General features: G+C 41.3%; 2 protein-coding genes across 2 annotated transcripts; both read left to right on the forward strand.

The window, feature by feature from the left end:
* The first annotated feature begins 13,579 nt into the window (after positions 1–13,579).
* On the forward strand, positions 13,580–50,022 carry LOC308312116 (uncharacterized protein). The gene is made up of 18 exons (XM_080794512.1): positions 13,580–13,707; positions 19,999–20,180; positions 23,109–23,213; positions 23,501–23,799; positions 25,938–26,105; positions 29,747–29,861; positions 30,760–30,858; positions 31,988–32,295; positions 34,732–34,917; positions 35,184–35,447; positions 35,705–35,737; positions 35,846–36,148; positions 38,099–38,293; positions 39,038–39,221; positions 39,531–39,685; positions 45,246–45,383; positions 46,564–46,700; positions 49,056–50,022. The coding sequence occupies exons 1-18, from the start codon at positions 13,627–13,629 to the stop codon at positions 49,263–49,265; spliced, it is 3,162 nt and encodes a 1,053-aa protein (XP_080650638.1). The 5' UTR covers positions 13,580–13,626; the 3' UTR covers positions 49,266–50,022.
* An 8,798-nt stretch (positions 50,023–58,820) lies between these two features.
* On the forward strand, positions 58,821–81,808 carry LOC308312112 (NACHT, LRR and PYD domains-containing protein 1b allele 1-like). The gene is made up of 12 exons (XM_080794508.1): positions 58,821–58,870; positions 61,046–61,254; positions 61,463–63,314; positions 66,561–66,737; positions 68,469–68,597; positions 70,165–70,226; positions 72,119–72,620; positions 77,921–77,940; positions 78,065–79,141; positions 79,872–79,970; positions 80,370–80,610; positions 81,706–81,808. The coding sequence occupies exons 3-12, from the start codon at positions 61,546–61,548 to the stop codon at positions 81,710–81,712; spliced, it is 4,083 nt and encodes a 1,360-aa protein (XP_080650634.1). The 5' UTR covers positions 58,821–58,870; positions 61,046–61,254; positions 61,463–61,545; the 3' UTR covers positions 81,713–81,808.
* The last annotated feature ends 62,371 nt before the right edge of the window (positions 81,809–144,179 follow it).

The raw sequence follows: 144,179 nt of genomic DNA on the forward strand, positions 1-144,179 counted from the left end.
GCTGGGTAATCTATTTTCAGGCAAATTGTGTTTATTGTATTTTATTTTACTCAGCCATAACAATTTATTTTCTGTTAACCAACTTGCTGGCTGGCAGGCAGGCAGACAGCTACTCATAGACAGGCAGACAGACAGACAGACAGACAGCTACTCATGGAGAATTGGACAGGCAGGCAGTCAGACAGCTACTCATAGACAGGCAGACAGACAGCTACTCATGGAGAATTGGACAGGCAGGCAGACAGCTACTCATGGACAATTGGACAGGCAGGAAGGCAGACAGCTACTCATAGACAGACAGCTACTCATGGACAATTGGACAGGCAGGAAGGCAGACAGCTACTCATAGACAGACAGACAGCTACTCATAGACAATTGGGCAGGCAGGCAGACAGCTACTCATAGACAGACAGACAGCTACTCATGGACAATTGGACAGGCAGGAAGGCAGACAGCTACTCATAGACAGGCAGACAGACAGCTACTCATGGACAATTAGGCAGGCAGGCAGACAGCTACTCATAGACAGGCAGACAGACAGCTACTCATGGACAATTAGGCAGGCAGGCAGACAGCTACTCAGACAGGCAGACAGACAGCTACTCATGGACAATTGGACAGGCAGGCAGGCAGACAGACAGCTACTCATAGACAGGCAGGCAGACAGCTACTCATAGACAGGCAGACAGTAAGACAGCTACTCATTGACAGACAGACAAATAACTACTCATGGACAGACAGACAGGCAGGCAGGCAGGCAGGCAGGCAGGCAGGCAAAGAGCTACTCATGTTATGTTATTATGTTATTATAACAGCTACTCATGTTATGTGCAATAATTTGTGCAGTTATGGAAACAGCTCTTTGTGTTTATGCAAGAAAATGTAACACATTTATTTATTTACATATTGTGTGCATGCACATTGTACTTTGATACATTTTGCGAAAATAAAGCAATTGAAAGAGAGAAGTTATCAAGTATCATTAATGTCGTAATTTTATCTACTGGCCCCTTGCCATTTTTGTAATGTGGCCCACAGGTAAATCTATTTGAGTATCCCTGCCCTATGACTTATATTTCATGTCACGAAGATAAAGGATTGTTTTATCCTGTTTGCCAAAAACACCCAGCGGTAAATGACTAAATTGTTCTAAATTGTAATTTGTATGTAAGAAGAGCCTCCATTGGACTGAAGCCAATAGAAGTCTATGTAGAAGAGCCTCCATTGGACTGAAGCCAATAGAAGTCTATGTAGGAGAGCCTCCATTGGACTGAAGCCAATAGAAGTCTATGTAGAAGAGCCTCCATTGGACTGAAGCCAATAGAAGTCTATGTAGGAGAGCCTCCATTGGACTGAAGCCAATAGAAGTCTATGTAGGAGAGCCTCCATTGGACTGAAGCCAATAGAAGTCTATGTAGGAGAGCCTCCATTGGACTGAAGCCAATAGAAGTCTATGGTGGAGAGCCTCCATTGGACTGAAGCAGTCTATGTAGGAGAGCCTCCATTGGACTGAAGCCAATAGAAGTCTATGTAGGAGAGCCTCCATTGGACTGAAGCCAATAGAAGTCTATGTAGGAGAGCCTCCATTGGACTGAAGCCAATAGAAGTCTATGTAGGAGAGCCTCCTCATTGGTCCAGATGGTCATGTGACGCCTAGAGAGACAGGAAAGGATACATGAGAACATAGATCATTATCTGGACCACGTGCACACACACACACACACACACACACACACACTCACACACACACACAGCTAGCAGAAGGAAGGAGCGGAGCAGGACTCAGGAGATGCAGGAACATCAGAGAAGATCCCGGACTCTGGAAGAAGGAGAACCCTGATGGCACCTCCACCTCCTGCTACACCCACGGACCCCCCACCTCCTCCTCCATGTGTGTATTATGTGTGCTGCTGTGTTTGTCTCCTGCACTCCGCGTGGATCTGTCCGTGTGCAGCGATCAGGAATTACCCTCACAACGATCGAAGGTGAGTTCATTCTGGTGGTCCGTAGCGCTGTGTCTGTTGTTGTGGTGGTCCGTAGCGCTGTGTCTGTTTGTTGTGGTGGTCCGTAGCGCTGTGTCTGTTTGTTGTGGTGGTCCGTAGCGCTGTGTCTGTTTGTTGTGGTGGTCCGTAGCGCTGTGTCTGTTTGTTGTGGTGGTCCGTAGCGCTGTGTCTGTTGTTGTGGTGGTCCACACACACACACACACACACACACACACACGCACACGGTTTCCTTGTTGTCTCCACCAGGCCGAAGGCATGGGGAGAGAGTAGTCATGCAATGTTTTGTTTTGCACTCCGTGGGTGTGTGTGTGTGTGTGTGTGTGTGTGTGTGTGTGTGTGTGTGCTTGTGTGTGCGTGCGTGTGTGAATCTATACCCGTTTAGAAACGGGTAGATTCATTGGTACGCCTGAGGAGGACAGAGTCTGTCTAGTGTGTGATTTGAAAGAAATTGAAAATGAAATTCATTTTTTGTTTTACTGCCCATTATATGAAGAATTAAGACATGTATTATTTTGTAAAATGACAACCATCTGTGCTACTTTTTCTGGTTGGAGGACTATGAAAAACTGGAGTTTTGTTTTAGGAAAGGTGTTTTTGCTTTAGCAGACTTTATGCAAAGCGTGGGAAAAAAGGCAGAATGTTTTGTTTGTGTAAAAAAACAAAAACAAACAAACAACAACAACAAAACCTGTTTATTGTACACAATGCAATATTGAAGCAATGTTATGGTGTGTCCTATAAGTCCATGTGGGCTGGGCGCCTTTGGTGCATGACACGAAAATAAAGAATCTATCTATCTATCTATCTATCTATTGATGATGTCATCAAGATGTGATTCACCATGTTAATGATTGTTTTCAGACCTCCTGTTCTATACGAAACACAGAATGGGGCGACTTTTAATGGTATACATTAATGACATGGTAAAATGTTAAAAATGAGTGGAATTCCCCTTTAATGCTGAGGCAAACATAATGTAAACACGCGCGCACACGGCCACACGCATAGAGAGAGCTTTTCTGAGAGGCTAAATGTCATCAGATGGTGGTTCCGTGGCTCAGATGGGTCTGAGAGGCTAAATGTCATCAGATGGTGGTTCCGTGGCTCAGATGGGTCTGACAGGCTAAATGTCATCAGATGGTGGTTCCGTGGCTCAGATGGGTCTGAGAGGCTAAATGTCATCAGATGGTGGTCCGTGGCTCAGATGGGTCTGAGAGGCTAAATGTCATCAGATGGTGGTTCCGTGGCTCAGATGGGTCTGAGAGGCTAAATGTCATCAGATGGTGGTTCCGTGGCTCAGATGGGTCTGAGAGGCTAAATGTCAGTTAACCCCTTTTGGTGTTTTAAGCATAACTAGACCTGTACGTGCCCGTCGCAGTCGGCCCACCGGCCTACTTGGGAACGATGCAACCTGGGAACCTAATGATATGATATACGTTGCCATAGCACCCGTTTTAACTGTCAGCCGGTGTCCCACATGGAGATCTGTGTGTGAAGACTGCAAACTGAAAAGTGTACTTGGCAATCAATTGGCTGAAGGCAGAGGCTGGAAATTGCACAGGTGAAAGGAGTTGGCCTCATTAGGCCCACTGGTAGCCCCACAAGCAGAACCCAAATGTAGTAAAGTTTCTGACACTTTTATGACTTTACCCATTGGGTCCTGGTTCACGCTGGGCTGCCACCAGTTACGCACACACAAATACAATGTAAACACGTAAGGAGAAAAGATTCTGCGCGGTTTTACGATGTTTTTTCCTGTGTTGGCTTACGAATGTGCGAACTATAAGTACCTTACATACCTCCGAGAAAATCTCCTGTGTCGCGGAAGCCGTTAAGTATTTTTAATCTATGTTTGATTAAAAATGTCGCTTCTTCCTACCTTGTTTATTGACACCTCATTGTACCGCCTATCTGGCTAGCTAGTGGTGCTATAGCTATGACGTAGCCGGCACAAGCCAACCGCACATCGGGAGGCGGTACAATAAACGGTAAATAAACAAGAGGAAATCAAAGCGACATTTTTAATCAAACATGGATTAAAAATACTTAACGGCTTCCGCGACACAGGAGATATTCTCAGAGGTATGTCAGGTACTTATAGTTCGCACATTCGGAAACCATAACAGGAAAAAACGTAGTAATACCGCGCAGACCGACTAAACGAGGAGTTTCAACAATCCGCGTTCCAACAATCGCATTAGAAAATGTTGTAATGTCCAGGAACCCTACGCAAAGCTAGGTCCAATCATAAAAGCTTTCGGAGGGTTCCGAGAGGGGCTAGCCCACTGGCAGAGCCTGACCAGAGCCTTTTGTGGTGGTTCTGGAGAACCGTGGGTCCGACCGACTCGACACCGGGCACTGCACTCCCTGTGGGGGTGTGGAACGCGCGTGTCGAATGTGAAGTCGGCGGGGCGAACGGTTCTGGAGTTTACGTGCATTACAACCGTTCTCAGGTCTAATGATAATGAATAGTTCATTTTCCTCTGTTGTTTCTACAGTCACGTTGTTGGACTCCATGTTGGACCCAATGTTGGACTCCATGTTGGACTCCATGTCAGGTCAGACTGACCTGGAGATGAGCTGGAAGACCTACCCTGATGGAGGGGTGAGTACACACACACACACACACACACACACACACACACACACACACACACACACACACACACACACACACAATTCAATTCAAAGGGCTTTATTGGCATGAGAAAACATACGTTTACATTAATGCCAAAGCAGAAAGAACAATACAACAATACAGCAATACAATCAAAACAAAGATTATGTACTTTGAAGGTCAGAATCTTCAATAGATCAACTTCTATGTACCAAGATCACTCGATGCAGGTATAGTGCAGGAATATACACAATGATTAGTCTTTAGGGTGGTTGTGTTCCATTTGATATCCTTCTCCTATATCACAGCAACTCACAAATCTTGCTGCTGTGTTTGCACATTGTTGTACTTCGCCCAGCAGATATGGGAGTTTTTTGTCATTGGTCATGTTTTCAAAATCTCCGTGTGTGGTTGTAATCTGTGGGAAGTATGTGTCTCTGATGTCTTGGTACAATGGACAGATGGTTAGGAAGTGTACACGTGCGTGTGACACCACGCACGCACGCACGCTCGCAGTAATTAGGAGAGCTTAAACTCTCCAGTCTGTCCAAACATTTTCTCTGTCATGTTTTCATTTGACCTCCCCCCTACACACACACACACACACACACACACACACACACACACACACACACACACACACACACACACACACACATATACACATATACACACACACACACACACACACACACACACACACATACACACAATCTCTCCCTCTCCCTCTCTCTCTCTCTCTCTCTCTCTCTCTCTCTCTCTCTCTCTCTCTCTCTCTCTCTCTCTCTCTCTCTCCTTATACAGACCCATAAGGGTCCATTTGGTTCCTGGAACTCTGTCACGGACCCCTGGGGGTCCCCGGACCACCCTTTGGGACCCACTGGGCTAGTGGGCTTAGCATGCTACCACATTGGGCTGGTCATTTGGATGGCAGATATATTCTATCTATAGAATGAATCTCTCTTCATCTAACGCGTTTCCGCCGTTTCCTTCCGCGGTGCGCACGCGCGTGCAACACGGGGAAACCACGTGACATGACGTAGCAGTCAAAAAAGAAATATACATGCATTGTGGTTATATATATATTGTTTTTTCTTTTTTCTTATTTGACTGTCTTACCTGAAGGTTTCAAAATAAAGATAATCAAATCAAATCAAATCTCTCTCAGCTAATGTTGACACAACATTTGTGTTGTACGGCTTTCGACTGTGTTCCGACAAGTTACAACAGGTGGTCTACTTTGAAAGCATTCTTGAGTGATAAAACCTCACAATGTCCCCAGGATGAACTCACAGCTTTAACAGATTGTTATCTTAAAGTGTCCCTATAGAGGCCATCTTTAGTGACTCCACAGATAGCCTCTGGTCAACCTATGCAACTATAGCTGTTTGAGTCTTAGAATAGACTGTATACTGCATGGCTTAACTGAACCAATGAAAAACATGACTTATTACAGTTGTGAATGTAGTTATGACATTATGTTGAGGGGCATAAGCTATCAAAATATACATCAAGCTAAACCATTAAAAGTCCATAGACTTGGCTGCCACATGCCAGAATAGCGCCCCTCAAAGAATAAAAGAACAAAGTCGCTATCAAACTATACAGATTTGGTAGCCTGGGTTCCTGCATGATTCACTTGATTGATTAATTGATTGATTGATTGACATTTCTGTTCACTAAATTACATTAAAGTTAAATTAAATTAAAAGCCTGGTGAAAGTATCAAAACTCCACTGAAACATGTCACTGGGGGGGGGGGGGGGGTTCAGAAACACAGAGAGAGAGGGGGGGGGGGGGGGGGAGACCCCCCCACATGGGTAAGAGGGGGAGGGGTTCAGGTCACAGACAGAGAGAGAGAGAGAGAGAGAGGGGGGCGGGGGAGGGGTTTTAGAACACACACATAGAGAGAGAGGGGGGGGGGGGGGGGGGTTAGAACACACACACAATTCAATTCAATTCAAAGGGCTTTATTGGCATGAGAAAACATACGTTTGCCAAAGCAGAAAGAACAATACAACAATACAGCAATACAATCAAAACAAAAATTATGTACTTTGAAGGTCAGAATCTTCAATAGATCAACTTCTATGTACCAAGATAACTCGATGCAGGTATAGTGCAGGAATATACACAATGATTAGTCTTTAGGGTCGTTGTGTTTTCATTTGATATCCTTCTCCTATCACAGCAACTCACAAATCTTGCTGCTGTGTTTGCACATTGTTGTACTTCGCCTGGGAGTTTTTTGTCATTGGTCATGTTTTCAAAATCTCCGTGTGTGGTTGTAATCTGTGGGAAGTATGTGTCTCTGATGTCTTGGTTACAATGGACAGATGGTTAGGAAGTGTAGCTCGGTTTCCACTTCGTTTAGTGTGCAGTGGGTGCATAGTCTGTCTTCTCTCGGGATACAGGTCTGCCTATGACGGCCTTTCTCGATCGCGAGACTGTGCTCACTAAGTCTGTACCTAGTTAAGATTTTTCTTTGTTTTGGGTCGGTCACGGTGCTCAGGTATTCTGCCACTGTGTATTCTCTGTTTAGGGCCAGATAGCATTCTAGTTTACTTTTACTCTGCTTTTGTGTTGCTTCTTTCCAATGTGTCAGATAGTTTTCCCTTTGCTGTTTTATAATTTGGTTTAGTCCAATGGGTTTTCTATCTCGTGGCTCTGTTTGTGTTTGTGCCCGGAGTTCCAGGGCCAGCTGGCTGAGGGGGCATCTCTCTAGAGTTTCACTGTGTGTGAGTGCCTTGTTATGGAGTGCATCTAGGTCACTTTCTTTTAGGTGGTTGTAGAACTTAAGTGCTCTCTTTTTTATTTTGATTATGAGTGGGTATCGTCCTAATTCTGCCCTGCATGCATTATTTGGTGTTTTTTTCACACACACACACACACACACACACACACACACACACACACATAGAGAGAGGGGGGGGGGGTTAGAACACACACACACACACACACACAAACACACACACACACACACACACACACACACACACACACACACATAGAGAGAGGGGGGGGGGGTTAGAACACACACACACACACACACACATAGAGAGAGAGAGGGGGGGAGGGGTGCATGCTTGGTGGGTGCCCCCCCTCCCCTCATGGCGCCCTGCAGGTCAACTGACTTCTCGACCTATAGGAAGAGAGAGAGAGAGAGAGAGAGAGAGAGAGAGAGAGACGCGCACCGTGACACACACACAGCAGACTGCAGAGAGTGAGAGACAGAGAGAGAGACAGAGAGAGAGAGACAGACAGACAGACAGACAGACAGAGACAGAGACAGACAAAGAGAGAGACAGAGAGAGAGAGAGAGACAGGAGAAGTCAAGACGTCTTCTCCAACACATGCTGAGTCTTCTGTTTTCTTAAAGGTAAGACATTTTCTATTTTAAACACATGAACATGTAGAGAGTAGAGTTAGCCCTGGTTCTTGGCTCTCGTATTCATACGAGAGTCAAGGCTTAACTGCACCCTGTTTTTTTTCGCTCGCTACATTTACAACTTTTACGTATATATAAACATTCGGAATTCAAATATAAAGTACTCACCATTTGTCCCACGGGTGTTAGTTAGTGGCTGCTCCAGTGATTAGAATTGCTGCATCCCGCGTTGTTTAATAAAAAGCATTTTTATCCGAGCTGTTATTTTGCCATTGGCTTTCAACTACGCGCCCCTATCGGTCGGGAGGAGGGTGGCACTCGGTGTGTTCGATATAGGTACGCTGACCGCCCTGCCAATACAGACTAATAGGCGAGTGCGCTCCCGGTGTGCAACTGTGGATTTCCCAAACGAACCCTGTTTGAAAAAAGTAGCCGGGGCGCTCGGATAAAAATGCTTTTTATTAAATAACGCGGGATGCAGCAGTGCTAATCGCTGGTGCAGCAACTAACTAACACCCGTGGGGAAAATTGTGAGTACTTTATATTTGAATTCCGAATGTTTATATATACGTAAAAGTTGTAAATGTAGCGAGCGCAAAAAACAGGGTGCAGTTTATATGTCATGACGGTCATGATAATCATCATGGCAGTCATGTTTCAGGGCTAATCCAACATGTTCATTTGAGGGACAGTAGCATCACTTGTGTGGGACAGGACGGACAGGACAGGGTCTTATTGGGACAGGGGGGACAGGCAGGGCTGCCATGTCTCACCCTTTGAGTGTGACAGTCACGCAATTTAACCCTTTACCACGCACCACGCCACACATGCCATTTCACACGCATTATAAATAACAATGTTCTCCGCGGCTCCGCCGCGTAATAACGCGTGCCCATGTGTGCGTCCTCACAAACGGTAAAATAGCCGATCTGCATGCAGCGCTGATATATGCAGTAGGAGGGTAAACAGTGGACCAAACCCTCAGTAGGGTCCCTGACTGTGTGACGCATGGAAATGAGCCATGCAGAGTTTAACATCGCTTCGGAATATTTTTCATGGAAGACAATAATATAGCCCCCACAAGTTACCACAAGGGAGGTGTGTGGCGTCTCTTGCGTGATATGAGGAAGTGGAACGGTGCCAGTAGCCTGTGCGTGCACATTATAGGGACAAAGTTATGTGTGTGTGTGTGTGTGTGTGAAGTGAGGGGGGGGGGGGGGGGAGGGGCTGCATCGCGACTTGTTTCTGTTCAGAGAGAGAGAGAGAGAGAGAGAGAGAGAGAGAGAGAGCCCACAGATGCATCAGCTATACATCAGTCTGTTGTGCACGTGTGAGTCAGGCCTCAGTCAACAAGTTACAACAGGTGGTCTACTTTGAAAGCATTCTTGAGTGATAAAACCTCACAATGTCCACAGGATGAACTCACAGCTTTAACAGATTGTTATCTTAAAGTGTCCCTAGAGGCCATCTTTAGTGACTCCACAGATAGCCTCTGGTCAACCTATGCAACTATAGCCGTTTGAGTCTAAGAATAGACTGTACTGCATGGCTTAACTGAACCAATGAAACACATGACTTATTACAGTTGTGAATGTACAGTTATGACATTATGTTGAGGGGCATAAGCTATCAAAATATACATCAAGCAAAACCATTTAAAGTCCATAGACTTGGCTGCCACATGCCAGAATAGCGCCCCTCAAAGAATAAAAGAACAAAGTCGCTATCAAACTATACAGATTTGGTAGCCTGGGTTCCTGCATGATTCACTTGATTGATTGATTGATTGATTGACTGACAGTATGCAGAATGGCTACATTTCAAATGAAAGCACAACTCAATACAGATCATTGTTGTTTTCGTCGACTAAAACTAAGACGAAAAATGTTCGTCGACTACCTTTTTCCACTGAGGAAAGTGAAATATCAGTCATTAAGACGGCCTCCGCCCACCAAAGTACATTTCTGTTCACTAAATTACATTAAAGTTAAATTAAATTAAAAGCCTGGTGAAAGTATCAAAACTCCACTAAAACATTTCACTGGGGGGGTTCAGAAACACAGAGAGAGAGGGGGGGGGGGGGGGGGGAGACCCCCTCACATGGGTAAGAGGGGGGAGGGGTTCAGGTCACAGAGAGAGAGAGAGAGAGAGAGAGAGGGGGGCGGGGGAGGGGTTTTAGAACACACACACACACACACACACACACACACACACACACACACACACACACACACACACACACACACACACACACACACACACACACACACACACACACACACACACACACACACACACACACACACACACACAATTCAATTCAATTCAAAGGGCTTTATTGGCATGAGAAAACATACGTTTACATTGCCAAAGCAGAAAGAACAATACAACAATACAGCGATACAATCAAAACAAAAATTATGTACTTTGAAGGTCAGAATCTTCAATAGATCAACTTCTATGTACCAAGGTCACTCGATGCAGGTATAGTGCAGGAATATACACAATGATTAGTCTTTAGGGTGGTTGTGTTCCATTTGATATCCTCCTATCACAGCAACTCACAAATCTTGCTGCTGTGTTTGCACATTGTTGTACTTTTTGTCATTGGTCAAATGGGGGGGGGGGGGGAGGGGCCGCATCGCGACTTGTTTCTGTTCAGAGAGAGAGAGAGCCCACAGATGTGTTTGAACTAAGAAAATGTAAAAATAAGGCATTTTCCCACATTCCAGTTTTCTGACTTTTTATTTCACAACATATTCCCCAATTTCCACTGAGATTATGGGGTGAATGAATGTGGCCAGACCCATCTTCTCTTTCTGTCATAGTGACATTGTCCTGCATCAGATCATGTCCAAATCAGGTTCTCCAATCTCCAGTAGCCTCTTCAGTTTTTTGAAGTGGTGCAACCACTGACCACTCCCTTACGGAGCTATGTGTGTGGCTGGCTGGGTCTGAGCACTATGTGTGTGGCTGGCTGGCTGGGTTTGAGCACTATGTGTGTGGCTTGCTGGGTCTGAGCACTATGTGTTTGGCTGGCTGGCTGGCTGGGTCTGAGCACTATGGCCCTCATTTATCAACCGTGCGTACCGCCAAAATATGGGTGCACGCCGAAATTGCCGACATTTTCGACATTTACCATTTCCGGCAAAGCTTGAAATTGAACTTGACAACGTTCAAATCCCACGTCTGCTCGTGAGCTGGCTTACGCTTGTTTTTCTGTCGTAGAACGGCGGAGCAGCATTGTTTGACCAGCTGAGAGGCTGCCAAAGGCATGAAACATATGTATTCACTCCTAAAATGTTAATATAAAACTGTATGTATATGGGCTACACATGTAAAAAAAAAAAAGAAAAAGAAAAGAAAAAAGGAATAGACCTACAAGATGTGTCTTTGTGTCATATGAAATTTGTAGGAGCTTTCCAACTTTACAATTAAAATCGCGCTTGATTTAAGCCATTTAAACAGTGTTTTGCATGAGCGCATACATGCGGATTTGGGCTGTCTGTGCTGGAATATTTCCATGACGTTGGAAAGTAGCCTATAGTGCAATGCAGCTGCGGAGAGTCCCAACATGCATGGGTAGCCTATATACTGTACTGTAGCCTAATCTACAGCAGGCCAACAATGTCTTTCTGGAGTTACGGTATATGCAATATTAGTTTGTGCTTAATCAAACAGTGCTTTACTGGCCTTGTTATGCAAGCGCACTTGTGAGATGATTTTGGAGCGCATGTGGTGATGTGGCATATGATATTATTAAAAAAAAGGCATAAATGGACTGCACGCCTTTATTTCCAAGTGACAATGACAAGCATAGCCTACAGCTTGCCTATTTGTAGTAAGTACTAGCAGGCTGTAAGGCAAGGGGCTTAATCATTCACCATTTAAATAAGTGCTTAGACAGGTTTTGACAGTTTTGACAGATCAGATAAAAGCGAGATCATTTTCGGGGGTCGGGAGGACGGGACCGCGGCTTTCGTCGCCAACACATACCAGCACACATGCAAGCGACAAGCCTTCATCCATATGTTTATGATTCGTTCGTCAATGATCAAATCACTACATAAATGTTGATTATGCCTTGACGACATGATAGCCTATCTCTCATGCAGGCATCACTGAGTCATCCACAGGACTTTAATATCACAGCAGTGCGCAGTCTCACGCCTTCGCCGTGCACTGCGCACGAATGGGTAAAATGTATATAGGCCAGCCTACGAACTAATTCCATTCATGGCGATGCGATGTCGATGTATGTGTCATGTAGTTGCGTGCGTGCCCTCGTGGACATGACAGCAAGGCAAGCGAGGTGAGAAGGAAACAGACAGGGTAGGCCTACAACTTTATTTAATTCATGCAAGGCACGGGAGAAACTTTTTTCCATGGTTTCCATGGTTCCCACAGGTCGTATTTCATGTGTTCAGTCGCAAAAACGAGGGCGAGGCTTGATTTCATAGGGCGTGCCAGATAGATTTCAGCCGTCACATTTATTAACGTCAGAACGAAATTAAGGAAGGATCAGCTGTTTGCGATCACTTTATGGCCGTGGCGACGTGGGTGTACTACGAAACCTGCACTCGAATCTGTGGCAGATTTTACACTCGATTGATAAATGAGGGCCTATGTGTGTGGCTGGCTGGGTCTGAGCACTATGTGTGTGGCTGGCTGGGTCTGAGCACTATGTGTGTGGCTGGCTGGCTGGCTGGGTCTGAGCACTATGTGTGTGTGGCTGGCTGGCTGGCTGGGTCTGAGCATACATAGATAGATATCTTTTTCATTTCTACTTTAAGCATGAGGATGCTGTCAGTGCAGGGAGAGCAGCTGTCATGGAGGTGAAGACATCAGTGTTAAGGTTAAATATCAACGGGACAAATCCACATTAAAAAAGGCCAATTATTTTCGTCGAACGCATTAAGACACTAGAGTCTCACTCTTGACATTTTCTGAAATATGGCAGCCCTGGGGACAGGACAGGGTCATATTCCAGTGTTTATGTGTTTTCTTAAGCAATTGATTAATGTACTCGTCCTCATTTCGATCAGGGCTTCAGTCTCCTCATTCGACCACGTCTATCCACGGTAACGGGACATCTTTGCGCCGCGTAAAATATGCTTTCTCCGTCTCCAACTGTGTTCAGCTCCTCACCCGCCACATTGTTTGTTTCATTTCCTTTATTTACTGCGGATTGCATTCACACCTGCACCTAGCTCTGATCCATAGCCTTCTACTATGGGGAGAAATTTGTCTCGAAAGTTTTTACTAATGTTCCAAGATTTACAAATGTGTTTACAAGATTTGCAAATGTTTTTCCACGATTTTCAAATGTATTTCGTATTTTTACAAAGAATATATAGATTTGTGTGTGCGTTTATCCTAAAATACCATTTGTAAATCCTCAATTCTGCGTGTGAATTGTAAATCTGCATTTGGCATTCCTTTTTCCTGTTGAATCATTTTGAGACAAACGTCACGCTTTTTTATGATAATTTTCACAAATGTATTGTCCTATCCACAAAAAAACATGTAACTTGTAAGTAACATTTTGTAAAAAATAATTTATACTTGCAGGCGCATTTATCTACCAGAGGACTTCACACTGATCCACACCAGAGGACATGGACTATCTCCTCAATCTGCTGCTGCTGTGCTTCTGTTCTACTCTCGCTGACGCCAGGGACGGAACCTTCAACGAGATGGTAAAGTATCAACAGACACCACAGGGAGAGTCATTTGACCAACTGGACCATTTGGTTCCATGCATGCAGGTCAGAATCGCTTTAGATGCTGCAATGTCATCACAGCAGAGCGAGAGAGAGAGAGAGACAGAGAGAGAGAGAGAGAGAGAGAGATCAGTATTTTATTTACTGTTTGCCTGGGGGGAGGGGGGGTGCACCGTGTGTGTGTGGGGTCTGCACTTTGCTCCAGATGGCTGTGTGCGTGCGTGCGTGCGTGCGTGCGTGCGTGCGTGCGTTTCACAAATGCAGAATGCTGGGTTAAATGCTAACTATTGTAGACAGGTAGTTCTTATATTCGAGAGGCGCTAGCCCCTCCTATGCCCAGCTTTGTGTGTCTGTGTGGCTGATTATTGGCTGTTCACTCCTCCATATAGCAATGATTTGATTGGGTGAGCAAGTATATTGAGGATAAATGTCTACGCACACACACACACACACACACACACACACACACACACACACACACACACACACACACACACACACACACACACACACACACACACACACACACACACACACACACACTCACACACACACTCACAAATACATACTATAGCGTTCCAACAGTACCATAATAGTATATTTCCCTTACCCCGTGTCATGTGAGCGTGTCGATTTGAATCACATACACACGTTATTATGAATGCACTCATCACAAAAGCGTGTGCAATTTACAATTTACAATTTATCCTTTATCATTCATCCTTGTCCAGTGTCCACACTTAGCCTTACTCTGGTGTATTTGAGTCAAAGAAGCCTTCTCTGAGTCGGTGTCACTGTCATTGTTGTTGTCGTTGAATCTGTCCTATCGAGTCTCCCTTCCTCCCCTCCTCTCGGGAGACTCTGGGGGTATTGCTCATTTGTACGTTCTGTAGCTTGCTTGGTGCCCTCTTGCGAGTGCTGCGACAGGGGTTGCTGGCCCCTGTTACCCCGCCAGTCTTTCCTGGAGGTCAGCTGTCTCTCCAGCATCACTGACCTTCCTCGTTTGCCATCCAGACTTTCCTGGAAGTCACCCGGGATTCTTCTGATAATTTGTGCAATTGTGCATATATTTCTGGTGTATTATCTTCTTTTCTGCCTTGGCCTCAGCGGCTGCCTTCTCCATCTCCACAAGGGCGGTTCCACCCCAGGTTGTCTTTCTGGTGTATCTTGGCATTTTCTACAATGTTTATGACATAGAAAATAAAAAATATGCAATGTAATATTAGATTAAAATATGTTTAAGACTGAACTTAACTTGTGCCTCATGGTGGGGCTTTACCCCAGAGCATTTATCTCACTTTACCCCACACCCACATTTTGGTAAACATAGGCATACCATATTCTGAATTACCAAAAAGAGGACACGTATGCGCGCATGCATGTGCGCATGCACATGCACATGCATGTCGTGGATGTGCATGTGTCGTGCGTGCGCGGTTCTGTTTGAATTAAATTAATTTGTCAAAAAAGTTTGGCTCCTAAATTTGATCAAATATGCTTATTAGTTATGTATTTATTTAAAGCAGTCCACCTCTCACAGTGTTTTTCCACTACGAACCATTGAACGTGCATTGTAATACACATTGGTCTGAATGGTCTGTGAGCGTAGCGATACATATACAGGCGATACGTGTAAAACCCCGGACATTTGAAGGAATTTATAAAACCCCCCCGGACTGCCCGGACAGCCCCCCCAAAAACTTGTCCGGGCAAAAGAGGACGTATGGTAAGCCTAGTAAACAGGACCTCTTTTAGCAATTCAGGCTAATCTTCAGCTAGCAGCAATCTCATGGATGTATTTGTTGGTAGTTCATCAACGTGTATGATTTAAGTTTTTCTACCTGAATTAATTTGCTTTGACACAACAGCTGATTATGTTGACGACAAGAAAATGTACTTTTACATGCAAACATTTTTTTTGGTGAAATAAACATGCTTACCACAGCACAATAAGGTCCTCTCCTCCATGGCAGGTGGGACATGGGAGGGGCTTCAACATATAATGGTCACATGGCACAAATGTGTTGTGGTCATGTGATACAGGGGGTGTCTCAGTTTACCCAGTGTCTCACATTACCCGTCTCCCCTATGCCACAAATCCGTGCAGTAAAACATCAAAGTCCAGTAGGCCTACATTTATCGACGATCCAGCAGCACATGCAGTAGCATACAGTAGGCCTATTATGAATCATCATCATCATCAATGAACATGTGTCAGCCGGATGTTCCGGATGATACTTCCGCCGATAGCTTCTCTGCCGTACGTTGTGACCTGCAGGCTTTACTTTATGCTTCTCTGCCTTACGTTGTGACCATGCTTTACTTTATGCTTCTCTGCCTTACGTTGTGACCAGGCTTTACTTTATGCTTCTCTGCCTTACGTTGTGACCAGGCTTTACTTTATGCTTCTCTGCCTTACGTTGTGACCAGGCTTTACTTTATGCTTCTCTGCCGTACGTTGTGACCAGGCTTTACTTTATGCTTCTCTGCTGTACGTTGTGACCAGGCTTTACTTTATGCTTCTCTGCCTTACGTTGTGACAAGGCTTTACTTTATGCTTCTCTGTCTTACGTTGTGACCAGGCTTTTCTTTATGCTTCTCTGCCTTACGTTGTGACCAGGCTTTACTTTATGCTTCTCTGCCTTACGTTGTGACAAGGCTTTACTTTATGCTTCTCTGTCTTACGTTGTGACCACCAGGCTTTACTTTATGCTTCTCTGCCTTACGTTGTGACAAGGCTTTACTTTATGCTTCTCTGTCTTACGTTGTGACCACCAGGCTTTACTTTATGCTTCTCTGTCTTACGTTGTGACCAGGCTTTACTTTATGCTTCTCTGTCTTACGTTGTGACCACCAGGCTTTACTTTATGCTTCTCTGCCTTACGTTGTGACCAGGCTTTACTTTATGCTTCTCTGTCTTACGTTGTGACCAGGCTTTACTTTATGCTTCTCTGTCTTACGTTGTGACCAGGCTTTTCTTTATGCTTCTCTGCCGTATGATGTGACCAGGCTTTTCTCTTCACAGATGACTGAGTAAGCCTGAGACCGAGGCTACCCTTGCCTTGCGTTGCTTAGTGGATTGGATGATTGCACTCTCCCACAGTAATGGGGAACAAACAACACATCGCCTATTGGCCTTTTTTACACTTAGACACTAATTGCAGCAATTTGTTGAGGTGCAAAAATAATAATTTTTGTAAAAGCATGTACTCTTGATTAGTCTTCAATGCTTATAAGTAGCCTACATTTAAAAGCAAGTACTTTTTTACTCTTACTTACATTTTGACTGAGCTTTACTGGAGTAAATTTGACCAGGTCGTATTTTGTACTATTCCGTCCAGCTCTGCTTGTAGGTTGAAGTGTGTTCAGACTTGTGTTGCTCCAAGGTGAGTTTTAGGTCAACCCACTGCAGACAGTTGTGTTTACAGACTGTGATGTTCTCGTGTGAGACCTATAATCTAATCTCTGACACATTCCTCAAGGATCGCTGTTGTTCCAAGGTTATTGACAGAGCATGATTGTGTCGACACGCACGCACACATCCACGCATCCACATACGTATACACACACGCCTATTTAGTATAGGGCTCTATACACACAGACATTTTAGAAAATACACACACATAGAATCATCTCTAAATCTGTGCCAGACGTTGAGCTTGTAGATCTGCTGTTTTTGCTTCTTTTGTGTGACAGAATGACAAAGTAGGGCATTCATTATTAAATAAAGTTAAAATATGGAGATAAGATGTAAGAGGGCATTGCTCTGCAAAAGGTGCATGCGTGTATGTGCGTGCTCCGTCTTCACTTTTCTGCCCTCACTTGTATCTTCAATATGTACTTTGCTCAGCCAATCAAATCATCGCTATGGGGTGATCAGCCAATCACAAGCCAATGTTTGTGTTCACACAACCTGGAAAGCTGGGCTTTAGGAGGCACTAACGCCCCTCAAAAAGCTGATCTACAAGCTCATACAGGGTGCTTTCTGAGCTTGTAGACCGGCTATTTCCAAATAGAGCTCTCTCTCTCTCTCTCTCTCTCTCTCTCTCTCCCCCCCTCCCCCCCCCCACCCCTTTCTCCCTATATGTTTCTTTTCCCTCTTTACCTCCTTTATGATGAATTCTTGTTCTGTTCTTCAACTATATAGAAGTGTCTATTTGTACGTCCCTAAATGTTTTGATGAATTGAACAAGGTGGACCCTCTTGTAAACAAGTGTAATGCTTAATTGGGTCGTCCACTCCCAGTTAACAGTACAGTGCATTTGTGAGTGGTGCAACCACTCCTACAACCAGCAATGTCCGTGTACACCTATGTATGTGATGTTAATGAGCACCAGTATATGACTATTAGTACCAGTAGGGGGCGCCAGAAACAGAGAGAGGGATAGTGCTGCTCTGTTGCCTGCTAATGAGAGAGAGAGAGAGAGAGAGAGAGAGAGAGAGAGAGAGAGGGGGGTGTGTGTGTGTGTGGGGGGAATTAAAAGATTTCAGTGCACTGTGCCTACACATGTCGCGACCGCAGGTCGCGACATGTGTAGGCACAATGCAAGGAATAAATGCATTCGCCATGTATCCGAAGGAAGTCTGATCCAATCACTTTTAGATTTCTCCAGTTTAATCCTGAGTTTAAGTTTTTTAGTGTTCAAGATCTAATTTTAGGCATGTTTAAGCCTCGAGGAAAATCCGTGTTGAGGTTCTTAATCCACTGTTTTTCATTAAAACGTCTTTGTCCTACTGTCCAGTTAGGATTGTGTTGAAGTCCAGCGCATTTTAGAGCTCCAATGCCGTGCGCCATAAAATGTTGCACCAATCTTGTGGTTGTCTTTTTGGCATTGTTAATATTGTATCTGTGTCGTCCCAGCCTAGTACCTATTGTTTTACCTGTCTCTCCGACATATTGTAAACCACATTTTTCACACGTGATTAAATAAATGCAGTTGCTGGTTCTGGCTGTTATTTGTTGTTTAATCTCCAAGACGCGTTTTGTGGTTCTATTTTTTACTAATTGTTTGGGTTTGAAGTATTCTGGTCCCTGGCGTGCTGGTGTGTTGATTTCTTTTAGTTTGCTGTGTACTAGATAATCTTTAAGGTTTTTATTTTTTCTGTAGGCCGATATAATTTTATAATCTTTTAGAAGATCGTCTGTTCGGTTCTCAAAATTCCTTTTTATTCTGTTGTTGGCTAGTGTGCTCTGTGTTGAATAACTGGTTATCAGGGCCAATTTGGGGCCTGTATCTCGCACTTTTATTTCTAAGAAGGTTTTTTGGGCTTTCCGGAGGAAGGTCCTAGTGTATCCTCTTAGTCTGAGGGCATTAAATAGAGTTTTACAAGCTATTTTGAAATCACTTCTTTGCGTGCAAATCCTATGGAATCTTAGTAGTTGTGATTTGACTATTCCTGTGTAGGAGTGTGTCGGGTGGAATGACGTTTTGTGTAATAGGGCGTGAGTGTCTGTTTCTTTAAAGAATACTTTTAAGTCTAGTTTCCCATTTGTGTTAAAGTTTGGGCCCTTGAAGATTGTTACATCAAGAAAGTCAATCCTTTCTGTGTGTGTCACATATTTTATCGTTATGGATCTATGATGGCTATTTAAAACATCAATAAATTCCTGGAATTCTTCTGATTTTATTAAACAAACACATTGCAGATCGAAACAGGATAATTCAAGCTTTCCGTACAGCTGCAATGTTGATTTTGACGTTGTTTAATACAATTAGATAGGACTGTTCTGTTTGGATGAATGGGCTGTCTATGGGAAGTTGCACCCAAGGTTAATTAAAAGAGGTTAGGAAGCGAAGACTCCATGTTGCTCCCTGGAAGGACAGAAACATGCACAATGGGTCTATATGCAGCCAATACTTCCGCGTTCAGCTTCCTTGGTCTCAACTGCGCATGTTTCTTTCCTTCCATGGAGCAACATGGAGTCCACCGTACGGTCTTCGTTTCCTGTCCTCTTTTAATATAGTCCTAGGTAGCACCTAGGTAGCACCTTGCTGGCAAGATGGCAGCCGTGTGCATATCATCAATGGGCTCCACTGTGGAGGAGTACAAATTAGGATATTACTAATGCAAGTTGCAAATTGCATTATTCAATACCCACAGGTGAAGTTGATTTCATGAGCAGGTAATGAGTTAGAAACGTCTTAAAGATGGAGTGCCACAATTTTTGTATTTTTCCAGTTTTTCATGTGTCTATGAGGTGACAGTACTTCATTAGACACCCTGGAGTAGTTTTCATGTGCAATGATGTATTAACTTTGTATTTAGGGTTTCTTCCTGGAGGCTGAACCACCAGCTGAACCAGACAGTGAGTGGCTGAGACAATATGGCTACGTGGCTCCCCTGGACAGCAGGGACTCATCTAACCAGGATCTGTCTGAAGCCATCAGGGAGATGCAGAGGTCCTACAACCTGTCAGTCACTGGACTGTTGGAGCAGCAAACCATCACGTATGTCTCCTACATCTACTCATGTAGCTCCTTGGTTTGGTCAACCATTTATTGAAACCTTCGCTAGAGAAATAAGACACTCAGAGCTTCATGCTCTGAGACTCATATATATTATTATAGAGCAGGGGTGCCTTTTTTCACTGAGGGCCACATACAGAACAATATAGGAAGGGCTGGGCCACCCACTAGAGATGAGGTATATCGCCTCACCTGTCATGTATTAAAGTTAGCAAAATCAATCAAATGTAGGTCAATTATGCTTGATAATTGAATATGCAAGGTTCATGTCATGAAAGGTGCTATACAAATAAAGTTTTATTATTATTATTATTATTATTATATAACATACCACCAGACCACCAACAGACAATGCCAATATGCTATATTAACATTAGAACGTTTTAAAGACAGATTAATTATTGACGACAATGCAACCTGTGGGTCCAACGTCACTGAAAACTTTCATAATGGCAATTAAATTTACTCACGAGTGCTGATGTGAAATGGAGGATGTAAGAACACACTTTTGTTGTATTAGAGCAGGGTAAATATGAAGTTTTGCGCCAAGGTCTTGTTTATATTCCTCTTTACATAGGCTGTATGTTATTGTCGCAATTTGGTCCGTCTGAGATCTGAGTGAGGGGGCCTTCCTGAGTGAGGGGGTTTCTGACGGCGTCGCTTACTCGCTTCCCTTCTGTCAGAGGTGGAAGCTACGCGCAGCCGTCGGGAACCCCCCCAAACCGACTGTCCCCCCCCCCTCCAGAAAAGAGGTCTTTCTGCTACAGAAACTGTCAGACGAAGACCAAAAACACTAGCGGGGTTCCTATGTTGCGTTATATTTTTCGAAAGAAGCAACAGCTGTACCTATAGTCTCGTACCAGGCCCAAACTCATCTGGGGGGGACCGATGTGACGCTGGCAGGGGACGCGTCCCCCGCGTCCCCTAGGCTATTGCGCCCCTGGGTTGAGATGCGAAGGACATCACAGAGATGGCTGTCGCTCATTTTGGTTCTCAATCTGCTTTTGTTCAGAGTTAACAGAGAAAATGTTTGCTCACATATGTATGTTGAGCCGAACAGGCTCATCATTCTTTTTGCGTGGCGTCTCATCAGAGGAAACTTTGCCTTTTCCAAGCTCCGGTAGAAGTCGGGTAAGGAGAGAAGCTGATGTTGATTCTTCAGAGAATTATCACACTGCATTTCGATAAGTTCTAATTGCAGACTGTCTTCCACTTCTTCTGCATCCATCAGGAAGGGAGTCGAGAACAGCTTGATTTCTTTCTCAATGATAGAAAAATCTTGGAAGCGCATGAGAGATGTGATCACAGACACATATTTCCCCTTTTTAGCAGAAAGGTTGGCCTTTGGAAAAGCGTGGGGAAGTGCACAACATTGAAGTTGCGTAGTTGTGTCTCAAAGAGACGAAGCTTCACACAGAATGCTTTCATGTGCGCATACAATTGTGGGACAAGCTGCTCTTTGCCTTGTAGACTCTTGTTCAGTGTGTTAAGATGACCAGTAAGATCCGCTAGAAATGCCGGGTCTGCCAACCATAGAGGGTAACTCAGCTCATGAAGAGGTCGGTCCTTCTCTTTCAAAAACTGGTAAATTTCTGATCTCAGGGAATAATACCGCTGCAGCACGGAGCCACGACTTAGCCAGCGCACATGAGAATGGGAGAGCACGTCCCCATATTCAGCATCGACATCAGAAAGGAAAGCTTGGAATTGTCTGTGGTAGAGCCAGTGCCGTATCCAGGGAATAATCAGCAGGGGGGCATTCATATTTCCAAGGGGGGCACTTGATTTTTAAACCTGTAAAACATTAAAAATAATGGTGGGGTAGGGTTCTGGACTGGGGGGGGCACCAAGTCTATCTGGGGGGGCAGCGCCCCCTAGTGCCCCGCCGTAGAAACGGCGCTGGGTATAGCCCTCGTGCTCCAATTATGTTGACAGTTTTCACAACAGTGTCCATCACATCGTCAAGCTGGACTTTGTTGGCACAGAGGGTTTCTTGGTGAATGATACAGTGCATTTTAACAGCCCTCTTGCACCTTGGCACACACCATAGAGGCCATTCCTTTGCGCTCCCTTGTCATTGCTGGAGCCCCATCCGTTGTATACGCATCATTTAATCAGGGGCTCGAAGGAGTTATTGCTGTTGGGTGTGAGAGGCATGTACATTTTAGGGATGTGTAAATGTGTCCAAAATGAAACCCTGATGTAGTTACTGTAGGTACTGACAATAATTTTAACTCTTGAGAGTTAATAAGGGTCCATTTGATTACTAACTACATATTTTAAATGAGGACCACTGGTGGTCCCTGGACCACTGTTGAGCCATTGGGGCGGCGGTGGCTCAGGGGTAGAGTGCCTGGATGGGAACCGCAAGGTTGCCAGTTCGAACCCGGGCTCCCCCAGAGTTACTGTCGAAGTGTCCTTGAGCAAGACACTGAACCCCTAATTGCTCCCGATGTGCTAGTTGGTGCCTTGCATGGTTTCCGCTGCCATCGGTGTATGAATGGGTGAATGTAATGCACAATCTATGTAAAGCGCCTTGGATAAAGGCGCTATATAAATGCACCATTTACCATAGCAACCCCAGCCTAGGCCTGATTAGGTAAATTCCCAACACCTGCTAAATCCTCTAAACCTGTATCTTGATTGGAATCAATCTCCACTCACACTCCTCTCAGTCATGCAGCTACACAGACACATCCCAGTACAGTACAGTACAGTACAGTACAGTACAGTACAGTACAGTACAGTACAGTACAGTACAGTACAGTACAGTACAGTACAGTACAGCACCACTCAATTCAGATGGGTCTGATTAAAGACGTCTGACATGGAGAGCTAAATTGTAGGCTACTGGACATTATATTCTGGTATTTTCAGCTCTAATGTCTCCTTGTCCCCCCCGTCCCTCAGAGCCATGAAGAGCTGTGGAATTCCTGCCAAGACCAAGACCAACGTGGGGTGGAGCAGCTACGTAGCGTCTGGAGCCAAGTGGGACAAGTATGACCTCACTTACAGGTACAAATAGAACAGTTTTGATTGGTCTTCAGGTATTTGTATTGATGTGCCAATAATCTATACATCATCATGACACCTTATTATCTACCACAAAACTGGGCACATTGGGACACTTTCCTAATATTGACCGAGACTTCATGAACGTCAGGCCAAACCGGGCAACCGGCCAAACCCAAACTGTGTTTTGTCTTCCTGTGGGATTACTGTGGGGTTAGTTAGGGAATGTAATACTCCACTTGGACAGCTTTGCTTAGTTTGTCTCTCTTTGCCTCTTCCTCTTCCTCTAGTATTGAGAACTATCCACCTAGAATCCCACATCAGGACATATTAAAGGCCATCAGTAGAGCCTTCAAAGTCTGGAAGGATGTCAGTCCGTTCACCTTTGAGTATATTCCCTACGGGGACATCTATATCGGCCACCGCGATGAGGCCGACATCATGATCTCCTTCCACTCAGGTCCTCACAGAGGCCATGACTTTAGATCATCGGACCTGGCACATTCCTCCGAACCCATGCCTGGGAGGAGTGTTTACGTGCACTTCAACTCAGACAAGCAATGGAGCGTCACCAACCAGGATGTGCGAGGTAGGAGATGGTGTCACTTGGACACAAAGTGAGTTTTGCGCTATAGAGCGTCTCAGTCCTTTCAGAACGACGAGTAGCACAGGAAATGATTTTCCATTCTTTACCTCCATAGGCTTTTCAAAAAATCATGACAATGAACACAATGTTTTGGGCCGATCAAATAATTTATAAGAAGAAAAACAAAACAAATAGTGTTGTCGCCTGCCTTTATTTTCTTCTTTCTAATTATTTGATCGGCCCAAAATATTGTGTTTGTTGCAGGGGGGCAGTCAGACAGATATTTTGTGAAGCCACTATGGAAATCGGGACTTCCTGAAAGTTCATATAATGGCCTGTTGTGGCGCTGTCATTGGGCCCAAAAAAACCCATATCTCCATAGAGGTCCATTTATTTGGGCCCAACTTCACCTAGACTGTATTACCTTAATAAACATGGTCATGAATACTTAATATATATTATTATATAATACTGAATATAAACGGCTTCTTCCTTTGGGTGAATCTGGGTGTGTTGTTGTTGTCTGCTCTGATGATGCCACCGCATTGAGCTACAGGCTGGGTTGGTTGTGCACCGGTGAGCCAAGGGGGGTAGGACCCAAATGTAGGACAGAGAGCAGGAATGTTCTAATTAAATTATTTATTATGCAGAAAAGCAGTTAAGCTTACAAACAAAGTTAGGAAATTCCAAAAAGCTAAAACTCTTCCAAAAAGTTCACAAAACACGAAACGGAAAAGCAAACCTTTCGAAGAGCAATCGGTAAAGTCCAATAATGCAGAACCTCTCAGAATTACAAAACACAGAGCACTAGGAACTCAGGACAGCTCGGGGACTAGCCGCAATTTGCAAACTCTAGATTTCTTTATAATGGGATGAATCTAGAGTTGCAATACCCTCCATTGACTCCCCACTCATCTTTTTTGGTTTGCGATCTGCTTGTCTTAAACGACGTTAAACCCACCAACATTGCAGCTGTAGTACAAACTGGAATTATCCTCTTTCAATCTGCCGAGCTTGTTTTTCATAAAAATCCACCGTAGAGATGTTATGAGCTACTTTCTGTCAAGACATCCTCTGCAAGTGATTCTTTTTCTAAGTGTTACAGTTTGGAAGCACTCGTTTTTGTTAACGGCTCGCGCTGCTGCCTCCTGCATTATGTGCAAATTCGAAACAGGTGGAACGCAGGGCCGTTCAGTGACGTACGACGAGTGCTTCCAAACTCCAGCACTTAGAAAAATAATCACTTGCAGAGGATGTCTTGACAGAAAGTAGCTCATAACATCTCTATGGTGGATTTTTATGAAAAACAAGCTCGGCAGATTGAAAGAGAATAATTCAAGTTTGTACTACAGCTGCAATGTTGGTGAGTTTAACATCGTTTAAGACAAGCAGATCGCAAACCAAAAAAGATGAGTGGGGAGTCAATGGAGGGTATTGCAACTCTAGATTCATCCCATTATAAAAAAATCTAGAGTTGCAAATTGCGGTTACTCGGGGACAAGGAAGTATGATCTGACAGTGTGTTTGTGGAATGAGTCCAGTCTTATAGGGAGCAGGGTAATTGCAGGAGTGTTCACAGGTGTGGAATGGGCGTGGCACTGTAGGGCTGAAGAGGGGGTGGAAACGGGTGTGTGACAATGACTGAGATAGGGAATGGAGAGTGGGAGTGGCTGACATGGAAAACATGGTCTGTAGGGAGACAGACCATGACAATACGTCCGACAGGCTGCTGAAACTCGTCCTGTGAGAAACGTTCCGGGGTGAATAAACGGACGGCCGTGCACATGCAATGAAATATCGCGAGTCGGCTGGTGATTTCGATTCGATTTCCATACGAATCGAGAATTGTGACAGGCTTATAAAATACTAATTAATTCTAGATTAATAGACATTAAAGAAACCAGAGATTTCTCGGGTTGTCACAAGAGGTTGCAAGCAAGAAAGCAGAGACACTGTCTGGCCTATATTGTGATATTGCGGAAATTTGCACTAATGTATCTTCTGTTCTGCAGTCGTCCCCCTGTCTGCCTGCACCACTTCCCTAAACATGTAGGAGGAGGTGGTGCCCCCAGACGCAAAAACAAATGGATAACAAAAACGTCTTTTATTTTACTGAAGGAGTTCTTCTTCCATCCATCCAGGTTCCTACAATGTGTTTCTGGTAGCGGTCCATGAGCTGGGCCACAGCCTGGGTTTGGGTCACTCTGGCGACAAATCGTCCCTCATGCACATAGAATACAAATGGAGGGAGACTGATGACTTCCAGCTGCCAGCAGATGACCGCCAGGGGATTCAAGACCTCTACGGAGGTGAGTGGAAATGGTTAAACTACAACTTGATATATAATAATACTTCACTGCAGTTGAAGCCAGAACAACTTGGATTGTAGTGTGTTATATATTTAATCCTGTAGATTTTATATCAGTGTAATTCATAATTATGAATTCATTATTCAAAAATCTGAATTATAAGATTAAAAATTAAGAGTAAAAAACAATCTGAATTTTAGAAGGGGCACCAGTGAAATGAGTTTAGGAATAAGCACATGATTAATTTGTATTTAACCCACTAATAAAATAATTAAAAAGATTATAAAATAATCAATAATTTTATCTCAATAAATCTATGGAATCTGAAGGTAAGAGATCTTTCCCATTACATAGCCTTTCTTACTTTGCATGTGTCAAAAACCAGTAAGTTCAACTCTTGAGCAAATAATAGACTTGTTTAAAAATGTATCAATTTATTTCCACACCTAAGCTTATAGACAAACTCAGTAGAACAATAATCAAATGCATTCTTAAACAAGAGTTAATGCAGGTTCAAATAGATTTTAAGAAACAAATCAAATGATAATGAAATTATATGATAGATAATGTCCTTTGCCATGAACTTAGAAACTTGATGTAATGCATCACTTTCCTGAGCGTTGGTTTGTTGAGAGCTTTGAGAGAGAGGCAGACTGGGGTCGTCTGTCTTCTGAGGGAGAGAGGTCGCGTGGCAGGCGGCAAGCGGCAGGGGTTGGATCGCTGGTCTGGGTATAACAAGCTTCTTGTTGTAGTGCCTTGTATTGCCTGGGATCGCCTGGGACGCTCAGGTCAGAGCGTCGGGAGCTGGTCTGTGTAGCGATGTGGCCAAGACCCTCTCATCAGACATCCTTCTCTCTGGTTCCTCTCCTCTCCCTCCATCCGGGTCCTGGATTCCTATCCGATCCTCTGGATCCCACTAGTCCTATACCTCTGGACTATCCTGGACTATCCTGGCTGGGCTTCTCTCTGCCTCCTCAATATATGGTTCTCTTTGTTGTGCAATGCATGGCTCAGTTACCATATGTCACTCTTATTGCAAGATGGAGACATTGAGATGTCTTGTGACATTCCCAGACGTTGTCAACATGTTGCTGTTAGGCAAAGTTTATTTGAAGTTCATTTTGGGAAAGGTGTACGCATGCACTTATCATGGCTTTAGATTTCACATAACACATACATCTGCAATAATTACATTTATTGTACAGTGAATGTCATATTTCCAGTTGATGGTCAAGGAATTGTGAATGAATGCTTTTATGACTGAGTGGAACATTCAACCATTATGACATATCCAAAGTCAGGGTGTACGTGATCTGTGGCTTAATCCAGCTGAAATGGAATCAAGTCTTTATGGTACAAGGGTATCCCATGGTCTGTAGGGAAACAAGTCTTTATGGTACAAGGGTATCCCATAGTCTGTAGGGAAACAAGTCAATAGATCGTGTACTTCCTTGTATATGAACACGAAGGCCAGTGGTGCCTGGAATTGGACAGTTCCCAGTCAGAGTGTGTACATTTGTGAACACAATTCTACCACCATGGGCAGGATTTGGACAGACTTAGGTCACATTCTCACCAGAGAGCTTTGCTGCGATTAAAACGAATCCTGCTGCGCATTTTCAGAAAGTGCACTTCGTTTGGCAGGTGTGAAGGCTCTTTCGAATCCTAATGCGTATCAAAGAACCGCATTTTACTCCGAGCAAAAACGGGGGTTTCGCTTCGCTTCCAATCGCACTTGATTACGATTCGGTGCAGGTGTGAATGCAATCCGCAGTAAATAAAGGAAATGAAGCGAAATGGTCGAATGAGGAGACTGAAGCCCTGATCGAAATGAGCACGAGTACATTAATCAATTGCTTAAGAAAACACATAAAAACACTGCAGTGTATTATAGCCTACAGAATATTCTGTCTGTCTGTCTGTGCCGTAAACATGGAGCTGTCACTGTGTGGGGACTGGGGAGCAGGGACTTTCATCTCGATAAACTTGTAAACATTTTGCGCTGCTGTCTGTTATATCAGTGTGCTCAGCGCTGTGCCTCCATGCCCAAAAGTGTGTGGCGTGGCTGCATGTGTATAGTGAGAGAGCGAGAGAGCTGGGGGGGTAATTTTATCACCATAGATTTCACTGTGTTGTAGGCTAGGTTTATGAATGGAACACATTGATAAAGGTCCCCCCTGCTGCGTTTCCAATTGCTACGGATGACAGTATGAAGGCAAACTGCAGCAAATTAAATATGCAAGAATCCCAAAATCTCCGCCCGTACGCATGAGTCTACCGAAGTATTAGGTGAGAATGTGACCTAAGTCAGTGTACCATACTGACCATTCTTGAGGGTCAATAGGTCAGAAAACTCCTCTGCAGGCTATAACTGTCCGACTCCTCCACTTACATGCACTGGGTGCATGTGACGTCAGTATGGGAGAGAGAGAGATCACTTCATTTGTTCATTAGATCATCCAATGCTGTATGTGCTATAGCTGGATGTGATAGCTTAATTGTGCCTTTATACCCCTCGTTTACTACAGTAGCTTTGCAGCTGCAGTTGAATCCAGATCAACTTGGATTGTAGCTTTGCAGCTGCAGTTGAATCCAGATCAACTTGGATTGTAGCTTTGCAGCTGCAGTTGAATCCAGATCAACTTGGATTGTAGCTGCTGCTAAAAGATATGAAGGTACAAACGTGGGGTGTATCTTTTGGGGCGTATATACGTTGGTCAGACAGTCCGACAACATGAGTGGCCGTTTTAATAAATATTTCAATCAATCAATCACAATAATCACCCTGCCATTGCTCCCAAGATACATACGTGGCCTGTTAAGACAGTCAGGGTTAGGGAGGGTAGGGTTTTGGGTGAGGTGTCGGACTAAACACATGCACCCTTATCGTTGTGTACCTTCATGTCACACACGTGACCTGAATGATGTCAACATTTTAATCCATTTTATGTTTTATTGTAGCAAACACGTTATGATGATTTGAGGGTTCCATTATTTAATGTAGAACAACTTGGGCTTTTCTGGGAAGATGATGGTCAGAAGTTGGAGTGGTTATTTAATCATGAACTATTTAAGACGTCACAGTTTGTTTCTAGAGCCTGGAGTAGAAGACAATCTCCATATCCGGTCTGCTGCTACAGGCCCAATCTTATTATTTTATTTATTTTCTATATTATAATTATGTCATGCCATGTATGACGCTTGGGTGTTTTTAGATGGTTAATTATTTGATCATGTCAGTTCATTGTTTATGTAAAATGAAAGTAAAAGTGTCCTGCAGGTCCATTTGGGCTTTGCTTCCTTGGACGCATGGCACTAAAATAAAGATCAATCAATCGATCAATCAATCAATCAATCATAGTACCTCCCCCTATAGTACCTCCCCCTATAGTACCTCCCCCATAGATAAACATTGTGAAAATAATCTACACTTATAATAAATTATATAAAATAGTTGTTTTAGATCACGTTCATTATTGATTACGTTAGTTTGCAGTGTTTTATTATTTTAACCAAAGGTGATGTAATGTTACACACCACATTATTCATACATTAATCATTGTTAGTGTTCATTCCTAGTGTAAAATGCTGTATACTCAGCCCACTGTTAATTGAGTGCATCAATGTTTATTCCTCCACAGACCCTCCAGAAAAGCCCTCGGTATCAGCGAGTCCACCAGGAGGCGTTGTTGAGGGCAGCACGTTGAACCAATGGGTGCGAAGAGGGGCACAGCCATGTGCGGGACTTGACAAAGGGTGAATTGGAGTGAGACTCAATGTGATAGTAATATCCTATTGGCCAATTGGAGTGAGACTCAATGTGATAGTAATATCCTATTGGCCAATTGGAGCCAATTGGAGTGAGAGTTAATGTGATAGTAATATCCTATTGGCCAATTGGAGCCAATTGGAGTGAGACTTAATGTGATAGTAATATCCTATTGGCCAATTGGAGCCAATTGGAGTGAGATAATGCATCATATTAACCCCTTGAGTATAGTATGCGCCCTTGAGCACGACATGACACCCCTCGAGTATATCTGACTGAACTAACTCTGCAAGCTATAATCATCATTTAATCAGGGGCTCCAAGGAGTTATTGCTGTTGGGTGTGAGAGCCGCGGAGGCATGTAAATGTGTACGTCTTTAGCGTAACAGTGGAAGGATATATGGTGTTTGGAGAGGATGGGTCCGAGGGGGAGCATATATAGCAGGAATAGTAGAGGCCAAAATAGAGCCCTGGAGTGTCTGTCTGTCCAAGCACGAAAATAGCGTTTGTTCACCACCAAGTGTCACTGTTGAACAGCCTAACACACAGACACACACAGGCCAGGGAGGAGGGCTAGTACAGTACAGTACAGTACAGTACAGTACAGTACAGTACAGTACAGTACAGTACAGTACAGTACAGTACAGTACAGTACAGTACAGTAGAGCACAGCACAGCACAGTACAGTACAGTACAGTACAGTACAGTACAGTACAGTACAGTATAGTATAGTACAGTAGAGCACAGCACAGCACAGTACAGCACCACTCAATTCAGACGGGTCTGATTAAAGACGTCTGACATGGAGAGCTAAATTGTAGGCTACTGGACATTATATTCTGGTATCTTCAGCTCTAATGTCTCCTTGTCCCCCCCGTCCCTCAGAGCCATGAAGAGCTGTGGCATTTCTGCCAAGGCCAACGTGGGGTGGAGCAGCTACGTAGCGCTTCCAGACAAGTGGGACAAGTATGACCTCACTTACAGGTACAAACAGAACAGTTTTGATTGGTCTTCAGGTATTTGTATTGATGTGCCAATAATCTATACATCATCATGACACCTTATTATCTACCACAAAACTGGGCACATTGGGACACTTTCCTAATATTGACCGAGACTTGATGAACGTCAGGCCAAACCGGCCAAACCCAAACCGTGTTTTGTCTTCCTGTGGGGTTACTGTGGGGTAGGCATGCCGCGGTTTACCGAATTTCGGTAATACCGCGACAGGAACAGCCACGGTGTTGATACCGTGAGATTTCCGAGCATACGGTATTTTAATACAGCGTCGGTGGGCGGCGCATGCTGCGCATATGCAAAGCAACTCCACTCGCACACTAAGGCAAAACATTTATTTTCACCACACAGCTGCAGTACATTGAAAAGTTGCTTCCTACCTTTGAGTTAGTGTTGCTGAAAGACACCCAGATCCAATTGTATATTCCATATTTCTATTTGTACTATAAGAGTGAACTAGTGTCAACACGGAGGCACACAGTGACAGTTGTGAGCATGCACAGATTGCACTACCTCTGCTACAGGGTACGCCATTAAAACAGCCATTAGGGGGAGCCATAGTACAGTGAAATACAGTGGGGAATATCTATTGATTCATTGATTGAATACTTTATTGGCAGAAATGTAATCAGTATAGGGTACAGTCAAACACATCACAAAGGGATCACTGAAAAAAGTCCTTGCTGTCTTGTTCCATTCGGCCCTGGCCCAGGACCGAATGGAAACAAGACAGCAAGGACTTTCAATCAATTCATAATCATGACAAATAACACAATTCAAATTATCATAAAAGGTAAAAATACAAAAATAAGATATGTAGGCCTGCAGGTTGGGGAACAAAGAAGGCCTTATAAGGAGGTGGGGGTAGTCTCTAGACATAGGTGTGTGTGTGTGGGCCTGTGGGGGGGGGGGGGGGGGGGGCTTTTTTTATTTATATAAATACCGTGGAATACCGAGGTATAGATTATCAATACCGGCACCGTACCGTACTGTAAAATCTCATACCGTGGCATGCCTACTGTGGGGTTAGTTAGGGAATGTAATACTCCACTTGGACAGCTTTGCTTAGTTTGTCTCTCTTTGCCTCTTCCTCTAGTATTGAGAACTATCCACCTAGAATCCCACATCAGGACATATTAAAGGCCATCAGTAGAGCCTTCAAAGTCTGGAAGGATGTCAGTCCGTTCACCTTTGAGTATATTCCCTACAACGACATCTATAACGGCCACCGCGATGAGGCCGACATCATGATCGGCTTCTACGCGGGTCCTCACACAGGCCATGACTTTATGCCAACGGACAATGCACATGCCAACACCCCCCCCAGGCCTGGGTGGAGTGGAGGTGTTTTCGTGCACTTCAACTTAGACAAGCAATGGAGCGTCACCAACCAGAATGTGTCAGGTAAGAGATGGTGTCACTTGGACACAAAGTGAGTTTTGCACTATAGAGACAACCGGAATTAGTTGAAGGGGCTTTTGTTCACTTGTTACAGTTAACAGGACACTTCAACTGAAATGAAGTGAGATTTAACATCAATGATGTTTTTGGTTCAGCTGTAATGCTACAGAACAGTGCATGGTGCACAACTTACATCTCATTCATTGGTTTATATTAACCGATTACATGCCGCCACCAGATGGCTCCACTGAGAGCAGTTTCATGAAAATGCTCCTCTTTACAGCCACACAAGTTTAGAGCCGTAAGTGATCGTGTGATGAGTAGGCATGTAACGATGCACTCAACTCACGATCCGATTCGTATCACGATTTGAGGTTCACGATACGATATTTTAAACAAAGAATATTACCGCTTTTTATTATTTATAAATTATTTATTATTATTATTTATCTTCCCCCGAGCTTTTTTCACATTTTCTATTTAACTACATTGCAAAAGAAGTAGCATTACTTTTGACAGTGCAGAAACATAATTGCCTTCCTTGATGAATTGCATTTTTATAATGAATTGCATTTTTATAGCGCTTTTCCAAGTGCTCAAAGCGCTTTACAATGGTTCATTCATTCATACATTGGGAGGTGAAGCGGCGAACAGTCGACGCCAGCGTCCTCACTTCCCACCCCCAATCCAACCCTTGATGCTGAGTGTCAAGCAGGGAGGCACTGGGTCCCATTATTTAGAGTCTTTGGTATGACCCGGCCGGGGATCGAACCCCGACCTCCCAGTCTCAGGGCGCCACTGAGCTGTAACACATTTAATACATAAATCGTCTGGAAACGTCATAAGGATTGGAACCGAGAGGTGCCTTCGACGTCTGTGGACGTCCTAGCGACGTCCAAACGACACGGGGCGAGATAATAATATTCAGAATTATTCCTATTTTTTTTTTTTGGCATTTCGCTTTTCGCTTGCCGTATGCTAACGCTCTGTGCAACTATTAGCTTTTCATTGACTCCCATGTTAGCGCGGCGGAAAGAATGACTCGTTTCTCCTCATCCAGGGCGCTCTCCGTGGTGTTAAAAGGATCGACATGCTGGCGCTGCATTTCTGCACACTCACTGCACACACACTGCACGCGCACTGCACACACACTGCACACACACTGCACACACACTGCACACGCACTGCACACGCGCTGCACACTCACTGCACACGCGCTGCACACACACTGCACACACACTGCACACACACTGCACACACACTGCACACGCACTGCACATGCACTGCACACGCGCTGCACACACACTGCACACACACTGCACACGCACTGCACACTCACTGCACACGCACTGCACACGCACTGCACACGCGCTGCACACGCACTGCACACGCTGTTACAACTCATATGTCTAGGCGTAAGATGAGTAGGCAACATAAGAAGGAGGAACAGGAAACCATGATCAAATGTTTTATTATAATATTATATATAATAAACCGTGATCAAAAGATATTTACAATATTGACTCTTAAACAATCAAAAGAAAATACAATAAAGAAACAACGCCTTTCCGAAGGGCTTCCCCCCCGACGAGCTGTCAGCCACAGACTGACTATGTAGGTAACGGTGCACCCATTGGCCACTGGGTGACACGTGACCGGCAACCAATAAGGGAGGCAGGCGTTGGTCAGACGCCTGACTAGAGCCGGCCCCTCGATGATGTCACTGACAAGGTAAACACAGACAATCCAACCTGGAGTGGAGAAGAACACATATGTAATAGAAGGCGCTCTCTATTCCAATATATGGTTCATAACAAGTCTACTTAGATGTATAGTTATATACAGTATATATAAGGGATATCACAGATAGGTCTATATACATAATATACCACAACAATACCACCAGTTACCTCATATAAATATATACATAATATTAACCAATACATATATATATTTGTACTACATCGTACTGCAGGCTGGGTTGGTTGCGCACCGGCATATACGTCCGACAGGCTTCTGAAACTCGTCCTGTGAGAATCGTTCCGGAGTGAATAAACGGACGGCCGTGCACATGCAATGAAATATCGCGAGTCGGCTGGTGATTTCGATTCAATTTCGATACGAATCGAGAATCGTGACAGGCTTATAAAATACTAATTAATTCTAGATTAATAGACATAGACATTAATGAAACCAGAGATTTCTCGGGTTGTCACAAGAGGTTTCAAGCAAGAAAGCAGAGACACTGTCTGGCCTATATTGTGATATTGCGGAAATTTGCACTAATGTATCTTCTTTTCTGCAGTCGTCCCCCCGTCTGCCTGCACCACTTCCCTAAACATGTAGGAGGAGGTGGTGCCCCCAGACGCAAAAACAAATGGATAACAAAAACTTATTTTATTTTATTTAACTGAAGGAGTTCTTCTTCCATCCATCCAGGTTCCTTCAATGTGTTTCTGGTAGCGGTCCATGAGCTGGGCCACAGCCTGGGTTTGGATCACTCCAAAGACACATCGTCCATCATGCACAGAGGCTACAAATGGATGGAGACTGATGACTTCCAGCTGCCAGCAGATGACCGCCAGGGGATTCAACACATCTACGGATTTCTACGGAGTGGAAATGGTTAAACTACAACTTGATATATAATAATACTTCACTGCAGTTGAAGCCAGATCAACTTGGATTGTAGCTTTGTAGCTAAAAGCTATGAAGGTACAAACGTGGGGTGTATATTAGTGTCCAGTGTTTTATTATTTTAACCAAAGGTGATGTAATGTTAGACACCACATTATTCATACATTAATCATTGTTAGTGTTCATACCTAGTGTATAATGCTGTATACTCAGCCCACTGTTATTTGGGTGCATCAATGTTTATTCCTCCACAGACCCTCCAGAAAAGCCCTCAGTATCAGCGAGTCCACCAGGAAGCGTTGTTGAGGGCAGCACGGTGACTCTGACCTGCAGCAGTGAAGCCAAGCCACCCGTACACACCTACACCTGGTACAGAGACGGAGGAATGGCCTCTATCTCCACTGGTCCTCAGCTGGTGAAGGACAATGTGTCTCCTGCAGACGCTGGACCATACTTCTGTCAGGCCACAAACACACATGGATCCCAGAGGTCACCTCCACACGCTCTATATGTTCAGTGTAAGTGAACTAAAATCTCTCTCTCTCTCTCTCTCTCTCTCTCTCTCTGTCTCTCTGTCTCCAGAGATAGTTTGTATGTTTGTATGCTCTGCATTAAGTGCGTCTGCTAAATCCCTAAATTATATTTTAAAATATTTCATAGGTCAACAATAGTATACACCCCCAACTGAACATGTTAACTCACACTGATGTACTGCTAGACAGGAATCATCTACTGTTACACTCAAACTCATTCATTTGATAATGTTTCTCTTCAGCTCTCCCAGTTAATCCAACAGTCCACACAGTGGGTAAATAAAACAAGAACAGACAACTACGCAACATTGTAAGCTGATTTTTGTTTTCCTTATAATCAAAGTAATATTACCTTTTTACTGGATATTATATTGTCTGTACAGAGTCTGATGATGTCAGGTTGGTGGAAGGAACCAGTCGCTGTACTGGTAAACTCGAAGTGAGACACCAGGGAGAGTGGAGACCAGCGGTTGATTTTACGTCTAGCTGGAACCTCCAGTCATCGTCTGTGGCGTGTCGACAGCTGGGCTGTAGCTCTGCTCTTCACTACAAATGGAGGTCTGGTTCTACACGTCAACCTGTGTGGTGGATTACATCTTCCTGTGTTGGATCTGAATCTTCACTGAAGGAGTGTGTAACGATGCAGGCTGGTCATTCTGTGGAGACACTGGAGGTGATCTGTTCAGGTAACAAATAATAACTTCAACACTGACAATCATCATCAATCCATCCATCTAGTCTTGATTCTGCGGAGAACAATAGTGATTATGCAGAGACAAATTATTGATTCCGCGCCTTGAAAGTTAATATTCCACATGATTTTGCATTAAGAAATAACCCAAACTGACAATCTACAATAGTATAAACCCCCCCATCCTGACAATCTACAGTAGTGTACACCCCCAACCTGACAATCTACAGTAGTATACCCCCCCAACCTGACAATCTACAGTAGTTTACACCCCCAACCTGACAATCTAAAGTAGTATACACCTCCAACCTGACAATCTACAGTAGTTTACACCTCCAACCTGACAATCTACAGTAGTTTACACCTCCAACCTGACAATCTACAGTAGTTTACACCTCCAACCTGACAATCTACAGTAGTTTACACCTCCAACCTGACAATCTACAGTAGTTTACACCTCCAACCTGACAATCTACAGTAGTTTACACCTCCAACCTGACAATCTACAGTAGTTTACACCTCCAACCTGACAATCTACAGTAGTTTACACCTCCAACCTGACAATCTACAGTAGTATACCCCCCCAACCTGACAATCTACAGTAGTTTACACCCCCAACCTGACAATCTAAAGTAGTATACACCTCCAACCTGACAATCTACAGTAGTTTACACCTCCAACCTGACAATCTACAGTAGTTTACACCTCCAACCTGACAATCTACAGTAGTTTACACCTCCAACCTGACAATCTACAGTAGTTTACACCTCCAACCTGACAATCTACAGTAGTTTACACCTCCAACCTGACAATCTACAGTAGTTTACACCTCCAACCTGACAATCTACAGTAGTTTACACCTCCAACCTGACAATCTACAGTAGTATACACCCCCAACCTGACAATCTACAGTAGTATACACCCCCAACCTGACAATGGTTTAGCGCCCCAGCCTGTGTCCAGAGGCTCCATGAGGAGGAAGCCCAACAAACCCTCTGTGGGGCCTGTAGGAGAGGACACACACACACACACACACACGTACAGATACTCATTCTCAGTGGCGTGCACAGACATTTTAAGGGGCAGGTGCTCAAGTAAAAAAGGGCACCTTGTGCGGCGCGTGGAACCACCAGCTAAATAGTGCGTGAGATTTATAGATTTTGGGGCATAAATAATAATATATTATCAGCTTTTATTTCAGAAATGGTCGATACATACTGTAAAAAAACATGATGATGTCACCATGGGCCACACATACTGTATACATACTGTAAAAAAACATGATGATGTCACCATGGGCCACACATACTGTATACATACTGTACAAAAACATGATGATGTCACCATGGGCCACATACTGTACAAAAACATGATGATGTCACCATGGGCCACATACTGTACAAAACATGATGATGTCACCATGGGCCACATACGGTACAAAACATGATGATGTCACCATGGGCCACATACGGTACAAAACATGATGATGTCACCATGGGCCACATACGGTACAAAACATGATGATGTCACCATGGGCCACATACTGTACAAAAACATGATGATGTCACCATGGGCCACATACTGTACAAAAACATGATGATGTCACCATGGGCCACATACTGTACAAAACATGATGATGTCACCATGGGCCACATACTGTACATACTGTACAAAACATGATGATGTCACCATGGGCCACATACTGTACAAAACATGATGATGTCACCATGGGCCACATACTGTACATACTGTACAAAACATGATGATGTCACCATGGGCCACATACTGTACATACTGTACAAAACAAAAGTAAAATGAACAAACTGTACAACACACTAACTCTCATAAAGGGCATATTGCTGTCTAGAGGGCAGAAGGGCAGGTTCTCTCTGGCGCCACCTAGTGTCTATCTGTGCTCATTGTGGACGGCTGCATCTCTCCACAGAGACACTGACAAAGCACTGCGGACCCCCAGAGGTCCTCGTTAGGAACAGCATCATGAAAGGTACGAGCCAAGACGCGTACGCACACGGAGAGAAGGTGTTCTACGACTGCATGGTGGGATACACTTGGAAGAAAGGACCCCACGATGTTACGTGTGTGGATGGACAATGGACACGTTTAAAAATAAAATGTCGAAGTAAGTGTACGTTTGTCAGTGTTATTTGATTGTGTGTGTGTGTGTGTGTGTGTGTGTGTGTGTGTGTGTGTGTGTGTGTGTGTGTGTGTGTGTGTGTGTGTGTGTGTGTGTGTGTGTGTGTGTGTGTGTGTGTGTGTGTGTGTGTGTGTGTGTGTGTGTGTGTGTGTGTGTGTGTGTGTGTGTCACACCAGACACAAGGAGGTCCTGATTCTGGAGGTGGGCTGTGTCTTTGATCTGTACATGGACCAGGCATTCCAAGATAAATATTCTAAGTATCAACCATCACTTGGAAGTATAACAAACCTGGGGTATCGCTGTAGATTTGCCATACTGATATTCTGAAGCCTGGGCCGTGTGCATAAACTGACCATGAGTGGCCTAAGAATGGCATGACAAAAAGCAAAGCCAAACTTGCCAAATACTGAGCTCTGTTTGGGCTGTTATAGGCAGCTTGTCTGTGTGGAGGAGGAGGTGCCATGTGTATCCTTAAGTGTACATGAACTGTCAACCCCGTTATATTTGTTTCCTTGTAAAATGTATTGTAATTTGTGGATTCAAATAAATACATTGAAGTGTGTGTGTGTGTGTGTGTGTGTGTGTGTGTGTGTGGCCATGGCTCGCACACACACACACGCCCACCCGCACACACACACACGCACACACACACACACACACACACACACACACACACACACACACACACTTCTCTCCATGGCTCTCACGCTCTGTCTCCATTTGACTCAGGAACGTGCGGCAAGCGGATCGGCAATATGCTCACAATCAGCGGAGGCACTCTGTCCCGACCTGGAGACAATCCATGGCAGGTGTCTCTGCAGCGCAGACAAAGAGACACATTGAATAAGTTCGGACACGTCTGTGGAGGCGTCCTCATCCATTCCTGTTGGGTCCTCACCGCTGCTCACTGCGTGTAAGATGCTCTGAATGCTATGTGTGCTAACATGCTGCTAGTTTAGATTGGGAGTGAGTCTGTAGTTCTGACTGCAATGGGAAGTTCATTCCATAGTTTAGATTGGGAGTGAGTCTGTAGTTCTGACTGCAATGGAAAGTTCATTCCATAGTTTAGATTGGGAGTGAGTCTGTAGTTCTGACTGTAATGGGCAGTTCATTCGAGTGAGTCTGTAGTTCTGACTGTAATGGGCAGTTCATTCCAGTCTGGGAGCCAGAATAATGAATGAAACGTCTCTCATGTCTTAATGACTGACTGTTGTTTCTCCAGTAATACTGACGCCATCATGGACATGCAGGTGGTCTTGGGGGGAGTGGACAAAGGCAGACATGAAGAGGAAGACCAGATCGTCAACGTGAAGAGAGACTTCATTCATGTGGATTATAAGGAAGGAAAAACATACAAAAATCCAAGCAGTGACATTGGTGAGACCATTCATTTACTCTATGTCTCTGATTGGTCCATTCATTTACTCTGTCTCTGATTGGTCCATTCATCTACTGTGTGTCTCTGATTGGTCCATTCATTTACTCTGTCTCTGATTGGTCCATTCATCTACTGTATGTCTCTGATTGGTCCATTCATCTACTCTTTGTCTCTGATTGGTCCATTCATCTACTGTGTGTCTCTGATTGGTCCATTCATCTACTGTGTGTCTCTGATTGGTCCATTCATCTACTCTATGTCTCTGATTGGACCATTAATAATAATAATAATAATAAAGCTTTATTTGTATAGCACCTTTTAAGAACAAGTCACAAAGTGCTTTTACAGAGAGATATATATAAAAACATAGCAAGGAGGCACACAATAGAATAAAATACATGACAATAACAACAAGAAATCAATGAAATCACAAATCACATGGGTATGGGGTTGAATGCAGTTTTGTAAAAATGAGTTTTAAGGAGTGATTTAAAACGGGGCACAGACTCGGCAAGCCTGATCTCTAGAGGCAAGGCGTTCCAGAGAGTCGGTGCATGGATAGCGAATGCCCGACGGTCGCCTACAGTTTTTTTGCAGCCTGATTTTGTTAAAAGAAGGGCCGTGCCAGATGAACGTAGGTGACGGGCTGGCTCGTAGGGGACGAGTGGGTCAGATATGTAATAATAATAATAATAAGTAGGTGAGTAGGTCAGATATGTAAGAGGGAGCGAGTCCGGATCTAGCTTTGAAGGTGAATAAAAGTATTTTGAAATGTATTCTGTATGAGACAGGCAGCCAATGTAGGGTGGCCAGGATAGGGGTGATGTGATCGTATTTTTTGGAGCCTGTTAGGAGGCGAGCTGCAGCATTTTGAATGAGTTGTAACCGGTTGATGGATTTCTTTGAGAGGCAGGAGTATTAGGGAATTACAGTAGTCTACACGGGAGTAAATGAAAGCGTGGATAACTTTAGTGAGGTCGGGGCGGGAGAGAAAGGGTTTGATTTTTGCAATGTTTCTAAGGTAAAAAAATGAAGACTGGACAACTTTTGTTACGTGGCCGTCCAGGGAGAGGTCGGAATCCAGAAATACACCCAGGTTTATGGCTGTGGATTTTATATTGGGACGTAGGGAGCCGAGGCTAATTTCGAGATGTGCTCTGTCAGATGGTGGGCCAAATATTAATACTTCAGTTTTTGATTCATTTAGTTGGAGGAAGTTTATTGTCATCCAAGCCTTTATGTCGGCTAGGCATGAATGCAGTATGGCTATGCTGGAGGTGTCATGAGGATTGATGGGAAGGTAAAGCTGGGTATCGTCGGCATAGCAGTGAAAATTGAGGTTGTGTTTCCGTATGATGTTGCCAAGTGGGAGCATGTACAGGGAGAAGAGGATAGGGCCAAGAATAGAGCCCTGAGGGACACCACAGTGTAACGGGGCTTTGGATGAGATGGACTCACCAATGGAGACTGAGAAATGTCTGTCGGTTAAATAGGATGAAAACCAGTTTAAGGCTGTGCCTGAGATACCCACATATTTCTCGAGGCGGTTGAGAAGTGTAAGGTGATCGATGGTGTCAAATGCTGCTGTTAGATCAAGGAGAACTAGGACGGAGCAGTTCCCAGAGTCTGTGGCTAGGAGGAGATCATTGACGACCTTCAGGAGAGTTGTTTCCGTGCTATGGAGGGCACGGAAACCAGATTGGAACTTTTCAAATAGGCTGTTTTCGCTTTAATAGTCAACGAGCTTGGTGAAGACCACTTTTTCCAGAACTTTAGACAGAAATGGTAATTTAGATATTGGTCTGAAATTGCTAAGTACAGAGGGGTCCAGGGTTGTTTTTTTAAGGAGGGGCGAGACTAGTGCAGTTTTGATAGAGGGGGGAACAGAACCAGAGGACAATTACCTGTTAATGATGGATAGGATATGGGGACCAACGGTGGGAAAGATTTCCTTAAGAAGAGAGGTAGGGACAATATCTAGGGGGCAGGAGGAGGATTTCATATGGCTGATGGTTTATGGAGGTTTTCAAGGGATATCTGGCCGAGAGAGCAGAGGGGGGCAACGGGAGTGACAGGAGCAATATCCGCTTCGCTGCACAAAAAGGCAGTTAAAGGGTTGTGCAGTGGCCAGCAGGGACCTAATTGAGTCGATCTTACTGATGAAGAAGGATAAGAATTTTTCGCAGCGGTCTGGGGACCCCCGGTGACCAGCTCAATGGTCTTAAATAGGATTCTAGAGTTGTTGTAGTTCTCTGAGATGAGTTTGGAAAAGTACTTTGCTCTAGCTTCCTTCACCGCGTTATTATAACCCTTCATGAGGTCTTTTAGCAGCTCGAGATAGACGGTTAACTTGGAGGATTTCCATTTGCGCTCAATAATCCTAAATTCTCTCTTAATGGCACGAGTGTGGTCGTTCAGCCAGGGTGAGGATTTATGGGTGGAGTTTAGCCGGGTTTTGAAGGGGGCTACAATATCCAGTGTGGTTTGGCAGATGGTGTTAAAAGAGTTGAGTTGGTCGTTGGGGGAATAATGGAGAGCAGGAGTGGTTGCGGTGGTGACAAAAATGTTACAGAATTTGGTGGCGGTTAAAGGGTGAGGCGGGAGCGGGTGGGGGCCAATGCTTTGGAGGGTAGCATTTCAGTGAGGAAAGAGCAGTTTGGCTTGGGGGGACGGTAGACTAAGGTGCTCTTTACACGAGGATGGTGTTCATAAAAAACGGCAAAATAAAGTATTGTTTGCTGCTGTCATTTAGACGAGAACCGTGTTCACAGGAGGTGAAAACGCAACGAAGTGAAACCACCTCCCAGAGTGGAAATATTTTAGAACGCCGTTTCCTATGGTCTCCATATAAACAGGCAAAACGGTGGATACGCAAAAATTGTGACATCATGGCTTACGTCAGCTCTGGTCGGCTCACCCGTGTCCTACGTTTTTACATGGTGTCATAGGCATGCGTCAGTTGCTAGGGGAAACGAACAACAACAACCATGTCGGATAGTCCGGTTTGCGTGTGATGAGGACGCGACGTTTGTTTACTTTCTGTGTAGAAGAAGAACGGAAGTAGTTCTACGCATGTGTGACTTATGTCTATGGTTTATATATGCGCTGCGTCACACGGACCCCACAAGGACACGCGCCACCTAGCGACCTGGCATATATATGCATGCACTTTGTAGCGTTTTCATTCAAGTGTGCGTTCTCATGTAAATGGTCCAAAAAAATGAGAACGCAACGGGACTTTGACGTGTTATATGGAGATGGTCGCCGTCTAAAAGAGGCCTCAGGCGCCTGTCACACCTATCAGACAAGCGTCTTATCAATGTTTTATGGTTTCAGCTGTCTTGTCGTTTGTCGCATCAATTGACCACAATGCTTTGCGGAATCTGGGCGGTGCGTGGGCGGTGCGAGGACATGCGGAACAGATCCACGTGTTGCCTGTTGTTGTCCTTACGCTGTTAGCTGCGGAGCGGGACACAGTAGCTAGTAGCTTGTTGGTTGTGTCAACGTGTTGCGTCTCCACTTTATCAGTACCACTACCACAGTAGGTGCCAAGTCTGGCACTGATTCCGTGTGCATGTATATAGCCTCCAGGTACGCAGACTAAGCATGGCATCATTGTGGAAAATTAATATTTTCTGTTAGCAACGACTCCATTATTTTTAATAAAGCGCATCCATTTTACCACAACACACGACTTGCTGCATTTCAGGCTGTTAGCCATGACGCAGACGTCGATGCAGGCTATAGGCGAAATATAGGATAAGAGATGACATGCGTCTCCAAGTTGGAGCCTCTAGTTGCGCCTGGGCGCACGGCTCTCTCCTATCTGCAGTCCGACCGTTCAGCGTTACTTCAGGAGAGGAGACGACACCTCGATGTTAATGTTATTAAAAAAAGAGAGAAATAAAAGGGGGGGAATCATATTTGAACCATAATCTGAAGTAGGCCTAATGTACAGTAGGCCCATTGGGCATAGCCAACACGGCACATCATTATCACATCTACATTTATCCTTCAACATTTCATGCCCAAAATGATTGTTTGGGAGCAGTAGCATTTTCAGAAATATAAGTCATGGCTACGACTGTTTCATAATATCCAGTCCAATGCGCACTGCCCATGCGAACGGAAAACATGTTCATTCATATTAACAGTTTTATTTTATTTTAACAACCAAATCATATGGAATGGTTTGAAGTAGGCCTTCATTTATAATGTCGCATCCTCTGTGTAAAGCACTGATGTCCTTTTATATCGTTGGTCCGTGCAGTCATAACTATTGATTATGGGTCGGGTGGAATAACAAACTGATACGAGGTGGAACGAGAGATCTGAACGGAGTCGACGCGACACCTGAATTATATAAGCATTAGGCTATATAGACCAGAGCTAGGTTAGGAGTGAATGATAAAATGCATGCACCTTGAATTATAACGTTTGTTTTAATTTTCTGTTCGGCCACGACGGGCAGGGATTATATTTTCCTGTTGAATTGCTTACTGGAACAGACCAAACTACTTTTCGTTACGAAAGTGCATAGGCGCTTTCCTCTTCCGTGTCTGTACTCTGCAGAAAAAAAACAACAGAGTGTGAAAAGACCGCCCAGTGCAGCGTAACAAACGGACCTTCTCTCCTATTGGTTGGCGGGTAAACCCAACCCTTTTTGTCTTGTCTGAGGTGCCGCCTTGTTCTTCAGCTTGTGGCCTACAAAATGTTTTGTGTCTTGTGTCTTGCCCCCCCCCCCCCATGAAACACGTTTGTCTGATGAGACCACGTGACTCCCATTAGAAATGCATTGGGAGCTGTCTTGTCTGATGCTTTTCATCAGACAACCATAAGACGCTTGTCTGATTCGTGTGACTGCGGCCTCAGACAAAGAGTGTACGCTGTTGCTTGATAATGAATGCCAGATATTCAAATGAATTAAAATCACCAAAAGAGAGAGGGGTACAAATACAATTTGAATAAAAATAACAGCAACTCCACCGCCACGACTAGAGAGCCTAGAATTTTGTAGATAAGAATAGGTAGGGGGGGAGGCCTCATTGAGGAGTTTGAAGTCATTAATTTACTGTATGTCTCTGATTGGTCCATTCATCTACTGTATGTCACTCACACAGCATGCCTAAAGGTCTAAATGATGACATCATGATAGATAGATAGATAGAATACTTTATTGGCAGTTTAAGAAAATTACAGAAAAATGATATCATTTAAAAAAAAACGCCAAATGGACTTAGACACAAAAAAGCCATAGCTTGTTTCCATTGTGGTCCACTTTTGTAACATGAAACTATACACATACATACTGTACAGACAAAACAACCATGGAACATATAATAAATAATCCTTATATATAAGGCTGGGAGCTATATACATAGGACAAGAGGTACCCTGGGAGAATAGTCCTGAGCATGGGAGATGGGCTATCCAGGGTCAGAATCTAACTATGACCAGTGAGTGTGTAGATGGAGCCATGATTTCAGGTCTTTCCTAAATATTGCAATTGACAGTCAAAGATGCTAATGTTATGTAACTATTGTGTTTACTGTGTCTCAGCATTACTGCAGCTGGAAACCACCAACGGAGCATTCTGTGCCAATGAAAACAGCTACGTTACACCTGCCTGTCTGCCAAACAAGATGTCCCCCGATGGAACGCCGTGTATGATCTCTGGATGGGGCCGAACTAAAGATGGTACGTGTCCAACCATTTCACTACCATTAATCACACCTTAAAGATGGAGTGCCGTGATTGTTTTCCACCCTAAAAGATGATCATCAGGTCTTATTGTTATATAAGGAGTTATATTTTTTCAATTAATTAAGTATGCCTGGTTTGCTTGGTGGGTGGTGATGGGTGGTGATGGGTGGTGGTGGGTGGTGATGGGTGGTGGTGGGTGGTGGTGGGTGGTGGTGGGTGGTGATGGGTGGTGGTGGGTGGTGATGGGTGGTGATGAGTGGTGATGGGTGGTGATGAGTGGTGGTGGGTGGTGGTGGGTGGTGATGGGTGGTGATGAGTGGTGATCCATCTGGACTGAAGCCACACCCACAGCTTTAGTTGGGAGAGGGAGGGCTCAGAGGAGGGGCTGATAGTGTAATGTCACTATATTACTGTTTATTTCATTGGCCCGTTTGACTGTCTGGTTCAGCCTCCAGGAAGAAACCCTAAATACAAAGTGAATACACCATTGCACATAAAAACGACTCCAGGGTGTCTAATGAAGTACTGTCACCTCAGACACATGAAAAACTGGCACTCCCTCTTTAAAGCTGCTTTTAATATTTAATATCATATTGTCTATGTCCCTCAAAGTTATTTCTAATTGTTTGAGACTCAATCACCACTCTGATATAACCAGTCCTTGTCATTTCTTTCTGGACTTTGAAAGCAGTTTTAGCTACAATGCCACAATGTCCTGAGGTGGTGGGGATGCAGATATGCAGATTATTTAATATTTGAGTCATTATAATACTGATGCTAGATAAAACCAGGCATGTTTCCTTTCCATGCCAGCTTGGGAAATCTACAATGGTGGACATTGCTGATGACATCACGATGAGGACAAAATCAGTTGAGCTGTTCCTGAGAGCAATTTCCATTAAAACACCTAATATGATATGAAAGCCTGATTGTTCAAGATTGGTTATTTGTGGGGATAGAAAACACATATGGGAGCCCCAAAAACACAAACTACATTTAACAAGTTGAATTTTATGTTATAGGTCCTTTAAATAAAAGCTACACCAGTCTATATAAACCAACCAGTGTTCTTGTCCCTCAGATAATAACACAGGGGTAAACCAACCAGTGTTCTTGTCCCTCAGATAATAACACAGGGGTAAACCAAGTAACCAGTGTTCTTGTCGTCCCTCAGAATTCAACCCGTCCAAACTGTCACAAGGACAGGTTTCCCTGATGTCTCAGCAGCGTTGCACGGAGATTTATGGATTCCTGCTGGACAACACCATGATCTGTGGAGAAGACAAGAAGGGACTAGTCAGCACCTGTACGGTAAGTGTGTGTGTGTGTGTGTGTGTGTGTGTGTGTGTGTGTGTGTGTGTGCGTGTCAGACTCTGGGAAACTGGACTCGCCGAGCCAAGAGCTTTAGTTAAGGGTTAAGGGATCCCGGTTTCCCGGGTAATGGCTTCGGGACACGTTGCCCGGAAGGTTTTTGTTTTTTCTTGTTTCCCCCAGGAGGAAGTCACTAGTGTTGCTCTGGAGAGGGAAGCCTGGAGCTCTATGGTGGAGCTTTTGCCCCCGCGACCCGACTACGGATAAGCGGTTGAAGATGGATGGATGGATGGATGGATGGGACAGCAACACACACAGATTGACCAAGAATACGTTATAATGTCCATATAGATAAGATTAGAGAATCTATCCCCTTAAATGTATAACTTGCCTGGTATATCCTTGCATGCCAGCAACTAAAACCTGTGTAGACGATGAAACATGATGGCTTTGCAGTTGCATTGATGAGAGACATACAGTAGCTACGTCTCTCATCCTTGGATATCGCTGGACGATTTGTCATACTGATATTCGGAATCCTGGGCCGTGTACATATACTGACAACGAGTGGCTTAACAATAGCTGGCATGACGACGACAAAGACAAACAACTTGCCAAATACTGAGCTCTGTTTGGGCTGTTATAGACGAATTCAGAAACGGGTCCCGTGGTCGCAGCTTAGGTATTTCCTGTAGGTGGAGCCGACATAGCTGTGGGGTAAACCCGCACCTCTTCTACTACAGTGAACTGTAGAGTGACTGCCTCAAACGTTACACTTTTACCTGCTTTTTACTAACACTAACATTACAAAGATGCCAAGAACATCGGGATGAACCTGTGCAGTTTATGGCTGCTCCAACAGTAGTGGCACCATAAAAAAAAAAGAAAATGCAATGACAAAATATCCACCGCGGTGGCTGAGACCAGAGCCATAGAGTAGTGGTTGAGACGAAGCAGTGAAAGGTCCTGAAAGATACATAACGTCAGTCTTACCCAATACCCAATCTTTCTGTTTTATGAACAAAAGGCTGCTCTACTTTATACCTCACATATGGCTCATATGGCTGTGTGTCTTACAGGGTGACTCATATGGCTGTGTGTCTTACAGGGTGACTCATATGGCTGTGTGTCTTACAGGGTGACTCATATGGCTGTGTGTCTTACAGGGTGACTCATATGGCTGTGTGTCTTACAGGGTGACTCATATGGCTGTGTGTCTTACAGGGTGACTCATGTGGCTGTGTGTCTTACAGGGTGACTCATGTGGCTGTGTGTCTTACAGGGTGACTCATGTGGCTGTGTGTCTTACAGGGTGACTCATATGGCTGTGTGTCTTACAGGGTGACTCATGTGGCTGTGTGTCTTACAGGGTGACTCATGTGGCTGTGTGTCTTACAGGGTGACTCATGTGGCTGTGTGTCTTACAGGGTGACTCATATGGCTGTGTGTCTTACAGGGTGACTCATATGGCTGTGTGTCTTACAGGGTGACTCATATGGCTGTGTGTCTTACAGGGTGACTCATATGGCTGTGTGTCTTACAGGGTGACTCATGTGGCTGTGTGTCTTACAGAGTGACTCATGTGGCTGTGTGTCTTACAGGGTGACTCATGTGGCTGTGTGTCTTACAGGGTGACTCATATGGCTGTGTGTCTTACAGGGTGACTCATATGGCTGTGTGTCTTACAGGGTGACTCATATGGCTGTGTGTCTTACAGGGTGACTCATATGGCTGTGTGTCTTACAGGGTGACTCATGTGGCTGTGTGTCTTACAGGGTGACTCATGTGGCTGTGTGTCTTACAGGGTGACTCATGTGGCTGTGTGTCTTACAGGGTGACTCATATGGCTGTGTGTCTTACAGGGTGACTCATGTGGCTGTGTGTCTTACAGGGTGACTCATGTGGCTGTGTGTCTTACAGGGTGACTCATGTGGCTGTGTGTCTTACAGGGTGACTCATATGGCTGTGTGTCTTACAGGGTGACTCATATGGCTGTGTGTCTTACAGGGTGACTCATATGGCTGTGTGTCTTACAGGGTGACTCATATGGCTGTGTGTCTTACAGGGTGACTCATGTGGCTGTGTGTCTTACAGAGTGACTCATGTGGCTGTGTGTCTTACAGGGTGACTCATGTGGCTGTGTGTCTTACAGGGTGACTCATATGGCTGTGTGTCTTACAGGGTGACTCATGTGGCTGTGTGTCTTACAGGGTGACTCATATGGCTGTGTGTCTTACAGGGTGACTCATATGGCTGTGTGTCTTACAGGGTGACTCATATGGCTGTGTGTCTTACAGGGTGACTCATATGGCTGTGTGTCTTACAGGGTGACTCATATGGCTGTGTGTCTTACAGGGTGACTCGGGCGGACCCGTGATCTGCAGGGACGAGGGGGTTCACTACGTGGCAGGCTTGGCCAGCTGGGGGAGTGCGTCATGCGGCGGTGAAAAGCCTAGTGTCTACGTCGACGTCCACAGACAGGTGGAGTGGATTTCCGGCTGCATTGTCAACAATGGAGAAATATGCAAGACACTGAGTAAGTCGGAATATGACTATCAAGGATAAACCTATTAGCGAGCCATTGTGCGGCAGTGGTGAAAAGCAACTAAGAACCTGTTTTTTTTTTTTTTAGGTATTTCCATTATCCTAATAATTTTACCTCTACTCCAATGCCACTGTCGCGTTTATTCCGGGTGGTGGGCTCTTTTCAACCAATTACAGTATCTCAGGGATGTAGATATTAATACAGTTAATTGGGAGGTAAAATGTGTTTATGCTACTACTAGAGGAATGCGGTGCGTATGCTAGTGGGACACAGTGAAGTCAATAATTGATGACAATTGTATAGGAAGTATCAGATATCAAGAGGCGTGCTTTTAACAGGATATACTAGCAGGAGCGTGACTCTTCCAGTTCATTCTAAAGAAATGTAATGAGCAGGAGACATGGCGTTTGCGTAAGTCTTTATAATGTGTTAATAAGTACGGTTAAATGCTCTGTCATAATGATACGCTTGTGCAGTCGCTAGATCTGTGAATTAATAGTATATGTTGTGTTTCTTTGTGTTTCAGTTTATTACCTGCTAATGCCACTAACGCGTCTAATGTCGCGACCTCTGAATCTTGTGATAATGATTAAGAACAATTAGTTGTGGAAGCTATTGAACTATATCTGAACACGGGCCAGACAAGGCAAATAAGGCTTTTACTGTACACAAGTTTAGTAGAAGTGTGTTTGTACGTGTATGAGTGTGTTATGAGATTGTAGTAATAAAATGGCCGGAAAATAAGTGATTGTTTGCGAGCCTTTATTGCAACTTGGAGGAAGTGTGTGTTTGAGTAATATAACGGTGTGTGTTTAAATCACAAATTACCCATACCTGTTCCGGCTGTTCGTTAACTCCTTTACGGAGGGTTGAATCAATAGTTAAACAAAGTTATGAAACAGCAAAGTTGAATTATATCCGTACAGCCATATATGTGCCAGTAGAACAGTCTATGGAAGAGTGGCAGAGTGGCAGGAGAGGGTGAGTATGTGGTTACTTCCATCTCACCAGCCCTTCCCCTGATTGGTTGTGGTTGCCTACTGGATCACCAGCCCTTCCCCTGATTGGTTGGGGTTGCCTACTTAAGGCCAGCAAACACCTGAGGTCTTCAGCATTATTATGTTTTGTTTTAGTGATGTTGTTTTTGGTTTGTTCTGCATGTGTATGATTTGTTTTTGGTTTGTTCTGCATGTGTATGATTTGTTTTTGTTTTTTTGAATGGGGCTGCTAGGTGTAAGTATGTAGGACTAGTAGCATGCCGAAGTTTGTGCTATTGCCATTGGCAAAATATGCATTGGGCGTTTAAGTTAAAATGCTCAAAAACTACAAATCATTTAAAAGTAAAAGGTGAACATTTATTCAAATAATTATGAATAAATAAAATAAAAATGCATGAAACATAAAATTGCTATAAAGAACAATCACATATCCTGCTACCCTAATAGACAGGGGGTACATGAGCACATGGCCGTTCATTCGTGCTCTATCCCCGACCAAACCACACTTCCACCACACATCTCTCTATGCAAAATAAAACCTGCACACTCCCACAAAACATATAGACTACATTGCATTTGCCAAAAATGTCTTATTTACTGTTTAAATATTACTTTTCTGACCTAATAGACAGGGGGTACATGAGCACATGGCCAATATACAACAGTTATAAATAATTACGGTATTTGTTGATTATTTATCATACACTGACTGAAAGTGAGGACTGGTGGGATTTGAACATGGAACCTGTCATGAGTGTTATTAGTCCACTACACACTATTCTATCTCATAGGCTCTCACAGGCTCATTAAAAAAGCCTTTTAGGAGGAGTTTGAACTTGGAATACCCAGTTCAAATATGATTATTATTGTTGTTGTTTTATTTTTATTTTTTATTTTTTTGGGGGGGGGGTCCCCAGTTCAAATATTATTTTGGGGGGTCCCGACTCCCCAGTTCAACATTTTGGGGGCTGAGGCTGAGAACCATAATTTCTTTATGTTTGAATAATAAATACACATCACAACATGATTTATTTTATTGAAATATTTATTAACAGTTTGCAGAATTACAGTACATTTCAAGCACAAACTCAATACAAAGACTGTTAACTGTGAGTGGACGACCCAATTAAGCATTACACTTGTTTACAACAGGGTCCACCATGTTCAATTCATCAAAACATTTAGAGACGTACAAATAGACACTTCTATATTTCACCCATTCTTGAGATAAGGGACAAAACTTTTTTCAAACTGGATTTTTTTTTTTTTTAAGATACATTCAAATCAAATAGATGTATTTGTAGACACAGGTCTCAACTACCAATCTTGAGAAGGAACAGGTTTTTCGCATAACATTTCTTTCTAAAATGGGACATTTATGCACTTAATACCCGATTCATGTCAACTCCGTCAGACACACTAAAATCCCTTTTAATTGAATTTTATCATTTCAACAATAATATAAAGTCCTCAGTTATCTTATAATGGCTTTCAGTAATCAAGTTAAGTAATACAAATCTTTTAATATTATTTTGTTCCAATATCACACTATTATGAAATATCCAATTTCTCAAAACCGTCATTTCAACCTTTATTTTCAATATTATAACATGAAAACCATGTAAAAAAAAAAAGAAATCATCATTACGTATCATTTCAGTTGGTGTTTCAATACATAAGCACAAAAGATTTGACAGCGAATTTTCTATTTCTTTGGAAATTAACAAAAACATCACGGGACGAACGTCTGACGGAGTTGACGAACATCTGACGGAGTTGACAAGTTTAACTGATTTAGGTTCTAGACCACCTAGGATCTTGATTCTGGTGACTAATCCCACATTTTCAAGGATGAGGAATACAGTGGTACTATTTAGATTTGCCCTGTGAACATGGCAGCCATTTTTCAAAATGGCCGCCAACTTTCTGTTATTTCCCAATAACTCAAGTTCTACACCACCTAGGATCTTGATTCTGGTGACTAATCATACATTTTCAAGGATGTGGGATACATTGGTACTATTTAGATTTGTCCTGTGACCATGGTAGACATTTTTCAAAATGGCCGCCAACGTTCTGTTATTTCCCAATAACTCAAGTTCTACACCACCTAGGATCTTGATTCTGGTGACTAATCATACATTTTCAAGGGTGAGGAATACAGTTGTACTATTTAGATTTATCCTGTGACCATGGATGGTAGACATTTAAAAAAATGGTGGACCTGCTATTATTTTACCAATTTACTCAGGGAATATTATCAGAATAATATCAAATCTGTGAATACATTTCTTACCAAGAATTTTCTTCACCAATGTTTGTAAAGGTGTCTACTAACATATCCCACATTGGTTTCTATTTGACCACCCTAGGGGCATGTTTGACAGCTGCTGAAAGTTGGGTACCATCAACAAACAATATAAGGCTAAATGTTTTAAATTTCATTATGCTTTAAGTAGCATGTGGCATGTCAAACTAGGGGCTTTTCATGATTCTGGATCCATTCCAAGCATTAGTTTTGCACAAAAAACACTACGTTGGCTAAAAACGGCCATAGCCATCATCACAGATGTGATGAGGTCAGCACATGTCGGCACATTTGGGCAAGTGGCTATGGCCAAACTAGGGGGTCTATGGCCAAACTAGGGGTCAAACTCCTTGGGCTAAATTCGGTGAGGTGAACAGTGAGCAGTGAACAGTGAGCGAAAGACTGAAGACAGAAGATTTGGCTTCAGGACCATCAGGCAGGATGTGCAGACACTGAAGGCATCAGTGTCTTTCTCTGTGTCCCCAGCATGTCAACCAAAGCAATGTTACCAAATCAAAGCAGCCTTCACCTCATGTCACCTGGGGCTGGGTGAGCAATCGTATCCTGTATCTAAACTCACAACTAAATACAGACACTTGGCCAGACTGCCGTTTGAAAGGGTCAAACCCCTCATCCTGATTGGGGAAGACCACCCCACCTAATCACACCAACCGAACAAGTGAGGTTGGGGCCTCCAGGTGGGCCAGCAGCCATCTGCACAAGACTGGGCTGGACCCTGCAGGAAAGCAATCTCCAGCCAAGACAATGTAAGTTGACTATAACAGAGCCCCAGAACACAGAGCTCAGGAGAAGGATGGAGAAACACTGGCAGGAGGCCACCAAGATACAATGCCCCAGAGACCCAGAGTGTGCCACCACTGGCAATAAGGAGATCAACTGCTGCAGCAAAGATGTCATGAAAGGCAAGTCTCCACCAAAAAAAACCCTGAACCTAATCGGGGTGTCAAGAGACCAAAGTTTCTCCCCCACAGTTCCCTGCAGTGGCCAGTGAAGTCAAACTGTGCATCTGTACCTGAAAGGGGCAAGTCAAAGGCCAGAAAGCCCACCTCCTTTTAATGTCCTGTCAGTAGAAACTCAACCTGCACCTGAAATAAGCCCTTACCTCTCCCAGAGAAAGATCATCCTTGAAAATGTAATGATTAGTCGCCAGAATCAAGATCCTTGGTGGTCTAAAACTTGAGTTATTGGTAAAATAACAGCAGGTTGGTGGTCATTTTGAAAAACAATGGCTGCCATGGTCACAGGACAAATCTAAATAGTACCACTGTATTTCTCATCTTTTAAAATGTATGATTAGTCGCCAAAATCAAGATCCTAGGTGGTCTAAAACTTGAGTTATTGTAAAATAACAGCAGGTGGCGGCCATTTTGAAAAAAAAATGGCTGCTATGGTCACAGGACAAATCTAAATATTACCAATGTACCCCACATCCTTGAAAATGTATGATTAGTCACCAGAATCAAGATCCTAGGTGGTGTAGAACTTGAGTTATTGTAAAATAACAGCAGGTGGCGGCCATTTTGAAAAATGGCTGCCATGGTCACAGGGAAAGTCTAAATTGTACCACTGTATCCCTCATCCTTGAAAATGAGGTCTTAGTCACCAGAATCAAGATCCTAGGTGGTGTAGAACTTGAGTTATTGTAAAATAACATCAGGTGGCGGCTCTTTTGTAATATGGCTGCCATGGTCACCACGAGACAAATCTGTGATGGCCCCATAGCCAAAAATGTTCCTTAAGGCATGCTCTAACTGTGTGCCAAATTAGAATACTGCCCATTATTCAAAAACAATAATTTTATTGTTTTAGGAACACTTTTGTCAACTCCGTCAGATACACGTCAACTCCGTCAGACACAAAATCTGACGGAGTTGACGTCTGACGGAGTTGACAAAATGGCATTTGTTTTCATCTTAACCCTCTTTAGTACAATGTAGCCATTTTGTTTTTGCTTAATTTTGTTAGTTAAACCTAACCCCTAAACTAAAATAATAAACATTATTTTTGAATTCTTAACAAAGATCATAATAATGTCCTGACGGAGTTGACATGTAAAAGCTGTGACCACATTGTTATCAACATTGTTTGTTTAAAATATCAAACAATTGAATGCTTGTCAGACCAGGTACTCCACTGTTGCAACAAATATAAATGGGACTTGGAAAAGGAGTCTTCAGGCTAAATCTGTCGACAATATTTTCTGATTAATTTAAGACTTTTAAAAAAACCTGACGGAGTTGACGGAGACGTGGGACGAACATTTGATATGAGATATTTAATAGAAAATATGAATTAAAATTAACTGTGTATATTATTTGCTATGTTGTTGACAATCTACTTTAATTTAGTATGTATATTTATGTGATTGTGACAGTATTAGACACTTTTTTGGCAGTTTGAAATTGTGGCCACTTGCTGGGGACAGGCTAAATACAGGCCTTTTTGGGTACAGGGCCTGCTTTTAACTAATTCAGATGGAATATGAAAACAATTATAATGAAATTAAGGGCATAATAATACACAACTGTATTACACTTAACTTTGCAAGTGCTTTTATTTTTATGAATTAATTTATTTTTTACATAAAATAAGGCTCTTATGTGTGGGACATGTTTTTTCCACTTTTGTCCCTCATCTCAAGAATGAGTGATTTATATAAATATTTCAATCAATAAAAATAAATAAAAAAATAGCTGGTCAAATGGCGCCATCATGTGGACAACCCAGGGCTAGGCAACTGCTCAATATGAGTGTCAAACCTGGAGTAAACACGTTTTTAATTCACTTCCTCTTCCTCAAACAACACTAAAACTCCACCCGTCTGTCTCCCAGCATACATTACACTGGTAGTGTAAATAGAGTACCTGCCTGAAGAAACGCCTGTTCATTCACCATTACACAACGGGAATATAAGTAGCATATTTAAAGTATTAAAGTTAATAGGCGTCGACGCAGGTATTAATTTCGTCCGTGGAATTGACGGTGGAATTGTTGTCCGCCGGAGACGAAGACAGGCAAGTTGAGACAACTGAACTGATCACTCTCTGGACGCCATTATAGCCTCATCGATCGGGTAAGTGTTTTAATCACTTTATACTGGAACTACTGTCTGTACAGTTTTTACAGTGTTTATACAATGACACAATCAATTGATTTGTTTTGCAAAACAAATCAATTGATTTGTTTTTGTTTTGCAAAACAATATATTAATCAACAACCCCCGCGGGGGGGGGGAGGGGAAGAGAGAGAGAGAGAGAGGGAGAGAGTCACACTTCTTAACACAATGTAAAAACTACACAAATATTAGAGAGGAGTTCTTCCCAAAATTTTAAACAAATTTCCCAGAATTTCGAAGTATGACAGAAAGTAGACCTAGAATGCCTGTGATCATTTAATTAATTAAATTTTCATGTACTGTATGTAACAACAAGAGCCGTTCTAGGGCTAGACAGAAAGGGAAAGATTACCAGTCCTTCTGGGGGAACAGAAAGAATAATGTGCAGTTTTGGCTGCAAAATATGTCAATTCCTGTCACAGGAAAAGGGACAACCAGTAGGACACACATACAGTATGCCATGTTTTATTTTATGCACCACCTGCTTTATTTTATATTATTTTTATTTATTTTTCATGTCATTGATATTATGTTGTTATATGTTGTTGTTTGTCATATCTGTGATTGTGCTTTGGCAACACTTGTAAAACGTCATGCCAATAAAGCCTGTTGAATTGAATTGAATAGAGAGAGAGAGACTGAGAGAGAGAGAGAGAGAGAGAGAGAGACTCGCATACACATACGTGACACATGACATAGGCCACCAAATGAATGAATGAATCTCTTGAGTCTGCATGTTCTCATTTTAGTTTCGATTGTGCAATTTGTGCCTAGCCCTGGTCCAGGTTCCTAGCTCTGGTCCAGGTTCCTAGCCAGGGCCGGATAAACACCTCTGAGGGCCCCTGGGCACTGAAGATCGAAGGGCCCCCCTTCACGCAGGGCGCACGCGCAACATTTTTGCTGTTTTGGAGCCGTTTTGGGGCAGTTTTATGCCGTTATATTGGAATATTTCCGGTCGCCTATTCTAGCACATTTCTTTGAGGGGCCCCTGGTGCCCAAGGGCCCCTGGGCACGTGCCCAAAGTGCCCATATGGTAGATCCGGCCCTGTTCCTAGCCCTGGTCCAGGTTCCTAGCCCTGGTCCAGTGCTTACAGCCAGTCTCTCTCTGACGCCCTGTGGAAGTCCCTTCCGCAGCCCTCTGGTGATATTCTCACTCCCGTGCGAGTGTTTACAATTCCCAGCAAATAAACAAAACGATGTAACTACTCACCGACACAAAGCCTGCTAGACCTTAAGGTAAAAGTCTATTCTCGTAGCTGGGAAGCATCTCAGGTCCCCAGCTTCCACAGGGCGTCAGAGAGAGAGACTCGCTGTAAGCGCTGGACCAGGGCTAGATTGTGCCTAGACTTCGTTGCGGTGGTAGGCTACCGGCCTACCGCACACCCAAAATATCTGTTCGTGAGCTTGTAGAACCTATAATTATGTGTGTGCGCACTGTGCGGTGCGCGCTACTTTATTCTGGACGAACCACTTTCCACTTGGACGTCGACAACGACTCAGTTTCCCCTGTATGAATATGATGATAATAATAATTATTATATTTATTACTGTATGAATATGAAAGACTATTGGCCCATTTAACATTGATTGGATGGCCACGGTGCCATTCTTTGCCTATAATGCCAAAAGGAAAAGGCATAGGCTATGCCAAAAGAATGCCTACCTGGGATTGTTTTAAATAGAACAAAAAGGGACAGTATGTGTCTCTGATGTCTTGGTAGCCTACAGTGGACAGTATGTGTCTCTGATGTCTTGGTAGCCTACAGTGGACAGTATGTGTCTCTGATGTCTTGGTAGCGTACAGTGGACAGTATGTGTCTCTGATGTCTTGGTAGCCTACAGTGGACAGTATGTGTCTCTGATGTCTTGGTAGCCTACAGTGGACAGTATGTGTCTCTGATGTCTTGGTAGCCTACAGTGGACAGTATGTGTCTCTGATGTCTTGGTAGCCTACAGTGGACAGTATGTGTCTCTGATGTCTTGGTAGCCTACAGTGGACAGTATGTGTCTCTGATGTCTTGGTAGCGTACAGTGGACAGTATGTGTCTCTGATGTCTTGGTAGCCTACAGTGGACAGTATGTGTCTCTGATGTCTTGGTAGCCTACAGTGGACAGTATGTGTCTCTGATGTCTTGGTAGCCTACAGTGGACAGTATGTGTCTCTGATGTCTTGGTAGCCTACAGTGGACAGTATGTGTCTCTGATGTCTTGGTAGCCTACAGTGGACAGTATGTCGTCTTCTCAACTTTTGAAGTTAGAAACCGGCTGTAACACAACACCACCCCTGCTCCGGCTGTGCGTGTGTGCGTGTGTGTGGGCGTGTGCGCACATTGTGTATATCCCTGTAACACCGAGCGTTACAATAATGCAACATATTTTAATTAATTAATTAATATATTTAATGTAGGTTTTTTTTTGTCACCTAAACGTCATCATTGATGTTCATTGCAATGCCATTGGTCATGATATTTGCATATAAATACCCCCCCCCCCCACAGAGGCTGAAATTCACACAAATTAAAAATCTCTGGACATCTCTGAAACATGTTATATTTATTATAGTGAAAGATGTAAATTATTAATTTATTATTATTATTTTAATAATTATTATAAATGTGCATAACATTTCCTCTGATAAGTCCTAGTAGTAAAAATTAGTTTTCTCTTAAAAAGTATCTATTTTTTTGCAAGTAGAAATTAATCCAGGCTTTACAGGGATATACAGCAAACATTGACTGTTGTCTGGTGTATTGTGACTATGTGATCTTGACAGGTTTAATACAGAGCAGAGATGAGTCTCCGTGAGGAGAGAGAGGAGGAGGGAGCTGACAAACATCTCCTCCACAGAGCAGAGATGAGTCAGTGTGAGGAGAGAGAGGAGGAGGGAGCTGACGAACATCTCGTCCACAGAGCAGAGATGAGTCAGTGTGAGGAGAGAGAGGAGGAGGGAGCTGACGAACATCTCGTCCACAGAGCAGAGATGAGTCAGTGTGAGGAGAGAGAGGAGGAGGGAGCTGACAAACATCTCGTCCACAGAGCAGAGATGAGTTGCCGTGAGGAGAGAGAGGAGGAGGGAGCTGACAAACATCTCGTCCACAGAGCAGAGATGAGTCAGTGTGAGGAGAGAGAGGAGGAGGGAGCTGACAAACATCTCGTCCACAGAGCAGAGTCTCCACATACAAAGTATGTTAATCCTCCATTACTAGTATAAACCACAGTGTTACATTATTATGTCCTGCTAAAGTATTTTAATCCTGCTATACATATTATTTTACTTAAACTGCACTGTTACATTATTATTTATTTTTCCTAATGAATAAAAAATGATGCTACTTACAATTTGGTGGGTGCTCCTGATATTTCTCCGGTTCTCCTATAGGCCTACATTTTTAAAGTTAGTGATGAAGCTTTAAAAGTAAACTAGAGCAACACAGCAGAGAATAGACTATAGTAATGTTGTCTCAACACAGCAGAGAACAGACTATAGTAATGTTGTCTCAACACAGCATAGAATAGACTATACTAATGTTGTCTCAACACAGCAGAGAATAGACTATAGTAATGTTGTCTCAACACAGCAGAGAATAGACTATAGTAATGTTGTCTCAACACAGCAGAGAATAGACTATAGTAATGTTGTCTCAACACAGCAGAGAATAGACTATAGTAATGTTGTCTCAACACCTCTCCAACACAGCAGAGAATAGACTATAGTAATGTTGTCTCAACACCTCCAACACAGCAGAGAATAGACTATAGTAATGTTGTCTCAACACCTCTCCAACACAGCAGAGAATAGACTATAGTAATGTTGTCTAAACACAGCAGAGAATAGACTATAGTAATGTTGTCTCAACACAGCAGAGAATAGACTATAGTAATGTTGTCTCAACACACAGCAGAGAATAGACTATAGTAATGTTGTCTCAACACAGCAGAGAACAGACTATAGTAATGTTGTCTCAACACACAGCAGAGAATAGACTATAGTAATGTTGTCTCAACACAGCAGAGAATAGACTATAGTAATGTTGTCTCAACACACAGCAGAGAATAGACTATAGTAATGTTGTCTCAACACCTCTCCAACACAGCAGAGAATAGACTATAGTAATGTTGTCTCAACACCTCCAACACAGCAGAGAATAGACTATAGTAATGTTGTCTCAACACCTCTCCAACACAGCAGAGAATAGACTATAGTAATGTTGTCTCAACACCTCTCCAACACAGCAGAGAATAGACTATAGTAATGTTGTCTCAACACACAGCAGAGAATAGACTATAGTAATGTTGTCTCAACACCTCTCCAACACAGCAGAGAATAGACTATAGTAATGTTGTATAGCTTATATGTATAGTTTCATTATAGATATTCCACTGTTACTTTCTTAGCTACGCATGTTTCATGATAAATGTCTTTATGTGATGTATTCCCATGCTTTTGTTCTTGCTTAATGTAAGTCGCTCTGGATTAAGAGCGTCTGCTAAATGCCTAAATTGTAAATTGTAATTGTTGTCTCAACACCTCTCCAACACAGCAGAGAATAGACTATAGTAATGTTGTCTCAACACCTCTCCAACACAGCAGAGAATAGACTATAGTAATGTTGTCTCAACACAGCAGAGAATAGACTATAGTAATGTTGTCTCAACACAGCAGAGAATAGACTATAGTAATGTTGTCTCAACACCTCTCCAACACAGCAGAGAATAGACTATAGTAATGTTGTCTCAACACCTCTCCAACACAGCAGAGAATAGACTATAGTGATGTTGTCTCAACACCTCTCCAACACAGCAGAGAATAGACTATATAATGTTGTCTCAACACCTCTCCAACACCACACCAAGCTTCAGAAGGACTTGGACAATGGCTTTCTTTACAGGGTACTGGGCTGAGATCCTCTGAGGTGAAGGAAGATTCTCAGACCAGCCCCTCTGACTAGACAATGTGTCTCACCCCACTAACCATCAAATTAGCACGGTGGCCAAACTTACATAGCCTAGTTATTATGAATATATATATATATATATAGTGAAGATATGACACACACACACACACACACACACACACACACACACACACACACACACACACACACACACACACACACACACACACACAGGATAATTGGCAGTATAATCTGCATACACTATGCACTACACTTTATGAATGTGTAGTGCATGTGTAGATCAATCATTCAAAACCCACAACATACGGTAGAGGCTCTTTCTAGGGAAAACAAACAAAGAGGAAAGATATCCTGCCACCTGGTGGATTTACATAGAACTGCAGGCATATTTGCCACTGGGCTACATGCAAGTACATAATAAATATTGTGTTCATGTCCACAGCGTTGTGACTGAGCAGAACCCTGGACTGAAGACACCCAGTCAAACCACACCTGGACTGAAGACACCCAGTCAAACCACACCTGGACTGAAGACACCCAGTCAAACCACACCTGGACTGAAGACACCCAGTCAAACCACACCTGGACTGAAGACACCCAGTCAAACCACACCTGGACTGAAGACACCCAGTCAAACCACACCTGGACAAGGTAAAATATGCTAATACATTGGATGTTCTAACTATTGTCTGTATCAACAATTATATTCAAGTGCAAATAATGAAGCTAAACAACTTTAAACTCTGGGAAAAAATCAACTGGTAGCCTATTGTGTTGTTATTTTTGGCTGTTCTTCTTAACAAATTGTGCCGTAAAGGTGTATAGTTATAATAAAACATAAATGTTCTTCTCATTTCAGATGTCGGTCTGCAGGTTGATTTGAATGATTATAAGGTCAGTTTGAAGGTCAGTTTGGACAGTCTTGATGGAGTGAAAAACCACATGACGGAAGAGTCTGGAGACTCCGTCACCAGCACCTACTCAGAGCTCTACATCTCAGCGGGACAGAGTGAAGGGGTTAATAGCCAACATGAGGTGATACAGCTTGAGAGAACTTCCAACATGAAGACCTTCCATGACGATGCAATCGACTGCTGTAAAGTCTTTAAGATCATCCTCCCTGGCAGAGAGGAACCCAGCCAAACAGTTCTGACCAATGGCATCGCTGGCATCGGAAAAACATTCTCTGCGCGCAAGTTTGCTCTGGACTGGGCAAGAGGTTTGGAGAATCAAGATATAGATCTCCTGGTTCCCTTTTCATTCCGGGAGCTGAACTTGGTCAGAGATAAGCAGTACAGTCTTCTGAACCTGATCCATGATTTCCACCCAACGTTAAAGAAGGTCACAGCAGAGCAGCTCGCTGCCTGGAAAGTTTGCTTCATCTTCGATGGCCTCGATGAAAGCAGGTCTCCGTTGCACTTCGACACAAATGAAATCATCTCTGATGTCACGGTGACATCATCGGTGGATGCTCTGTTGACGAACCTCATCAAGAGGAATCTGCTCCCCTCGGCCCTCCTCTGGATAACCACCAGACCCGCAGCAGCCAATCGGATCCCTCCTGCATGTGTTGACATGGTGACAGAAGTGCGAGGGTTCACAGACCCCCAGAAGGAGAAGTACTTCAGGAAGAGATTCAGTGAAGAGAAGCTGGCCGACAGAGTCCTCTCACACTTGAAGACATGGAGGAGCCTCCACATCATGTGTTACATCCCACTCTTCTGTTGGATCATTGCTACCGTTCTGCTGGACATGTTGAGGACACACACCACGATAGGACAGCTGCCCAAGACCCTGACTGAGATGTGCTGCCACTTCCTGTTGGTTCAGACAAACACGAAGAAGCAGAAGTATGACGGGACTCATGATGTGAACAAGAAAGAAACAGAAAAGGGGACTCAACAGCAGCTCACTAAGACTGACAGGGATGTTCTTCTGAAGCTGGGCAAGCTGGCGTTTCAACACCTGAAGAAAAGTAGCATCGTGTTCGACCAAGAAGACCTGGAAGAGTGTGGTCTTGATGTGAAAGACGCCGCGCTGTACTCAGGAGTGTGCACACAGATCTTCAAAACAGAGAGTGTGCTGTTCCAGAAAACGGTCTACAGCTTTGTTCATCTGGTCATCCAGGAGTTTCTGGCTGCAGTCTACCTGTTTCACTGTTTCACACAGAAGAACACAGAGGTCCTGGACACATTCCTGGGAGACGAATACAAGAGATTGAAGAGATACAGCTCCCTCTCAGACAGCTCCCTCTCAGACTTCCTGAAAGCTGCTATCAAAAAATCCCTGGAGAGTAAAAATGGCCACCTGGACCTCTTAGTCCGCTTCCTTCATGGCCTCTCACTGGAGTCCAACCAGAGTCTGTTAGGAGACCTGCTGGGTCAGACAGAGAACAGTCCCAAGGCGATCCAGAAAGCCATCCAGAACCTGAAGGAGATGTTAACTGATCGTCATGCCTCTCCTGACGGATGTATCAACATCTTCCACTGTCTGATGGAGATGAACGACCACTCATTACATCAGGAGATCCAACAGTTCCTGAAGTCAGAGAACAGAGCAGAGAAACTGTCTCAGACCCAGTGTTCAGCTCTGGCCGTCATGCTGCAGATGTCAGAGGAGGTTCTGGAGGAGTTGGACCTGGACAAATACAACGCATCAGTGGAGGGGCGAAGGAGACTGGTCCCAGCTGTGAGGAACTGCAGAAAGGCTCGGTTAGTAGTTAACACATTGACTTGAACTGCCAATCACGTCATGTTACGTCCATAGGCGGACTTTGAACTTGACGCCAGGGGGTGCGACTGCTTGGCGAGCGACTTTTTTAACCTTTATTTTAATATTTTAGCGTTTTTTCAATGCCCTAACCCCTAAAAATGAGTTATTTAGGTAGTACAGCAGCTCACACACATACACACATGCACTACAGCCGTACAGCGAGTCATCATATCATGATAAGAGAGATGATTACAAACTACAGTCAGAAGCCATAAGTCAAGTAAAAAAAAAAAGAAAAAAACCCTTTTTTTTTTTTTTTTTTGCCAGGGGGTGCAGTGCACCCCCTGCACCCCCCCTAAATCCGCCCATGGTTACGTCGCATCGAATCCATGGCTTGACTGCCAAGCACGCAGTATTGTGTCCTATGGTCTTTACAGTGGATTAGTATAGATGGCGCTCTTCATCAACGTACTGTATGAATGATGCTAGGTTGCTAGGCAACAGATAAAACCAGAAATGAACCAGAAGTGAAAGTCTGCCTCCCGTCCACCTCAATTTAAACAGAAATGTGCTTTGGATAAAAGTGATACATAAATGCACCATTTACAATGACGCAGCATTTTATACAGCCGGTTCCATGTTTTCCCGATCTCAACCCTGTCTGCATGCACAGGACTGCTTCAATGTCAACCCTGTCTGCATGCACAGGACTGCTTCAATGTCAACCCTGTCTGCATGCACAGGACTGCTTCAATGTCAACCCTGTCTGCACGCACAGGACTGCTTCAATGTTAACCCTGTCTGCATGCATATGACTGCTTCAATGTCAACCCTGTCTGCATGCACAGGACTGCTTCAATGTCAACCCTGTCTGCACGCACAGGACTGCTTCAATGTCAACCCTGTCTGCATGCACAGGACTGCTTCAATGTCAACCTTGTCTGCATGCACAGGACTGCTTCAATGTCTTCACAATAAAAGCATGCAGCTTTCACAAGTTGGCCCATAATTAAGACAAGGAAAAGGATTAAGAATTCTGTGGCATTCCACAGCAATCTTTTCCAAAATGTAAAACAAATATATAATATGGAATTAATTTGGTTAATGGTAATGGAAAAATTGTAAAAGTTGTAACTTTATTAATCCCCATGTTATTCCCAATAGGAATAAAGTCTGTGGTTCTATGGCTATGGGCTGCGGCACTCATTTAGAAGAAAAAAAAGGAAAATAACTAAAATAGTTCATTTTTTGGAACCATGAACTTTAGTTCAAAATATTGAATGATGAACTGAACTAGTTCATGGGGGGGGGGGGGATTATTCCATTCCTCGGGGGTCCCCAAATTATTTTCCAAAACATAATTTGCAATTCAGTTTGTATTGGGGGGGGGGGGGGGGTCGCGAGACATGGCCAAAGCATCCCTGGGGGTCCCCGGCCAAAAAGGTTGAGAACCCCTGGTCTATTCCACAATACTGTTTATGTCTGGATAACTAGATAGGAGATGTTTTAGTTAACTTCCATGACAGTGAACTAGGTATCATTTGTATTGATAATCTCTTATTTAATCTGCATTTACAGACTTGCTGGCTGTAAACTCAGTAAGAGAGAGGTTGAAGCTGTGTCTTCAGCTCTCAGCTCTAATCCTTCCCATTTGAGAGAACTGGACCTCAGTAAAAACGACCTGTGGGACTCAGGACTAGTGGAGCCGCTCTGTGCTTCACTGAAGAGCCCACACTGTAGACTGGAAGTTCTAAAGTAAGATACATTTACCACTTTTATTATGATCACTTCTGTTTTATTATGTACTGTATTATGTGAATATAATATGAATGCTGTGGTGAGAATGTATTAACCCATTTTGGGCGGGAACCCTTTTTGGTGTTAGCATTATGTTATGCTTTAGCTATTGAAAAATAGCAGATCTACAAGCTTGTAGGTCTGCTATTTTTGAAAAATCGAAGAACGACTGACTTAGAAACATAGCTTTTTCAGAAAGCTGTCGGGATGTAGAAGACATTTTTACAATCTGATCTCAGGTCAAAATAAGCTTGACGGTGAGACATGGTAGGTGAATAGGGGAAAAAAGTTAACTAATAGCTATCACAATGAAACTTCTCCAGTTGATTAATTATATTAAGACTAAGATTTTTTGTATTACAAGTTTTCTGAAATGATATGTTTAAATATGCAAAGTAGGCATTATATGTGCTAATTTGCATACATTCCGGGACGATAAATCTGAAGATCGGATAAAGCCAGGTTCAAAAGTATGGTTTCATTTTGTTGACATATTAGAGACAAAGACAATTAGGGGATTTTCGATATCTCTAATTATCACTCCACAAATCAAAAAATAGTGTCAACAGGCATAAAAAAACAAATTTTTGCCATGTTTTACGAATAAAATGTGATGTAAATCAGGCTGTGAATGAGAAATCAACGAACCCTTCTGTAAGTTCCTGCAGAATATAGTTATGAATAAGACTGTAAAGTTGTGTGCATGTGACTGTGTAGGTGTATGTGAGTGCAACTGAAGTGGAGATTCTTTGTCCCAGGTTTGAAGAAAACTCATTTTGAGAAAAACGGCCTTTAAAGATTTGTATTGTAAAATTCCAAAACGTTTTATTTGAAGCCACTATTATGAGACAAAATATCTCATCCAAACCTTGGCATCAACGTATTATGCCATATATCATTAGAAAGGTCTGGACCTCGAGCTGACTGTGGTTGGATCCAAATATGGTCACTTCCTTTGTACCAACAACCAATCATGAAAATAGATATGGTGGATTTTCACCCAACAAAACGAGCTGTCATTGGCTAAAATAAACTACTAAAATAAACATCTAAATCTGTAGTTTGAACGTTTATTTTGCTTTAGTTTGAAAGAAAACATGTTTAGGAAGCAAAATAGCACAAAATTGAAAAATCATGATTTCACTTGCCATGTCTCGCCTTAAATGCTTGTTCCAACCCGTCACTTATGTTCTTAGTTTGCCGCTAAACATCTGAGAGGTTATGATCTTCTTTTTCATAATATTGGGGGAAATCAAACTAACATTCAGTCTTCATAGTCTTTGATATCTAAATTGTTATTTTCCTGTTATTCTGTGCTGTCATGGTGTTGTCTATTCCACACTCTAAATACTAGATAACTAGATTTGTTACAGTTAACTTCCATGACAGTGAACTATAGGTATCATTCATTTTGTATTGATAATCTCTTATTCAATCTGCATTTACAGACTTGTTGGCTGTGAGCTCAGTAAGACAGGTGTTGAAGCTGTGTCTTCAGCTCTCAGCTCTAATCCTTCCCATTTGAGGGAACTGGACCTCAGTGAAAACGACCTGCAGGACTCAGGACTAGTGGAGCTGCTCTGTGCTTCACTGAAGAGCCCACACTGTGGACTGGAAGTTCTAAAGTAAGATACATTTACCAATTTTATTTTGATCACTTCTGTTTTATTATGTACTGTATTATGTAAATATAATATGAATGCTGTGGTGAGAATGTATTAACCCATTTTGGGCGGGAACCCTTTTTGGTGTTAGCATTATGTTATGCTTTAGCTATTGAAAAATAGCAGATCTACAAGCTCATAGCACGCCACCGAGTGTCGCGCTACGAGCTTGTAGGTCTGCTATTTTTGAAAAATCGAAGAACGACTGACATAGAAACATAGCTTTTTGAGAAAGCTGTCGGGATGTAGAAGACATTTTTACAATCTGATCTCAGGTCAAAATAAGCTTGATGGTGAGGCATGGTAGGCGAATAGCAGTGCACGCTATACAGTCTATTACAGTTCCTTTGATCCAACAAAAACTAAAGTCCGTCCGCTCCGGGCGGTCCAAAAGAAAACGTGAACGGGGTAGCCCTCAAGGCTTATCCTCCAACAAGGAACACGTTAGAAACGATCTCACCGGTAAGCGACGTCTTTATCCGACTTCCCGCACGCCGGCAACTGCTTCCAAACGGCCGATAATCCCACGGTACAGAACCACTCTCGTTGCTTCTCCCAATGCGCAGGCTGTCCTTAGTATTGGCTGCAGACACTATGCTTAAACATTATTCCATTCTAAAAGTTGTCTGGCGCCTGGAGCTCCTCTTCCAACCGTGCAGGCCTACACTGTGTTTATGCTTTTCCTCCTTCTCCCCCGTGTGTCACTTCCTCTTGAAGTAACCTTGGGTGGCGACACTAGTGGCGTGTCAATCACCCATGTGTCAGACCCGTTACCTTTTCCTCATGAATAGGAAACCTTATTTATTATCACATTCATTTCACATGTTACATTTCTCCTTAAATAAATAACACGTACAGAACAATAAAGCAGAATGACATAAATAATGTGCTTTTGTCACACAAGTTTTCTGAAATTATATGTTTAAATATGCAAATTAGGCATTATATGTGCTAATTTGCATACATTCCGGGACGATAAATCTGAAGATAAGATAAAGCCAGGTTCAAAAGTATGGTTTCATTTTGTTGACATATTAGAGACAAAGACAATTATCACTGTTTTATTGTGTACTGTATTATGTTAATATGAATGCTGTGGTGAGAATGTATTAATAAGCTTGATATCATGGTAACCCAAGCCTATGTGCCTGAGTAGACGTTAAAATTACCCCAAACATGTTTCAAAGTGTAAAATCTCTTTACGGCGAAGGTATCGGCTACTTCATCATATAACAGCGTTTCTCACAACGCGTTGAGGAGTTTGTAGATCTGCTATTTTTGTCTTGCGACCCGCTGTAGCTACGCCACAGTTATCAAGTTTCTTAACCCATTCTGACCTGAGATCAGATTCTAAAAATGTCTTCTGCATCCTGACAGTTTTCATTCTGACCTGAGATCAGATTCTAAAAATGTCTTCTATGTCAGTCGCTCTTCGATTTAAAAAAAATAGCAGACCTACAAGCTCATAGCGCGCCACTCGGTGGCGCGCTATGAGCTTGTAGATCTGTTATTTTTCAATAGCTAAAGCACGACACGATGCTAACACCAAAATGGGTTCCCGCCCAAAATGGGTTAATAATATGTCCACGACAAATCTGATATTTTTAAAACGTATTATTAAAAAACGGCGAATTAAACATTTATTAATTAATTAATTCATTAATTTATGTATGTTTTAATCTGGTGTTTCAGACTGGCTAACTGCGGCCTGTCAGAGAGATGCTGTGAAGCTCTGGCCTCAGCTGTAAGCTCTAATCCCTCCCTAAGAGAGTTGGACCTGAGCCTCAACGTGGTGAATGATTCAGTTCTGGAGAACTGCAAGTGAGTAGACTTGGGCTGTGTCCATGTTGGACAGTGAGTAGACTTGGGCTGTGTCCATGTTGGACAGTGAGTAGACTTGGGCTGTGTCCATGTTGGACAGTGCAGTGTTTCCCTTAACAGTGTATCTCTGACACAAAGGGCCCTATCTTGCGTCAGGGGCACTTTCTCCGTAATTTGGGGATTTAGCATTGTGTAAGAGGCGTTCCCCCATTAAATTAGCTATCTTATGAATGGCTAAATCCTTAAAACACCTCCGCTACCTGTTACATTATGCATAGGTGTGGTTTGGGCGTTACGCAACCTAAACCAATCAGTGTGCCAGGTACCATAATCCATTATACCTGGAGTGAACCTTATGGAAGAGCAACGCGTGCTGCCTTGGAATACATTTAAATTAGATACAGAGGGTTGTTGTGTGTGTTCACATTACGGGTGGTTTGAAGAGACGATTTCCGTTGTCCTAAACTTGTGTGCATAAGATAGCAAATATAGGGAAAGCGCATCAACAATTCAACACGCGTACAGACACGCCTCCAGCCGCACACATGTATAGTGGGTTGTGTGGCCGCAAGATAACGTTTACGCATAGTGGAAGCTCCTAAATGAGTAATTCACGTAAAGTGTTTAATGCTTGCGGGTAAGGCATGGGATACGATACAGCCCAAAGTCACAAATCATGAGAAGAACAACAACACAATGCAGTGCCTCAAAGGTATAAAAGGACAGTAAATGGTGCATTTATATAGCACCTTTATCCAAGGCGCTTTACATAGATTGTGCATTACATTCACCCATTCATACACCGATGGCAGCGGAAACCATGCAAGTCACCAACTAGCACATCGGGAGCAATTAGGGGTTCAGTGTCTTGCTCAAGGACACTTCGACAGTAACTCTGGGGGAGCCCGGGTTTGAACTGGCAACCTTGCGGTTCCCATCCAGGCACTCTACCCCTGAGCCACCGCCGCCCCTGTGGAGTGCTATAGGGGTTAAGGTGGAGTCTGAGGAGGTAATGAGATCCAAACTGGGCAGCAGTGAGTATGTTTGGATGAGCTGCAGGGCCAAGATAATGACAGGAGAAACACTGTAGTGTCAGCTAGTGGAGACGTTGTGTTAGACAGTTAGACATTGATGCATTGTTGTTCTACTTCCTACAGAGTGAAACACTGTAGTGTCAGCTAGTGGAGACGTTGTGTTAGACAGTTAGACATTGATGCATTGTTGTTCTACTTCCTACAGAGTGAAACACTGTAGTGTCAGCTAGTGGAGACGTTGTGTTAGACAGTTAGACATTGATGCATTGTTGTTCTACTTCCTACAGAGTGAAACACTGTAGTGTCAGCTAGTGGAGACGTTGTGTTAGACAGTTAGACATTGATGCATTGTTGTTCTACTTCCTACAGAGTGAAACACTGTAGTGTCAGCTAGTGGAGACGTTGTGTTAGACAGTCAGACATTGATGCATTGTTGTTCTACTTCCTACAGAGTGAAACACTGTAGTGTCAGCTAGTGGAGACGTTGTGTTAGACAGTCAGACATTGATGCATTGTTGTTCTACTTCCTACAGAGTCAAACATGGAGGAGAAGATTGGCTTACTAATCCTCAACTGAGTCAACTCATTACAAAACGTGAGTATCTGTGTCTACATTAACATTTTATACACTGTATACTTAGTTGATGTTGTCCTGAAAACTCTTGTGCTCTCTACTCTCTGCTCTTGGCCTGGTCCTTAACACCATCAAGATGAGGTCATGTGGTCTGACAGAAACAATGGGCCTCATTCACTAACCTGGTCGTAAACAACATGTATTTCGTCTATATTGGCATAAGTTCAGTTCTGACGTGCGATGCATGAAAGGTGGTGCAGAGCCGTGATGTGTGCAGATCACAGGTGGATCTCGTTTTGGTTTGAAAGTCACAAGTGATCTCCCGTGTCGATCATTGGCATGGTTCCACGCTCCATTTAACACCATACAAGACAACCGGAAATATAAATCACACCTGTGTGAACTGAGCGGTGCAACTACTGTATTGTAGTGTACTGTGCTCTGTACTGTATTGTAGTGTACTGTGCTCTGTACTGTATTGTAGTGTACTGTGCTCTGTACTGTATTGTAGTGTACTGTGCTCTGTACTGTATTGTACTGCACTGTGCTCTGTACTGTATTGTAGTGTACTGTGCTCTGTACTGTACTTTGATTATTTTGGGGAAGGGAAGAGAGAGACAGACAGGTACACAGAGAGACAGACAGGTACACACAGACAGACAGGTACACAGAGAGACAGACAGGTACACACAGACAGACAGGTACACAGAGAGACAGACAGGTACACACAGACAGACAGGTACACAGAGAGACAGACAGGTACACACAGACAGACAGGTACACAGAGAGACAGACAGGTACACACAGACAGACAGGTACACAGAGAGACAGACAGGTACACACAGACAGACAGGTACACAGAGAGACAGACAGGTACACACAGACAGACAGGTACACACAGACAGACAGGTACACAGAGAGACAGACAGGTACACACAGAGAGACAGGTACACAGAGAGACAGACAGGTACACAGAGAGACAGACAGGTACACACAGACAGACAGGTACACAGAGAGACAGACAGGTACACACAGACAGACAGGTACACAGAGAGATTATTATCTCCAGATTATTGTGGGGGGTCCCCAGATGGCCAAATTGGCCAAAAATGTCAAATAGTGTAAGAAAGTGGAAAATATTGTGGAAATAGCAGATCTACAAGCTCACAATGCCTCAAACTAAATGGAATGCCTACAATTCCAAGTGCTTGTCAATGTTGATTATTTTGGGGGGGTCCTCCGTTCAAATATGATTATTTTGGGGGTCTCCAGTTCGAATATGATTATTTTGGGGGGTCTCCAGTTCAAATATGATTATTTTGGGGGTCTCCAGTTCAAATATGATTATTTTGGGGGTCCTCAGTTCAAATATGATTGTTTTGGGGGTCTCAAGTTCAAATAAAATCACACTGGAGAATGTCTCTGCCCAGGGGTGCAGAGACATTCTGCCCCCTGGTGGAGACTTTAAGACATTCTGCCCCCTGGTGGTTGGACAGTGACGATCTTCTTTATTACATTTGAATTGTATTGAGTCTTAATTTAGTCGACTAAGACTAGACTAAGACTAAATAATGTACAAATGACTGAAATAGGACTAAATCTGTATTAACACTGCAGTGAGTTTGTAGATCAGTCTGTGTGTGTGTGTGTGTGTGTGTGTGTGTGTGTGTGTGTGTGTGTGTGTGTGTGTGTGTGTGTGTGTGTGTGTGTGTGTGTGTGTGTGTGTGTGCGGGTGTGTGTGTCTGTCTGTGTCTGTGTGTGTGTGTGTGTGTGTGTGTCTGTGTGTGTGTGTGTGTGTGTGTGCGGGTGTGTGTGTGTGTGTGTGTGTGTGTGGGTGCGTGTGCGTGTGCGTGCATGTCGGTGTCAGTCAGTGAATGATGTATTTAATGTTTACTGTGTTGTTTTCTCATCAGATTTCCAGCGTCTCACACTGGACTCAAACACAGCACACTGTGACCTCTCTCTGTCTGAGGACAACAGGAAGGTCACACTGGGGTCACAGAGGTCAGGGGGTCAGCGTCCTCCTGATCACCCAGACAGGTTTGATGTCCGTAAACAAGTTCTGAGTTCACAGAGTGTGACTGGACGCTGTTCCTGGGAGGTAGAGTGCAGTGGAGCGGTTCGTATAGCAGTGGCTGACGGAACAATCAGCAGGAAAGGAGGTGGTCGTGACTGTTGGTTTGGAGGGAATGATAAGTCCTGGCGTCTGTCCTGTGATGGTGAGGTTTCCAGTTACTCTGTCCACCACAACGGACAGCAGACTGTCCTCCCTGTCAGACCCTCTAGAGGCTCCAACAGAGTATCCGTGTATGTGGACCGTCCCGCTGGGACTCTGTCCTTCTACACAGGGTGCTCTGACTCACTGAGACACCTGTACACCTTCCAGACCAGGTCCACTGGACCTCTCTATGCTGGGTTTGGGTTCTGGTCCTCCTCCTCCTCCTCAGCGTGTCTGTGTGAGCAGTAAGTATAATGGACACACACACATTTAATTCCAGACCACGTCCACACACACACACACACACACACACACACACACACACACACACACACACACACACACACACACACACACACGTAACACACACACACACACACACACACACACACACACACACACACACACACACACACGTAACACACACACACACACACACACACACACACACACACACACACACACACACACACACACACACACACACACACACACACACACACACACACACATAACACACACACACCCACACACACACACACACACGTAACACACACACACACACACACACACACACACACACACACACGTAACACACACACCCACACACACACACACACACACACACACACACACACACACACACACTGGACCTCTCTATGCTGGGTTCTGCTTCTGGTCCTCCCTCTGCTCCTCCTCAGCGTGTCTGTGTGAGCAGTAAGTATAATGGACACACATTTAATTGTAGTCCTATTTTAGTCATTTGTACATTATTTAGTCTTAGTCTAGTCTTAGTCGACTAAATTAAGACTCAATACAATTAAAATGTAATAAAGAAGATCGTCACTGTCGGGTGAAGTGTTAGAGTCCAACCACCAGGGGGCAGAATCAGGGGCGCAATAAGCTAGGGGACAGAGGGGACGAATCCCCTGCCAGCGTCACATTGGTCCCCCCCAAATGAGTTTGGGGGTCCCCCTCTGGCTGGGGGGTCCCCCCCCTTTATCCCCCCTGGCTCCAAAGTTATCTTAGGAGTAATACTTGTGAAATCCTGCGTTCATAAACGCGATATATTTTGAAGGGTATATTTGATCCACCCCTGTCTAAATCCCAAAATGGTTTGGCCCACCTTCGGTTTTTTGGAAGTTGTTACACCGCCATCAGTGACCCAATGTGCTTTGCACTCTGTGGTGATTGCGTAATGATTCTAATTATACAGGAACAGGATTCAATAGATCACCACTTTTGGTGTCACGCACAACTTTTGGTAACGTCTAACGTGTATTGACTAGATCGATAGGAGATGAATGAATATACTTTATCCTCTACTCTAGTACAGTGGTTCCCAAACCTTTTCGTGTCAAGGACCCCCAAATGGACACGTATTAGCCCGCGGACCCCCCTCCCCCCATTTGAAGAGAAGAGAAGGACCGATTTATACAGCTCTAGCAGTAGCAGTGATTCTCAACCCGTTTAATTTCAAGGACCCCGCTGCGTCCACATGACATGCCACAAGGCGACAAGGGTCCATTTGGTTCCAAACTATCATGTAGCTGTACTGTATCCCCTGGAACTCACGGCTCAAGGACCTCTGAGGGTCCCCGGACGGCCGGACCCCACTTTGAGATTTATATTATTATATTAGCCGCTAATGAAAGCACAACTGTCAACACCCAGGTAAGGTGCAACTACATATTTAAAACATGCGGACCCAGTCTGCTCTCCTGAAAACTGCCCAGGTGTTGTACATTTTATATAGAATAGGCTGACTTACAGATGGTCAGTGAGTTTTGACCTGTTTTAGGCGCTGCTGATAATGTGGTTAAACTTTTACGTTTTGAGACACATGGGAGGAGGAGGAATCACAGCCACTGCCAGGTAATTCATAATAATAATAATAACTGTGCCAAAGCAGTTTTGTATGTGCATTGAGTCACTGGAACAACCTCTCTGTAGTCCGACCCTAACCATAACCCCACGTTTTGGTGGTTAGACCCCCCCATCCCCCCCTCCCCTAGGGTGGTGGGGGGGACGGGGGGGACGGATTTTTCGTCTACAAGCTCATAGCGCGCCACCGAGTGGCGCGCTACGAGCTTGTAGGTCTGCTATTTTTGAAAGAGCGAAGAGCGACTGACATAGAAGACATTTTTAGAATCTGATCTCAGGTCAGAATGGAAAACTGTGAGGATATAGAAGACATTTTTAGAATCTGATCTCAGGTCAGAATGGAAAACTGTGAGGATATAGAAGACATTTATAGAATCTGATCTCAGGTCAGAATGGAAAACTGTCAGGATATAGAAGACATTTTTAGAATCTGATCTCAGGTCAGAATGGAAAACTGTCAGGATATAGAAGACATTTTTAGAATCTGATCTCAGGTCAGAATGGAAAACTGTCAGGATATAGAAGACATTTTTAGAATCTGATCTCAGGTCGAAATGGAAAACTGTCAGGATATAGAAGACATTTTTAGAATCTGATCTCAGGTCAGAATGGAAAACTGTCAGGATATAGAAGACATTTTTAGAATCTGATCTCAGGTCAGAATGGAAAACTGTCAGGATATAGAAGACATTTTTAGAATCTGATCTCAGGTCAGAATGGGTTAATAACAACGCTATCGGATGTACAGAGCACGAGCTGGAACAACATATTATTTTCAGATGGGGGTCGGCGGCCAATTACATATAATTGTTGGGGTCCTTGACATGAAATATTGAGCACCACTGATACAGAAACATATAGGTATTTCAGAAAACTGTCAGAATTTAGAAGACATTTTATACATTTCGACGTCAGGCCTAAATGGGTTAATTTTTTTAACAAGTTACAAGAGAATGGAGCTTTCCGGGCCATTTGAATCATTATAATTCATCCTCCAATGTTAATCTACAGATTAATGAGAACCTTTGTGAACCTGTACATATTTATTAATGAATTGAATTGAGGAACCCCGAAATAATAACACACACACACACACACACACACAGCATTGTCACTCAAAGTTGGAATCTATAATTTTATTGTGTGTGTGTGTGTGTGTGTGTGTGTGTGTGTGTGTGTGTGTGTGTGTGTGTGTGTGTGTGTGTGTGTGTGTGTGTGTGTGTGTGTGTGTGTGTGTGTGTGTGTGTGTGTGTGTGTGTGTGTGTGTGTGTGTGTGTGTGTGTGTGTGCGTGTGCGCGCGTCTCTAGACTCCATCATTCCAACATGGACACAGTGAGGACAGAACCCTCTAGACTCCATCATTCCAACATGGACATAGTGAGTACAGAACCCTCTAGACTCCATCATTCCAACATGGACACAGTGAGTACAGAACCCTCTAGACTCCATCATTCCAACATGGACATAGTGAGGACAGAACCCTCTAGACTCCATCATTCCAACATGGACACAGTGAGTACAGAACCCTCTAGACTCGGGGCACGGTGGCACATTTGGTAGTGCTGTCGCCTCACAGCTAGAAGGTCCTGGGTTCGATTCCCGCTGGGGGCACTGTGGGTGCTGGCGACGTGTTTCCTCCTCCGCGTCATCAGTGCCCATACCCGAAGGCGGGGAGGGCGAAAGGGCCTTTCTGTGTGGAGTTTGCATGTTCTCCCCGTGTCCCCTAGGGTAGGTACCCTCACATGTTCTCCCCGTGTCCCCTAGGGTAGGTACCCTCACATGTTCTCCCCGTGTCCCCTAGGGTAGGTACCCTAACATGTTCTCCCCGTGTCCCCTAGGGTATACCTCACATGTTCTCCCCGTGTCCCCTAGGGTAGATACCCTCACAAAAACATGCAGTAATCCTGGTCTCTAAACTGCCTCCCCCTGGCCAGCCGGGGCGCCTGATGGAGGGGAAAGGAACTGGTTGGAATAACGTGTTCCTTCCACGCGCTACGTCCAACCAGGGAAACTCCCCCCTGTCAGGTGTAAAGGAGCAACTTGGACACTCAGGCATGAAGGGAGCATGAGTTAAGTCCGTTGCTCTCCCCAGGTTGGTGGAGGGTGTGTAGAGCCCAGGATCACAGTAGATGATTGGCACAGGGGTGAAAAATGGGTTACAAAATCGTGGGATGAAAAATATATTTAAAAAAAAAAGAACCCTCTAGACTCCATCATTCCAACATGGACACAGTGAGGACAGAGCCCTCTAGACTCCATCATTCCAACATGGACACAGTGAGGACAGAACCCTCTAGACTCCATCATTCCAACATGGACACAGTGAGGACAGAACCCTCTAGACTCCATCATTCCAACGTGGACATAGTGAGGACAGAACCCTCTAGACTCCATCATTCCAACATGGACACAGTGAAGACAGAACCCTCTAGACTCCATCATTCCAACATGGACATAGTGAGTACAGAACCCTCTAGACTCCATCATTCCAACATGGACATAGTGAGTACAGAACCCTCTAGACTCCATCATTCCAACATGGACATAGTGAGGACAGAACCCTCTAGACTCCATCATTCCAACATGGACACAGTGAAGACAGAACCCTCTAGACTCCATCATTCCAACATGGACATGGTGAGGACAGAACCCTCTAGACTCCATCATTCCAACATGGACACAGTGAGGACAGAACCCTCTAGACTCCTTCATTCCAACATGGACATAGTGAGGACAGAACCCTCTAGACTCCATCATTCCAACATGGACACAGTGAAGACAGAACCCTCTAGACTCCATCATTCCAACATGGACATAGTGAGTACAGAACCCTCTAGACTCCATCATTCCAACATGGACACAGAACCCTCTAGACTCCATCATTCCAACATGGACACAGTGAGTACAGAACCCTCTAGACTCCATCATTCCAACATGGACACAGTGAGGACAGAACCCTCTAGACTCCATCATTCCAACATGGACATAATGAGGACAGAACCATCTCCTCTGCACAATAATCACAGTGACTGAACATCAGGAAAGACACTGATCGTTTCCTGTCTGCTTTGTTGTGTCTTTCAGAGCCATTTTAGGCTAGGCCCTGCCCGAAAACGTCGGGTTGGGACGGGTTCGGGCAGAAATTGACAACTCTACTGGCAACGCATGTTATAACATCGGCCAAAGAGTCAGGACTCAGCCAGCAGTCAGTTAGCAAGGATATTACATCTGTATGAGCTGACGCTGTGGAAAAGTCTTGGGTTCATCTTTGTCTAATTACTGATTTTATTTTCCCTTTCTCTATATTCTCTGTAGGGTACGATGCCTTTGCATGGCGAGATGGAAGAATGTCCTGTTACAGAGTCACTGTCCTCTCTGGAAGTTCATGCTGTTACAGAGTCACTGTCCTCTCTGGAAGTTCATGCTGTTACAGAGTCACTGTCCTCTCTGGAAGTTCATGCTGTTACAGAGTCACTGTCCTCTCTGGAAGTTCATGCTGTTACAGAGTCACTGTCCTCTCTGGAAGTTCATGCTGTTACAGATTCACTGTCCTCTCTGGAAGTTCATGCTGTTACAGATTCACTGTCCTCTCTGGAAGTTCATGCTGTTACAGAGTCACTGTCCTCTCTGGAAGTACATGCTGTTACAGATTCACTGTCCTCTCTGGAAGTTCATGCTGTTACAGAGTCACTGTCCTCTCTGGAAGTTCATGCTGTTACAGAGTCACTGTCCTCTCTGGAAGTTCATGCTGTTACAGATTCACTGTCCTCTCTGGACATCCAAGATGAAACTGAGCTAAGTTCATGCTTCAGTGGTTTGAGGATAGAAGAATCCGTCTCCCTGCCTGGTTCTCACAGCTTACCGTCACTGAGCCAAATCCCACGTCTAGAGAACAAGAGCGTAAACGATGTCACACTACTACAGGACAATACACAGACATTTACACCCGACATCGTTCTTGTGGAGAACAAGGAACGCTACAGGTTCCACTGCACCCACGCTGGACTGTTCCAATGCAGCGTGACCGGCCTGGGGTTGAAGATGGAGACCGAGGGAGAGGTGACTTACGGGACAGTCCCGTGGCACCGGGGACTTCTGTCCCAGCTGAGCAAGAGGCCCGCGGGACCACTGTTTGACATCAAAGGTCCTCAGGGGTCCGTGTGTCAGTTGCAATTTCCACACTGTGAGATCCTCTCCACGGGTGGAGGCAAGTCCTTGTCTGTTGTCCACGTGGTGGATGATGACGGCGTTGAGCTGATCAAACCCCGTGTGGTCACAGAAACTCATGTTATCATAGATGTAACCGGGTTGTCTTTATTTGGTCTCATCATGGAGATGCTGTTCGGGCCCAGGCCTATCCAGGCACTGGTGGCACTGTTTTATGCGCCACCGATTGAGCATGATGATGACCCCATGTCAACGCTGAATGTACTGCTGCTACCCAACAATGTGGTGCTGAGTGACGTGAAGAAGGAAAGGAAGGAGATGCACGGAGAAGAGAGTTACATCGAAAAGCCTCCCTGCGTACTAATCCCAAAGAAGAAATATACCCTCTCCACCTCGCATCGGGATGATGCCGTCGTCATTGAACCACACAGAGCAGGCTTTGAAGTCGACGGATCGTGCTATCACAATTACATCACGACGTTTCAAGTGACTTTAGAGAAAAGGATGAAGATGGTCGAGCTGCTTCTAAGGGACTGCGACACCTCTGTCTGTGCGTGGGAAAGCTGCGTGAACTTTTCAGCTCCTACTGTGAGAAGACAACAGAGCCAACTCGTTCAGCGCACAGCGCACAGCGAGCAGGCAGAAGACACCCTCTCACCCAAATACGGTGAAATGGCACAGATTAACAATTCAAATATACACACCTAGAAAACACCCGATCTCACTCTCCCTCTCCCTCACGCGGTGAAATAGCAATCTGTCGCGGTCAAAACAGTAGTAGTGTAACATGTAGGGATTGTGGGGGTTTATGTAGGGACTTAAAACAGTAGTAGTGTAACATGTAGGGATTGTGGGGGTTTATGTAGGGACTTAAAACAGTAGTAGTGTAACATGTAGGGATTGTGGGGGTTTATGTCGGGACTTAAACAGTAGTAGTGTAACATGTAGGGATTGTGGGGGTTTATGTATAAAACAGTAGTAGTGTAACATGTAGGGATTGTGGGGGTTTATGTATAAAACAGTAGTAGTGTAACATGTAGGGATTGTGGGGGTTTATGTATAAAACAGTAGTAGTGTAACACGTAGGGATTGTGGGGGTTTATGTAGGGACTTAAACAGTAGTAGTGTAACATGTAGGGATTGTGGGGGTTTATGTAGGGACTTAAACAGTAGTAGTGTAACACGTAGGGATTGTGGGGGTTTATGTAGGGACTTAAACAGTAGTAGTGTAACACGTATGGATTGTGGGGGTTTATGTAGGGACTTAAACAGTAGTAGTGTAACACGTAGGGATTGTGGGGGTTTATGTCGGCTTCAGTCCGTGCTATTTCACCGCGGTGAGATGGGCCTCGATGGTTCGTTTCTGTTCATAATTTGAACACTTTTATTTCTTGCAGCACAATCTACAGGAGCGGCTGCTTCCATACCAGCACAATCTACAGGAGCGGCTGCTTCCATACCAGCACAATCTACAGGAGCGGCTGCTTCCATACCAGGTGAGTCTCTAGCTTGTAGATCTGTTGTTACTTCCATACCAGGTGAGTCTCTAGCTTGTAGATCTGTTGTTACTTCCATACCAGGTGAGTCTCTAGCTTGTAGATCTGTTGTTACTTTGGATGTTTTAGCGTGACGCTGTAGTGAGGTCAAGTAGGACGTTAATTCATGAACAAACACGTTTAAATAAGGAGATAAGAGATTTCTGCAGCAACGATCTATAACGATATCTATAACGCACACACACTGTGTGTGTATATATATATATATACACTACCAGCACAAACTGTATCACTTTACTGCAATTTTTAGAATAAGAATTGTTAGCTCCTATATGGCACTTTCCATTTTTATGTCAAATGAAAACCAACAACTCAACGTTCAATCCTCCTTAACTTCAGCGAAACACTTTGTGGACCAACATCGGCGTTTCCTGGTTGACAAGGTGAGGAACGTGGGTCCCATCCTAGATGTACTCTTTGAGAAGGACATCCTAGACAGTGAGGGCTACAGCAATGTGATGTCCAATCCCACCACTCAGGACAAGATGAGGGCAATCTACGCTCTCCTGACCTCCAGCACAGCCAAAGACACTTTGCACAAAGCTCTCCAGGAATACGAGCAGTCTCTCCTTAAAGATCTGTAAGTCATTTGCATTTAATTAACCCATTTTGGGGCGGGGGCGGGAACCCCTTGTGGTGTTTTAAAGCATTATGTTACTGTATACTTTAGCTGTTGAAAAATGGCAGATCTACAAGCTACGAACTTGTAGGTCTTTTTTGAAAAATCGTGAGAATGTGCCTCGAATCTTTGAATATATATTATTACAGAGTGAACATTTTAACTTCTGGGGAGGTCCCTGGAACAACACATTATTTTCAGATGGGGGTCGGCGGCCAATTACATATAATTGTTGGGGTCCTTGACATGAAATATTGAGCACCACTGATACAGAAACATATAGGTATTTCAGAAAACTGTCAGAAGTTACAAGAGAATGGAGCTTTTCGGGCCGTGTTATTTGAATCATTATAATTCATCCTCTTGATTCCCAAGAGCCCCACACTTTCATTACAATGTTAATCTACAGATTGATGAGAACCTTTGTGAACCTGTACATATTTATTAATGTACGATCAGCCCTTAAAACAAGGCTCCAGACTTCCCAAAACAAACTGGTCAGGCTACTACTTGGCCTCACTCCCCGAACCCACCTCACCCCTGTCCACTTTGACAGGCTGGAATGGCTTTGGGTTGATGACAGAGTACAGCATCTTGCAATGGGTCTGGTCCACAAGATTCACAACACCACTAAGATACCCATGTACCTGTCTAAATACTTCACCAAGATACCCATGTACCTGTCTAAATACTTCACTAAGATACCCATGTACCTGTCTAAATACTTCACCAAGATACCCATGTACCTGTCTAAATACTTCCTTAATACCAATGAAGTCCACACCCACAACACCAGAGGGAGTTCAACAAACCATGTGCAACCCAGATTCGGCACAAACAAGGGATTAAATTATTTTCGCTCCTATGCCACCAAAATGTGGAACGCCCTACCAACAGTCATTAAGACATGCGAATCCCCTGACTCCTTCAAAACTGCCCTCAAAGGGCACCTACCGACGGCTGCAATTTGAAACTGGCCCCCGTAAAATGTGAATGTGTGTTTCTGCACAGATATGGTTATTCACAGCAGCGGTGTTGTTCTTCTTCTCCTGTTAGGAAGTAAGTGATGCTGTTGATGGACCAGGAGTGTTGTGCTTCCCTGTGTGGCCACCAGATGTCCCCCTTCGCCGTGGCGTCCATATTGCCTGTGTCTCAGCCTTTGTCCCGTGCTTGTTCAGGGGATTTGGGTGGGGGGGACGGACGGACGCACGCACATTGTGATTGGCCGGAATGAGATGGTGTACAGTATGACGACGAGAGCACCCCTCACTTCACACAGGTGTGATTTTTATTGCTCTGTAAAGTTCTTTGAGCTGAACTTCATGTCATGAAAAGTGCTGTACAAATACTTGTATGTAATGTAATGTAATATAGATCATTATTAAATATCACTGTCGGATGCATTCATGGATGTTTGATTTGTGGCATTTCACACAAACTGTAACTCACAATAATGCCAAATAAAGTGATTTTACAGGACTGGACTTGGACTCGACTAGAAGTTAATGGTGTGCATTGTGTGACGATATGAACAAATCATATTTACTTATGGATGTGTTGTGTATCGATCTGTGTTGTTCGATTCATGGGTTAATTAGTCATGTTTGGACTACATACGCCCTACCAACAGTCATTAAGACATGCAAATCCCTTGACTCCTTCAAAACCGCTCTCAAAGTGATTTATTAATCTTATTCTGGGTTTTTATACATCAATGTGAAAGAAAATCCCACCTAGACTATAGAATATACTGTAGGGGTGTCTCGACAAAACAAATTAAGTTTTGTCTAAAAGAAATAGTCTCTTCGTTTTCCACAATGTCATCAGGTCAGACTTACGAAGCCTGTCGCTTGTTTGCCATGAAATGGTTTGTAAATACGTGACTCAAAGGATTGCCTCTTCTCCTCGTGGACAAAGTTTTCTTCTCAGTCGTGCACTGACAACTGTGACATCTCTTTCTTGAGCATTTCTCTGATCCATACATGACATAAATGTATTACACCACATTGGGATACTGTACCTCTATCTGTTATTGCTTCTGGGGGAAGTGGTGGCCTAACGATGTTTACAGTTGTGTTTGTGTCTGTATTGCTATTTGCTACTCTTTTATTTTATTTTTAAATTAAATGTCTTTGCAATGATGGCTGATTAAGTCCTATTGCTCTACCATTCAGATTGGACAAAATGTCATTGTATTTATTAAAACACTGTTATATAATAATGCTGCTTTAAGTATATATATGCAAAGGAGTCTCCTCACCAATGATCATGATAAAATAGCACCAATTGTTTTATCCCCTGGCCTACTCCGTCGGTCTCAAAGGGCACCTACGGACGGCTGCAATTCGAAACTGGCCTCTGTAAAATCTGAATCCCCCCCACCGCCCCCCCTTTTTCCCCTCACTGTATATGTATCCTTTCCCTTTTTGCCTCCTACATGATGAATTCCTGTTCTGTTCTTTGACTACATAGAAGTGTCTATTTGTATGTCTCTAAATGTTTTGATGAATTGAACAATGTGGACCCTGTTGTAAACAAGTGTAATGCTTAATTGGGTCGTCCACTCACAGTTGACAGTCTCTGTATTGAGTTTGTGCTTAAAAAGTACTGTAATTCTACAAACTGTTAATAAATATTTCAATCAATCAAATCATTAGGAAGCTACTAAACAACCAACTAGGCTGTGGTCAGAAACTTAAAACCAGGTTTACTAACATAAACATCAAATCAAATAACACCCTCATCACTGAAAAGGTTGATGTAGCCAATCACTTGAACATCTTCTTTACAAACATTGCAACAATGCTGGTTAACAAACTGCCCTCCCACTCTGGGCTTTTTGGTGTAGAGCACATCAAAGGCTTCTACAAAAACCTAGGTGTTTGTAAAGATGATTTTAAAATGACAATGGTAACAACTGAGGAGGTACTTAAGAAACTGAGTGCCCTCCAACCCCACAAGGCCACTGGCCATGACAATATTCCCTCCAAATTTCTCAGAGACTCAGCCATTTCCATAGCTCCAGTCATCACCCACATAGTTAACCTCTCCATCAAACAAGGACAGGTCCCCAGAGATTTTAAACTGGCCAAAGTAACCCCCCTGTACAAAAAAGGGAGCAAATTAGAACCCGGCAACTACCGCCCTATTTCTATTCTAAGCTCCATCTCGAAAGTGATGGAAAAAATAGTCTATGAACAGGTTGAAAAGTATCTTGCCACTAATAAATTGTTGTACGAGTTCCAATCTGGTTTCAGAACATCCCACTCCACTGACACATGCCTTCTCTATTTGAGCGACCACATCAAACACGAGGTGGATGCTGGAAAATACTGCGGCATGGTCATGCTGGACCTCCAAAAGGCATTTGACACCGTGAACCACTCCATACTGGTTAACAAGCTTAAAGCTATTGGTTTTGATAGCACATCAGTGAGCTGGATGCAATCCTACCTGGAGGGGAGAGAACAGATGGTGGAAGTGAACGGAACACTGTCCCCCCCCCTCCCAGTGAGCTGTGGCGTCCCACAAGGAAGCATACTAGGGCCTTTACTGTTCCTAATATATGTAAACGACATGACTTCAGCTTGTGACTGCAACTTGTTCCTGTTCGCAGACGACTCAGCACTGCTGGTCTCGGACAGGAACAAACTGCAGGTTGAAAAGACCCTCAGCTCTGAACTCGGTAGAATCTGCACCTGGCTCGCTGATAACAAACTATCCTTACACCTGGGAAAAACTGAATCCATTCTCTTCGGATCAATTAGTAATCTCAAAAAGGCAGATGGCTTCTTGGTTAGAGTTGGTGATGATATTATCACACGGAAGGATCAAATTACCTACCTAGGTTCCATCCTGGAGGCCAATCTTTCCGGTGATAAGATGGCCACCAACGTAATCAAAAAAGTCAATCAAAGAACAAGATTCCTCTACAGGATCTCCTCACTGGTCGACAAAAACACCTTGAAGACCTTAACAGGAGCCCTTGTACAAGGTTTCTTTGACTATGCATCCACCTCCTGGTACCACAGCACCTCAAAGGCCCTTAAAACAAGGCTCCAGACCTCCCAAAACAAACTGGTCAGGCTCCTACTTGGCCTCACCCCCCGAACCCACCTCACCCCTGCCCACTTTGACAGGCTGGGATGGCTTAGGGTCGACGACAGAGTACAGCATCTTGCAATGGGTCTGGTCCACAAGATTAGATACACCACCAAGATACCCATGTACCTGTCTAAATACTTCCTTAATGTAAACGAAGTCCACACCCACAACACCAGAGGGAGTGCAACAAACCATGTACAACCCAGATTCGGCACAAACAAGGGACTAAATTCTTTTCGCTCCTATGCGACCAAAATGTGGAACGCCCTACCAACAGTCATTAAGACATGTGAATCCCTTGGCTCCTTCAAAACTGCTCTCAAAGGGCACCTACGGATGGCTGCAATTCGAAACTGGCCTCTGTAAAAGCTGAATTTGTATCTGGATTGTACTATGTTTTTGTATGGACGTGGTGTTGGGTGCCTGCACATATGCACACATGGCATCAACGCATGGTGTTGTGTGCAGGCGCCCTACACTCTGTCTTTGTACTATGGATTGTACTATGTTTTTGTATGGACGTGGTGTTGGGTGCCTGCACATATGCACACATGGCATCAACGCATGGTGTTGTGTGCAGGCGCCCTACACTCTGTCTTTCGTTTTCTTTTCTTTTATCCCCCTGTTCCCCTCACTGTATATATACTTTTTTTCCCTTTTCGCTTCCTATATGATGAATTCCTGTTCTGTTCTTTAACTACATAGAAGTGTCTATTTGTTTGTCTCTAAATGTTTTGATGAATTGAACAATGTGGACCCTGTTGTAAACAAGTGTAAGGCTTAATTGGGTCGTCCACTCACAGTTAACAGTCTTTGTATTGAGTTTGTGCTTGAAATGTACTGTAATTCTGCAAACTGTTAATAAAGATTTCAATCAATCAATCAATAGGAGTAGCTCTGTAAACGTCCAGCAGGTGGCAGCAGAAGACCTCAGATCAAGTACCAGAATACGTTCGCTTCGGCAGTGTGTTCAGTTTCAGACGGACACGTTTAGTGGTTGCACACAACAACACTCACTATTGAAGCATGCTTTGAAGACGCGATCCGCGAAGAGCAGAAAGTTAAGTTTAATTCTAAATAATTAACACACATTTCAGTGTTAAAGAAGGCTTCTGGGTTACAGCCTGGAGTACTGCACTCATTAATTCATTCTGGATGAAAGTCACAGAGGTGTGTTAAGTTTGAGGTATTCGTTTTAAGTTTGAATGTGATAGCCATCGTTGATTTGTTTTGTACTTTCTCCATTTACAACCCGTCCCTTGATTACATCTACATAAACGTTCAGATAAAGTGCTCTTCCTAGGTCTACGGATGTTATATATATCCTCGGGTGGGTATAATTACACGTATCTTCCTTATTGTTCAATAAAAAGCATTTAAATGAGAACGGTGGCCATTTTACCTCGTACCCAGCTAACATTGCCCCGTTAGCTAATGTAATCAGGGTGCAATACACCTACCAACCGATACCCGGGTAGTGGCCAAAACATTGATAAACTGGCCACCGATATGATTCAATTGCTTTTTATTTAACAATAAGGAAGATCCGGGTACTTTTACCCACCCGAGCAGAAATGTAACATCCGTGGCTCTGGGATGAGCACTTTATATTTGAAATCTGAACATTTATGAGGAATAAAATGGTTGAGTAACTGATGGAACTCAAACACACATCGCACATCATTATGACTCGGACATAACCATAAACAAAGTTCTAAAGTGCTAAAGGTTGAAAGTTTTAAAGGTTAAAAAACAGTTTGATTAACTAAATACAAACATTGGAGTGTGTACAAGTTAAGGGAAATCACTTTGGTGTAGACTAGGTATGTTTTCAGGAGTGACTTAAACAGATTGAGGCACGGATGGAGCTAGACCTAGAATGCCTGTGAATGATCATTTAATTATACTTCGTGCATACTGTGTGACGACTAAGGGCAGTAGACCTGTCTGTCTCTGTCTAACGAGGTACCTGACAGACAGCAGTGTTGTTTTTGGCAGCAAATTTAGATCTTAGTTTTAGTCATACAATGGGTCAGGACTGACCTAACCTAAAACAATGGGTCAGGACTGACCTAACCTAAAACAATGGGTCAGGACTGACCTAACCTAAAACTATGGGTCGGGACTGACCTAACCTAAAACTATTTTTTGGGTCACACATCCATTTGTATATTCGGTCCTGTCTGTGTATAGGCTAAATCTTTTTTTTTTAATATTTCCTACAATTTCTGTAATTATCTTTTTCCAAAGTTGCGATGTGAGGCATGGTGACCTTGTAGATATGCAGTTTACACTATTAAATAGGCAACCCCCCCCCCCCCCCCCTCACCCCTAAATTGCAGTATTGATACTCTTATGAGTACTTCTTCCACCACTGCAGGGGTGGTCCCATGTAGGGACCCCCTGGAGGTCCCGACCCACAGGTTGAGAACCACCGGGGGGTCCACATTGAGAAGCACTGCTCTGCAGTCTGAATCAGTGTTGTTTTCGTCGACTAAAACTATGACGAAAAATGTTCGTCGACTGCGTTTTTCCACTGATGAAAACTAAATGGAAACGAAATTAAAACTAAGAAGTTATAGACTAAATATACTGACAATTTTGTCAACAAACTAGACTAAAAGGTTAGGAGGGGACTAGTGGACAAGAGATCCAGTATAAGCCATTTGCATGCTGAAAATAGCAGATCTACAAACTCACAGATGGCAGATCTGTGTTTATATAAATAGCAGATCTACAAGCTCACAACGCAACCGCAACGTGTCTATTTTCAGCAAGTGTAAAAACAGTCATTAGGACGGCATCAAGGCCCGCCAAAATACATTTTGTTTCGACTAAATCAACTGTAGATTTAGTCGACTAAAATCTTATGACATTTAGTCGACTAAAACTACACTAACACTAAGACATTCCAGGTGACTAGTAAAATGTGACTAAAACTTAAATGAAAACTAAATAACAAAAATATGCTGCCAAAAACAACACTGGTCTGAACCGGCAGGTGATCAGGTGACATCAGCCTTCAACTTAACTTAAACATATAATTACTATTTACCAAAAGACTGAGGATGACGTGTGTAACGTTATGGGTGTCATTATAGACATTCAACGTCATCACAATGACCCAACGCTTGAAATACTGGCTGAATGTTGTCAGATATACGTTAAAGGAGCAACTCTGTGCCATCTGTGTAGAGAAATACCGTATAGAAGTCTGTTGGGGGAAGGATATCTTCAATCTTCTGGCTGTCCGTGCGTCCGTCTGTCTGTCAGCTCATTGGTCACATGGTACACAATATGATGCAATTATCTGCAGCTCGTATTTATCTCCAAAGCGGTCCTTGGAACGGTGAAATGTTTGTAGTTTTGTGAGAAGATGTACCAATACTGCAACGCAGTAGTAATTTAGTAAAAGTACAAAAGTATCGGCATCAAAATGTACTTCAAAATGTATTGAAAATAGCAGATCTACAAGCTCACAATGCGTCGTGTTGCAAGTTGAAGTATATAGTGAGCGGGTGGTTGGAACGTGTATAGCTCTGTTTTCCGTGGGTGCATACAGTGGCGGCCTTCCTTAATAGAGGGTGCATAAAGTCAATGGAAAACCGAGTGGCAAAGTGACAGGCAAAGTGAGTTTAACATTGTTTAATGTCGTTTATAATGCAATTAGATATGAATTTTCTGTCCGTATGTATGGGCTGTCAAGGCCAGAAAGTGTAGTTTTTAGCCACTCAGTATAGGCGTTCCTGCATAACTTCCTGGTTTGATGATGATGTCACATGCATACCCTCACCCTATTGCAAGGCTGTGTTCACTGAGTCTGTAGTCTGTGCCTATACGTAGCAGGGCCCAGCTAAATGTGGGGCGAGGGCGTTACCTTTTGTCATTTGGGAGCCCGGGGCCCTGCTGCTGTGGGGCAAGCGAGGGCTATAGACAAACACACACAGATCAGTCACTTTGCTATAGAGTGACATGACAAGCTTGTAAACATTGACTTTAGTCTGCAAATGAGAACGTTTACACACGCAAAGCGTGTGTAAACGTTGTTGTGTAAACGTAAGCGTGTGGATCGTCATTCACAGCCGTTCAGCTATAGGTTCAGTTTGCCCCACAGCACGGCCAGGGGGGGCGGAGAGCAGAGAGAGGGGGGGCTCTCTATGGCGAGACGATGCTGGAAACTATAGTCAAGGCTGTCCTATGTTTTGTCCTAAACTAATAGTCAAGGCTGTCCTATGTTTTGTCCTAAACTAATAGTCAAGGCTGTCCTATGTTTTGTCCTAAACTAATAGTCAAGGCTGTCCTATGTTTTGTCCTAAACTAATAGTCAAGGCTGTCCTATGTTTTGTCCTAAACTAATAGTCAAGGCTGTCCTATGTTTTGTCCTAAACTAAGGCTGTCCTATGTTTTGTCCGCAAGATTCGATATACATCAAGATACCCATGTACCTGTCTAAATACTTCACTAAGATACCCATGTACCTGTCTAAATACTTCACTAAGATACCCATGTACCTGTCTAAATACTTCCTTAATGTCAACAAAGTCCACAACACCAGAGGGAGTGCAACAAACCATGTGCAATTCAGATTTGGCATAAACAAGGAACGCCCTACCAACAGTCATTAAGACATGTGAATCCCTTCAAAACCGCTCTCAAAGGGAACCTACGGACGTCTGCAATTCGAAACTGGCCCCCGTAAAATCTGCATCCCCCCCCAACCCCTTTTTCCCCTCACTGTATATGTTTTGTTTTTGTTTTTGTTTTTGTTTTTTGTTTTTTTTCCCCGGTATTCACCCCCTCTTTGATGATTTCCCGTTTTTGGCTATATAGAAGTTGTATATTTGTATGTCTCTAAATGTTTTGATGAATTGAAAAAGGTGGACCCTCTTGTAAACAAGTGTAATATGCTTTATGGTGTCGTCCACTCACAGTTGACAGTTTTTGCATTGAGTTGTGCTTGAAATGTACTGTATTTCTGCAAACTCAACCACTCAAATTTCAAACTCTAGACGGGCCTGCCCCAAAGTTATTAGTGCAGCCGATTCTCAACAGGCCTGAGTTCTCAACAGGCCCGAAGATTAAGGCTCTGCCCCACCTACAGTACTTTAGCTATTGAAAAATAGCAGATCTACAAGCTCATATAGTGCTGCACCAAGTGCCGTGCTACGAGCTTGTAGATCTGCTATTTTTGAAAAATCGTTAAAATATGGCACACATCTTTTGAATATATATTCTCTCAGAGAGAACATCTTTGGATCTGGATCTGGAACAACATATTTTCACTTAGATGGGGGTCGACGGCCAAAGACACATAATCTTGGGGGTCCTTGACATGAAATATTGAGCACCACTGATAGAGAAACAAAAGGTATTTCAGAAAACTTAGAAGACATTTTTCGACGGGGTGTTTGACTCCCTTATTGTGTTGTGTCTCTTTTAGCATGGTGTTTTAACAGTTTTATACTCCCTTATTGTGTTGTGTCTCTTTTAGCATGGTGTTTTATACTCCCTTATTGTGTTGTGTCTCTTTTAGCATGGTGTTTTATACTCCCTTATTGTGTTGTGTCTCTTTTAGCATGGTGTTTTAACAGTTTTATACTCCCTTATTGTGTTGTGTCTCTTTTAGCATGGTGTTTTAACAGTTTTATACTCCCTTATTGTGTTGTGTCTCTTTTAGCATGGTGTTTTATACTCCCTTATTGTGTTGTGTCTCTTTTAGCATGGTGTTTTAACAGTTTTATACTCCCTTATTGTGTTGTGTCTCTTTTAGCATGGTGTTTTATACTCCCTTATTGTGTTGTGTCTCTTTTAGCATGGTGTTTTAACAGTTTTATACTCCCTTATTGTGTTGTGTCTCTTTTAGCATGGTGTTTTAACAGTTTTATACTCCCTTATTGTGTTGTGTCTCTTTTAGCATGGTGTTTTATACTCCCTTATTGTGTTGTGTCTCTTTTAGCATGGTGTTTTAACAGTTTTATACTCCCTTATTGTGTTGTGTCTCTTTTAGCATGGTGTTTTAACAGTTTTATACTCCCTTATTGTGTTGTGTCTCTTTTAGCATGGTGTTTTATACTCCCTTATTGTGTTGTGTCTCTTTTAGCATGGTGTTTTAACAGTTTTATACTCCCTTATTGTGTTGTGTCTCTTTTAGCATGGTGTTTTAACAGTTTTATACTCCCTTATTGTGTTGTGTCTCTTTTAGCATGGTGTTTTATACTCCCTTATTGTGTTGTGTCTCTTTTAGCATGGTGTTTTAACAGTTTTATACTCCCTTATTGTGTTGTGTCTCTTTTAGCATGGTGTTTTAACAGTTTTATACTCCCTTATTGTGTTGTGTCTCTTTTAGCATGGTGTTTTAACAGTTTTATACTCCCTTATTGTGTTGTGTCTCTTTTAGCATGGTGTTTTATACTCCCTTATTGTGTTGTGTCTCTTTTAGCATGGTGTTTTAACAGTTTTATACTCCCTTATTGTGTTGTGTCTCTTTTAGCATGGTGTTTTAACAGTTTTATACTCCCTTATTGTGTTGTGTCTCTTTTAGCATGGTGTTTTATACTCCCTTATTGTGTTGTGTCTCTTTTAGCATGGTGTTTTAACAGTTTTATACTCCCTTATTGTGTTGTGTCTCTTTTAGCATGGTGTTTTAACAGTTTTATACTCCCTTATTGTGTTGTGTCTCTTTTAGCATGGTGTTTTATACCCCCTTATTGTGTTGTGTCTCTTTTAGCATGGTGTTTTAACAGTTTTATACTCCCTTATTGTGTTGTGTCTCTTTTAGCATGGTGTTTTAACAGTTTTATACTCCCTTATTGTGTTGTGTCTCTTTTAGCATGGTGTTTTATACTCCCTTATTGTGTTGTGTCTCTTTTAGCATGGTGTTTTAACAGTTTTATACTCCCTTATTGTGTTGTGTCTCTTTTAGCATGGTGTTTTAACAGTTTTATACTCCCTTATTGTGTTGTGTCTCTTTTAGCATGGTGTTTTATACTCCCTTATTGTGTTGTGTCTCTTTTAGCATGGTGTTTTAACAGTTTTATACTCCCTTATTGTGTTGTGTCTCTTTTAGCATGGTGTTTTAACAGTTTTATACTCCCTTATTGTGTTGTGTCTCTTTTAGCATGGTGTTTTATACTCCCTTATTGTGTTGTGTCTCTTTTAGCATGGTGTTTTAACAGTTTTATACTCCCTTATTGTGTTGTGTCTCTTTTAGCATGGTGTTTTAACAGTTTTATACTCCCTTATTGTGTTGTGTCTCTTTTAGCATGGTGTTTTATACTCCCTTATTGTGTTGTGTCTCTTTTAGCATGGTGTTTTAACAGTTTTATACTCCCTTATTGTGTTGTGTCTCTTTTAGCATGGTGTTTTAACAGTTTTATACTCCCTTATTGTGTTGTGTCTCTTTTAGCATGGTGTTTTATACTCCCTTATTGTGTTGTGTCTCTTTTAGCATGGTGTTTTAACAGTTTTATACTCCCTTATTGTGTTGTGTCTCTTTTAGCATGGTGTTTTATACTCCCTTATTGTGTTGTGTCTCTTTTAGCATGGTGTTTTAACAGTTTTATACTCCCTTATTGTGTTGTGTCTCTTTTAGCATGGTGTTTTATACTCCCTTATTGTGTTGTGTCTCTTTTAGCATGGTGTTTTAACAGTTTTATACTCCCTTATTGTGTTGTGTCTCTTTTAGCATGGTGTTTTAACAGTTTTATACTCCCTTATTGTGTTGTGTCTCTTTTAGCATGGTGTTTTATACTCCCTTATTGTGTTGTGTCTCTTTTAGCATGGTGTTTTAACAGTTTTATACTCCCTTATTGTGTTGTGTCTCTTTTAGCATGGTGTTTTAACAGTTTTATACTCCCTTATTGTGTTGTGTCTCTTTTAGCATGGTGTTTTATACTCCCTTATTGTGTTGTGTCTCTTTTAGCATGGTGTTTTAACAGTTTTATACTCCCTTATTGTGTTGTGTCTCTTTTAGCATGGTGTTTTATACTCCCTTATTGTGTTGTGTCTCTTTTAGCATGGTGTTTTAACAGTTTTATACTCCCTTATTGTGTTGTGTCTCTTTTAGCATGGTGTTTTATACTCCCTTATTGTGTTGTGTCTCTTTTAGCATGGTGTTTTAACAGTTTTATACTCCCTTATTGTGTTGTGTCTCTTTTAGCATGGTGTTTTAACAGTTTTATACTCCCTTATTGTGTTGTGTCTCTTTTAGCATGGTGTTTTATACTCCCTTATTGTGTTGTGTCTCTTTTAGCATGGTGTTTTAACAGTTTTATACTCCCTTATTGTGTTGTGTCTCTTTTAGCATGGTGTTTTAACAGTTTTATACTCCCTTATTGTGTTGTGTCTCTTTTAGCATGGTGTTTTAACAGTTTTATACTCCCTTATTGTGTTGTGTCTCTTTTAGCATGGTGTTTTAACAGTTTTATACTCCCTTATTGTGTTGTGTCTCTTTTAGCATGGTGTTTTACGGCTGCATGGCCTGAAATAGACTCCAGTTTAAGTGTCCAGTTTCAGAAAGTGCAGCTCAGTATTTTCCACCCCCACCTTATGCTTTCTCCCAGCCTGCATCATCTGGAGCTGCTGCTGGCTAATCAAGCTTCACACAGGCCCCTTTTCCACCGCTTGGAACCGGTTCAGTTCTTTCCCACCGCTTGTTTCCCAATGGGAACCGGTTCAGTTCTTTTTGGTTTTTAGTCCATGAGCCAGGGCTCCAAAATTGGAACGTTAACGGGAGAGTTCAGAGTAAAAGCAGAAGATCACAGGATCTACTGAATGTGAAGGTAGCCTACTGGGGGAAGGCTTATACTGTGTGTGTAGGCTCAATATGTCAGTTTGTCACATTCAATAGATCCTGTGATCTTTTGTGGTCAGATGTAATTTCTTGGGGTTTATTAGGACTATAGTAAATAAATAAAAAATAAATCGCCATAATATTTTGTAAAGAAATACATATTTAGCCCCATGCTCGAATGCCCCCGCCTGCCTGTCAAAAACTGCTAAAATCCCAGAAAATGAAAGAAAGCAGCAAATTAAAGAAAATGAACACACACCTTTTAGTTTCTATAATAACAACCTAAAACATGAACCTTGGTTGAAAAAAATGTTGTCCTTTAAAGCAGGATATTTCTATTCGCTCCCCTCTGGTCTGTCAAAGATATTTTTAGAACTCAAATCAGAGTCATTTAAGAAATACACAGGGCAGAGAGTGGCATGAAACAATGATACTTTTTAATACAAGGGATCACCAGCCCAGGGAGACTGCACGCATGCAAGCCTCCTGAGCCCTTTACATTGCTCTCCTTTATACTCACATGAGAGCAGAGAATACATTGAAGGTGTGGTCAGTAGTGGTCAAACATGGTCAGACATTGGTCTCCTGTAAGAATAGGTCCTCTGACGGACAGCCAACAGGTGGATAGTATTCTCATTTCAAAACTTCTCTTACATTCCATCCTTTTAGTTTTTTGTCAATGAATCTGAATATTAATTTATATGAATATGAATATTAATTGACACCAAAGAACATGAAATACTATACTCTATGCAAATTTACTACAAAAAGATGACTTTCATATATGGACTATATCCTGGAATGAGCAAGGTTTACATTCAAGTGTATCCAATGTCACACGATCATTTGTTTTATTACACTCAGGACACTTCTGATGGCTGGTAGGGGCGAAAACCCATTCTCTTGGGCGAAAATTCCAATCCTACGATCCTCGATTTGTCTTTTGTGAGCGATCACTTCATATAGCCAGCACTTCAAGTGTATAGTGGTTGCATGGTTTTCCTCCACACAAATGTTCGTTGTGTCACAAGGTGTATCTTCATGGCATCTAGTCTTTTTCCCCATGGTTGGCACAGCATTCCTTCTTTATCTGGCTCTCCTCACATCTGTCACTGGGGGGTGACCGGGGTTGAATGTGAGTGGGCCTTCGGCCTTGGGAGCCTTGTAGGATGGACATGATGATGTGACTTCACGCATGGGTGTCACTAGCCCATGTGACATATTTATATCTGTCAGGTTCCTCAGAACTATAGAGGGGAAAAAAAACACCTTGTGCACATTATTTGTTCACTTGAATTATTCCCACCATGATTAAAAAGGTGGTTATATAGAATTCATTTCATTATTATTCTTTATTTTTACATTAATTGTTTCCATAAAACAGTAGACTAATGTCAATGTATGTGTATATTTACCCAACATACAAACCCAGATTGCGTTCTCCTTGTTTCCATTTGGGTTTTTTCCCTTTTTTAAACACATCTCCTGATATGTTTCTCTGGATTTCAGAGCTGGAAAAACCAAAACAAACCCTACACTCTATACTAAAACATTTGTTCTATAAATTTCTCGGATGGTAATTCCTAATTATTTAAGACCTATCTTGATCATGGTTGTCCAATTTCTGGTTAAAACTCTCCTTTATAGTTATTAACTTTATAGACATGTTGCACATTGTTGAATCTTTACACACTATTTAATCAGATTATTACACTATACTTCTAGTTCAGTATGCCAATCCGAATATTTCAATAATGTCTGAGATCTGTAACACATTCGTGTCTCTTTTGTGGGATTGGTTTCTTACCTTGTCGACGTAATGTGTTAGACAGATACTCATTTCTGCCTTGTAATGTCCTCCTGCAATTGCATTTTTTTATCACAATACCACAAACTCTTCCTAGACAAGTTAATCTAAGGTTTTAGTGAGTTAGTCAATATTACCATATTAACCATGCCGTGCACAATGGGGAAAAAGATAATATTCATTAAATTGTCACACATTTAGAGCCATCTCTGATTTTTACATCAGCCATCCTTGCCACCCAGGAACAATTGAATTAACAGTGACTTCCTGGAAAGTAGGAAAGAACAATTTTCATTACATTACAATGATTTTACCTAAAGATAACATGTTACACATAGTGATACATTTTACATTTTAACACTTATAAGCCTACTCAATAAACATCACACACTACACAACCATACCCGGGTCATTCATCCTTGATCACACTCATAGCTGTGGCCTAACCAATAGGACAGTACTTGAGTCACAAGACTCGGCACATTTTTACTGAAGTTGCCTGCATAAATGGCCAGGTGCCATTGACACCAACAAAACCTAACTCCCCATGGAGACAAGTTAATGTTGCTGTTTACTAATTACTCATGTACAAAGCTACAAATAAATCAAACATGATGAATTATTTCACTAATCACTCCAAATCACTTACAAATAATTAAAATATTTACAAATACTTAAAATGAATTAAATTTAAATGATCCAATCCCTATCAAATGAATTAAATTAACTAGCCTATGCAATGAATTAAATTAGCCTATGCGTTCCCCCCCTGTGAGCATTTATTTCTGATTCAGACAGAGAGAACTGCTCACAATCGCTAGGGATAATATTATCAAGCTATTTAAAACACCACCAACCTATTACCACTAACTGTAACTTTTCTCCTTATTTTCCACTCTGGGAATGCCCTCAGAGTATCAGTTTACATGACAGTGTGAAGGAGTCAAGTCAGCTGTTTGATTGACAGCTGCATGACTCAGACTGAGCACATTGGTGAGGAAAGACCCTCCATGGATATATACACAATAATACATATCTGGCCCTGTAGTTGGGATCTGCTATTTCTAAAAATCCTGTTCTTTCTACCGATGCACTTAATTCTGAGCGATATTCAATAAGCTGGAAAGGTATGGCCTTATCCGCCTCTAATGGCATGCCTAGGATCTGGTCATCCCACCTTAATGGGATGTTAAAACATATTTAGGACTACCGTTAAGCCGATACTGTTAATTTACATAATTCTTTCCCTAACTTCAAATAAACTCATCTCACATTATCTAGAAAACAACAAATCGGAAAGATAACATCTAGGAATAAATACAGAAAAATCAACAAAACAAAACACAATGTAGATTTGGTGGTTTTTTAACTGTTAAATCTTGCTTATTGAAAATAGCTGATCTGCAAGTTCTCTCCCGTAGATCAGACCTGCAGGCCAAAATACTTTTGCCTCCACCCCCCTCATTTGCGTAAATCATCAACTCACTCAAGATCATCAACTTTACAAGACTTTACAAATCTACAAGATTGCAACCTCACAGCTTGACACAGTGGGCCCAAAATTGGTAAAACTGGTACAAGTCGAGGGCCGGACTGTGTTTCAACACACGGCTTGTGTGTCTTTGGGGAGAGGGGTAGCTGAAAGTTGACCACAAGTGATATACTTTCACTGCTGATCAATAGTGAGAGAAGAGAAGACGCATGCTTGCGCTTGTGGGCCCTCGATACGTGACTTTGCACTCGCAGTGCATTGTGGGACTTGTGGTATTATGGTGGTCTGTGCAATATACCAGAGGGCCAGTTCTAATACTAATTAAATATCATCCTACGGGCTACGGGCCAAAGATCCTTCATGGGCCTGATTTGGCCACCGGGCCTTGATTTTGAGGCCTCCAGGGAGCCATGACACCAGCTGCGCCAATGAAGGTGACAAAATTGACACCGTTAATGACACCAAGAGACTTTGCCACAGCAGGAGACTAAGCCACAGATCATGTAGGTTGTGAAAGTGGCACTTCTAATGTTCTCATTGATAAAATAATAACGCTAGTATTTACATGACTTGTAACTTGCACAAAAACATAACGTTCAACTGGCAAGTAGAGAATACAAAAACCACACCTGCGAAATGAGGGGTGTTCTATTGTACATCATCATAAATGGCCATTTACTGCTTTCTATATAGATAATATAACTGATATTATCCATAACTAAACCTTTGGCCTCCTGGGACAAATTATATGATCAGCTAGACACCCAATTCAAATTGAGCCTCATAGCTTATCCTACAAATGTGTATGTGTCTTAATGAACTGATCAGCATGCTTGCTGCCTTCTGTTATGGCATAGAAAAGTCCCTGTCTAACACAAGGATGCAAGCTGGAAGTGACAACTGTTTACGCCCCTTCTTGGGATATTTTGCAAGTTTACTCTACTTACAAGGACGAAGCTCTCACTTTCAAAATTGACGTTACTGGCATTTGTTGCTACAAGTAATACAGACAAATCAGATTAAAATATTCTGACCATTGTTTCTCCCATAGGGAAAACATGACAGTCACAGACTGATTGCAATGCAACAGCGACTGTTAAATCTAACACCTGAGGTGACTTCTAGAAACATGCCTTGTTGTTGAAGTGGGACTCATAAATCCCTTTGACTTATAAGGAGTACCCTCTTACAGACTGAATCACCGGGGTGTCCAGCACGGACACCTGTTACTTAAGTGACATGATGTCATGCTTTGGGCCTCTCACGTAATTTAAAACCAGTTACCTAAAAACTAAAACAATGACCAGCTCAGTGGCCTTGTGGACAAAGTGTCCGGCTGACCGCCCTGAGACTGGGAGGTCGCAGCTCGTCCCCCGGCCAGGTCAATCAAAGATTCTAAAAATGGGACCCAGTGCCGCCCTGCTTGACACTCAGCATCAAGGGCTGGACTGGGGTTAAATCCCTGCGACATACTAGTGTCATGTCCAGGGGGTGTACTTATACATCAAGTTGCCTCATGCTACAAAAACAGGAGATGGTTCTCTTCTATGGGCCTCATGGCTCGGCAAGGCCACTTAAATAGGAATACTCTAGTCTGCAGACGATTTTAAATCTTTCGTATCCCACAAATGACATATCTCTTAATGTTCTATACCGTTGTACATTATCTATTTTATTTAAGGGTACAATATCGTTTACGCATTTCTAATCTACCTATACTTAAGTCAATCTGTAGAGTCGAACTTGCCTCTGACTACAGACCACTATTTGCATGTTATATCTGAGTGGCAATTGACCACTACACAAAATTACATCCCCTTTTTGGGCTGTAGGGGTTTCTGATTTGAGCGTAATCTTATATAGGCCCCTACATTTTTGGTTCCTCTCAAGAAATCATTATGCCTTTTAAAACTATCTTTCCTTGATATTTATTCACATCAGGATCAATTCACTATGAGACTAGTGAGTCCTAAAACTTTAATTCCATTGTCTGATTAGATTATTGACTATAGGAAAATGGTATGGTCATATTTACAAGCCAGCACTACATACTCCACATTGAATCAAAAATATATTCCCTAAAAATGTCAAATGTCACCTAGTGTAAGCCTACTACCAGAAGTACCAGTATATAAAACTATACGGTCACCTCAGCTCACAAGCTCAATGACCCCCCCCTTGAAGGAGAGTGTCTTGTTACCTGTGTCTCGAAACTGCTTAATTTAGGCATGTATCGTAGCGGAAATAGCACACTTGGCTCATAAGCCACTTTTACTCACCCACTCATTGTGAGATCACCGACACACCACCACCACAACCGCACATCGCCCCCGAGACGCTCAGTGTTCAATCACATGAAAAGAAAAAGACAATCATTAGTTCATCAAGCCCATGGTCCATTGTTCATCTGTCCGAGTGCTCGCTGTCACTCACATGTCCTTGTTCCCAAAATGTCATTTCCTGCCATTTCCTGCCGTGTTGGGCCCCAAACCAACACATGCAGAGTGCAGACATTGTTCAGAAATCCGAGTACCGGACAGTCTACTGACTGTGCATGTGGCTTGTATTGACCTCTCTTTAGCAACTGTGCGATGTGATAGGTAGTGTTATCAGTGGTTCAACAATAAACAGGTTACGCAAAAACACAGTACTATTCATTTCTATGTTTGGTAAATCAACTCTGCTAATAAGACTCATGTAAGAGTTCCACACGTTTCACTTTAGGTTCATATAATACCATTACTCAATGCTCCAATGTGGTAACTCAAGTTTCTGCTTGTTCATATATGACCAACACAATTCCAATTTCATTATCCCTAATGGATGGACCTATTAGTATATTTAGGTGGGACTGCGTCTCGCGCTCAATTAAATAGTCCCAACCCACATACTTCAGCCCTTCATACATTTTAGCCATGTCGGAATATCTGTCCTACATGGGCACACTTTTGTGAGCTTGTTGATTTGCTAAATTGAAAAGGTTTCTTAAATATAGCCACAACTAATATCAATTTACTCAAGTAAGCCCATGTTTGAATTCTACAATCACTTGTTACAGAGTATACCTATAGCGATTACGTAATACATTTTTAGAAACTTTCTCCTGTAATACTGTAACACTGAACTTAATACTAGACTCATTAACACTCACCCAAAAGATCTCGTTGCTTGCCTCATCTCCCGTGTGTCCAGCCACTCAGGACATCTGCTATGGAGGATGGGGGTGAAGGATCTATTCTCTACACTGCCTATCCTGACAAATGTTTAATTTAGCTAAATCTGACCTTAGGTTCCCTAAGGGCCTTCAGTATTTCTAAAAAATGCACAGTGATATATTCTGTATAGTAACAAAACAACACGGGAAATCTCCCAGGAAAAACACACAGGGGTTCCTGTCTCGACTAGGTAAAAATATGATGATAGTTACCTTATTCTATATGGAATACTACAATCTACTTATATATATATATTTTTTTTTATGCTTCGAGTATAATCTTGCCTACCGATTTAGTCCAGATATAAGAAGCGACAAAGCACAATTACTCTATATATACATACATATATATATATATATATATATATACACATGTATATCTTTCTTTTCCCCTTGCTTCACCTTTCCTAACCAGCCATAACACTGGAACATTGCTATACTGTCATTACATTTATGATAAGACTAATAGCATACTATATGGCCAAAATAATTAGTTAATCATGTTGCTGTTAGTTAATTACTTTGAATACTTGAATTTTAACCATTTCCTACCTACTTCTCTGCTATCCTGCTTGACACATGTCAACAAGGTTACACTGCTGTCCCTTCACTCTTCGTGGTGACACCATGGAAAGTGCTATTCCTGGCTGACTACCAGGAATACATTCTTTATACTATTTTGTTCAAAATGCCACAACCAATACTATAGGATCATGATTAATTTTTACAAAATAGTATTTCCGTTCATTCATACGTAGGTGTACATTCTACATTACACTTAGCTGCTCGAGTCTTACGCACAGAACCTATGAATTAATCTCATACAATTTGCTGTCTCACAATTCTCCTTTGACCTCCCCGGTGAGCTTGTCGGTCCCACACGGAGAGAAATGAAAGAGAATTTCAGTGGACGCTATTTGTATGATATTCCTATACTTGCTCCATCCCATTGACATTTTATCTAGTTTTCTTTTATATAAATGCCTAACTATACGGGCTTCATTTTTCGCTTGCTACTGGACAACGTTTTTGATCCTGTTCTATTTTACGGGCTCCGACATCTGTAATTATATTCACTTTACATTACTGCCAACGTATTCATTATATCGTCTGTAATGTGAAAAGAATTATTTAAACGTGTAGTTCAATATCACGCCTATTTTCCTTTGTCCCTGTTTTAATGATCGAGATGTTACATCGGCATATCGATTATACGCGCAACATAACTATGGACTTCAGTTGATTTATACCAGTCATATACCGATAAAGGATTATAACCTGCTTACTTATCCCAGTGATATGCTGATAAGGGACTTCTAGCCTATTTATTTATGCCAGTGATATACTGATAAAGGACTTCTAGCCTATTTATTTATGCCAGTGATATACTGATAAAGGACTTCTAACCTAGAGTGGATTAATAATACCACATGGCCTTATAGCCAAAAAACATATTTATCAAAATCCTTGATAAGGGAAATGTCACCCTTGGAGTGGATACTACCACATGGCCTTATAGCCACAAACATATTTATCAAAATACTTGATAAGGCAAATGTCACCCTTGGAGTGGATACTACCACATGGCCTTATAGCCAAAAACATATTTATCAATACAATTGATAAGGGAAATGTCACCCTTTTAAGAATACTAGTATCTTGTACGGTTGTATCTGTAACGACACAGCTTTAAAATACAAAACCCTAAATTAAACATTGAGTCAAACCACTCTTACCCCAAAGTCCGTTTTGGTGTTATCCCTGTCGATCAGCAACTCAGATTCATATCTACAGCGCTATATCCTGAAAAAGAGAATGCTGACGGACAGTGGAAAAACCGTGCTCACACAGCGCCATAATTGTCAAAGATATTTTTAGAACTCAAATCAGAGTCATTTAAGAAATACACAGGGCAGAGAGTGGCATGAAACAATGATACTTTTTAATACAAGGGATCACCAGCCCAGGGAGACTGCACGCATGCAAGCCTCCTGAGCCCTTTACATTGCTCTCCTTTATACTCACATGAGAGCAGAGAATACATTGAAGGTGTGGTCAGTAGTGGTCAAACATGGTCAGACATTGGTCTCCTGTAAGAATAGGTCCTCTGACGGACAGCCAACAGGTGGATAGTATTCTCATTTCAAAACTTCTCTTACAGGTCCCAGAGTCACTAAACAACATACAGGCTGGTTTGGTCATTTCAAACAACCTTTTCAAAATGTGTATTTTATTTTGTAAACCATAATGCATGAACGTGGCTTCTATTATAGCATGGTAACTTTCCAGGAATATAAAACTGTTTCTATAGCTTGGATTCCTGATGATGTTCAAATGTTTTGATGACGATGATGATGATTTGAACGACCTCAGATCAAATGTTTGGCTGCTTTATGTCGTGCCCCAAACTAAATCTGAGACTCAAACTGGCTGCTGTGATTCCCCTAGTGAGCTTTAAAATGATTTCCATGGGCACACTTCCCAAACACTGCTCCTGCTTTTTAGTTTTATTAGCCAATTTCGTTGCTTAGTTTTTAATATGTTAGCCTTTATTGGTTGCGTTATTAGACATTCCTGTTCTCCCTTTGATCTTCTTCGGTAGTGGGTACTGGGTTTGAGCGTTGCATGTTTGTCCTGTTATTGTCGTGTATTTTTTTGTTACTGGCAGAGCTGTGTCACTTATTTTGCTAAATAGAGACTTTTTGAAATGTCTATGAGGAAAATGAACGGGGAATCATTTCCTGGGCCCTGGTAGGGGGCGGGGCTGGACCCTGGAGCATTAGTGAGGACTAATATGGAGATAGGTTGAAAATGAGCGAAGTGGTCCTTTAATCAAAAAAATCACACCCGTGTGAACTGAGTGGTGCAACTCCCCTTTCTCTCCCCCCCGGACGCCATCCCCCTTCTCTCTCTCTCTCTCTCTCTCTCTCTCTCTCTCTCTCTCTCTCTCTCTCTCTCTCTCTCTCTCTCATTAGCAGGCAACAGTGCAGCACTGTCTCTCTCTCTCTCTCTCTCTGGCACAACAGCGCCCCTAGTGGTACTCATAGTCATACTGGTGCTCATTAACGTCACATAGGTAGCTACTAGTCACATACAGGTGAATAGGTGAACCAACACATGGTACTGGTGGCAGTGGCGGAAACTCCGTGGGTTCAGAGGCGCGATTGAACCCCCTGGCATTTTGGCAAAGGCGCGACTGAACCCACTGCATTTTGGCAAAATATATCTATATGCACTGCAGTAAATTATGCACCCACTGACTGTCCACTGAAATTTCCCCTCCCCAGTGGTCATGTTGTCATGCACTCGTTCGAAAAAACAAAACTCGTTTTTTTTCCACCGCTGGGGGGGGGGGGGGGGGGGGGGCGTGGCTGCTTGAACCCCCTGCCGTTATAAGAACTTTCCGCCTCTGGCTATAACCCATCGTTTTTGTCATTTCGTCATTTTTTTCAAATCCTCAAAAATGATGAAAAACGGTGCGCTATAGTATGCCGTACGATATGGGCTATAGCCCACGGTCCAAAATGATGAGAAACGAGGCTAACTTTTTTTTTCAAAATTTCAAAAAACATGGGCTATAACCCATCGTTTTTGTCATTTCGTCATTTTTTTCAAATCCTCAAATATGATGAAAAACGGCGCGCTATAGTATGCCGTACGATATGGGCTATAGCCCATGGTCCAAAATGATGAGAAACGAGGCTAACTTTTTTTTCCAAAATTTCAAAAAACATGGGCTATAACCCATCGTTTTTGTCATTTCGTCATTTTTTTCAAATCCTCAAAAATGATGAAAAACGGCGCGCTATAGTATGCCGTACGATATGGGCTATAGCCCATGGTCCAAAATGATGAGAAACGAGGCTAACTTTTTTTTTCAAAATTTCAAAAAACATGGGCTATAACCCATCGTTTTTGTCATTTCGTCATTTTTTTCAAATCCTCAAAAATGATGAAAAACGGCGCGCTATAGTATGCCGTACGATATGGTCTATAGCCCATGGTCCAAAATGATGAGAAACGAGGCTAACTTTTTTTTCCAAAATTTCAAAAAACATGGGCTATAACCCATCGTTTTTGTCATTTCGTAATTTTTTTCAAATCCTCAAAAATGATGAAAAACGGCGTGCTATAGTATGCCGTACGATATGGGCTATAGCCCATGGTCCAAAATGATGAGAAACGAGGCTAACTTTTTTTTTCAAAATTTCAAAAAACATGGGCTATAACCCATCGTTTTTGTCATTTCGTCATTTTTTTCAAATCCTCAAAAATGATGAAAAACGGCGCGCTATAGTATGCCGTAAGATATGGGCTATAGCCCATGGTCCAAAATGATGAGAAACGAGGCTAACTTTTTTTTTTCAAAATTTCAAAAAACATGGGCTATAACCCATCGTTTTTGTCATTTCGTCATTTTTTTCAAATCCTCAAAAATGATGAAAAACGCCGCGCTATAGTATGCCGTACGATATGGGCTATAGCCCACGGTCCAAAATGATGAGAAACGAGGCTAACTTTTTTTTTCAAAATTTCAAAAAACATGGGCTATAACCCATCGTTTTTGTCATTTCGTCATTTTTTTCAAATCCTCAAATATGATGAAAAACGGCGCGCTATAGTATGCCGTACGATATGGGCTATAGCCCATGGTCCAAAATGATGAGAAACGAGGCTAACTTTTTTTTTCAAAATTTCAAAAAACATGGGCTATAACCCATCGTTTTTGTCATTTCGTAATTTTTTTCAAATCCTCAAAAATGATGAAAAACGGCGCGCTATAGTATGCCGTACGATATGGGCTATAGCCCATGGTCCAAAATGATGAGAAACGAGGCTAACTTTTTTTTTCAAAATTTCAAAAAACATGGGCTATAACCCATCGTTTTTGTCATTTCGTCATTTTTTTCAAATCCTCAAAAATGATGAAAAACGGCGCGCTATAGTATGCCGTACGATATGGGCTATAGCCCATGGTCCAAAATGATGAGAAACGAGGCTAACTCTTTTTTTCAAAATTTCAAAAAACATGGGCTATAACCCATCGTTTTTGTCATTTCGTCATTTTTTTCAAATCCTCAAAAATGATGAAAAACGGCGCGCTATAGTATGCCGTACGATATGGGCTATAGCCCATGGTCCAAAATGATGAGAAACGAGGCTAACTTTTTTTTTCAAAATTTCAAAAAACATGGGCTATAACCCATCGTTTTTGTCATTTCGTCATTTTTTTCAAATCCTCAAAAATGATGAAAAACGGCGCGCTATAGTATGCCGTACGATATGGGCTATAGCCCATGGTCCAAAATGATGAGAAACGAGGCTAACTTTTTTTTCAAAATTTCAAAAAACATGGGCTATAACCCATCGTTTTTGTCATTTCGTCATTTTTTTCAAATCCTCAAAAATGATGAAAAACGGCGCGCTATAGTATGCCGTACGATATGGGCTATAGCCCATGGTCCAAAATGATGAGAAACGAGGCTAACTTTTTTTTTCAAAATTTCAAAAAACATGGGCTATAACCCATCGTTTTTGTCATTTCGTCATTTTTTTCAAATCCTCAAAAATGATGAAAAACGGCGCGCTATAGTATGCCGTACGATATGGTCTATAGCCCATGGTCCAAAATGATGAGAAACGAGGCTAACTTTTTTTTCCAAAATTTCAAAAAACATGGGCTATAACCCATCGTTTTTGTCATTTCGTAATTTTTTTCAAATCCTCAAAAATGATGAAAAACGGCGTGCTATAGTATGCCGTACGATATGGGCTATAGCCCATGGTCCAAAATGATGAGAAACGAGGCTAACTTTTTTTTTCAAAATTTCAAAAAACATGGGCTATAACCCATCGTTTTTGTCATTTCGTCATTTTTTTCAAATCCTCAAAAATGATGAAAAACGGCGCGCTATAGTATGCCGTAAGATATGGGCTATAGCCCATGGTCCAAAATGATGAGAAACGAGGCTAACTTTTTTTTTTCAAAATTTCAAAAAACATGGGCTATAACCCATCGTTTTTGTCATTTCGTCATTTTTTTCAAATCCTCAAAAATGATGAAAAACGCCGCGCTATAGTATGCCGTACGATATGGGCTATAGCCCACGGTCCAAAATGATGAGAAACGAGGCTAACTTTTTTTTTCAAAATTTCAAAAAACATGGGCTATAACCCATCGTTTTTGTCATTTCGTCATTTTTTTCAAATCCTCAAATATGATGAAAAACGGCGCGCTATAGTATGCCGTACGATATGGGCTATAGCCCATGGTCCAAAATGATGAGAAACGAGGCTAACTTTTTTTTTCAAAATTTCAAAAAACATGGGCTATAACCCATCGTTTTTGTCATTTCGTAATTTTTTTCAAATCCTCAAAAATGATGAAAAACGGCGCGCTATAGTATGCCGTACGATATGGGCTATAGCCCATGGTCCAAAATGATGAGAAACGAGGCTAACTTTTTTTTTCAAAATTTCAAAAAACATGGGCTATAACCCATCGTTTTTGTCATTTCGTCATTTTTTTCAAATCCTCAAAAATGATGAAAAACGGCGCGCTATAGTATGCCGTACGATATGGGCTATAGCCCATGGTCCAAAATGATGAGAAACGAGGCTAACTCTTTTTTTCAAAATTTCAAAAAACATGGGCTATAACCCATCGTTTTTGTCATTTCGTCATTTTTTTCAAATCCTCAAAAATGATGAAAAACGGCGCGCTATAGTATGCCGTACGATATGGGCTATAGCCCATGGTCCAAAATGATGAGAAACGAGGCTAACTTTTTTTTTCAAAATTTCAAAAAACATGGGCTATAACCCATCGTTTTTGTCATTTCGTCATTTTTTTCAAATCCTCAAAAATGATGAAAAACGGCGCGCTATAGTATGCCGTACGATATGGGCTATAGCCCATGGTCCAAAATGATGAGAAACGAGGCTAACTTTTTTTTCAAAATTTCAAAAAACATGGGCTATAACCCATCGTTTTTGTCATTTCGTCATTTTTTTCAAATCCTCAAAAATGATGAAAAACGCCGCGCTATAGTATGCCGTACGATATGGGCTATAGCCCATGGTCCAAAATGATGAGAAACGAGGCTAACTTTTTTTTTCTAAATTTCAAAAAACATGGGCTATAACCCATCGTTTTTGTCATTTCGTCATTTTTTTCAAATCCTCAAAAATGATGAAAAACGCCGCGCTATAGTATGCCGTACGATATGGGCTATAGCCCATGGTCCAAAATGATGAGAAACGAGGCTAACTTTTTTTTTCAAAATTTCAAAAAACATGGGCTATAACCCATCGTTTTTGTCATTTCGTCATTTTTTTCAAATCCTCAAAAATGATGAAAAACGCCGCGCTATAGTATGCCGTACGATATGGGCTATAGCCCATGGTCCAAAATGATGAGAAACGAGGCTAACTTTTTTTTTCAAAATTTCAAAAAACATGGGCTATAACCCATTGTTTTTGTCATTTCGTCATTTTTTTCAAATCCTCAAAAATGATGAAAAACGCCGCGCTATAGTATGCCGTACGATATGGGCTATAGCCCATGGTCCAAAATGATGAGAAACGAGGCTAACTTTTTTTTTCTAAATTTCAAAAAACATGGGCTATAACCCATCGTTTTTGTCATTTCGTCATTTTTTTCAAATCCTCAAAAATGATGAAAAACGCCGCGCTATAGTATGCCGTACGATATGGGCTATAGCCCATGGTCCAAAATGATGAGAAACGAGGCTAACTTTTTTTTTCAAAATTTCAAAAAACATGGGCTATAACCCATCGTTTTTGTCATTTTGTCATTTTTTTCAAATCCTCAAAAATGATGAAAAACGCCGCGCTATAGTATGCCGTACGATATGGGCTATAGCCCATGGTCCAAAATGATGAGAAACGAGGCTAACTTTTTTTTCAAAATTTCAAAAAACATGGGCTATAACCCATCGTTTTTGTCATTTCGTCATTTTTTTCAAATCCTCAAAAATGATGAAAAACGCCGCGCTATAGTATGCCGTACGATATGGGCTATAGCCCATGGTCCAAAATGATGAGAAACGAGGCTAACTTTTTTTTTCAAAATTTCAAAAAACATGGGCTATAACCCATCGTTTTTGTCATTTCGTCATTTTTTTCAAATCCTCAAAAATGATGAAAAACGGCGCGCTATAGTATGCCGTACGATATGGGCTATAGCCCATGGTCCAAAATGATGAGAAACGAGGCTAACTTTTTTTTCAAAATTTCAAAAAACATGGGCTATAACCCATCGTTTTTGTCATTTCGTCATTTTTTTCAAATCCTCAAAAATGATGAAAAACGCCGCGCTATAGTATGCCGTACGATATGGGCTATAGCCCATGGTCCAAAATGATGAGAAACGAGGCTAACTTTTTTTTTCTAAATTTCAAAAAACATGGGCTATAACCCATCGTTTTTGTCATTTCGTCATTTTTTTCAAATCCTCAAAAATGATGAAAAACGCCGCGCTATAGTATGCCGTACGATATGGGCTATAGCCCATGGTCCAAAATGATGAGAAACGAGGCTAACTTTTTTTTTCAAAATTTCAAAAAACATGGGCTATAACCCATCGTTTTTGTCATTTCGTCATTTTTTTCAAATCCTCAAAAATGATGAAAAACGCCGCGCTATAGTATGCCGTACGATATGGGCTATAGCCCATGGTCCAAAATGATGAGAAACGAGGCTAACTTTTTTTTTCAAAATTTCAAAAAACATGGGCTATAACCCATTGTTTTTGTCATTTCGTCATTTTTTTCAAATCCTCAAAAATGATGAAAAACGCCGCGCTATAGTATGCCGTACGATATGGGCTATAGCCCATGGTCCAAAATGATGAGAAACGAGGCTAACTTTTTTTTTCTAAATTTCAAAAAACATGGGATATAACCCATCGTTTTTGTCATTTCGTCATTTTTTTCAAATCCTCAAAAATGATGAAAAACGCCGCGCTATAGTATGCCGTACGATATGGGCTATAGCCCATGGTCCAAAATGATGAGAAACGAGGCTAACTTTTTTTTTCAAAATTTCAAAAAACATGGGCTATAACCCATCGTTTTTGTCATTTTGTCATTTTTTTCAAATCCTCAAAAATGATGAAAAACGCCGCGCTATAGTATGCCGTACGATATGGGCTATAGCCCATGGTCCAAAATGATGAGAAACGAGGCTAACTTTTTTTTTCAAAATTTCAAAAAACATGGGCTATAACCCATCGTTTTTGTCATTTCGTCATTTTTTTCAAATCCTCAAAAATGATGAAAAACGCAGCGCTATAGTATGCCGTACTATATGGGCTATAGCCCATGGTCCAAAATGATGAGAAACGAGGCTAACTTTTTTTTTCTAAATTTCAAAAAACATGGGCTATAACCCATCGTTTTTGTCATTTCGTCATTTTTTTCAAATCCTCAAAAATGATGAAAAACGCCGCGCTATAGTATGCCGTACGATATGGGCTATAGCCCATGGTCCAAAATGATGAGAAACGAGGCTAACTTTTTTTTTCAAAATTTCAAAAAACATGGGCTATAACCCATCGTTTTTGTCATTTCGTCATTTTTTTCAAATCCTCAAAAATGATGAAAAACGCCGCGCTATAGTATGCCGTACGATATGGGCTATAGCCCATGGTCCAAAATGATGAGAAACGAGGCTAACTTTTTTTTTCAAAATTTCAAAAAACATGGGCTATAACCCATTGTTTTTGTCATTTCGTCATTTTTTTCAAATCCTCAAAAATGATGAAAAACGCCGCGCTATAGTATGCCGTACGATATGGGCTATAGCCCATGGTCCAAAATGATGAGAAACGAGGCTAACTTTTTTTTTCTAAATTTCAAAAAACATGGGCTATAACCCATCGTTTTTGTCATTTCGTCATTTTTTTCAAATCCTCAAAAATGATGAAAAACGCCGCGCTATAGTATGCCGTACGATATGGGCTATAGCCCATGGTCCAAAATGATGAGAAACGAGGCTAACTTTTTTTTTCAAAATTTAAAAAAACATGGGCTATAACCCATTGTTTTTGTCATTTCGTCATTTTTTTCAAATCCTCAAAAATGATGAAAAACGCCGCGCTATAGTATGCCGTACGATATGGGCTATAGCCCATGGTCCAAAATGATGAGAAACGAGGCTAACTTTTTTTTTCTAAATTTCAAAAAACATGGGCTATAACCCATCGTTTTTGTCATTTCGTCATTTTTTTCAAATCCTCAAAAATGATGAAAAACGCCGCGCTATAGTATGCCGTACGATATGGGCTATAGCCCATGGTCCAAAATGATGAGAAACGAGGCTAACTTTTTTTTTCTAAATTTCAAAAAACATGGGCTATAACCCATCGTTTTTGTCATTTCGTCATTTTTTTCAAATCCTCAAAAATGATGAAAAACGCCGCGCTATAGTATGCCGTACGATATGGGCTATAGCCCATGGTCCAAAATGATGAGAAACGAGGCTAACTTTTTTTTTCAAAATTTCAAAAACATGGGCTATAACCCATCGTTTTTGTCATTTCGTCATTTTTTTCAAATCCTCAAAAATGATGAAAAACGCCGCGCTATAGTATGCCGTACGATATGGGCTATAGCCCATGGTCCAAAATGATGAGAAACGAGGCTAACTTTTTTTTTCAAAATTTCAAAAAACATGGGCTATAACCCATTGTTTTTGTCATTTCGTCATTTTTTTCAAATCCTCAAAAATGATGAAAAACGCCGCGCTATAGTATGCCGTACGATATTGGCTATAGCCCATGGTCCAAAATGATGAGAAACGAGGCTAACTTTTTTTTTCTAAATTTCAAAAAACATGGGCTATAACCCATCGTTTTTGTCATTTCGTCATTTTTTTCAAATCCTCAAAAATGATGAAAAACGCCGCGCTATAGTATGCCGTACGATATGGGCTATAGCCCATGGTCCAAAATGATGAGAAACGAGGCTAACTTTTTTTTTCAAAATTTCAAAAAACATGGGCTATAACCCATCGTTTTTGTCATTTCGTCATTTTTTTCAAATCCTCAAAAATGATGAAAAACGCCGCGCTATAGTATGCCGTACGATATGTGCTATAGCCCATGGTCCAAAATGATGAGAAACGAGGCTAACTTTTTTTTTCAAAATTTCAAAAAACATGGGCTATAACCCATTGTTTTTGTCATTTCGTCATTTTTTTCAAATCCTCAAAAATGATGAAAAACGGCGCGCTATAGTATGCCGTACGATATGGGCTATAGCCCATGGTCCAAAATGATGAGAAACGAGGCTAACTTTTTTTTTCTAAATTTCAAAAAACATGGGCTATAACCCATCGTTTTTGTCATTTCGTCATTTTTTTCAAATCCTCAAAAATGATGAAAAACGCCGCGCTATAGTATGCCGTACGATATGGGCTATAGCCCATGGTCCAAAATGATGAGAAACGAGGCTAACTTTTTTTTTCTAAATTTCAAAAAACATGGGCTATAACCCATCGTTTTTGTCATTTCGTCATTTTTTTCAAATCCTCAAAAATGATGAAAAACGCCGCGCTATAGTATGCCGTACGATATGGGCTATAGCCCATGGTCCAAAATGATGAGAAACGAGGCTAACTTTTTTTTTCAAAATTTCAAAAAACATGGGCTATAACCAATCGTTTTTGTCATTTCGTCATTTTTTTCAAATCCTCAAAAATGATGAAAAACGCCGCGCTATAGTATGCCGTACGATATGGGCTATAGCCCATGGTCCAAAATGATGAGAAACGAGACTAACTTTTTTTTTTCAAAATTTCAAAAAACATGGGCTATAACCCATTGTTTTTGTCATTTCGTCATTTTTTTCAAATCCTCAAAAATGATGAAAAACGCCGCGCTATAGTATGCCGTACGATATGGGCTATAGCCCATGGTCCAAAATGATGAGAAACGAGGCTAACTTTTTTTTTCTAAATTTCAAAAAACATGGGCTATAACCCATCGTTTTTGTCATTTCGTCATTTTTTTCAAATCCTCAAAAATGATGAAAAACGCCGCGCTATAGTATGCCGTACGATATGGGCTATAGCCCATGGTCCAAAATGATGAGAAACGAGGCTAACTTTTTTTTTCAAAATTTCAAAAAACATGGGCTATAACCCATCGTTTTTGTCATTTCGTCATTTTTTTCAAATCCTCAAAAATGATGAAAAACGCCGCGCTATAGTATGCCGTACGATATGTGCTATAGCCCATGGTCCAAAATGATGAGAAACGAGGCTAACTTTTTTTTTCAAAATTTCAAAAAACATGGGCTATAACCCATCGTTTTTGTCATTTCGTCATTTTTTTCAAATCCTCAAAAATGATGAAAAACGGCGCGCTATAGTATGCCGTACGATATGGGCTATAGCCCATGGTCCAAAATGATGAGAAACGAGGCTAACTTTTTTTTTCAAAATTTCAAAAAACATGGGCTATAACCCATCGTTTTTGTCATTTCGTCATTTTTTTCAAATCCTCAAAAATGATGAAAAACGCCGCGCTATAGTATGCCGTACGATATGGGCTATAGCCCATGGTCCAAAATGATGAGAAACGAGGCTAACTTTTTTTTTCAAAATTTCAAAAAACATGGGCTATAACCCATCGTTTTTGTCATTTCGTCATTTTTTTCAAATCCTCAAAAATGATGAAAAACGCCGCGCTATAGTATGCCGTACGATATGGGCTATAGTGATGAATATGGATCAGATTAAGTACACAGGCTGACCCACAGGACATGTACACTGTGGTGACTTCATACAAAGAGTAAACTGCGTAGAGTTATTTACAATCGGGCCTGTTTCTGTTAGAAGCTGTCAAGACCCCAGGGGTCGCGGGACAGTTCTAACCTCAACAGGCAATCCAACAGCTGTGTGTGTGTGTTCAGGGAGCTTCCTGCTCTCTGTTCTCTAGCCTACAATGTATTTGTGGTTGAATCAGTTAGACCTGTTACTAATACATTACATTATACCTTTGTGACATTATGTGTTAAATAAGGTTCTGCAATACTTCATATATAGTATAGATATTTAGTTAGTCCTATTGATATAAACCGTATAGTTAAGTATAGTCACTGTGTGCCACATGAAACTACATGCAAATGTGTCCCTCCTACTCACAGGAATATCCTGTGAGTATAACGTTTTGATTGGCTCTCATAATAGCGGAGGTAGCCTGCTTGTATCCGGAGGAGGGACTTTGAATTGAATAAACTGCAATGTTGGAAACACTGTTGTGTGTTCACATAGATTGGCTACGAATGTGACATCCTGGGCACGGGGCCTTCAGCCCGTGCCTGCTGCCTTGTACTGACTGAGTGAATCCTGACAATAAAGCTGAAGGATTCGTAAGACTGCAACTTGCTGCCTGCCTCCGTTTCTTCCCACTCATTCAACCATCGCTGCTACCAGACAAGGGTCATTTGACACAAAATATATACATCAGATGGCGCCCGATGTTGGTGGGTTGTTGGTGGAGTTTTTTCTACACCACGCAAGACGAACCTGCGGCTGGTTTTGTGGGTGACGGTGTGGTCGCGGTGATGGGGTGAGTGATGTGAGTTGGGGGAGGAGAGGGGCAGAGTAAGTCCGCTCAGTAGACAACGCATTTAATTTACCATTGTTTTATTTTAACTGTACACACCGGGCGACCAAGACCTCGTCCTTATCCCTGGTAAATGCATTTTTTACGACAATTAAGTACAATTTTAACTTTATAAATGTTCCGTCGTCAAGTGATGGTTCGTTTATAAGGCATTCCTGGCTAATAATGCAGAAGATATGGTTTTTTACTATATAAACATTGCCTTTGTTTCTATTCTATGGGAGCATGTATTGTGTATTTCCCATGTTGGGTGATTACCAAGCGCTGATTTTGGGTCGGTTATTCCAATTCAAAGGAAACAACTATGCGGGTGATTTTAGTTGGATCCTGGGAAATATCTTCACGGGTTTAGTCGGATTAATCAGGGCCGACGGCAAAGATGGGTTAAGAATAATTATGTCGTGTTGGAGTTTGAAATTATGTATTTCTCACGTTGGGCCAATCCGAACCATCTTTGTGTTGCCGGCAGTGAGGAAGGCCTATATTCCATATTACGAACTGCAGTTCTGTATGTGGCCTGCGTGTGCTGTCCAGGTTGAGGGTTGCAGTGGGGAAGGTGCTTGCTTAAATTGAGTGGGGGTTGGTTTCTATTCAGGAATGAAGTCTATTTTCGCTGTTTTGGGGTCGATTTTGGCGTTCGACATTTGATTAGACTAACATTCTACTTCCCCCTGGGCTGGCGGTTTTTTCTGGTGATTTATGATCGGACGCATATGCTTGTATGGTGAATGATGTTGGATTGAGATCTCTTGTTTTTTCTGTGGTTCGTTATGGGACCGTGTCTACTAGTACCTTCATGTTGTGGGGGTGGGAGTTTTCTCCGGAGGAGAGGGGAATCCCTTTGTAGTTCATGCAGGTACGAAAGTGTTTAAACTTTAATACTTGGTTTTTCGTTTGCGTTGTGGTCACTTTCCTTGTGATGTCTGTCATATGGGGGACATGCTGATTTGTTTTCGTTATATTTGTCATTTGTCGCAGGTTTCACGAACGACTTGTTGTGATCTTGCCTTTGCGGTTTTCCCTTATGCCCGCTCCGTGTGCGCATGCGTGCGTGTGTGGGTATGCGCTCTTTTGGTGCTGATTTCGTGGGGGACTTCGTGTGTGTTCTTGGGGTTATTATGTGACCGGTGTATGTTTTTTCATCTGGTTTTTAGTTAGTTCAGGTCTGCTCTTTTTGGGAGGGGACAGTCATGATGTTTGATAGAATATTCTCTATCTTTGGCTTGACAAACGAGCCTGGGATTTTGGAGTGCGTGCGTGAGTGCATGTGCCTTGGGTGCATGGGTACGTCTGTGATGTGTGTGTGTCGGTTGATTTATTCTACTGACTGTGTGAGTGTATTCGTGTACTTCTGTGACTGGTGAGAGTGGTGTGTTGATTTATAGATGGCATATAATGATACAGGGTGTGCCTGGTGATTTTGCACTGTTTTCTTTGAGATTCCTGTCATGAGCCATATGATGGTGATGGCTCAAGGGGGGAGGTTAGTAGGAGGTTAATAAATTATAAACAAATTAGATTAATGAATGGGAATTAATAGGAGGTTAATAAATTATAAACAAATTAGATTAATGAATTGAAATGAATAGGAGGTTAATAAATAAAACTTGAAGCATGAACTAAAAATAGATAAAATGGCTAATCATGTACGTTAGAGTGTATGTGTGAAATTAAAATATAGTAATCGAAATAGGAGACTATTAACTTCACTGTAGTAATTATGGTTTGGGATTAGGCCTTTTGGAGAAGTAGTAGCTGGGATGGCTATTCAAATCAGATCGTCTGAACGGAGTGGTTGTTACCTCATTTTTTGATCAGTGGCTGTTTTAAAAAGTAGATTGACTTTTTTCTTAAATGGATAATATAGATATTATGGCAGAGGTTCATTTTCAATTTGACGGAGACAACAGCTCTATGGATTGTTGTCTTGTGCTCAAACTCAGAGATTGGGGACAATACAGGTTTTAAAAGTGTGGGTTTAATTTGGGGGTCCAAGCTAAATTTAGAAGGTAACTGAGAATGCATTTCTCATTGGAAATGACTAAATTTTGGTAAAATCTAGGTTAATTAGGGATTGTTAATCCTACATGTTTTTTTAGTGGTACAAATAAAAAGAAATATATAGTCGGCATGAGTAATTTGATAATAGGATAAAACAGTTGCCTAGAATGAGGGAAATCTACATCTACTAATTACATGAGTTTGGTTGTATGCAAATGTGTGTGTGAGAGGACACGGCACATTGTGTCGCTTTTGTGTGTGTGAGTGAGTCAAGGGGAGTAGTCTAAGAAACAATACTTCTACCTTGTCATATTGTGTGATATGAATGTGTTATGTTTGAAGGGTTGGAAAATAATGTTACTAAATAGTAGCAGTAATTTCAAGCGACTCTGTATGAGTGTCTGCGCCTCTGCGGCATGGGATCTTCTCATTTAAAAAAGGCATAGCAATGGTAGACGTTGTCTACTGTTGAATTTTTGTTATTTTGGCGGTGGAATTTGATTTGGTACATCTTAAGGGTGTCGGGAGAAGCAACTGCTTGCCAGGTCATATGAAGCTTGAATTGGGGTAGGCCGGCCAGGGGTTTAAATGAGAAGATCACGAGCCTGAATGTGTGAATATGTGTGAGTGAATTCACAATGTTTGATTGAGAATAATGTGTGAGTGAGCGAATGAAATTAATGAATGAAGGTATGAATGAACTTCATACAAATACTTACTTGGGGACAGGCCAAGCTATGTCCGGTAGTATTACTAAGAGGGGGAGAGACAAGAGCTATTTCCTTTTCACCCTAGATAGATACGGGCGTGGACCTCCTGTCCTGTCATGTCTTATCTTCTCTACCACTGTCTGTTTTAGAAGACCCACTGTGAACTGTGAGCAGTTATTTATTGGGGGGTACTAATTTAGAGAAACAGATGGGAGTGGGACAGTGTTTGAAGATCTTTGCTCTAACGGAGTGAGGAGTGACTGGAGGAGTCTGATGTCAAAAGTAGATTGCAAGGACTCTGAACAAATTATTGGCCTTAGTCAAGGTGCCCTATGTGTGTGTGGGGGGTAGTGAAGGCGGCGGCTGACACCACCTTACATTTTACATATAGTGATCATGGGGATTCGCAAACTCTGTGATCTGAGCAGCTGGCTATAGCTGGTGACTGAGGGGTTTTTTGACCCATATCTCCAGGAGTGGCATATCTCCAGGAGAGGAGCTTTTCAGCCGAGGGAAGTACAACCAAGGTTGAATGTTTTCAGGGTTAAAACAATATGCCCCTCAGCTTAACCACCAGTCCGGCCCTTTCATAATGAGCTTGTTGATTTGACATCAGTGAGTTGATAACATTCTTCTGCCATGCCAGAACTAGGGGAACTTCTCTAGATAGGCCTGCATATTTTCCTTTTAATAGGTGTGGAAGAGAGGAGTCCATACATGGATTCCATCTACACCAGTGGTCTACAGGTTCCAGAGGATGTCAACCGACATCCGACACATGGCCCTGTCATCCGACAGGGCCAACAGGAAGATGGGGTCATCCCAAGAGGACCAAGAGTCCAGGGGGGTGTGTCCACAGGCAGCTGTCTACACAACATGAGAGAGGAGCTCCTGAAATCAGCTTCTACTGAGAGGAGATCAAAACAGCAGGTGATCTTCACAGCTGCTGCTGCATTGGCTGCAGGAAGGTGTCGGAAGGATCGAACACTATTCTGTGGCCAGGGCTCATGCTGAAATGGAGGAGAGGAACCACTTCTGCTCTGAAGAGAGGAGTGGGGAGCGTTCCAACGTTCATGTTACAATGAGGAGAAGAGAGTTCCAATGCTATTGCTTTCATGATTGACATGATTGTACAATAAGCTGTCCACTAGAGCCTTGTGATTGCTCGAAGGTACACTTGTGCGGAGACATAAGGTGACTGTCTGCTCTGTACCTACAGATCTGAGAGCTATGCCAGTGCTGAGAATCAAGAAGGATTTTTCCGAGCGTTGTTATTCTGTAGGCGAAAAAAGAAATGTGGGAATCGTTTCCTACCGCGTGTCTGGACGTCTGAACAATTTGCGTCATGAGAAAGAAAAAATCATTGTTCATCTGGATTGTGATTAATGTCTGAAAATGTTGTTTTGATGTTTGAGTTTGTTGTATTCTGTGCTGACATGAGTCAAGTAGATATAGCAAGGTACTGGAAATGGTACTATTTTTAGGGATGTTTGTGTTTATTTGTTATGTTATGAGTGTTAACTTTTCATTTACAGGTATTTGAATTTAATCAGTATAGGAATTTGATTTGGTCTAAATAGCATTTTACATAATTGTTCAAACCTGTCTAGAGGGGGTTTGTTCTGATACAATTTAGGTGGTTAACAAGGTGCTCCTGTGTCGAGGGGGGTCTTATCATGTCAAACTATGGTTTAATGATTAATTTTGAATTTTGAAAAAAATGAAGAAAAAAAAAAATGATTTTTGGAAATATTAATTTGGCAGGTTATGGATTCTGATGCTGTAAGGATATTGCAACAGGCGTAAAAGCCTGTTGAGGGGGGAATATGATGAATATGGATCAGATTAAGTACACAGGCTGACCCACAGGACATGTACACTGTGGTGACTTCATACAAAGAGTAAACTGCGTAGAGTTATTTACAATCGGGCCTGTTTCTGTTAGAAGCTGTCAAGACCCCAGGGGTCGCGGGACAGTTCTAACCTCAACAGGCAATCCAACAGCTGTGTGTGTGTGTTCAGGGAGCTTCCTGCTCTCTGTTCTCTAGCCTACAATGTATTTGTGGTTGAATCAGTTAGACCTGTTACTAATACATTACATTATACCTTTGTGACATTATGTGTTAAATAAGGTTCTGCAATACTTCATATATAGTATAGATATTTAGTTAGTCCTATTGATATAAACCGTATAGTTAAGTATAGTCACTGTGTGCCACATGAAACTACATGCAAATGTGTCCCTCCTACTCACAGGAATATCCTGTGAGTATAACGTTTTGATTGGCTCTCATAATAGCGGAGGTAGCCTGCTTGTATCCGGAGGAGGGACTTTGAATTGAATAAACTGCAATGTTGGAAACACTGTTGTGTGTTCACATAGATTGGCTACGAATGTGACATCCTGGGCACGGGGCCTTCAGCCCGTGCCTGCTGCCTTGTACTGACTGAGTGAATCCTGACAATAAAGCTGAAGGATTCGTAAGACTGCAACTTGCTGCCTGCCTCCGTTTCTTCCCACTCATTCAACCATCGCTGCTACCAGACAAGGGTCATTTGACACAAAATATATACATCAATAGCCCATGGTCCAAAATGATGAGAATCGAGGCTAACTTTTTTTTCCAAAATTTCAAAAAACATGGGCTATAACCCATCGTTTTTGTCATTTCGTCATTTTTTTCAAATCCTCAAAAATGATGAAAAACGGCGCGCTATAGTATGCCGTACGATATGGGCTATAGCCTATGGTCCAAAATGATGAGAAACGAGGCTAACTTTTTTTTTCTAAATTTCAAAAAACATGGGCTATAACCCATCGTTTTTGTCATTTCGTCATTTTTTTCAAATCCTCAAAAATGATGAAAAACGCCGCGCTATAGTATGCCGTACGATATGGGCTATAGCCCATGGTCCAAAATGATGAGAAACGAGGCTAACTTTTTTTTTCTAAATTTAAAAAAACATGGGCTATAACCCATCGTTTTTGTCATTTCGTCATTTTTTTCAAATCCTCAAAAATGATGAAAAACGCCGCGCTATAGTATGCCGTACGATATGGGCTATAGCCCATGGTCCAAAATGATGAGAAACGAGGCTAACTTTTTTTTTCAAAATTTCAAAAAACATGGGCTATAACCCATCGTTTTTGTCATTTCGTCATTTTTTTCAAATCCTCAAAAATGATGAAAAACGGCGCGCTATAGTATGCCGTACGATATGGGCTATAGCCCATGGTCCAAAATGATGAGAAACGAGGCTAACTTTTTTTTTCAAAATTTCAAAAAACATGGGCTATAACCCATCGTTTTTGTCATTTCGTCATTTTTTTCAAATCCTCAAAAATGATGAAAAACGGCGCGCTATAGTATGCCGTACGATATGGGCTATAGTCCATGGTCCAAAATGATGAGAAACGAGGCTAACTTTTTTTTTCAAAATTTCAAAAAACATGGGCTATAACCCATCGTTTTTGTCATTTCGTCATTTTTTTCAAATCCTCAAAAATGATGAAAAACGGCGCGCTATAGTATGCCGTACGATATGGGCTATAGCCCATGGTCCAAAATGATGAGAAACGAGGCTAACTTTTTTTTTCAAAATTTCAAAAAACATGGGCTATAACCCATCGTTTTTGTCATTTCGTCATTTTTTTCAAATCCTCAAAAATGATGAAAAACGCCGCGCTATAGTATGCCGTACGATATGGGCTATAGCCCATGGTCCAAAATGATGAGAAACGAGGCTAACTTTTTTTTTCAACATTTCAAAAAACATGGGCTATAACCCATTGTTTTTGTCATTTCGTCATTTTTTTCAAATCCTCAAAAATGATGAAAAACGCCGCGCTATAGTATGCCGTACGATATGGGCTATAGCCCATGGTCCAAAATGATGAGAAACGAGGCTAACTTTTTTTTTCTAAATTTCAAAAAACATGGGCTATAACCCATCGTTTTTGTCATTTCGTCATTTTTTTCAAATCCTCAAAAATGATGAAAAACGCCGCGCTATAGTATGCCGTACGATATGGGCTATAGCCCATGGTCCAAAATGATGAGAAACGAGGCTAACTTTTTTTTTCAAAATTTCAAAAAACATGGGCTATAACCCATCGTTTTTGTCATTTCGTCATTTTTTTCAAATCCTCAAAAATGATGAAAAACGCCGCGCTATAGTATGCCGTACGATATGGGCTATAGCCCATGGTCCAAAATGATGAGAAACGAGGCTAACTTTTTTTTTCAAAATTTCAAAAAACATGGGCTATAACCCATTGTTTTTGTCATTTCGTCATTTTTTTCAAATCCTCAAAAATGATGAAAAACGCTGCGCTATAGTATGCCGTACGATATGGGCTATAGCCCATGGTCCAAAATGATGAGAAACGAGGCTAACTTTTTTTTTCTAAATTTCAAAAAACATGGGCTATAACCCATCGTTTTTGTCATTTCGTCATTTTTTTCAAATCCTCAAAAATGATGAAAAACGCCGCGCTATAGTATGCCGTACGATATGGGCTATAGCCCATGGTCCAAAATGATGAGAAACGAGGCTAACTTTTTTTTTCAAAATTTCAAAAAACATGGGCTATAACCCATCGTTTTTGTCATTTCGTCATTTTTTTCAAATCCTCAAAAATGATGAAAAACGCCGCGCTATAGTATGCCGTACGATATGTGCTATAGCCCATGGTCCAAAATGATGAGAAACGAGGCTAACTTTTTTTTTCAAAATTTCAAAAAACATGGGCTATAACCCATCGTTTTTGTCATTTCGTCATTTTTTTCAAATCCTCAAAAATGATGAAAAACGGCGCGCTATAGTATGCCGTACGATATGGGCTATAGCCCATGGTCCAAAATGATGAGAAACGAGGCTAACTTTTTTTTTCAAAATTTCAAAAAACATGGGCTATAACCCATCGTTTTTGTCATTTCGTCATTTTTTTCAAATCCTCAAAAATGATGAAAAACGCCGCGCTATAGTATGCCGTATGATATGGGCTATAGCCCATGGTCCAAAATGATGAGAAACGAGGCTAACTTTTTTTTTCAAAATTTCAAAAAACATGGGCTATAACCCATCGTTTTTGTCATTTCGTCATTTTTTTCAAATCCTCAAAAATGATGAAAAACGCCGCGCTATAGTATGCCGTACGATATGGGCTATAGTCCATGGTCCAAAATGATGAGAAACGAGGCTAACTTTTTTTTTCAAAATTTCAAAAAACATGGGCTATAACCCATCGTTTTTGTCATTTCGTCATTTTTTTCAAATCCTCAAAAATGATGAAAAACGCCGCGCTATAGTATGCCGTACGATATGGGCTATAGCCCATGGTCCAAAATGATGAGAAACGAGGCTAACTTTTTTTTTCAAAATTTCAAAAAACATGGGCTATAACCCATTGTTTTTGTCATTTCGTCATTTTTTTCAAATCCTCAAAAATGATGAAAAACGCTGCGCTATAGTATGCCGTACGATATGGGCTATAGCCCATGGTCCAAAATGATGAGAAACGAGGCTAACTTTTTTTTTCTAAATTTCAAAAAACATGGGCTATAACCCATCGTTTTTGTCATTTCGTCATTTTTTTCAAATCCTCAAAAATGATGAAAAACGCCGCGCTATAGTATGCCGTACGATATGGGCTATAGCCCATGGTCCAAAATGATGAGAAACGAGGCTAACTTTTTTTTTCAAAATTTCAAAAAACATGGGCTATAACCCATCGTTTTTGTCATTTCGTCATTTTTTTCAAATCCTCAAAAATGATGAAAAACGCCGCGCTATAGTATGCCGTACGATATGTGCTATAGCCCATGGTCCAAAATGATGAGAAACGAGGCTAACTTTTTTTTTCAAAATTTCAAAAAACATGGGCTATAACCCATCGTTTTTGTCATTTCGTCATTTTTTTCAAATCCTCAAAAATGATGAAAAACGGCGCGCTATAGTATGCCGTACGATATGGGCTATAGCCCATGGTCCAAAATGATGAGAAACGAGGCTAACTTTTTTTTTCAAAATTTCAAAAAACATGGGCTATAACCCATCGTTTTTGTCATTTCGTCATTTTTTTCAAATCCTCAAAAATGATGAAAAACACCGCGCTATAGTATGCCGTATGATATGGGCTATAGCCCATGGTCCAAAATGATGAGAAACGAGGCTAACTTTTTTTTTCAAAATTTCAAAAAACATGGGCTATAACCCATCGTTTTTGTCATTTCGTCATTTTTTTCAAATCCTCAAAAATGATGAAAAACGCCGCGCTATAGTATGCCGTACGATATGGGCTATAGCCCATGGTCCAAAATGATGAGAAACGAGGCTAACTTTTTTTTTCTAAATTTCAAAAAACATGGGCTATAACCCATCGTTTTTGTCATTTCGTCATTTTTTTCAAATCCTCAAAAATGATGAAAAACGCCGCGCTATAGTATGCCGTACGATATGGGCTATAGCCCATGGTCCAAAATGATGAGAAACGAGGCTAACTTTTTTTTTCAAAATTTCAAAAAACATGGGCTATAACCCATCGTTTTTGTCATTTCGTCATTTTTTTCAAATCCTCAAAAATGATGAAAAACGCCGCGCTATAGTATGCCGTACGATATGTGCTATAGCCCATGGTCCAAAATGATGAGAAACGAGGCTAACTTTTTTTTTCAAAATTTCAAAAAACATGGGCTATAACCCATCGTTTTTGTCATTTCGTCATTTTTTTCAAATCCTCAAAAATGATGAAAAACGGCGCGCTATAGTATGCCGTACGATATGGGCTATAGCCCATGGTCCAAAATGATGAGAAACGAGGCTAACTTTTTTTTTCAAAATTTCAAAAAACATGGGCTATAACCCATCGTTTTTGTCATTTCGTCATTTTTTTCAAATCCTCAAAAATGATGAAAAACACCGCGCTATAGTATGCCGTATGATATGGGCTATAGCCCATGGTCCAAAATGATGAGAAACGAGGCTAACTTTTTTTTTCAAAATTTCAAAAAACATGGGCGGCTATAACCCATCGTTTTTGTCATTTCGTCATTTTTTTTCAAATCCTCAAAATGATGAAAAACGCCGCGCTATAGTATGCCGTACGATATGGGCTATAGCCCATGGTCCAAAATGATGAGAAACGAGGCTAACTTTTTTTTTCAAAATTTCAAAAAACATGGGCTATAACCCATTGTTTTTGTCATTTCGTCATTTTTTCAAATCCTCAAAAATGATGAAAAACGCCGCGCTATAGTATGCCGTACGATATGGGCTATAGCCCATGGTCCAAAATGATGAGAAACGAGGCTAACTTTTTTTTTCTAAATTTCAAAAAACATGGGCTATAACCATCGTTTTTGTCATTTCGTCATTTTTTTCAAATCCTCAAAAATGATGAAAAACGCCGCGCTATAGTATGCCGTACGATATGGGCTATAGCCCATGGTCCAAAATGATGAGAAACGAGGCTAACTTTTTTTTTCTAAATTTCAAAAAACATGGGCTATAACCCATCGTTTTTGTCATTTCGTCATTTTTTTCAAATCCTCAAAATGATGAAAAACGCCGCGCTATAGTATGCCGTACGATATGGGCTATAGCCCATGGTCCAAAATGATGAGAAACGAGGCTAACTTTTTTTTTCAAAATTTCAAAAAACATGGGCTATAACCCATTGTTTTTGTCATTTCGTCATTTTTTTCAAATCCTCAAAAATGATGAAAAACGCTGCGCTATAGTATGCCGTACGATATGGGCTATAGCCCATGGTCCAAAATGATGAGAAACGAGGCTAACTTTTTTTTTCTAAATTTCAAAAAACATGGGCTATAACCCATCCTTTTTGTCATTTCGTCATTTTTTTCAAATCCTCAAAAATGATGAAAAACGCCGCGCTATAGTATGCCGTACGATATGGCCTATAGCCCATGGTCCAAAATGATGAGAAACGAGGCTAACTTTTTTTTTCAAAATTTCAAAAAAACATGGGCTATAACCCATCGTTTTTGTCATTTCGTCATTTTTTTCAATTCCTCAAATATGATGAAAAACGCCGCGCTATAGTATGCCGTACGATATGTGCTATAGCCCATGGTCCAAAATGATGAGAAACGAGGCTAACTTTTTTTTTCAAAATTTCAAAAAACATGGGCTATAACCCATCGTTTTTGTCATTTCGTCATTTTTTTCAAATCCTCAAAAATGATGAAAAACGGCGCGCTATAGTATGCCGTACGATATGGGCTATAGCCCATGGTCCAAAATGATGAGAAACGAGGCTAACTTTTTTTTTCAAAATTTCAAAAAACATGGGCTATAACCCATCGTTTTTGTCATTTCGTCATTTTTTTCAAATCCTCAAAAATGATGAAAAACGCCGCGCTATAGTATGCCGTATGATATGGGCTATAGCCCATGGTCCAAAATGATGAGAAACGAGGCTAACTTTTTTTTTCAAAATTTCAAAAAACATGGGCTATAACCCATCGTTTTTGTCATTTCGTCATTTTTTTCAAATCCTCAAAAATGATGAAAAACGGCGCGCTATAGTATGCCGTACGATATGGGCTATAGTCCATGGTCCAAAATGATGAGAAACGAGGCTAACTTTTTTTTTCAAAATTTCAAAAAACATGGGCTATAACCCATCGTTTTTGTCATTTCGTCATTTTTTTCAAATCCTCAAAAATGATGAAAAACGCCGCGCTATAGTATGCCGTACGATATGGGCTATAGCCCATGGTCCAAAATGATGAGAAACGAGGCTAACTTTTTTTTTCAAAATTTCAAAAAACATGGGCTATAACCCATCGTTTTTGTCATTTCGTCATTTTTTTCAAATCCTCAAAAATGATGAAAAACGCCGCGCTATAGTATGCCGTACGATATGGGCTATAGCCCATGGTCCAAAATGATGAGAAACGAGGCTAACTTTTTTTTTCAAAATTTCAAAAAACATGGGCTATAACCCATTGTTTTTGTCATTTCGTCATTTTTTTCAAATCCTCAAAAATGATGAAAAACGCCGCGCTATAGTATGCCGTACGATATGGGCTATAGCCCATGGTCCAAAATGATGAGAAACGAGGCTAACTTTTTTTTTCTAAATTTCAAAAAACATGGGCTATAACCCATCGTTTTTGTCATTTCGTCATTTTTTTCAAATCCTCAAAAATGATGAAAAACGCCGCGCTATAGTATGCCGTACGATATGGGCTATAGCCCATGGTCCAAAATGATGAGAAACGAGGCTAACTTTTTTTTTCAAAATTTCAAAAAACATGGGCTATAACCCATCGTTTTTGTCATTTCGTCATTTTTTTCAAATCCTCAAAAATGATGAAAAACGCCGCGCTATAGTATGCCGTACGATATGGGCTATAGCCCATGGTCCAAAATGATGAGAAACGAGGCTAACTTTTTTTTTCAAAATTTCAAAAAACATGGGCTATAACCCATTGTTTTTGTCATTTCGTCATTTTTTTCAAATCCTCAAAAATGATGAAAAACGCTGCGCTATAGTATGCCGTACGATATGGGCTATAGCCCATGGTCCAAAATGATGAGAAACGAGGCTAACTTTTTTTTTCTAAATTTCAAAAAACATGGGCTATAACCCATCGTTTTTGTCATTTCGTCATTTTTTTCAAATCCTCAAAAATGATGAAAAACGCCGCGCTATAGTATGCCGTACGATATGGGCTATAGCCCATGGTCCAAAATGATGAGAAACGAGGCTAACTTTTTTTTTCAAAATTTCAAAAAACATGGGCTATAACCCATCGTTTTTGTCATTTCGTCATTTTTTTCAAATCCTCAAAAATGATGAAAAACGCCGCGCTATAGTATGCCGTACGATATGGGCTATAGCCCATGGTCCAAAATGATGAGAAACGAGGCTAACTTTTTTTTTCAAAATTTCAAAAAACATGGGCTATAACCCATTGTTTTTGTCATTTCGTCATTTTTTTCAAATCCTCAAAAATGATGAAAAACGCCGCGCTATAGTATGCCGTACGATATGGGCTATAGCCCATGGTCCAAAATGATGAGAAACGAGGCTAACTTTTTTTTTCTAAATTTCAAAAAACATGGGCTATAACCCATCGTTTTTGTCATTTCGTCATTTTTTTCAAATCCTCAAAAATGATGAAAAACGCCGCGCTATAGTATGCCGTACGATATGGGCTATAGCCCATGGTCCAAAATGATGAGAAACGAGGCTAACTTTTTTTTTCAAAATTTCAAAAAACATGGGCTATAACCCATCGTTTTTGTCATTTCGTCATTTTTTTCAAATCCTCAAAAATGATGAAAAACGCCGCGCTATAGTATGCCGTACGATATGGGCTATAGCCCATGGTCCAAAATGATGAGAAACGAGGCTAACTTTTTTTTTCAAAATTTCAAAAAACATGGGCTATAACCCATTGTTTTTGTCATTTCGTCATTTTTTTCAAATCCTCAAAAATGATGAAAAACGCTGCGCTATAGTATGCCGTACGATATGGGCTATAGCCCATGGTCCAAAATGATGAGAAACGAGGCTAACTTTTTTTTTCTAAATTTCAAAAAACATGGGCTATAACCCATCGTTTTTGTCATTTCGTCATTTTTTTCAAATCCTCAAAAATGATGAAAAACGCCGCGCTATAGTATGCCGTACGATATGGGCTATAGCCCATGGTCCAAAATGATGAGAAACGAGGCTAACTTTTTTTTTCAAAATTTCAAAAAACATGGGCTATAACCCATCGTTTTTGTCATTTCGTCATTTTTTTCAAATCCTCAAAAATGATGAAAAACGCCGCGCTATAGTATGCCGTACGATATGTGCTATAGCCCATGGTCCAAAATGATGAGAAACGAGGCTAACTTTTTTTTTCAAAATTTCAAAAAACATGGGCTATAACCCATCGTTTTTGTCATTTCGTCATTTTTTTCAAATCCTCAAAAATGATGAAAAACGGCGCGCTATAGTATGCCGTACGATATGGGCTATAGCCCATGGTCCAAAATGATGAGAAACGAGGCTAACTTTTTTTTTCAAAATTTCAAAAAACATGGGCTATAACCCATCGTTTTTGTCATTTCGTCATTTTTTTCAAATCCTCAAAAATGATGAAAAACGCCGCGCTATAGTATGCCGTATGATATGGGCTATAGCCCATGGTCCAAAATGATGAGAAACGAGGCTAACTTTTTTTTTCAAAATTTCAAAAAACATGGGCTATAACCCATCGTTTTTGTCATTTCGTCATTTTTTTCAAATCCTCAAAAATGATGAAAAACGCCGCGCTATAGTATGCCGTACGATATGGGCTATAGTCCATGGTCCAAAATGATGAGAAACGAGGCTAACTTTTTTTTTCAAAATTTCAAAAAACATGGGCTATAACCCATCGTTTTTGTCATTTCGTCATTTTTTTCAAATCCTCAAAAATGATGAAAAACGCCGCGCTATAGTATGCCGTACGATATGGGCTATAGCCCATGGTCCAAAATGATGAGAAACGAGGCTAACTTTTTTTTTCAAAATTTCAAAAAACATGGGCTATAACCCATCGTTTTTGTCATTTCGTCATTTTTTTCAAATCCTCAAAAATGATGAAAAACGCCGCGCTATAGTATGCCGTACGATATGTGCTATAGCCCATGGTCCAAAATGATGAGAAACGAGGCTAACTTTTTTTTTCAAAATTTCAAAAAACATGGGCTATAACCCATCGTTTTTGTCATTTCGTCATTTTTTTCAAATCCTCAAAAATGATGAAAAACGGCGCGCTATAGTATGCCGTACGATATGGGCTATAGCCCATGGTCCAAAATGATGAGAAACGAGGCTAACTTTTTTTTTCAAAATTTAAAAAAACATGGGCTATAACCCATCGTTTTTGTCATTTCGTCATTTTTTTCAAATCCTCAAAAATGATGAAAAACACCGCGCTATAGTATGCCGTATGATATGGGCTATAGCCCATGGTCCAAAATGATGAGAAACGAGGCTAACTTTTTTTTTCAAAATTTCAAAAAACATGGGCTATAACCCATCGTTTTTGTCATTTCGTCATTTTTTTCAAATCCTCAAAAATGATGAAAAACGCCGCGCTATAGTATGCCGTACGATATGGGCTATAGCCCATGGTCCAAAATGATGAGAAACGAGGCTAACTTTTTTTTTCTAAATTTCAAAAAACATGGGCTATAACCCATCGTTTTTGTCATTTCGTCATTTTTTTCAAATCCTCAAAAATGATGAAAAACGCCGCGCTATAGTATGCCGTACGATATGGGCTATAGCCCATGGTCCAAAATGATGAGAAACGAGGCTAACTTTTTTTTTCAAAATTTCAAAAAACATGGGCTATAACCCATCGTTTTTGTCATTTCGTCATTTTTTTCAAATCCTCAAAAATGATGAAAAACGCCGCGCTATAGTATGCCGTACGATATGTGCTATAGCCCATGGTCCAAAATGATGAGAAACGAGGCTAACTTTTTTTTTCAAAATTTCAAAAAACATGGGCTATAACCCATCGTTTTTGTCATTTCGTCATTTTTTTCAAATCCTCAAAAATGATGAAAAACGGCGCGCTATAGTATGCCGTACGATATGGGCTATAGCCCATGGTCCAAAATGATGAGAAACGAGGCTAACTTTTTTTTTCAAAATTTCAAAAAACATGGGCTATAACCCATCGTTTTTGTCATTTCGTCATTTTTTTCAAATCCTCAAAAATGATGAAAAACGCCGCGCTATAGTATGCCGTACGATATGGGCTATAGTCCATGGTCCAAAATGATGAGAAACGAGGCTAACTTTTTTTTTCAAAATTTCAAAAAACATGGGCTATAACCCATCGTTTTTGTCATTTCGTCATTTTTTTCAAATCCTCAAAAATGATGAAAAACGCCGCGCTATAGTATGCCGTACGATATGGGCTATAGCCCATGGTCCAAAATGATGAGAAACGAGGCTAACTTTTTTTTTCAAAATTTCAAAAAACATGGGCTATAACCCATCGTTTTTGTCATTTCGTCATTTTTTCAAATCCTCAAAAATGATGAAAAACGGCGCGCTATAGTATGCCGTACGATATGGGCTATAGTCCATGGTCCAAAATGATGAGAAACGAGGCTAACTTTTTTTTTCAAAATTTCAAAAAACATGGGCTATAACCCATCGTTTTTGTCATTTCGTCATTTTTTTCAAATCCTCAAAAATGATGAAAAACGCCGCGCTATAGTATGCCGTACGATATGGGCTATAGCCCATGGTCCAAAATGATGAGAAACGAGGCTAACTTTTTTTTTCAAAATTTCAAAAAACATGGGCTATAACCCATCGTTTTTGTCATTTCGTCATTTTTTTCAAATCCTCAAAAATGATGAAAAACGGCGCGCTATAGTATGCCGTACGATATGGGCTATAGTCCATGGTCCAAAATGATGAGAAACGAGGCTAACTTTTTTTTTCAAAATTTCAAAAAACATGGGCTATAACCCATCGTTTTTGTCATTTCGTCATTTTTTTCAAATCCTCAAAAATGATGAAAAACGCCGCGCTATAGTATGCCGTACGATATGGGCTATAGCCCATGGTCCAAAATGATGAGAAACGAGGCTAACTTTTTTTTTCAAAATTTCAAAAAACATGGGCTATAACCCATCGTTTTTGTCATTTCGTCATTTTTTTCAAATCCTCAAAAATGATGAAAAACGCCGCGCTATAGTATGCCGTACGATATGGGCTATAGCCCATGGTCCAAAATGATGAGAAACGAGGCTAACTTTTTTTTTCAAAATTTCAAAAAACATGGGCTATAACCCATTGTTTTTGTCATTTCGTCATTTTTTTCAAATCCTCAAAAATGATGAAAAACGCCGCGCTATAGTATGCCGTACGATATGGGCTATAGCCCATGGTCCAAAATGATGAGAAACGAGGCTAACTTTTTTTTTCTAAATTTCAAAAAACATGGGCTATAACCCATCGTTTTTGTCATTTCGTCATTTTTTTCAAATCCTCAAAAATGATGAAAAACGCCGCGCTATAGTATGCCGTACGATATGGGCTATAGCCCATGGTCCAAAATGATGAGAAACGAGGCTAACTTTTTTTTTCTAAATTTCAAAAAACATGGGCTATAACCCATCGTTTTTGTCATTTCGTCATTTTTTTCAAATCCTCAAAAATGATGAAAAACGCCGCGCTATAGTATGCCGTACGATATGGGCTATAGCCCATGGTCCAAAATGATGAGAAACGAGGCTAACTTTTTTTTTCAAAATTTCAAAAAACATGGGCTATAACCCATTGTTTTTGTCATTTCGTCATTTTTTTCAAATCCTCAAAAATGATGAAAAACGCTGCGCTATAGTATGCCGTACGATATGGGCTATAGCCCATGGTCCAAAATGATGAGAAACGAGGCTAACTTTTTTTTTCTAAATTTCAAAAAACATGGGCTATAACCCATCCTTTTTGTCATTTCGTCATTTTTTTCAAATCCTCAAAAATGATGAAAAACGCCGCGCTATAGTATGCCGTACGATATGGGCTATAGCCCATGGTCCAAAATGATGAGAAACGAGGCTAACTTTTTTTTTCAAAATTTCAAAAAACATGGGCTATAACCCATCGTTTTTGTCATTTCGTCATTTTTTTCAATTCCTCAAATATGATGAAAAACGCCGCGCTATAGTATGCCGTACGATATGTGCTATAGCCCATGGTCCAAAATGATGAGAAACGAGGCTAACTTTTTTTTTCAAAATTTCAAAAAACATGGGCTATAACCCATCGTTTTTGTCATTTCGTCATTTTTTTCAAATCCTCAAAAATGATGAAAAACGGCGCGCTATAGTATGCCGTACGATATGGGCTATAGCCCATGGTCCAAAATGATGAGAAACGAGGCTAACTTTTTTTTTCAAAATTTCAAAAAACATGGGCTATAACCCATCGTTTTTGTCATTTCGTCATTTTTTTCAAATCCTCAAAAATGATGAAAAACGCCGCGCTATAGTATGCCGTATGATATGGGCTATAGCCCATGGTCCAAAATGATGAGAAACGAGGCTAACTTTTTTTTTCAAAATTTCAAAAAACATGGGCTATAACCCATCGTTTTTGTCATTTCGTCATTTTTTTCAAATCCTCAAAAATGATGAAAAACGGCGCGCTATAGTATGCCGTACGATATGGGCTATAGTCCATGGTCCAAAATGATGAGAAACGAGGCTAACTTTTTTTTTCAAAATTTCAAAAAACATGGGCTATAACCCATCGTTTTTGTCATTTCGTCATTTTTTTCAAATCCTCAAAAATGATGAAAAACGCCGCGCTATAGTATGCCGTACGATATGGGCTATAGCCCATGGTCCAAAATGATGAGAAACGAGGCTAACTTTTTTTTTCAAAATTTCAAAAAACATGGGCTATAACCCATCGTTTTTGTCATTTCGTCATTTTTTTCAAATCCTCAAAAATGATGAAAAACGCCGCGCTATAGTATGCCGTACGATATGGGCTATAGCCCATGGTCCAAAATGATGAGAAACGAGGCTAACTTTTTTTTTCAAAATTTCAAAAAACATGGGCTATAACCCATTGTTTTTGTCATTTCGTCATTTTTTTCAAATCCTCAAAAATGATGAAAAACGCCGCGCTATAGTATGCCGTACGATATGGGCTATAGCCCATGGTCCAAAATGATGAGAAACGAGGCTAACTTTTTTTTTCTAAATTTCAAAAAACATGGGCTATAACCCATCGTTTTTGTCATTTCGTCATTTTTTTCAAATCCTCAAAAATGATGAAAAACGCCGCGCTATAGTATGCCGTACGATATGGGCTATAGCCCATGGTCCAAAATGATGAGAAACGAGGCTAACTTTTTTTTTCAAAATTTCAAAAAACATGGGCTATAACCCATCGTTTTTGTCATTTCGTCATTTTTTTCAAATCCTCAAAAATGATGAAAAACGCCGCGCTATAGTATGCCGTACGATATGGGCTATAGCCCATGGTCCAAAATGATGAGAAACGAGGCTAACTTTTTTTTTCAAAATTTCAAAAAACATGGGCTATAACCCATTGTTTTTGTCATTTCGTCATTTTTTTCAAATCCTCAAAAATGATGAAAAACGCTGCGCTATAGTATGCCGTACGATATGGGCTATAGCCCATGGTCCAAAATGATGAGAAACGAGGCTAACTTTTTTTTTCTAAATTTCAAAAAACATGGGCTATAACCCATCGTTTTTGTCATTTCGTCATTTTTTTCAAATCCTCAAAAATGATGAAAAACGCCGCGCTATAGTATGCCGTACGATATGGGCTATAGCCCATGGTCCAAAATGATGAGAAACGAGGCTAACTTTTTTTTTCAAAATTTCAAAAAACATGGGCTATAACCCATCGTTTTTGTCATTTCGTCATTTTTTTCAAATCCTCAAAAATGATGAAAAACGCCGCGCTATAGTATGCCGTACGATATGGGCTATAGCCCATGGTCCAAAATGATGAGAAACGAGGCTAACTTTTTTTTTCAAAATTTCAAAAAACATGGGCTATAACCCATTGTTTTTGTCATTTCGTCATTTTTTTCAAATCCTCAAAAATGATGAAAAACGCCGCGCTATAGTATGCCGTACGATATGGGCTATAGCCCATGGTCCAAAATGATGAGAAACGAGGCTAACTTTTTTTTTCTAAATTTCAAAAAACATGGGCTATAACCCATCGTTTTTGTCATTTCGTCATTTTTTTCAAATCCTCAAAAATGATGAAAAACGCCGCGCTATAGTATGCCGTACGATATGGGCTATAGCCCATGGTCCAAAATGATGAGAAACGAGGCTAACTTTTTTTTTCAAAATTTCAAAAAACATGGGCTATAACCCATCGTTTTTGTCATTTCGTCATTTTTTTCAAATCCTCAAAAATGATGAAAAACGCCGCGCTATAGTATGCCGTACGATATGGGCTATAGCCCATGGTCCAAAATGATGAGAAACGAGGCTAACTTTTTTTTTCAAAATTTCAAAAAACATGGGCTATAACCCATTGTTTTTGTCATTTCGTCATTTTTTTCAAATCCTCAAAAATGATGAAAAACGCTGCGCTATAGTATGCCGTACGATATGGGCTATAGCCCATGGTCCAAAATGATGAGAAACGAGGCTAACTTTTTTTTTCTAAATTTCAAAAAACATGGGCTATAACCCATCGTTTTTGTCATTTCGTCATTTTTTTCAAATCCTCAAAAATGATGAAAAACGCCGCGCTATAGTATGCCGTACGATATGGGCTATAGCCCATGGTCCAAAATGATGAGAAACGAGGCTAACTTTTTTTTTCAAAATTTCAAAAAACATGGGCTATAACCCATCGTTTTTGTCATTTCGTCATTTTTTTCAAATCCTCAAAAATGATGAAAAACGCCGCGCTATAGTATGCCGTACGATATGTGCTATAGCCCATGGTCCAAAATGATGAGAAACGAGGCTAACTTTTTTTTTCAAAATTTCAAAAAACATGGGCTATAACCCATCGTTTTTGTCATTTCGTCATTTTTTTCAAATCCTCAAAAATGATGAAAAACGGCGCGCTATAGTATGCCGTACGATATGGGCTATAGCCCATGGTCCAAAATGATGAGAAACGAGGCTAACTTTTTTTTTCAAAATTTCAAAAAACATGGGCTATAACCCATCGTTTTTGTCATTTCGTCATTTTTTTCAAATCCTCAAAAATGATGAAAAACGCCGCGCTATAGTATGCCGTATGATATGGGCTATAGCCCATGGTCCAAAATGATGAGAAACGAGGCTAACTTTTTTTTCAAAATTTCAAAAAACATGGGCTATAACCCATCGTTTTTGTCATTTCGTCATTTTTTTCAAATCCTCAAAAATGATGAAAAACGCCGCGCTATAGTATGCCGTACGATATGGGCTATAGTCCATGGTCCAAAATGATGAGAAACGAGGCTAACTTTTTTTTTCAAAATTTCAAAAAACATGGGCTATAACCCATCGTTTTTGTCATTTCGTCATTTTTTTCAAATCCTCAAAAATGATGAAAAACGCCGCGCTATAGTATGCCGTACGATATGGGCTATAGCCCATGGTCCAAAATGATGAGAAACGAGGCTAACTTTTTTTTTCAAAATTTCAAAAAACATGGGCTATAACCCATTGTTTTTGTCATTTCGTCATTTTTTTCAAATCCTCAAAAATGATGAAAAACGCTGCGCTATAGTATGCCGTACGATATGGGCTATAGCCCATGGTCCAAAATGATGAGAAACGAGGCTAACTTTTTTTTTCTAAATTTCAAAAAACATGGGCTATAACCCATCGTTTTTGTCATTTCGTAATTTTTTTCAAATCCTCAAAAATGATGAAAAACGCCGCGCTATAGTATGCCGTACGATATGGGCTATAGCCCATGGTCCAAAATGATGAGAAACCAGGCTAACTTTTTTTTTCAAAATTTCAAAAAACATGGGCTATAACCCATCGTTTTTGTCATTTCGTCATTTTTTTCAAATCCTCAAAAATGATGAAAAACGCCGCGCTATAGTATGCCGTACGATATGTGCTATAGCCCATGGTCCAAAATGATGAGAAACGAGGCTAACTTTTTTTTTCAAAATTTCAAAAAACATGGGCTATAACCCATCGTTTTTGTCATTTCGTCATTTTTTTCAAATCCTCAAAAATGATGAAAAACGGCGCGCTATAGTATGCCGTACGATATGGGCTATAGCCCATGGTCCAAAATGATGAGAAACGAGGCTAACTTTTTTTTTCAAAATTTCAAAAAACATGGGCTATAACCCATCGTTTTTGTCATTTCGTCATTTTTTTCAAATCCTCAAAAATGATGAAAAACGCCGCGCTATAGTATGCCGTATGATATGGGCTATAGCCCATGGTCCAAAATGATGAGAAACGAGGCTAACTTTTTTTTTCAAAATTTCAAAAAACATGGGCTATAACCCATCGTTTTTGTCATTTCGTCATTTTTTTCAAATCCTCAAAAATGATGAAAAACGCCGCGCTATAGTATGCCGTACGATATGGGCTATAGCCCATGGTCCAAAATGATGAGAAACGAGGCTAACTTTTTTTTTCAAAATTTCAAAAAACATGGGCTATAACCCATTGTTTTTGTCATTTCGTCATTTTTTTCAAATCCTCAAAAATGATGAAAAACGCTGCGCTATAGTATGCCGTACGATATGGGCTATAGCCCATGGTCCAAAATGATGAGAAACGAGGCTAACTTTTTTTTTCTAAATTTCAAAAAACATGGGCTATAACCCATCGTTTTTGTCATTTCGTCATTTTTTTCAAATCCTCAAAAATGATGAAAAACGCCGCGCTATAGTATGCCGTACGATATGGGCTATAGCCCATGGTCCAAAATGATGAGAAACGAGGCTAACTTTTTTTTTCAAAATTTCAAAAAACATGGGCTATAACCCATCGTTTTTGTCATTTCGTCATTTTTTTCAAATCCTCAAAAATGATGAAAAACGCCGCGCTATAGTATGCCGTACGATATGTGCTATAGCCCATGGTCCAAAATGATGAGAAACGAGGCTAACTTTTTTTTTCAAAATTTCAAAAAACATGGGCTATAACCCATCGTTTTTGTCATTTCGTCATTTTTTTCAAATCCTCAAAAATGATGAAAAACGGCGCGCTATAGTATGCCGTACGATATGGGCTATAGCCCATGGTCCAAAATGATGAGAAACGAGGCTAACTTTTTTTTTCAAAATTTCAAAAAACATGGGCTATAACCCATCGTTTTTGTCATTTCGTCATTTTTTTCAAATCCTCAAAAATGATGAAAAACGCCGCGCTATAGTATGCCGTATGATATGGGCTATAGCCCATGGTCCAAAATGATGAGAAACGAGGCTAACTTTTTTTTTCAAAATTTCAAAAAACATGGGCTATAACCCATCGTTTTTGTCATTTCGTCATTTTTTTCAAATCCTCAAAAATGATGAAAAACGGCGCGCTATAGTATGCCGTACGATATGGGCTATAGTCCATGGTCCAAAATGATGAGAAACGAGGCTAACTTTTTTTTTCAAAATTTCAAAAAACATGGGCTATAACCCATCGTTTTTGTCATTTCGTCATTTTTTTCAAATCCTCAAAAATGATGAAAAACGCCGCGCTATAGTATGCCGTACGATATGGGCTATAGCCCATGGTCCAAAATGATGAGAAACGAGGCTAACTTTTTTTTTCAAAATTTCAAAAAACATGGGCTATAACCCATCGTTTTTGTCATTTCGTCATTTTTTTCAAATCCTCAAAAATGATGAAAAACGGCGCGCTATAGTATGCCGTACGATATGGGCTATAGTCCATGGTCCAAAATGATGAGAAACGAGGCTAACTTTTTTTTTCAAAATTTCAAAAAACATGGGCTATAACCCATCGTTTTTGTCATTTCGTCATTTTTTTCAAATCCTCAAAAATGATGAAAAACGCCGCGCTATAGTATGCCGTACGATATGGGCTATAGCCCATGGTCCAAAATGATGAGAAACGAGGCTAACTTTTTTTTTCAAAATTTCAAAAAACATGGGCTATAACCCATCGTTTTTGTCATTTCGTCATTTTTTTCAAATCCTCAAAAATGATGAAAAACGGCGCGCTATAGTATGCCGTACGATATGGGCTATAGTCCATGGTCCAAAATGATGAGAAACGAGGCTAACTTTTTTTTTCAAAATTTCAAAAAACATGGGCTATAACCCATCGTTTTTGTCATTTCGTCATTTTTTTCAAATCCTCAAAAATGATGAAAAACGCCGCGCTATAGTATGCCGTACGATATGGGCTATAGCCCATGGTCCAAAATGATGAGAAACGAGGCTAACTTTTTTTTTCAAAATTTCAAAAAACATGGGCTATAACCCATCGTTTTTGTCATTTCGTCATTTTTTTCAAATCCTCAAAAATGATGAAAAACGCCGCGCTATAGTATGCCGTACGATATGGGCTATAGCCCATGGTCCAAAATGATGAGAAACGAGGCTAACTTTTTTTTTCTAAATTTCAAAAAACATGGGCTATAACCCATCGTTTTTGTCATTTCGTCATTTTTTTCAAATCCTCAAAAATGATGAAAAACGCCGCGCTATAGTATGCCGTACGATATGGGCTATAGCCCATGGTCCAAAATGATGAGAAACGAGGCTAACTTTTTTTTTCAAAATTTCAAAAAACATGGGCTATAACCCATCGTTTTTGTCATTTCGTCATTTTTTTCAATTCCTCAAATATGATGAAAAACGCCGCGCTATAGTATGCCGTACGATATGTGCTATAGCCCATGGTCCAAAATGATGAGAAACGAGGCTAACTTTTTTTTTCAAAATTTCAAAAAACATGGGCTATAACCCATCGTTTTTGTCATTTCGTCATTTTTTTCAAATCCTCAAAAATGATGAAAAACGGCGCGCTATAGTATGCCGTACGATATGGGCTATAGCCCATGGTCCAAAATGATGAGAAACGAGGCTAACTTTTTTTTTCAAAATTTCAAAAAACATGGGCTATAACCCATCGTTTTTGTCATTTCGTCATTTTTTTCAAATCCTCAAAAATGATGAAAAACGCCGCGCTATAGTATGCCGTATGATATGGGCTATAGCCCATGGTCCAAAATGATGAGAAACGAGGCTAACTTTTTTTTTCAAAATTTCAAAAAACATGGGCTATAACCCATCGTTTTTGTCATTTCGTCATTTTTTTCAAATCCTCAAAAATGATGAAAAACGGCGCGCTATAGTATGCCGTACGATATGGGCTATAGTCCATGGTCCAAAATGATGAGAAACGAGGCTAACTTTTTTTTTCAAAATTTCAAAAAACATGGGCTATAACCCATCGTTTTTGTCATTTCGTCATTTTTTTCAAATCCTCAAAAATGATGAAAAACGCCGCGCTATAGTATGCCGTACGATATGGGCTATAGCCCATGGTCCAAAATGATGAGAAACGAGGCTAACTTTTTTTTTCAAAATTTCAAAAAACATGGGCTATAACCCATCGTTTTTGTCATTTCGTCATTTTTTTCAAATCCTCAAAAATGATGAAAAACGCCGCGCTATAGTATGCCGTACGATATGGGCTATAGCCCATGGTCCAAAATGATGAGAAACGAGGCTAACTTTTTTTTTCTAAATTTCAAAAAACATGGGCTATAACCCATCGTTTTTGTCATTTCGTCATTTTTTTCAAATCCTCAAAAATGATGAAAAACGCCGCGCTATAGTATGCCGTACGATATGGGCTATAGCCCATGGTCCAAAATGATGAGAAACGAGGCTAACTTTTTTTTTCAAAATTTCAAAAAACATGGGCTATAACCCATCGTTTTTGTCATTTCGTCATTTTTTTCAAATCCTCAAAAATGATGAAAAACGCCGCGCTATAGTATGCCGTACGATATGGGCTATAGCCCATGGTCCAAAATGATGAGAAACGAGGCTAACTTTTTTTTTCAAAATTTCAAAAAACATGGGCTATAACCCATTGTTTTTGTCATTTCGTCATTTTTTTCAAATCCTCAAAAATGATGAAAAACGCTGCGCTATAGTATGCCGTACGATATGGGCTATAGCCCATGGTCCAAAATGATGAGAAACGAGGCTAACTTTTTTTTTCTAAATTTCAAAAAACATGGGCTATAACCCATCGTTTTTGTCATTTCGTCATTTTTTTCAAATCCTCAAAAATGATGAAAAACGCCGCGCTATAGTATGCCGTACGATATGGGCTATAGCCCATGGTCCAAAATGATGAGAAACGAGGCTAACTTTTTTTTTCAAAATTTCAAAAAACATGGGCTATAACCCATCGTTTTTGTCATTTCGTCATTTTTTTCAAATCCTCAAAAATGATGAAAAACGCCGCGCTATAGTATGCCGTACGATATGTGCTATAGCCCATGGTCCAAAATGATGAGAAACGAGGCTAACTTCTTTTTTTCAAAATTTCAAAAAACATGGGCTATAACCCATCGTTTTTGTCATTTCGTCATTTTTTTCAAATCCTCAAAAATGATGAAAAACGGCGCGCTATAGTATGCCGTACGATATGGGCTATAGCCCATGGTCCAAAATGATGAGAAACGAGGCTAACTTTTTTTTTCAAAATTTCAAAAAACATGGGCTATAACCCATCGTTTTTGTCATTTCGTCATTTTTTTCAAATCCTCAAAAATGATGAAAAACGCCGCGCTATAGTATGCCGTATGATATGGGCTATAGCCCATGGTCCAAAATGATGAGAAACGAGGCTAACTTTTTTTTTCAAAATTTCAAAAAACATGGGCTATAACCCATCGTTTTTGTCATTTCGTCATTTTTTTCAAATCCTCAAAAATGATGAAAAACGCCGCGCTATAGTATGCCGTACGATATGGGCTATAGCCCATGGTCCAAAATGATGAGAATCGAGGCTAACTTTTTTTTTCAAAATTTCAAAAAACATGGGCTATAACCCATCGTTTTTGTCATTTCGTCATTTTTTTCAAATCCTCAAAAATGATGAAAAACGGCGCGCTATAGTATGCCGTACGATATGGGCTATAGCCTATGGTCCAAAATGATGAGAAACGAGGCTAACTTTTTTTTTCAAAATTTCAAAAAACATGGGCTATAACCCATCGTTTTTGTCATTTCGTCATTTTTTTCAAATCCTCAAAAATGATGAAAAACGGCGCGCTATAGTATGCCGTACGATATGGGCTATAGCCCATGGTCCAAAATGATGAGAAACGAGGCTAACTTTTTTTTTCAAAATTTCAAAAAACATGGGCTATAACCCATCGTTTTTGTCATTTCGTCATTTTTTTCAAATCCTCAAAAATGATGAAAAACGGCGCGCTATAGTATGCCGTACGATATGGGCTATAGCCCATGGTCCAAAATGATGAGAAACGAGGCTAACTTTTTTTTTCAAAATTTCAAAAAACATGGGCTATAACCCATCGTTTTTGTCATTTCGTCATTTTTTTCAAATCCTCAAAAATAATGAAAAACGCCGCGCTATAGTATGCCGTACGATATGGGCTATAGCCCATGGTCCAAAATGATGAGAAACGAGGCTAACTTTTTTTTTCAAAATTTCAAAAAACATGGGCTATAACCCATCGTTTTTGTCATTTCGTCATTTTTTTCAAATCCTCAAAAATGATGAAAAACGCCGCGCTATAGTATGCCGTACGATATGGGCTATAGCCCATGGTCCAAAATGATGAGAAACGAGGCTAACTTTTTTTTCCAAAATTTCAAAAAACATGGGCTATAACCCATCGTTTTTGTCATTTCGTCATTTTTTTCAAATCCTCAAAAATGATGAAAAACGCCGCGCTATAGTATGCCGTACGATATGGGCTATAGCCCATGGTCCAAAATGATGAGAAACGAGGCTAACTTTCTTTTTTCAAAATTTCAAAAAACATGGGATATAACCCATCGTTTTTGTCATTTCGTCATTTTTTAAAAATCCTCAAAAATGATGAAAAACGCCGCGCTATAGTATGCCGTACGATATGGGCTATAGCCCATGGTCCAAAATGATGAGAAACGAGGCTAACTTTTTTTTTCAAAATTTCAAAAAACATGGGCTATAACCTATCGTTTTTGTCATTTCGTCATTTTTTTCAAATCCTCAAAAATGATGAAAAACGCCGCGCTATAGTATGCCGTACGATATGGGCTATAGCCCATGGTCCAAAATGATGAGAAACGAGGCTAACTTTTTTTTTCAAAATTTCAAAAAACATGGGCTATAACCCATCGTTTTTGTCATTTCGTCATTTTTTTCAAATCCTCAAAAATGATGAAAAACGCCGCGCTATAGTATGCCGTACGATATGGGCTATAGCCCATGGTCCAAAATGATGAGAAACGAGGCTAACTTTTTTTTTCAAAATTTCAAAAAACATGGGCTATAACCCATCGTTTTTGTCATTTTGTCATTTTTTTCAAATCCTCAAAAATAATGAAAAACGCCGCGCTATAGTATGCCGTACGATATGGGCTATAGCCCATGGTCCAAAATGATGAGAAACGAGGCTAACTTTTTTTTTCAAAATTTCAAAAAACATGGGCTATAACCCATCGTTTTTGTCATTTCGTCATTTTTTTCAAATCCTCAAAAATGATGAAAAACGCCGCGCTATAGTATGCCGTACGATATGGGCTATAGCCCATGGTCCAAAATGATGAGAAACAAGGCTAACTTTTTTTTCCAAAATTTCAAAAAACATGGGCTATAACCCATCGTTTTTGTCATTTCGTCATTTTTTTCAAATCCTCAAAAATGATGAAAAACGCCGCGCTATAGTATGCCGTACGATATGGGCTATAGCCCATGGTCCAAAATGATGAGAAACGAGGCTAACCTTTTTTTTCAAAATTTCAAAAAACATGGGCTATAACCCATCGTTTTTGTCATTTCGTCATTTTTTTCTAATCCTCAAAAATAATGAAAAACGCCGCGCTATAGTATGCCGTACGATATGGGCTATAGCCCATGGTCCAAAATGATGAGAAACGAGGCTAACTTTTTTTTTCAAAATTTCAAAAAACATGGGCTATAACCCATCGTTTTTGTCATTTCGTCATTTTTTTCAAATCCTCAAAAATGATGAAAAACGCCGCGCTATAGTATGCCGTACGATGTGGGCTATAGCCCATGGTCCAAAATGATGAGAAACAAGGCTAACTTTTTTTTCCAAAATTTCAAAAAACATGGGCTATAACCCATCGTTTTTGTCATTTCGTCATTTTTTTAAAATCCTCAAAAATGATGAAAAACGCAGCGCTATAGTATGCCGTACGATATGGGCTATAGCCCATGGTCCAAAATGATGAGAAACGAGGCTAACTTTCTTTTTTCAAAATTTCAAAAAACATGGGATATAACCCATCGTTTTTGTCATTTCGTCATTTTTTAAAAATCCTCAAAAATGATGAAAAACGCCGCGCTATAGTATGCCGTACGATATGGGCTATAGCCCATGGTCCAAAATGATGAGAAACGAGGCTAACTTTTTTTTTCAAAATTTCAAAAAACATGGGCTATAACCCATCGTTTTTGTCATTTCGTCATTCTTTTCAAATCCTCAAAAATGATGAAAAACGCCGCGCTATAGTATGCCGTACGATATGGGCTATAGCCCATGGTCCAAAATGATGAGAAACGAGGCTAACTTTTTTTTCCAAAATTTCAAAAAACATGGGCTATAACCCATCGTTTTTGTCATTTCGTCATTTTTTTCAAGTCCTCAAAAATAATGAAAAACGCCGCGCTATAGTATGCCGTACGATATGGGCTATAGCCCATGGTCCAAAATGATGAGAAACGAGGCTAACTTTTTTTTTCAAAATTTCAAAAAACATGGGCTATAACCCATCGTTTTTGTCATTTCGTCATTTTTTTCAAATCCTCAAAAATGATGAAAAACGCCGCGCTATAGTATGCCGTACGATATGGGCTATAGCCCATGGTCCAAAATGATGAGAAACAAGGCTAACTTTTTTTTCCAAAATTTCAAAAAACATGGGCTATAACCCATCGTTTTTGTCATTTCGTCATTTTTTTCAAATCCTCAAAAATGATGAAAAACGCAGCGCTATAGTATGCCGTACGATATGGGCTATAGCCCATGGTCCAAAATGATGAGAAACGAGGCTAACTTTCTTTTTTCAAAATTTCAAAAAACATGGGATATAACCCATCGTTTTTGTCATTTCGTCATTTTTTTAAAATCCTCAAAAATGATGAAAAACGCCGCGCTATAGTATGCCGTACGATATGGGCTATAGCCCATGGTCCAAAATGATGAGAAACGAGGCTAACTTTTTTTTTCAAAATTTCAAAAAACATGGGCTATAACCCATCGTTTTTGTCATTTCGTCATTTTTTTCAAATCCTCAAAAATGATGAAAAACGCCGCGCTATAGTATGCCGTACGATATGGGCTATAGCCCATGGTCCAAAATGATGAGAAACGAGGCTAACTTTTTTTTCCAAAATTTCAAAAAACATGGGCTATAACCCATCGTTTTTGTCATTTCGTCATTTTTTTCAAATTCTCAAAAATGATGAAAAACGCCGCGCTATAGTATGCCGTACGATATGGGCTAAAGCCCATCGTCCAAAATGATGAGAAACGAGGCTAACTTTTTTTTTCAAAATTTCAAAAAACATGGGCTATAACCCATCGTTTTTGTCATTTCGTCATTTTTTTAAAATCCTCAAAAATGATGAAAAACGGCGCGCTATAGTATGCCGTACGATATGGGCTATAGCCCATGGTCCAAAATGATGAGAAACGAGGCTAACTTTTTTTTCCAAAATTTCAAAAAACATGGGCTATAACCCATCGTTTTTGTCATTTCGTCATTTTTTTCAAATCCTCAAAAATGATGAAAAACGCCGCGCTATAGTATGCCGTACGATATGGGCTATAGCCCATGGTCCAAAATGATGAGAAACGAGGCTAACTTTTTTTTTCAAAATTTCAAAAAACATGGGCTATAACCCATCGTTTTTGTCATTTCGTCATTTTTTTCAAATCCTCAAAAATGATGAAAAACTCCGCGCTATAGTATGCCGTACGATATGGGCTATAGCCCATGGTCCAAAATGATGAGAAACGAGGCTAACTTTATTTTTCAAAATTTCAAAAAACATG

The sequence above is a fragment of the Protomyctophum bolini genome (assembly GCF_963924005.1).
Source record: "Protomyctophum bolini genome assembly, contig: SCAFFOLD_79, whole genome shotgun sequence".
NCBI classification, from domain to species: Eukaryota; Metazoa; Chordata; class Actinopteri; order Myctophiformes; family Myctophidae; genus Protomyctophum; species Protomyctophum bolini.

Coding starts and splice junctions, on each gene's coding strand:
- LOC308312116 (XM_080794512.1), top strand. CDS start 13,627: ATGGACTATCTCCTCAATCTGCTGCTGCTGTGCTTCTGTTCTACTCTC. Junction 34,918..35,183: donor ATTTCTACGGAGTGGAAATG/GTTAAACTACAA, acceptor ATTCCTCCACAG/ACCCTCCAGAAAAGCCCTCA. Junction 39,222..39,530: donor CTCACCGCTGCTCACTGCGT/GTAAGATGCTCT, acceptor TTGTTTCTCCAG/TAATACTGACGCCATCATGG.
- LOC308312112 (XM_080794508.1), top strand. CDS start 61,546: ATGACGGAAGAGTCTGGAGACTCCGTCACCAGCACCTACTCAGAGCTC. Junction 68,598..70,164: donor TCAGTTCTGGAGAACTGCAA/GTGAGTAGACTT, acceptor TACTTCCTACAG/AGTCAAACATGGAGGAGAAG. Junction 72,621..77,920: donor ACTGGACCTCTCTATGCTGG/GTTTGGGTTCTG, acceptor ATGCTGTTACAG/AGTCACTGTCCTCTCTGGAA.